This window comes from Lithobates pipiens, unplaced genomic scaffold (assembly GCF_037356315.1).
Source record: "Lithobates pipiens isolate NorthernLeopardFrog02 unplaced genomic scaffold, aLitPip1_a1.2 Scaffold_19, whole genome shotgun sequence".
Lineage (NCBI taxonomy): Eukaryota > Metazoa > Chordata > Amphibia > Anura > Ranidae > Lithobates > Lithobates pipiens.
The window spans coordinates 172,754,327-172,898,505 of NW_027507764.1; the positions used below are offsets into that span (position 1 = coordinate 172,754,327).

General features: G+C 43.9%; 1 protein-coding gene across 2 annotated transcripts; it reads right to left on the reverse strand.

Moving 5' to 3' along the window:
• Positions 1-33,986: 33,986 nt before the first annotated feature.
• On the reverse strand, positions 33,987-96,170 carry ABHD5 (abhydrolase domain containing 5, lysophosphatidic acid acyltransferase). Of its 2 annotated transcripts, none has more exons than XM_077491474.1 (7): positions 95,946-96,170; positions 74,782-74,867; positions 66,682-67,054; positions 62,654-62,808; positions 58,229-58,340; positions 54,542-54,728; positions 33,987-44,535 (listed from the first exon to the last, which is right to left on the reverse strand). In XM_077491474.1, the coding sequence occupies exons 1-7, from the start codon at positions 96,029-96,031 to the stop codon at positions 44,446-44,448; spliced, it is 1,089 nt and encodes a 362-aa protein (XP_077347600.1). In that variant the 5' UTR covers positions 96,032-96,170; the 3' UTR covers positions 33,987-44,445. The 2 variants fall into 2 exon arrangements, with proteins under 2 accessions (XP_077347600.1, XP_077347599.1); XM_077491473.1 differs by having other exon boundaries at positions 95,916-96,170.
• Positions 96,171-144,179: the final 48,009 nt, after the last annotated feature.

A 144,179-nucleotide genomic window follows, 5' to 3' on the forward strand; every position in this document is an offset into this window, starting at 1 on the left:
ATGTAAGAATATGAAAATACAAACTTTTTGTGAACAATTTTTATGTACTGGCAGACCCTTCAGACCCAGGAAAGGAATGAGATTGTGTTATGCATTATGTCTTATGCATTCCTGACACCAGTATTTCTCCTGCACTGCCTAGTAGCGGAAAGTAAACCTGTATTTTGCCCATGCATGTATTTCCCTTCTACTTAGTTCGGCTGATACAGAAAAAGAGAAATACGATAACCTGCATTTTTTGGGAAGCATAGCGCTCTGCTCTTATTGCAAGTGTATCCAAAGCAGCCAGGCAGGTCAGGAAGGAGGGGGGCGCCAGAACCATACCAGGCCACATGCCCTCAACATGGGGGTGGATGCTTTGGGGCAGGGGGGGCTCTGCCAAGGGTATCATCCCCACAACCCTGACCTGTGGTTGTGGGGGTCTATGGGCGGGGGTGCCTATCGGAATCTGAATGCCCCTTTTAAAAAGAGGGCCCCCAGATCCTGGCCCACCTGTATATGAATGAATATCGGGTACATAGTACCCCTACCCATGCACCTAAAAAGTGTCAAAAAGTAATAAACACAACAGACAAGTTTTTGACAATTCTATTACTAAAAAATAGAAAAATAGTGTCCTTCGAATGTAAATCCATTGTCAATCACGACCTGAGAAATCCTCCTGCCGAATGCTTGCTGTGCTTTGACATTTCTTATATAGGTAAGGCACTAGCCACATCCTGTGGCACCGCCCCTGCTGATATCACATGCCCAGCATGTACCAGTCCGTGACCTCAGAAGGGGACGGTGCCACCACCCTCTTGTTGAGGGCATGTGGCCTGGTATGGTTCAGGAGGGGGTGCCTGCTCGCTCGTCCCCCCCGTAAGGATTTTGGGGAGCCTCGCACTTTTCTTTTTAATTTTAGCACGGGGTTCCCCTCCTCAGCTGTGCCTCACCCAATGAGGAGGGAGAGACATGGGAGAGGCTCTTGTGTACATAGCTGGATTGAGGTGGGGCTCAGGTAAGTATTGGGGGGTCTGAGGGGGATGCTGCTTACAGATTTTTTTTTTACCTTCATGCATTCTATGCAACCACTTTAAATGCTCATTTATGTCTAGTAAGACAAGAAAAGCAGTTTTACTTACCTGAATCTCCATTCCTGCAGACTCCTCCTTGCTGTGAGTCCCCACAGCCTCATCTCCCCTATTTTTCAGCAGTGACAGGTCCTCTGACTTCATCAAGTCCAATGCAGGGCCCATAGCTCTGTATTGGATGTGAGAATGCCAAGGTACAGTCCATCGCGAGTAGTGGAGTGTGGGCTGCTGCAGAAGTTGAGAATTGAGTAAGTAAAACTGCTTTTTGTTGTACCCTGGACATAAACGAGCATTTAACTCTTGCAGTGGGGGGCACACCCCCACTGCAAGGGAGAATTTTTACTTTCTTCGAAGATAGGCTTTAAAATAAGTAAATATATGTCTGGTGGGACTGTGAGAGAATCCGTCCTTTCTGGACTCAGGTATTTGATTGCTACAATCACATCTATGATAAGACACTACCGACTTCCCCAAAGATTGCTCTCCTTTCTATATTGCCCGGGTCTATAAAATCACAAAAACAAAACCTACTCCATTTTTTCATGTCCTCAGCTAGACAACTCATATCCTCATATTGGAAAACAAATGCAACTCCTCCCATGTTGCGGTGGGTTTCTATCATGAACAAGACCATGAGGATGGAGGAGATGTTAGCCCTTGATAATGATACGTATGTAAAGTATACAATGCTGTGGTCTGTCTGGCTCCGCTTCTCCACCTCTGACACCCTAATGAACATGCTGTCGAGCCCGCAGAAAACTTCTTAATGAGAATCTTACCCCTGAGGCTCACTACCATTGCAATCACTGACCCGCTACCTTGGACTCTAACATCTGTTCCCCCTAGAAGATGTGTCATCAGCAGCTTATTTGCTCTCTTCCAACCCCGCATACCATCATTCTCCTTTTATGTCTATATTTTCCCCCCCGACTAATTCCTCTCCCGCCCCCCCCCCCCCCCATTTCCTTTTCTTCCCCCCTTTTCCTACCCTTTCTTTGCTTATATAGAACTTACAAGTATTAAATTACGTTATGAACACCAAGAATAATTTAATGCACCAGAAGATGGCCTTTCTTCCTGGCTTGACCATACCAGTACACAGGAGCCAAGCTGTGGGCGATAGCCATTAGGCTGACTCCTTATATATACTGGTTTGTAACAGTCCATTGATTGTGTTTTTCTCATGTTGTCTTTTATATGAAAACGTTAATAAACATATTCTCAACACTAAAATAAGTAAATGTAAAAAATCTGTAACAAATATGTAAAGAAAAAACATACTTAACCTGTTTCTGTAGTTGGATACGGTGATTGGAAGAACAGTGTCAGCATTTATGGCTTGGAGTAGGTAATAACACCTTCCTGACATTGCTTCTGGCATTGTCTCACTATTCCATTACTATACTGACCCTCCTCTATTGCCTCGTCTACAAACTGCTCTAATTAGTAAAAAGGATTCAGCTCAAGGGAATTTTTTTATTATAGGGTCTTTTGCAGATTTCAGTCAATGAAAAACCTGATGAGATATTACTCAACTTTACGTGATTTATCTGGAGATTTTCTTACTGCACTTCTACATTAAGATTTTCCTCCGAATCTTGCTGTGTGAAAGTTTTGCTAATCACAATTTACATAATTCACAACAACACAGACAAGCTGAAGCTCCACGGAGACAGTCGTTTTTTTTCTTTGCTTTGAAGATGAACCTCATACGATCATGTGAAATGTATTTCACACTGCTGGAGGCAGAACATGAAAAACTCCTCTGTGACAAGAAAACTCTTGTAAATGTGTAGCTCATTTATCTTGATTTTTAAAATACTTCAATTTAAAGTAACTTGGATACAGGAGAAGAAAAATTGTCACCACTACTAAGCTTCTTCTGGAAATACTAGTTGCCCGTCTGTCATGCTGATCCTCTGGTTTCAATAGCTACTGAATGACTGACTTGGAACAAGTATACTTACTCGAATTTCTAATACAACTCTTTTTCTGAGTGACTCAAACAATTAAAATCAGAGGATCTGCATGACGGGCCTCTTGAATTGTCACATGGCATAATGGCGTTCCACATGCTACTTTCTTTAGTGATTTATTTTCGAAGGGAAATGTCAACCAAACCTTTGTATTTTTTTAGTGATTCCATATTCATACACATTAAACAAAATTATTTTAGTTTCAGGCAATTATTCAAAAAATCCTACGCTTGTGTCGATGGGTTTTGGGCTTGTGCTGATGACAAGTGCAGCTTGATTTCAACCCCCTGAGCACGATCAGTGCTGGATGCCATAAAGAACCTAAATACCCCAAACTTTTGAGGGAATAGGTGCAGGTAGAGTAAGTGGGACTGCGGACAGAACCCCATAAAAGAAAGACAAAATAACTACCCACCTGGGTGGAAGAAGAGGGGGGAATCCCATATAGGGACTGAACAGTGAAACAGAAATAAGAGGGGTAAGTTGTCAAAGGAATACATGGCAGAGAGCGGTGGATGGCGGTTCTGACCCCACCTACAAAGCGAATCATAAATGTTTGACATGCCTTCAGAATACACGTCAGTAGAGGGTAGATCGGAGTCTGAGTCAGCGGAGGAAACCTTCCCTCCTAAAAGAATAAGGAGATCAGGACCAAGGTCAGAAGACCTGCCTACCACCAGATGTGCCAGAGCCCAGGAAGAGGAGCCCAGTACCAGTACTGGAATTACACACCCAACCCAAAGAATCTGGGCCCAGTCCTACCTGTCTGATGCTCTGGCAAACCCCTTATGGTTGCCTGCCAGCTCAGGGTCAGCTATAATCCCCCTTTCACCACACCCCAAATAGATTATTTTTATTTAGTTTTCCCAGATTTGTTGCAGAATATAGTGGACCAAACAAACCTCTATGCAGGGGCGGATCCAGGGGGGGGGGCAACGGGTCAATTGCCCCCTCCGAGAATACCGCCAGCTAATGACAGCACGGCCGGTTCCGCGGGTCCAATCGCGGCCGGTTCCGCGGGTACCCGCGGGCCGGTTCCGTGGGTCCAATCGCGGCCGGTTCCGCGGGTCCAATCGCGGCCGGTTCCGCGGGTACCCGCGGGCCGGTTCCGCGGGTCCAATCGCGGCCGGTTCCGCGGGTACCCGCGGGCCGGTTCCGCGGGTCCAATCGCGGCCGGTTCCGCGGGTACCCGCGGGCCGGTTCCGCGGGTCCAATCGCGGCCGGTTCCGAGGGTACCCGCGCGGCCGGTTCCGCGGGTCCAATCGCGGTCGGTTCCGCGGGTACCCGCGCGGCCGGTTCCGCGGGTACCCGCGCTGAGTGGACGGGTGAGGGGGGGCAGCTGGGCGGCTTAGGAGGGCTGCTGGCCAATCAGGAAGCCAGCAGGCAGGGGAGCAGGGAGATGACATCATCTCTCACTGCCCTGCATCCCTCCAGTTCCACCCTCACTGTGTAGGAAGCTGTGTGCAGCAGAGAGATTACATCATCTCTCTGCTGCCTATCTTCACTCTGGGACCCAACAAAAGACCACCAGTAGGTGACAATCCACAGTGTGTGGCAGGCTACGTGGCAAGTGGCAATCCGCAATGTGTGGCAGACTACGTGGCAAGTGGCAATCCGCAATGTGTGGCAGACTACGTGGCAAGTGGCAATCCACAATGTGTGGCAGACTACATGGCAAGTGGCAATCCGCAATGTGTGGCAGGTGACGTGGCAAGTGACAATCCGCAATGTGTGGCAGGTGACGTGGCAAGTGACAATACGCAATGTGTGGCAGGTGACGTGGCAAGTGACAATCCGCAATGTGTGGCAGGTGACGTGGCAAGTGACAATCCGCAATGTGTGGCAGACTACGTGGCAAGTGGCAATCCGCAATGTGTGGCAGGTGACGTGGCAAGTGACAATCCGCAATGTGTGGCAGGCTACGTGGCAAGTGGCAATCCGCAATGTGTGGCAGGCAACGTGGCAAGTGACAATCCGCAATGTGTGGCAGGTGACGTGGCAAGTGACAATCCGCAATGTGTGGCAGGCTACGTGGCAAGTGGCAATCCGCAATGTGTGGCAGGCAACGCGGCAAGTGACAATCCGCAATGTGTGGCAGGTGACGTGGCAAGTGGCAATCCGCAATGTGTGGCAGGCAACGTGGCAAGTGACAATCCGCAATGTGTGGCAGGTGACGTGGCAAGTGACAATCCCCAATGTATGGCAGGCTACGTGGCAAGTGACAATCCGCAATGTGGGTCAGGCAACGTGGCAAGTGACAATCCGCAATGTGTGGCAGGTGACGTGGCAAGTGGCAATCCGCAATGTGTGGCAGGCTACGTGGCAATCCACATCTGGTGGCAGGCGACGTGGCAAGTGACAATCCGCAATGTGTGGCAGGTGACGTGGCAAGTCACAATCCGCAATGTGTGGCAGGTGACGTGGCAAGTGGCAATCTGCAATGTGTGGCAGGCTACGTGGCAAGTGACAATCCGCAATGTGTGGCAGTTGACGTGGCAAGTAACAATCCGCATTTGGTGACAAGTGACAATCCACATTTGGTGGCAGGCGACATGGCAAGTGACATCCTCAGGGCTCCCACTGATTCTGCAATATGGTGAGTTGAACCATTTAATTTTATATTACAATGTATTAATAGAAATAATGCGCTTCAATCATCCTGACACCATAACAACCATGGTGCCGTAATGATTGAAGCGCCAATGCCAGCCATTTCCCATATAAATTGCCCCCCAAAAAACATATTTTATAGCAGTGCCCCTCCCGAGACTAGACTCTGGATCCGCCCCTGCCTCTATGCAGGGCAATTTATTGCCTCCAACCCCAATTCATCCTACGCCTGTATGTTCCATTGACGATGTCTCACACCAGACAAATTCTAATTGTTTTTGAGCCTTACATTTAATATGGGCCTTACAAAGAAGAACAAAACTGCATGCCTACTGGTCCACCAACCCCATGCCAATATATTCTGCGGTCATGTCCAGGACACGCTATGACATGATTTCGTATTTCCAACATTTTAATAATAACTCGCAGTGCCCTCCCCGAGGTCACCCCAACCATGACAAATTATACAAAATATGCAATTTTCTGAAGTGTTTATCCCAGACCAAAATATTTGTCTGGACGAATTCCTTATCCACTTTACTGGCCGACTACGGGTTAAAACTAAACAAACTTTGTGATAGAGTCACTGGATACATGTAAACCTTCCGCTTTTATGAAGACAAAGACTCCCCGCTCCAGCGCTGAGTGCCCCACATATATCGGAACCAGTGGGAAAATTGTCTGAGAGCTAGCATACCCCCTGTTCAAAAAAGTATATCATTTATATGTGGACAATTATATTAGCTTGATCTCAAAATATGCTACAGTGAATACTCCAACATTAGCGACGCTAAACAATCACTAAAAACGACTGTAATAATTGTGTCCAATTTTTGGATTTATCAAAGTATCAAAAGTCCAGAACAAGTTCATATGGAATTAACTCCAGCTGAATCCCGTCACCACACTGCATGTAAGAGAATCCCCTAAGGTAATGAGCTCCCGGAGTGTGGTGGGACCATATGCTACAACCATATTCATCAACCCAAAAGTCCCGTTACTGGTATAAAAAAGTTGCATTTCATCTCTTTCATATGGCCATGTTTAATTTGTTGGTCTGCTACCAAAAATAAACCAAAAACCAACCCATCACCTACCTCAAATATATTGAAGATATTGTCACTGCCCTGATTTACCAGCAAGGACCCACCCAAGGAAGCATTCCCTCTGATAGTGTGAGTAGACTTCATGAGCATAATTTTCCCTATAACATTCCCCCCATAGAATCAGGAAGAAGATGCCAAAAGAAATGTCATGTATGTAGCAGAGGAGGAGTTAGAAGAGATACCAGTTATTGCCCTTATTATTAATAGACTGCTATTTCCCCATTTCAAATACCCTTGTGGATCATTTGCCTGCTACCATGTTTCTACCTCCCACATTAACTGACCTTGGCCTGTTTACCGATGATGTCTTTGCCTGCTGTTTTAAACGATGTTTCTGACATCCACATGCACTGACCTCGGCCTGTTAATCAACCATGTTTTTTCCTGCCACTTGGACTAATCTTTTGCCCTTCTACTGGAGGAGCCTCTTAAAAAAGAAGATACAGGTCTGTGAGAGCCAGAAATCTTGCTTGTTTGTAGGTGACCAAATACTTATTTTCCACCATAATTTGCAAATAAATTCTTTCAAAAATCAGACAATGTGATTGTCTGGATTTGTTTCCACATTTTGTTTCTCATAGTTAAAGTATACCTATGATGACAATTACAGGCCTCTCTTATCTTTTTAAGTGGGAGAACTTGCACAATTGGTGGCTGACGAAATACTTTTTCACCCCACTGTATGTGAGGGGCTTCAGAATAGCGTTCTGAGTAGAGAGAAACAGTTTTTGGTTTTCTGTGTTCCCAGAACAGGGTCTGGTGTCTGAAGGCTTCGAAGAGATTTGGGTGGGAGAAGCCTCTACCCCTGTCCCCCTGGCACTAATCTTGATGGTCTTTCCTGCTGCCCGGACCAATACTTTGGCTGTGCTGACCATATCGCTGCCTGTAATGACCCAGGACTTTATGGACCATGTTTCTCCCTGCTGCCTGGACCAATGCTTTTGCTGTGTTGACCATATCTCTGCCTGCTGCCTCTACTGACTATGGACAGTATTTCTGTGCTGACAGTATCTCTGCCTGCACTAACTATGGACAGTATTCCTGCCTGCTGCCTGGACGATTGGTTTTGCTGTCGCTGACCACATCTCTACCTGCTGCCTGGACTGATGCTCTCCTCTATGGAACATTGCATTACTAAAACTACGGGTAATCTTTTGTTATTAGGTATGTACATGCTGTGTGTTAGAAATATAAAGGGCTTTCAAAAATGTGATCGGTAGCCAGAAAATGATGTGTAATTTCTGCTCCTAGGATGTTGGGCCTCTGTATATGGCCAGGCTGTGTAATAGTCTCACACATGTGTTATTGCTATAATCGGGAGGAGTAGCAGAATGTATTTTGGGGTGTCATTTTTGCTATGTACATGCTATGTGTTAGAAATATCTTATAAATTGACAACTTTGTGTAAAAAAAAAAAAAAAGTTTTCATTTTCTTTCCACGTTTTCTGAAAACTTCTGGAAAAAAATGAACCGTTCAAAAGACTCATAATGCCTCATATATATATGTGAGAGCCAGAATATACATTATATACATTGGGGTGTTTGCTTTCCAAAATTGGGTCATTTTGTGGGCGTTTCCATTATCATGGTGCTCCAGGGCCTTCAAAATTAGATAGGTTGTCATGAAATTATATGTGTAATTTATGGTCCTAGAATGCCTAGAGGTGCTACTTGGATGTTGAGCCTCTGTATGTGGCCAGGCTGTGTAAAAGTCTCACACATGTGGTATCATACTCAGGAGGAGTAGAATAATGTATTTTGGGGTGTTGTTGCAAGTATGCATTTGCTGTGTGTGAGAAATATTGTATACATATGTTCATGTGTGCTCTGTCAGCTCAAATAGAGAGAAATGGGCAATTAATCTACGCTCTATAGTGGGCAGTACATGCATGAGAGTTCAAATGCAGCAAGAGGTGTGTAGATGGTCACAGATGGGTTGACTCTGGATGGCTGCTGGCTCATAACAAGCTAGAAGGGACTCTGTAGACAGTAAAAAACAAAAAAGAGAGCAGCGCCATCTAAGTGCAGTATGATAAAAAAACATTTTAATATAGGACAGATGATTTTAAACTCACAAGATAGTAAAGATTACAGCGCATGTGAAATTGTATAGGAAGTTCATCCACTCCTAATGAAGGAGCATGCATGCTCCAAACGCGCGCTCCTCCACACTCTCTCACCATCTGGAAGTGACGTGTCTAGCCACCCCTGAGCCGAATCTGAGAACCAGGAAGTGTTGGGAGCCACCAGCGCAGCCGGGAACATAAGCTGCCTCTTCACCTGTAAGGCGACCACATTACCCCCGGAGTGGATGAACTTCCTATATTTCACATGCGCTGTAATCTCTACTATCTTGTGAGTTTAAAATCGTCTGTCCTATATTAAGATATGTTTATCATGCTGCACTTAGATGGCACTGCTCTCATTTTTGTTTTTTTGTTGTATTTTACTATGTAAGAAATAACCTGTTAATATGACAAGTTTGTGTAAAAAGAACTGTGGGAAAAAAATTCAAAAAGCTCACCATGCCTCTTACTAAATACCTTGGACTGTCTACTTTACAAAAAGGGGTCATTTGGGGGGTATTTGTACTTTACTGGCTTGTTAGTTCTCAAGAAACTATATAGGCTGTCCTACATCAGGTGTGATCAGGTTTGATACATTTTCAGTGATTGGCACCATAGCTTGTAGACTTTATAACTTTCACACAGACTAAATAATAGCCACTAATTTGGGTTATTTTTACCAATGATATCTAGCAGTATACATTTTGGCCCAAATGTATGACGAAAAATAACTTTTTTGCAAAATTTTATAAGAGAAACAAAAAAAAAGTGTTTTTTTGCCTTTTTCACTTATATCGCAAAAAATAAAAAACCCAGTGGTGATTAAATACCACAAAAAGAAAGCTCTATTTGTGAGAATAAAACAATAACAATTTTGTTGGGCTACAGTGTAGCATGACTGAGTAATTGTCGTTCAAATTGTGAGAGCACTGAAAGATGAAAATTGGTCTGGGCAGGAAGGTGTATAAGTGCCATGTATTCGAAGTGGTTAAACTAGGATTGAGGGGGAAGGAAAATCAAATTACAATGGGACAGACAGGTGTCAATCCCTATTGGTGGGTGGAATGGGGAAAGATGGGGGGAGGACTATGGCAGGTGATGTGAAGTTTCCCATGTTATAAAAAAAAAATGGAACATTTTACTATTTGTATTAAAGAGGAAGTAAACCGGGGGCGTGGCCTGGACGGTGATGGAGTAGGTCGCACGTGAGTTGTGCTCCGCTCTCGGTTCATCCTGTGTAACTATCCTGTGCATCGGCGACAGCCAAATACCGACGGGAATTGCTGGATTAAGTCCCCTGCACTTATCCTGACATGTCTCCTACCAAGAAGAACAGCGCGGCGATGTCTTCCCTGGACAAATACCGCAGACAAGATCGGGAGGCAGCTCAAGATGGCGCCCCCTCGTCATCTCCTCCTCCATCAGCGACGAATGACACTGAGAAGGTACTGGAGGCTATCTCGGCCTGCCAGTCCTCCCTTACTACTAAAATTGAGGAGATCAGGGTGGACGTATCCCTCATTAGACAGGACATGTCCAAACTCAAGGACCGAGTGAAAGAGACGGAGGACAGGATTAGCCAGGCGGAGGATGTGCTTCACCCGCTGCAACACTCCCATGAGAAGTTGAGGCGCCAACTCCATCTTCTCTCTCAAAAGCATGACGATCTCGAAAATAGATCCCGCAGGTCGAACCTCCGTTTTATAGGCCTCCCGGAGGGAGCGGAGGGCTCTGATCCACCTGCCTTCCTTGAGAACCTCTTGACCCAAACTTACGGTAGGGAAGCTTTCTCCACTACCTTTGTCGTGAAGCGGGCACATCGTATGCCTGCAAGACGCCCGCCAGAGGGTGCACCGCCCCGGACACTTATTGCCAAGCTGTTTAATTTCCGCGACCGTGATGCCGTTTTGCGTCTGAGCAGGGAGAAGGGCAATATCCCCTACCGATCTGGACACGTCATGGCTTTCCTGGACTTCTCCGCGGAAGTCCAGACCGCGCTCACTTTTTCGATGACCCGGCGCAGGTGGTGGAGTGGCTGGATCGGCGAGAGGCTGACAGGAATCGTCGGGCCTAACGTGTGGACTGGTATGGCCTCCATGCGGTAATACGCTGGATTATTGTGTGTTCTCTGCTGCTGGGGCCGCTGTTCAGTGACTGTATGCCTGATGCCTGGGACATGTGTTCTTTTGCCTTAACCTTCCTCACTGCAGTGGCTGGGTCTGTAGCAAACTGGTGGTCCCCTGAACCTTGCCTGACTTCTCCTGCAGATACACTCTGGGGGGCCGGTACTGTCCAACTGTCCTTGTGTGCCAGGTGTTCCGGTATTGACCATGTCTGCCCCCGTATTGCTTGTTGGCCCTGGCCGGGCCCACCCTGGTATTTACAGTTCTATCCCCGTTGGCCTAATGCCTCTGTGACGGCGGACTCCAGCCCTATTGCACGATGATTTCCCTTTACTGTGGTGAACTTTGCTGAGACATGTGCTTCCACCTCCTTTATGCTGTTCCCCCTTTTTTTTTTCTCTTTTAACTTTTCCTTTTTCTTATTTTTTCCCATTTTTACTGCTGCTGTCCTAGTTGCTGTTCGCTGTTGCTTAGATTACCTGGTTTCCTGGTACCGGGGGCGGGGCCGCGACTCTGGTTTATGCGGCTGCTCCCGAGGCCTGATACAGCGAGTGATCGCCCCGTGTATAGTGCCATGCCATGTTTGCCCTCCTGAGGAGACAGCTGGTTCAGGCGGCGGAGGGAGGCCGCACTGGACACTGGTGATGCAGGGGGTGCGGACATCTGCATGGCGAGTTGGGGGTGAATGCTCCGGCATAGTTGGGGGTGCTGAGAGCTGGGTGGGGGGCGGGAGGTTTGGGAAGGGATTTGAGTTTATGTTTGGTTGTGGGTTTTTGGTTATTGAGTTTATGGTACAACGAATAATGTCACTACATGCACTGACGAGATTGCACTTAATATGGGGGGGGGCATGGGGTGGGACCGCCATTGGTGCTTAGCCCGTCCCTCCAGGTGAATAGACTGTATCTTGTTGCTGTATGGCCCCAGTTAAATTTTTGACGTGGAACGTCCGGGGACTCAGGGATAAGCTTAAACGCACGGCAGTCTTTGCTTGCCTCAAGACATATAGGGCCGATATAATAGCACTGATAGAAACGCATGTTACAGGCCAGCTTCAGTTGGCTCTAAGGCGACCCTGGGTCGGATGGGCATACCCACACTCCTTATTCCCGGGGTGTATCTTTACTAATTGCCAAAACACTGCAATTTCACCTGATTGATATACGAACTGATCCCCAGGGGCGATTTATTTTTTTGCACTGTACTGTGCATGGTAGACGCTATCTTATCCTAGCCCTGTATATACCGCCCCCATACTTTGCTGGCCTGGTGTCTGAGGGATTATCTTTCATGGCCCAACACCCGGGCACCCCTGCCATTTGGCTTGGAGACTTTAACCTTGCCCTTGACCCGAGTATAGACAGGCTGCATGGTGGTTCTACCCCTGCGGCCCAGATGGGATCTAGACTGAGTCGCACCCTCGGGGACTTTTCGTTGACTGATGTGTGGTGACATAGGTACCCCACGACCCGGGCCTTTACATGCTTCTCGGCCACACATTCCACTATGTCCTGCATAGACTACGTTCTTGCGTCGGACATTCTCCTTCCCCAGCTGGAGGATGCGGGGTTTCATGCGAGATCTCTATTGGATCATGCTCCATGCTGGGCGACCTTTTTGGTGACCCGGCAGGTGGGGCCCCGCGCCTGGTGCCTCAACCCCTTTTGGCTAAAGGCACTGGGGGAGCGGGATGATTTATCGGAGGAATGGCGTCGCTTTCTTGATCTGAACAAAGGGACAGCGTCGGGTGGCAGTGTGTGGGAGACCTTTAAGATATACGCGCGGTCCATTTTGATAAGGCGGATCAATAAATTAAAAGGCTCTTCCAAACTGCTAGTAGATTAGGCGGTGGAACAGCTGGATGCTGCTACCCGTACGTTTGTGGCAAACCCCACGGCGGAAACTGCCTCGGCTCTCAAGCTCCAGACGAGGGTTTTAGACCAACTGCGCTTTGAACAGGCCAGACGCAAACATTTTTTCTCGCAGCAGCGCATATTTGAGCAGGGTGAGAGGGCGGGTAAACTGTTGGCGTTCCTCGCCCATCAGGACGCGAGGCCGCCGGTGGTGGTGTCCTTAATGGACGAGAGTGGGGCACTTATATCGGACCCAGCGAGGGTGGCCGAAATGTTCCGGTCCTACTATGAGGACTTTTATGCTTCCCGGGTAGAGGCCACCCCACAGGAGACCCAGACGTTCTTACAGGAGGTCCTATTCCCTCAACTTTCTGTGACTCAGATTGCTGACTTAGAAGCCCCGATCACACTTGAAGACGTTGAGCTGGCACTCTCGTCCTTAGCCGCATCCAAGGCCCCGGGCCAAGACGGTTTACCATTGGATTTTTACAACGCATACTCCGAGGTGCTGGCCCCCGAGCTGCTAAATTTGTATACTTACCTTTTTGAATTTGACACTCTCCCGGACACTTTACGTCAAGCTACGATAGTGGTTATTCCAAAACCCACACCGCCCTGATTCGTACTGCCCGATCTCACTGCTTCAGGCGGATGTCAAAATTTTGGCCAAAATATTAGCATCCCGATTTAATCCACATGTTTTATCCCTTATCCACCCGGACCAGACGGGATTCATGCCCGGCAAAAACACGGCAATGAATATCCGCAGACTTCATATGAACCTGCAAGCTTCCCATGAGAATGTGGGCACTAGGGCTGTGGTAGCGTTGGATGCGGCTAGGGCATTTGACTCGGTAGAGTGGGAGTATTTGTGGGAGTGCCTTCGGCGATTCGGGTTTGGACCTAACTTTTTGAAATGGGTTAAAATTTTATACTTTTCCCCGGAGGCGCGGGTGGCGGTGAATGGATGGCTGTCGGGTCCCCTTCCTCTGAGGCGGGGGACCAGGCAGGGATGCCCGCTGTCCCCGCTCCTCTATGCCCTGGCAGTGGAGCCGCTGGCTATATCCCTTAGATCCAATGTCCAAATCAGGGGCCTTAGAATAGGGACGCTAGTGGAAACGGTTAGCTTATACGCTGATGACATGCTCCTGTACCTTGAGGATGAGGGGCCATCGCTGAGGGCTGCGCTTTGTACCATCGAGGAATTTGGCAAACATTCAGGCCTTACTATCAACTGGGCTAAGTCGCAGATCCTCCCTCTTGATACGTCTGCACCGTTGCGTGACGCGGCCTCCCTCCCGCTGAGCAGAGTATCCTCTGTTCAGTACTTGGGAGTCCAGATCACGAGGGAACCCTCCGACTATATAGCTCACAATATTGAACCCCTGATTTCATATTTGAAGTGCACAACCCAATCCTGGGCAAGGCTCCCCCTTGGGGTGATGGGAAGGATTAACTTAATTAAAATGATTCTGCTACCCAAATTTCTACATAAATTCTGGCATTCCTCCGTTTTAATCCCACTTAAGTATTTTAAAACCATGGATACTATCCTTAATTCCTTCGTCTGGGGCTCTGGACGACACAAATTAGCCTCGAATACGTTGAAAAACCCTACTAACCTGGGGGGAGCCGCACTACCTGACTTCCACGCATATTACATTGCTGTCCAACTTTCCCATTTCTTTCACCTTCATAAAACAGATGCTCCCAGATATAGCGCTCTGATTTGCAGAGCGCCGCATAGCCATGCCCACTCTCCCCTTCAGGTTCTGTTTCGGGGTAAAGAGACTAGTAGGCGTGTGGAGGGTTGCGCCCCATTGCTACTCCAGCACAGGCGGGTGTGGGGGATCGCCCTGAGGATGGTGGGGGCGGACTGGGTACATTCCCACACGCCCTTATGGCACAATCCCTGCCTGAGGGAGCTTCGGGAGCTGCCGGGGGCGGGTCTCTGGGCCGCCAGGGGGGTGGTGTACCTATATCAGGTCATCACCCCGCTGGGGGTGCTCAGCTTCCGGGCACTGCAGGGGGAGTTTGGGATCCCTTCGCATATGGTATTTCGATATGCGCAGCTGTCTCACGCCCTCGGGGCCCAATTCGGGGAGGGATTCCCTGACCCCCAGGAACTATCACTGGTAGGCATTATTGTTAGTGAGGAGCCCTCCAAACTGATTTCCACTTTATATGGTTCGCTTCAACGTCGCTCTGAGTCCAGAATTGCTGAGGTAGCAAAACACAGGTGGGAAGAGGAACTGGGCCCGCTTGAGACTGAGGAGTGGAAGGAGGTATTGGACAATGTTAAACAGGTCTCTCCCAAGACATCTGACAGGCTGACTCAATTGTACATTGTACATAAGTCTTATCTTACTCCTGCGCGTATTTGCAGATATAAACCTACTCAGGATCCGGGGTGCCCGCGGTGTAGGGGTCTCCCATGCTCCTTCTATCACTTGCTGTGGTCGTGCCCGGATGTTCAGACCTTCTGGCAGCAAATTATTCAATTCCTTCATGACCGTATGGGTTCCCCACTACAGGTAGACCCTAAAACCTGCATCCTTGGCTTGATGCTAGTCCCCCTGACCGACCCTTCACATGCTGTTTTTGTACAAGAAACGTTATTTAGTGCTAGAAAGGTAATTACCAGGCGGTGGATGCGGTCCGATGCCCCGACATTTGGGGCCTGGGTAGCTGAGGTAAATTCAATGCTGCCCATGAAGAAAGTCATCTACGCACATAGGGGATGCCCAAACAAATTTAATAAGATATGGGATCGATGGCTTACTAACCCGGACACTTGTGTGGACTAGTCCCCCTGGGGAGGGCGGTGCGAGGAGAGATATGTTCTCCTGGCCTGGGTTCAGGGGATTGGATGAGTCGCTCATCGTTGTCCCAGTAGATATAGGGTATGGGCAAGATAGGACAATGGGGGAGCCTATTAACCTCTTTGTGTTGAGCGGACTCACGCTGTGCGGTCTGCCCCAAAGCTTGCACCAGGGTTGGGTGGGTATTCTGGATATGTTCTCCTGAGTTACTATTTTATCTACACCATACTTCTTACAGTGTATGTGCTTCTCTATACTGCTGCTGTTTTACTGGATCTGACCTGTATTATTATATATCAGTGTACTGTTTTTGCTGATTGTTGCCCCACTTTGTCGGATGTACCAAAGATGTTAACCTTTTTTGTCTACTGGCTTGTATACCAATAAACTCGTTGTTTATCAAAGAGGAAGTAAACAATGATGGGTTTACTTCCTCTTTGATTGCCTGCAATGGTAAAGCATAATGGACTACTATGCATCGCATAGTAGTCCATTATGTGTCACTTATACAAACAGACCCAAGGATAAACCGAGGAAAAAACGAAGCTTGACTTGGTAAGTAAAGCTTGGTTTTTTCCTCGGTTTATCCTTGGGTTTGTTTGTATCTGTTGTTAGCCTTCCAAGTTTCTTACTGCGATAGCCAGCTATAGGTGAGAGCGGGTGGCGTCTTTTTGCGTCACAGGTTGTGTTTTTGGTCAGGCACCCCACTGACACCTGTGTTGCCATTGTGCTGGGTGTTCAGTGGGCTCCTGTACCTTTAAGGAGGGGTGGCTCCCCTTCAGTCCACCTGCTCTCACCTATCCATCAGAATGCATGTGCCTCCATTGTGGGGACACTTATAAGCTAGTGTTAGGTATCACAGATTTCGGGGTGCCTTGGCGGGGCTCTGTGGCTTACGCATGCATTTGCAAATGTGTGCAGATTAAACCCCTGTTTTTAACGCATATTGTTAGACAGGTTAATTGGTTGTCTGTGGGCTGGTGGTAAGTAAAGCTTGTTTTTTTCCTCGGTTTATCCTTGGGTTTGTTCCCCTTGTGTACAGAGCCTCCATCTTCTTGGTGGGTCTCGCTGCTCCGGCGCTGTCATCCGACGGAGCCGCAATGATGTCACTCCCGCGCATGCGCACGGGAGCCGCCACTCACGGCATATCGCCGTTGACAGCGGCGGGCTCAGTGTGCCTGCGCACAGCTGTCTACGGCACATGCGCCGTTGACAGCGGTGCCTGTCTTTTGGCAAATATCTCCTAAACCGTGTAGGTTTAGGAGATATTTCTTGGACCTACAGGTAAGCCTTAATCTAGGCTTACCTGTAGGTCAAAATGGTTTGTAAGGGTTTACAACCACTTTAATTGTACCAAAATAAAATATATGCGAAATACGTGTGCAAAATGTGACAATGAATTAAAGTGTTTGTCCACCAATGTCAGGCGTCTGCCAAGCAAAATAGGTGAGTTAGAAGCTTTGATGCAGGAGGAGCTATGATTTAATTGGTATTGCTGAATCTTGACTTCATTCTTCACATGACTGGGTATTATTATTCCTGGCTTTGCTCTCTTTCGGACGGGCAGGATAAAATGGAGGGGTGGTGGTGTATGTCTCTATGTGAGAAGTGCTCTCAAAGTGAGTGTGAATGAGGACCTAGTTGATGGAGAGTGTGATGAGGCTGATGCATTATGGGTGGGACTGCTCATGGGTGTGCTTACTACAAAAGTAATCATTGGAGCTTGTTATAGGCAACCCAATGTTAATGAGGAGATGGAGACTTGGCTTCTCGTACAGATAGAAAAGGACTGCAAGGACTGGGACAGTGATAATAGGGGATTTTATCTACCTGGAAATTGACTGGAGTAATGGCACTGAAGGAACAGTTAAAGGGCAAAAATATATAAACCTATTACTAGACAATTTTATGGTCCAGTCCACTGAGTCCCTGACTAGGAATAATGCTCTACTGGACCTGGTAATCTCAAACCTTGCAGAGCTTATTACTAATGTTTATATAAAAGAACATCGTGGTAGCAGTGATCACAATATGATTTCATTTAATGTAAGCTGTAAGCAACAAGCATATACTGGGAATATAAAGACACTTAACTTTAGGAGAGCGAATTTTCCAAGGATGAGGTCTGCTCTCCAAGACTTAGTCTGGGAGGGAATATTGGCCATGGTGAACACAGAACAGAAATGGGAATTCTTCAAAGCATCTGTATGTGAACACATTGGCAATAATTTAACCACTTGCCGCCCGCCAGAGGGACGGTGTGACTCTGGTTCTGGATGGACGTCACGCCCACGCCGGTGTGCAGTGCCACCGATCGTGGCCGCACCATGTTGCTAGGACACAGCATGACCCCAATCTCTGTAAAGATCCGCTCACGTTGCTCTTTAACCATGTGATCGGCTGTGTCCAATCACAGCCAGTCACATGTAAACACAGGAAGTGCCAGTAAGCATCTCTCATCGCCTCACACTGATAGAGTGTGTGACGAGGAGAGCCGATAAGCGGCATCTCCTCACAGGGAAGAACAGGGAATGTAATCAGGGCACTGATCATCAGATGACCTATCAGTGCCCATCAGTACAACCTATCAGTGCCATTTATCTGTGCCCATCAGTGGGGAATAATATTGCCTCCTCAGTGCCCATAAGTGCCAACTCATCAGTGCCCATAACGGTCACCTCATCAGTGCAAATCAGTGCAGCCTCCTCAGCACACATCAATGAAGGAGAAAAATTACATATTTACAAAATTTACTCAGAGAAACTAAGAAAAACTTTTTTTTTTTCAAAATTTGCAGTCTTTTTTCTTTTTTTTGTAAAAAATAAAAAACCCGGCAGTGAATAAATACCACCAAAAGAAAGCTCTGTTTGTATTTCATTTGGATACGGTGTTGCATGACTGTGCAATTGTGATTCAAAGTGCGACAGTGCTGAAAAATAGTCTGGGCAGGAAGGAGGTGAAAGTGCCCTGTATTGAGGGGGTTAAAATGCTAAAAGTTAAAAAAGCTATAAATAATAAGAAACGTGCTTTTAAAAGAATATAAAAATGAATGATGATTAAAAAAAAAAAAATGATTGATTGATTAAACCTACTCTCTTTACAAAGGGCCACAACGTTTGCTAGCAGAAGACACTAGTACCCTTCAACTCAGGACCTGTAATGTTACAGAACTGTTCTTACTGTACCTGTTAACCCATTTCTTCTTTTTGTATTGTTACTTTCAACAGTATTTTTGGCCCAGAAGGAGCTGAGATCTTCTCTCCTCCCTCTCAGCATCTGTATTATGGGCATATAGATTACTGCCCTTTTCTAAATGTACAGTTGCTAAGTATTGAAGGTTGTCTTTTCTAATGTATTAATTCTTTGCAGAAAGGTTTAACAGTGTTGTAAGCTTCCGTATGCTTTAAACCGTGATAATATATTCAATTTGTTTATCACTTACCAGGTATGTGTCTGTTTTTGGTGATAATCCACAGCCAGGATAACAGTATTTTCCACGTCTTTAAATGTGTTTGCAGTCATTTAATTTAACCAGGTGTGCCATAGAGTGTGCTGAGGTCATTCTTGGGGTTGAGACGGAGATCAGAGAACCCAAATTTACCAAGCGTCTCCTTCGGGGGTGGCGCTACACTAACATTTATAGGTAAAGTTGATCCAGAGAATATCTGATTGCCTCTCAGGGTATCAGGAAGGATTTTTTCCCCTGCTGGAACAAATTGGATTATGTTTTGCTGGGGTATTTTGCCTTCCTCTGGATAAACTGGGTATATGATTGAGTATATAGGATTGCTTTCCCCCCCCTTTTTATTGGTAGGACTAGATGGTGTCAGATATGACTCAGGAGCCTTAGCTTTTGCCAAACACCTGAATTTAGCGACTTATAACCCATGGTCTAATGCCGCGTACACACGATCGGAATTCTCGTCGGAAGAAGCTCTGATGGTTTTCCCAACGGAATCCCGCTCAAGCTGTCTTGCCTACACACGGTCACACCAAATTCCAATTGTTTAGAACGCGGTGACGTACAACACTTTCGACGGGACTAGAAAAAGGAAGTTCAATAGCCAGTAGCCCATAGCTTCTGTCTCGTAGTTGAATCTGAGCATATGTGATTTTTGGCATGTCGGAATTGCATACACACGATCAGAATTACCGATAGCATGTTCTCAATTTTCCCAACGGGAAAACTTTCTATCAATTTTTGACTGGCAGGAACTCGGACAGCTAAATTCTGATGGAGCATACACACGGTCGAATTTTCCGATGAAAAGCTCTCATGTCTTTTTCTGGCTGGAATTCTGATCGTGTGTACGTGGCATAAGAATCAACTTCTGTGCCCTTTACTGTACAATTAAGTTTTTTCAATAAAATGGAACAGTGTATCCAAAAACAAAAAATGATAGGGGGCGGCTTGTGCTGAGGTTTGAGATTACAAACGTGGACTATGCATTCCCCTATAGCAGGAGAAGGTTGTGTATTTCTTGAAAGCATGGTCTCAAATATTGGAATGTAAAGTTAACTACCGTATTTATCAGCGTATAACATGCACCCCAAGTTTAGGAGGGAATTTTAAGGAAAGAAACTTTTAGGAGGGAAGTTTAAGGGAAAAAAAAAACTTACATTTAAATGCCCATCAATGCAGCCTTATCAGTGTCCATCTGCAGCCTTGTCCATCATTGCAGCCTTGTCCATCATTGCAGCCTTGTCAGTGTCATATGCAGCCTTGTCCACCATTGCAGCCTTGTCAGTGTCATTTGCAGCTTTTTCATGCAGCCTTGTCCACCATTGCAGCCTTGTCATGCAGCCTAGTCCACCATTGCAGCCTTGTCAGTTTTATTTGCCTCTTTTTTTTTAATGCCGCCGCTGAGATACAGACCCAGATGTCTTGTGCATCTCGGCAGGCGCACGGTAGTTCTCGGTGGCCTCCGGCTGCCTTCGGCTCTTCTTGGCAGCTTTTGGCCGCCGAGAACGGCCTAAAGCTCCAGAGAACGGCCGAAAGCCATCGAGAAAAGTCGAAGGCAGCCGAAAGCCATCGAGAATGGCCGAAGGCAGCCGAAAGCCATCGAGAATGGCCGAAGGCAGGCGAAAGCCGCCAAGAAGAGCCGAAGGCGGCTGAAAGCCACCCAGAGGCTCAGAACTGCGGGGGATCGGCGTATAACATGCACCCGCGATTTTCCCTTGCTTTTAAGGGGAAAAAAGTGTGTGTTATAGGCCGATAAATACGGTAATTAAGAAGTGTAACTGGGCAAAATTGAAGTATGATGCATTATGTTATTAGCATGAACATGGCAGTTTTTAATTTGGAGTCCCTCACCCACCCCACATAGTATAATTACTTGTTGATCCTGCCATCACATCCAAATTTTTCCCCTAACAGTATGACAGTGCTGTTTGTTCTGCGTTCACTGTGTAGTCTTAGGGGAGCGTTCAGTAAGGGGCACAAATCGAAACCTTACTCCAGCCAACTCTTTTTAGGATCTCTGTCAACAGGCTTTGATGGGCAGGTTTAGCACACATTTGACATCAGTTTGAGATGCCTCTGAAATAATTCAGAATTCATTATAGATACAGTTGACCTACATCATCTGCTTTTACCTTCCCGTGGATGTGTTTGGAGAGAAAAGCTGTTCTGAAGTGAAAAAAAAATAGCCCACACTGGCTCTTAACCACTTAAGGACCGGAAGATTTCCCCCCCCTCAAAGACCAGACCATTTTTTGCGATACGGCACTGCGTCAATTTAATTGACAATTGCGTGGTCATGCAATGCTGTACCCCAAAATTGATGTCCTTTTTTCCACCCAAATATAACTTTCTTTTGATCGCATTTGTTCACCTTTGCGGTTTTAAGTTTTTGCGCTATAAACAAAAAAAAGACTGTCAATTTTGAAAAAAAAAACAATACTTTTTACTTTTTGCTATAATAAATATCCCAAAAAAATGTAAAAAAAAACTAAATTTTTTCCTCAGTTTAGGCCAATATGTATTTTTCTACATATTTTTGGTAAAATAAAATCCCAATAAGCATATATTGATTGGTTTGTGCAAGATTTATCGCGTCTACAAAATAGGGGGTAGATTTATGACATTTTTATTATTTTTTATTTTTTTTTACTAGTAATGGCAGTGATATGTGATTTTTGTCGGGACTGCGACATTGCAACGGAGAAATCGGACACTTTTTTGGGAACAGTCAACATCCGCCTGGAAGAAAATCACCTGGCTTTTAGGAAAAAACTCAAGACCTTCCTCTTTTAGCGGATGATCAAAGCTCGCCACAGCGCCTAGAGGCGATTCAGTTCGCATTGTGCGCTATATAAGTATTTCATTCATTCATTCATTCAACAGTGACATTTATACAGCTATTCAGTGCTATAAAAATGCACCGATTACTGTATAAATTACACTGGCAGGGAAGGGGTTAACACTAGGGGGCGATCAAAGGGTTAAATGTTCCCTAAGGAGGTGCTTTCTAACTGTGGGGAGAGGGGACTGACAGAGTAGAGAGAGAGAGTGCAGTTCTTAATCGCTAGTAACAGACAATCTGACTCTACTCCCCTGACAGAATGGGGATCCATTTGTTTACACTGACAGATCCCTGTTCTGCCTCTCTGTGGAGCGATAGTGAATGGGTGTACCCACCCCATTTAACCACTTAAGGACCGCCGCATGTAAATCTACGTCGGCACAATGGCACGGACAGGCACAAGCATGTACCAGTACGTGCTTGCCTTCCAGCGGGTGGGGAGTCCGATCGGACCACCTCCCGCTGGCTGCGCGGTCCGTTGCGCTTCAGGAGCAATCCGGGATGAGGGGATAGCCATTGGCTTCTGGCCATCCCCTCTTGATTGCTCCTGGCGAATGAGAAGCTTCCCCTGCCTGTGTAGTGTAAACACAGGCAGGAGGAAAGTGATGTCACTCTCCTCTGGGCCGTCTTTTTGACCGGACTGCGAGGAGAACAGAGATTAAGTGCACCAATCACTACACTGACACGTAGGTACACATAGGCACACAAATCACCCCCCTCCCCTTTTGCCAGTGTCACTAAGCGATCATTTTTCTGATCGCTGCATTAGTGTCACTGGTGCCGCTAGGTAGCTAGTTATTTTTTTAGGTTCACCGCCAGGTTTTTATAGCATTAGGTACCCCCATATACTACCCAATAAAGGTTTTAACCCCCTGATTGCCCCTAAAGTTAACCCTTTCACCAGCGATCACCGTATAGTGTCACTGGTGACGCTGGTAAGCCAGTTAGTTATTTAGGTTCCCCGTCAGGTTTTTAATTGCGTCAGGGACCCCCATATACTACCTAATAAAGATTTTAACCCCCTGATTGCCCCTAGTTAACCCTTTCACCAGTGATTACCGTATAAGTGTTACGGGTGACTCTGGTTAGTTTGCTTTTTATAGCATCAGGGCACCCACCATTTATTACCCAATAAAGGTTTAACTCCCTGATCACCCGGCAGGTGATATCAATTAGGTTTTAGGGTCAGGGCCTGCATCGCCCCAGGCAGCGCTAGGTTAGTACCAGTACCGCTAACACCCACGCGCAAAGCATACACCTCCCGTAGTGGTATAGAATCTGAACAGATCAATATCTGATCTGATCAGATCTATACTAGCATCCCCAGCAGTTTAGGGTTCCAAAAAAACGCATTGTTAGCGGGATCAGCCCAGATACCTGCTAGCACCTGCCTTTTGCCCCTCCGCCCAGCCCACCCAAGTGCAGCATCGATCGATCACTGTCACTTACAAAACACAAAACACATAACTGCAGCGTTCGCAGAGTCAGGCCTGATCCCTGCGATCGCTAACAGTTTTTTTTGGTAGCGTTTTATATTTAAATCCGGAAGGCCGTTTTTGGTTTTTGGGGTCCTGTACATGGCTAGGCTCCCAAAAAGTCCCCCACATGTGGTATCCCCGTACTCAGGAGAAGCAGCAGAATTTATTTTGGGGTGTAATTTCACTTATGCCCATAGCATGTGTGAGCAATATATCATTTAGTGCCAACTTTGTGCAAAAAAAAAAAAAAAAGTTTGTAATATTCCTGCAACTTGTGGCAAAATATAAAATATTTCAAGGACTCAACATGCCTCTCAGTAAATAGCTTGGGGTGTCTACTTTCCAAAATTGGGTCATTTGGGGGGGGGGGGGTTGTTGTGCTATTTTGGCATTTTATGGCTTTTGAAACTGTGATAGGTAGTGAGGAGTAAAATCAAAAATGTGCACCCTTAGAAATCCTGAAGGCAGCGATTGGTTTTCGCGGTGCCGTATGCGGCTAGGCTCCCAAAAAGTCCCACAGATGTGGTATCCCCGTACTCAGGAGAAGCAGCAGAATATATTTTGGGGTGCAATTCCACATATAACTATGGCTTGTGTGAGCAATATATCATTTAGTGACAACTTTTTGTAAACTTTTTTTTTTTTGCGTCATTATTCAATCACTTGGGACAAAAAAAAAATATTCAATGGGCTCAACATGCCCCTCAGCAATTTCCTTGGGGTGTCTACTTTCCAAAATGGGGTCATTTGGGGGGGTTTGTACTGCCCTGCCATTTTAGCACCTCAAGAAATGAGATAGGCAGTCATAAATTAAAAGCTGTGTAAATTCCAGAAAATGTACTCTAGTTTGTAGACGCTATAACTTTTGCGCAAACCAATAAATATACGCTTATTGACATTTTTTTTTTACTAAAGACATGTGGCTGGATACATTTTGGCCTAAATGTATGACTAAAATTTAGTTTATTCGATTTTTCTTATAACAAAAAGTAGAAAATATATATTTTTTAAAAAAATTTCAGTCTTTTTTCCTTTTATATATCGTAAAAAATAAAAATTGCAGAGGCAATCAAATACCATCAAAAGAAAGTTCTATTTGTGGGAAGAAAAGGACGCAAATTTCGTTTGGGTACAACATTGCATGACCGTGCAATTACCAGTTAAAGCAGTGCAGTGCGAAATTGTAAAAAGACCTCTGGTCATTAGGCTGACAATTGGTCCGGGCTTAAGTGGTTACTAAAGTTTTAAGTGTTACTAGACCCAAAACAGTAAAATCAGTATTTATATGCAGTAAAGAATGCTCGTTATACTCCCTGTGGAATCCAAGAGGTTATTCCTCCTCATTGTGTAAAAAGGCTGTTTGTTCCTGTATGCAGATTCTCCTCCTCTTGCATTGCCCCTAAAACATGTCCGGATAAGACAGAGTAAATTATGTCACACTGCACGAGCTCAGTTCGGTGTTTATCAATAGAGAGTTTTTTTTCTTGGGAGAATGCATGTAATCAGCACAGGACCAATCAGCACTGTCCAGACAGAGGGTCAGGAGTCCTGTATCCTGATAGGACAGTCAGTGCTGTATGAAAACCCCTCCAACAAGCTTTAACCAGGCACTGATAGAAGTCACAAGACTGCTATATACTGCTGATGAGAAAAGGTATTTAGCTGTTTATATTTACTAATGTAGCGTTGGCTCCTGACGAGCATGCACTATATGTTTTTGAAAGCTAATATTCCTGAAACCACAGTTGGGTTTTAGGGTTAATTTTACTAAATTATGATTTCAGTACCAGTCCAGCTGGGTTGCACTGGGTTCTCCTTGGCTGCAGGTGTCGCTGTCACCGCCGGCAAGTGGTAGAACGCAGTTTAGCTGGGTGTATTGAGTGCCACATTTTTCTCTGAACCAGCCCAGTGGGAGTGTTCTCCTGATGTGCATTCTGGGAGGTGGTATTTAAGGTCATCATGTGCTACGGGGTTCCGTTCCAGAATATTTTTCTGTCCGTTTGGTTCTGGTCCTCCTGACCAGCCCCCATGGCCCTCCTGGCCTGGGGTGCGGTTCCATGCATTTCCAAGTCTCGGGCTGGATAGCCTGAGGCGAAGAAACTGCAGGGACAGGCCTAAATGGATATCGGGTCCTGGTGATTCAAGGGTGGTCCAGTGCCATCTCATCTAAGGAGAGGCCCAGCAACTGGAGAAGCATCCAGGGGAGGACTCTTCAGGAGAAGGCCGTAGGCAAGGCTGGCTTCTCTGAAGGAGCCTGGAAGCTCAGTTGAAGGACACTTCATCGATCTACACTCATATGGTATCGCCGGAACGGCTGAGAGATACTGATACCGTATGATAGCTCTTTAAATTTGTCTATGTCCCTCAGTTATGCTCAAGTTTGTGGCAAAGACATTTTCTCAAGTATTTTACTCTCAAGTCTGTGGCAGAGACTGTGGTAGAGGTCTATCCGGGGTTGTGAAAATCCAGCTGTGGAATGGTTACTGGATTTCTTCTATAAAAGACGTTTCATTTTTGGCAGTTCAAAGTACCTGAACTTTCTCCTAACCCTCTACCCTAAACTGAGAGATTCTTTTTTTTTTTTTACTTAAAAAAATAACCCAAAAGAAGATTCAGTGTCAGTTTCTACATTTCTTTGGGCCATCTACCATGGGAAACCCTAGATGGAAATGAGGTCAAGTAGGTAACGGTAAGCCCAATAAAACCAGCAGCTCCTTCGGGGGTCAGTGTTACACTAAAATAACTGCATTTCCATTTTCTGTGCGAGACCAGATATAGTGAATGCAGGGTCCTGGGTTTAGTAACACCTTAAGTTTAATGAAAATAAAAAAAATATATAAAAGCCTGTGAAGTTAAAAAGAAAGAATTAATATACAAAACACTATCATTACATGTATTAGCCGCATACAAATGGCTAAATAAAATGCTTTTGTCCTGTAAACATTTGAAACAATAGTTCTCATACTGTAGCTGTAGAGGTTTGTACGGAAAGTGTACTAAAGGTTGAACAAGGGATTAAAACAACTTTCACAACATTCTAACAGCTGCATAGCTACATATCTTCTACAAACTAAAGATAGCACACAATCTATAGGACTGCGTGCAAATTTCCAGGTAAACGTAACTCTTTATTGCCATACTTTCAATATATTACTTTCATATCTGCTGAAAGTGGAGAAAGAAATGTTCATGAAAACAGATAATCCTAAATAGCAAGAGCTTCAACATTGAACATATCTGTTAATTGGTTATCTCCATATTTTGATAACCATAGGGTTAAGAAAGAAAGTTAGATTAAAGGCCAAGGACTTTTCAACTGACTACACTGCATTTTTCCACAAATATTTTAGTTCACTTTAGCTGCATAGATTTTGACCTGAAAATCTCACTATAGCTCTCCAGACATTAAAGAGGTGTTCTCATTATAAAAAAAAAAATTTCAGTCAGCAGCTACAAATACTGCAGCTGCTGACTTAATAAATTGGACACTTACCTGTCCCAGGGTCCAGCTATGCGGGGGATCGAAGCCCCGCTCGTCTTCCCCCTCCGTTCGGCGGCGCCAGCATTGTAACCGTGGGCACCTGGCTGTGGCTTTAACGCCAGAGACCCGCTGCGCATGTGCGAGCGGCGCCGCACTCCATGATTGGCTGCGCAATCATCTGAGACCTGTCACATGTCCCAGATGATTGACAAGCGGAAGAGGGCAGAGCTGAGCCCTTCCTGTGCCGATGGGAAGTGACGTAAAGAGCCCAGGCACTGAAGGAGGCAGACTACTACTACAGCCATTTAGAGGTACATTCATGCATTATTTTTTTTTTGGTGGAACACCACTTTAAAGCTCAAATATGGGCACAACAAATTTTATTTAAATACAGTTAGGTCCATATATATTTGGGACACAGGCACAGTTTTCATACTATTGGCTCTGTATGCCACCATAATAAAATTAAAATTAAACAATCCAAATTAAATTAAAGTGCAGACTTTCAGCTTTAATTCAAGGAGTTGAACACAAATATCAAGTACAAATTTTAGGAACCATTTTTTATACACAGTCCCCCCATTTTCAGGGGCTCAAATGTAAGTGGACAAATGAATATAATCATAAATAAAATGTTCATTTTTAATATTTTGTAAATCGATATTCTCGTCATGTGTATGGGCCATTACTGAATCAGGTACAGCCGTGCATAGTAACCAATCAGCTTCTAGGTTTTAGACCCCTTTCACACGGGGCAGGAGGTGCGTTAGCGGTAAAGCGCCGCGATCTTTAGCAGCGCTTTACCACCGAATTTGAGGCGCTATTCGGCCGATAGCGGGCGGTTCTACCCTTCACTAGCGGGCAAGAAAGGATTAAAAACCACTGCAAAGCGCCTCTGCAGAGGTGCTTTGCTGACAGTATAGCCGCACTGCCCCATTGATTTCAATGGGCAGGAGCGGTGGAGGAGCCGTATACACACCGCTTCAAAGATGCTGCTAGCAGGACTTTTTTTACCGTCCTATTAGCACACCGCTCCAGTGTGAAAGCCCCCGGGGAGACAGAGCAGCGGCCGTTTCAGGGTGCTTTGCAGGCGCTATTTTTAGCGCTGTAGCACCTGCAAAGCGCTCCAGTGTGGAAGGGGTATTATTATCAAAGCTTAATTGAACAAGCTGAAGTTAGAAGCTGATTGTTTACTATGCACAGCTGCATCAGATTCTGTGTGCACCGGGTTTAGTAAATTCTCCCATTGCATGTCAATATTGGGGAAACATCAGCGGTAGGAAGACCACAGGCAATAGTGGTGATTAGTCCAAAGTTGCACGATTTTCAGTGCAACTTTGAAGTCTGACTTTGATAGCAATTTGAAGTGACTTTGATAAGACTTTTACACTTTCTTGCATTGAAGCAGAGTCAAAGTCGGATCAAAGTAGCACAGGAATCTTTTTTTGAAGTTGCAGCAACTTCAGTAGTGTAAATTGGAACTGCTCTCAGAGATTCATGAAATTTCACATGTCCTGCCACTTTAGGTCTCACAAGTCAGATCCTAAGCGTGAAAGGAGCCTTAGGCATAGCTTCCAGAGTACAGATCCTATTTAACACTGAAGCCTCAAAAGTCAGCATGCAACTGGTCTTGAAGTGTCTATTTGCCAAGGACTCCTAATGGAGCTTATATCAAATACTGTCATAGGTAAGAAACCTGGAACCTCAGGAAATAACAGAGGTGAAATTGAAGGCTTGGTTGGTCAAATTTGGAAATCAATGGTGGCACCATCGGAACACAAAACTAAAGAAAATATTTTTGGAATTCGACCTGTCCAGGTCACTATGGCCAGCTTTAGTATGAATTACAGTGCCTTGAAAAAGTATTCATACCCCTGGAAATTTTCATGTCAAATACATTTACGTTTTTGGTTATATTGGGATTTTATGTGACAGACCAACACAAAGTGGCACATAATTGTGAAGTGGAAGGAAAATGATAAATGTTTTTTTAATTTGTTTACAAATAAATATGTGAAAAGCGTGGCGTGCATTTGTATTAAGCCCCCTTTACTTGGATACCCCTAACTAAAAATCTAGTGGAAATAAATGCCTTCAGAAGTGACCCAATTAGAAAATAGAGTCCACCTGTGTGTAATTTAATCTCAGTTTAAAATATAGCTGCTCTGTGAAGCCTTTAGAGGTTTGTGTCATGTTCCTGGTCCCACAGCTGCTGTCTTACTTGTGCCACAGAAGAGCTCTGGAGTTCTCTCAGTTTGATGCATTACCTTGGACTCACTAGCACCACCTGCTGCCAGCTGTGGACAATCTACAATCAAAGCAGCCCATAAATAGCAGCACTTCCGATCTCTCAGTGCCCATTTGTGTGGACTAGCTCCCTGGGTGTTGTAACTGCTTTGCGACTCTGAATACCGTATATGAACTTCTGCTGAATTCCTGACTACTCTTTAGCCTACTGATTTAGTACTTCACTGCTAGCTTGTGTATGACCTTTGCCTGCCTGCCCATTCTCTGGATTTCGATTGTGTACTGATTTGCCTGATCTGCCTAAGTTTTCGCCTGAATCCTCAGCACACAAGCTCCACTTCGGAAATTTCCTATCACAGATACCTTACATTTTGTTAGAGTACCTTAGTGAAAAAAGTATCATGAAGGTCAAGGAACACACAAGACAGGTCCTGGATAAAGTTGTGGTTAGGTTATGTTATAAGAAAAAATCCCAAGCTTTGAACAGATCACGGTTTAATCCATCGTCCAAAAATGGAAAGAGTATTGCACGACTGCAAACCTACCAAGACATGGCCATCCCCCTAAACTGACAGGCCAGGCAAGGAGAGCATTATTCAGAGAAGCCGTCAAGAGGTAGCTCTGGTGGGAGAATCTGTCCACTGGACAACCATTAGTCACATACTCCACAAATCTGGCCTTTATGGAAGAGTGTGAAGAAGAAAACCATTGTTGAAGGAAAGCCATAAGTAGTCCCATTTGCAGTTTGAGAGAGGTCATGTGGAGGACATAGCAAACATGTGGAAGAAGGTGCTCTGGCCAGGAGACCAAAATTGAACTATTTGGCCTAAAAACAAAACGCTATGTATGGCGGAAAACTAACACTGCACATCACCCTGAACAATCCCCACCATGAAACATGGTGGTGGTAGCATCATGTTATAGGGATGCTTTTCTTCAGCAGGGACAGGGAAGCTGGTCAGAGTTGATGGGAAGATGGATGGAGCCAAATACAGGGCAATCTTAGAAGAAAACCTGTTAGAGTCTGCAAGAGACTTGAGACAGGGGTAGAGATTCACCTTCCAGCAGGACATGGACCCTAAACATACAGCCAGAGCTACAATGGAATGGTTTATATCAAAGCATATTCATGTGTTAGAATGGCTCAAAGTCCAGACCTAAATCCAATGGAGAACGTATGGCAAGACTTGAAAATTGCTGTTCACAGATGCTTTCCCCCCCAATCTGACGGAACTTAAGCTATTTTCCAAAGAAGAATGGGCAACAATTTCACTCTCTATCTGTGCAAAGCTGGTAGAGACATCCCCAAAAAGACTTTAATAGCAGTAATAGCAGTGAAAGGTGGTTCTACAAAGTATTAACTCGGGGGGCTGAATACAAATGCACGCCACACTGTGTTGCTATGGCCAATTTTGTATATTGTCTTGATAGCAATAATATATAGTTAGGTTAGGTAAGAGTATATGTTTACAGAGGTCCTTCCACCTCCATTGATATGTAAATAAACCAGATGGATAGGTTTTGGAGCTGAGCAGAGGAAGTTGGTTTATGCAGGAAACTGGTGGTAGGGGCATGGAGAGGGTTTGAAAGAAACTTGTGTTCGGACAGAGATGTATTTGGAAGGACAAAGAGAAGACATGGCTGCCAGGAGCTGGAGAACTTTGTGAGTTGGACTGAGCAAAGGACCATGGAGGACATCTTGACCCCTAAGTTGAGCAATTGTTTAGTTTACTTAATGTGTACAAATTGTACATGCTTATATGTGTAGGCATATTTTATAAGCTATAAGTTGCATTGCATTGTTCATCCTACAGTTTGTATGTGCAGATTTTTCCCTGTTTAGTAAAGCACTGATAAACTTCGGAAGTCTAAGCATCCTTGGTTTTACCACAAAACTTAATAGATAGACGCAAAGCATCGCATCACACACACACACACACTTTTCACATATTTACTTGTAAAAAGATTTAAAAACCAATTATCATGTTCCTTCCACTTCACAATTATGTGCAACTTTGCGTCTATGGTCTATCACATAAAATCCTAATAAAATACATTTACATTTTTGGTTGTAACACAAAATGTGGAAAATTCCAAGAGGTGTGGGTTTACTACAGGGAATTCAGCTGTGATAGCGTAATTGATCTGTATACAGTGGGGAAATAATTATTTGATTCCCTGCAGATTTTGTAAGTTTGCCCACCTACAAAGAAACAAAGGGTCTATAATTTTAATTATAGGTGCATTTTAAAAGACAGAATATCAACCACAAATCCAGAAAAAAAACACGATACAAAGTTTATAAGCCAAGCTGCAGTTCAGTGAGTAAAATAAGTATTTGATCCCCTACCAACTAACAAGAATTCTATCTCCCACAGACTGGCTATAGTATATGCTCACATGGTAGACAGATTAGTCCCGTCAATTCAAGGGTGGTGCTCCTAAAAACAACTCATTATGTGTTTAAAAAGATACCTGTCCACATAACCTTTTATTCAAACCTCACCATCATGGGCAAGGCAAATGAGCTGTCAAAGGACATCAGGGACAAGATTGTAGACCTGCACAAGGCTGGGATGGGCTATAAGACCAAGAAGCTTGGTGAGAAGGAGACAACTGCTGGAACAATTATTTGCAAATGGAAGAAATACAAAATAACCATCAATTGCCCATGGTCTGGAGCTCCATGCAAGATTTCATCTCATGGGGTAAGGATTATCATAAGAAAAGTGAGGGATCAGCCAAGAACTACACGGGAGCAGCTTGTGAATGATCTCAAGGCAGTTGGGACCACACTCACCAAACAAACCATTGGTAACGCAATATGAAGCCATGGATTGAAATCCTACAGCGCCCGCAAGGTCCCCCTCCTCAAGAAGGCACATGTGCACGCCCGTCTGAAGTTGCCAATGAACATCTAAATGATTCAAAGAAGGATTGGGAGAAAGTGCTGTGGTCTTTGGCAAAACTGAGCTCAAATTGCTGTGTTTGGAGGAAAATAATTGCTGACTATGACCCTAAGAACACCATCCTTACAGTCAAGCATGGAGGTGGAAACATGTCAAGCATGGAGGTGGAAACATGCTTTGGGGCGGTTTCTCTGCTAAAAGGTACAGGATGACTTTGCTGCATTGAGGGGCCAATGGACAGGGCCATATGTTATAAAATCTTGGATGAGAACCTTGTTCTCTCAGCCAAAACACTGAAGATGGTTTTTGGATGGGTCTTCCAGCATGACAATGACCCAAAACATACTGCAAAGGCAACAAAGGAGTGGCTCAAAAAATAAATCGCATTAAGGATATGGAGTGGCTTAGCCAATCTCCAGACCTTAATCCTAAAGAAAATTTATAGAGGGAGCTGAAATGTCGAGTTGCCAGGCGACAGCCAAAAGAATCTTAACCATTTCCAGACCGCCCACTGTATATATACGTCGGCACTTTAAAGATGGATATCTGGGTAATGGCAGCAGCAGCTGCCATAACCGAGATATCCATCTCTTCAGTGGGCAGTCCAGTTTATAATGGTGGTCCCTGCGGCGGATTCGTGAGAGCAATAATTCTAACCCTAGACCTCCTCTGCAACTCAAAACATGCAACCTGTAGAATTTTTTAAACGTCACCTATGGAGATTTTAAAGGGTTAACGTTCGACGCCATTCTACGAGCGGGTGCAATTTTGAAGAGTGACAAAGAAGGATTGGGTATCAATTTACTCAGCGTAACATTATCTTTCACAATATAAAAAAAAAAAATGGTCCAACTTTACTGCTGTCTTGTAAGTGTGCTTGTAAGATCGCTGCGCAAATACGTGACAAAAAGTATTGCAATGACCGCCATTTTATTTCCTAGGGTGTTAGAAAAAGAAATGTATAATGTTTTGGGGTTCTAAGTAATTTTCTAGCAAAAAAAAAAGTTTTTAACTTGTAAACACAGAGTCTGAAAAACAGGCTCGGTCCTTAAAGAGGAAGTAAACCCTTTCAAACCACTTTGACCTACAGGTAAGCCTAGATTAAGGCTTACCTGTAGGTCCAAGCAATATCTCCTAAACCTATATGGTTTAGGAGATATTTGCCCGAAAATGGGCACCGCTGTCTACGCAGCGGCGCGCAGGCGCACTAAATGCGGCAAGTCCAAGAATGGATTTGCCTAATTTGTCTAATCCCGTGCGCATGCGCGGGAGTGACGTCATCGCGGCTTCACCGAATGGCAGCGGCGGAGCTGCGAGACGCGACTCCCGTGCGCATGCGCGGGAGTGACGTCATCGCGGCTTCGCCGCTGTGATTCGTCGGAGCTGCGAGACGCCACCAGCAAGATGGATGCGGAGGACTACAGGGGACAGCGGCGACTTCGCTGGCTCCTGTGTCAGGTAAGTGACACATAATGAGCTACTATGCGATGCATAGTAGTCCATTATGCTTTACCTTTGCAGGGAAAAAAAAGAGGAAGTAAACCCATCAGGGTTTACTTCCTCTTTAAGTGGTTAAGGATTTAAAGAAGATCTGTAAAGAAGAGTAGACCAAAATCCCTCCTGAGATGTGTGCGTCCTGGTAACCAACTACAAGAAATATCTTTCCCCTGTGCTTGCCAACAAGGGTTTCTTCATCAAGTACCAAGTCATGTTTTGCTTGGGGATAATACTTATTTTGCTCACTGAACTGCGGCTTCATTTATAGCATTTGCATCATGTGTTTTTTCTGGATTTTTGGTTGATATTTTGTCTCGATCATTTAAAATACACCTATGCAAGGGATCAAATACTCCTCCCCCCCCCCCCCCCCCCCCCAATGTAACTGCTCAATGCACAAAAAATGAATAAATAAAAATAAAAAAATATATATCAAAGGCTCAAATTTAAACATTTTATTGTATTCCATAACATTAACATTAGGTTAAGCTAGGTTATTTAATATATTGCACCATATTCTGTGAACTCAATACTATGGTTGTCATTCAGCATGAAACTTAAGCATTCACATAGAGGACAGCTAAATATACATTTTCATAATTATAATATAACAGAAAACCAAAACGTATTGTGCAACCTTTTTTCTAAAGAGAACAAAAAGCCTTAATATAGGTTATATATTTAAATAAAAAAAACTAAATATATATACACACTATTGCATATTTGGCTGACAAAATGGCTTCTGCATTTAGTCGTCATATTTCTTATTTATGAACAGCAAGGTAAAAAAAAATTTTTCCACTTCAACTTCCAAGCAGTGAATTTTGTTTCCACTCTGAAATAAAAGTTCTACTCCAAAACCTGGAGGCAGGTCGCTATGGAAACACCTGGCTGCAAAGTAATTTCCTAAAGAGTACAATATATCTCTTTTGGGTGAAATGAACACTACATTATAAAATGAATTTGTTTTATTATTACTCCAGTGACTTCCATCTCACCATAGCAGCTATTCTGAAATACCTGAAAAATGTGTATTCTTTATACTCACTATGACCAAAGACGTATAAAACTATATATACATTAAGTGGTAAAAATGGTTAGGACAACAAAACTTTGAACAAGTGTTTAACAATTAAAGACGATCATCACGAATGTCTAACTAGGGTACCAGATAAAAATGTGCAATTTTAAAATACATTATTGCTTATTTTTTTTATTTTTTTTGCAGCAATCTGAATGCACCCCCCAACCCAGGTAGCATATTGTGCAAATGACAGTCAAACCTTTTCCTTTAGTTTTTCCATTTTAAGTGGAACTCTAGGCAAATGGCCAATTACGCAAATGAAATAAATATTGTATGTGTAGTTTTATCTGAAAAAGGGTTTGAAATTCTCAATGGCTTCCTGTGAGTTACACACTTTTCTTTACATTGCATGCATTGTTATACAGGCAAAGTATCTCTTTTCTGGTTCAGCTATGCAACTTCATATGTCCTTATGCTCTAAAACTGGCAACTCCACTTTTGCAGGAAAAAAATACAAAATATAGCAGATATAATTGCTACACAAGTTATGTTGTAATTTAATTTTATTAAAAATTCCTTACTCTTTCAATCTGCAGTGGTAAGCATGCAGGCTCCGCAGATCGGCATTTCTGATGCCATTTGTTTGTTTGTTGGGCTCAAGTAATGAAGCAAAGAAATCCTCTCTTTCACTGTCAGAAACCCACTCAAAGAAAGAGAAAAAAAAATAAAAAATCTAGAGATGAACCTGAAGTAACCATGCAGGCTCCGCAGATTGGTGTTTCTGATGTTCCGAATTCTTTGATTCATGACTTGAGCCCAATAAAACATTAAATGACAATGATCAGAGGCTGTCAAAAACCCAATGGAAGAGCATGAGGTGTAACATTAAGGTGGATTATAAAGAACCAGATATCAGAAAAACGTAGAAACTGTGTGTTCTCCAGCCTCTTCAAGTGCCAGAAGGCGCCTAAAACGCAGGCAAGAAAGCCCGATCGTACAGCAGTACATTAGTGTTTTTGTACAATTACTTCTAAATTGTATATTTACATAAAAAAATAAAACTAAATTTTTTTTTTTTGGTGTAAAAAAGTTTTGATGAGATACTCCAAGGGTTAAATACTTCTAAAAGGATGCAGACACTGCAACTTTTATTAGAATGCTGAGTGCTCCAAGTGATTATAATGAACAAGACCCTCCCATTCAGATTACGTACCCACATGACATGGTGAAACAGAGCAAACTTTCAGGAGAAAGTGATCTGTTACAATGCGTCACGAGTTGCTGGGGGACGTCACTTCCATTTGCGGATTGTGTACCTTAATGCAAGTTACTACTGTTGATTAAACTCCTGTTTTTACTAAATATTGCACCATGGAGATTTCTTTTATCTCATATGGCCCCCACTGAGTAGATGAGGATGATTGGTACGGCTTATTAACCATCAAAATATTGCCCCAATCATCCCACCCAGTCTCCCTCGGCATGGCTGGTGATGTGGCGGGCAGTGATTGGGAGAGGCGGGGCAGATGGCTTCTTGTGTTGTTATGGAGTCGGCCCGACGCCATCCACTTATTGGTCACGTCTCCACTTCTAGGAGACGTACTGGCCAGTGAGAGCAGCAAATCTCTGTCACGCCTGTGCTTGTGAGTGGTGGGGAGAAGGGGACCGCATTTACAAACAAGAAGTTGTGTGAATCCTGCCTGAAACATGCTGCAAGGGATTCAGTAGCGGATGCGCAAAAGGTGAAGTGATGAAAGACGGTCTCAGGCATGAGTCATGAGGTTCAATGCATAGAGACCAGGCAGCCTCTTCCTCCCCAGATAATGCAGAAGCAGCTGCACCGGAGGAAAGTTTTTTTGGCAATAGAGATAACAGTTATTCGTCAGATTTAGAGGACATACTGAGAAATCATGTTTTTGACTTTGCGCCAATTCCCACTTTGGTGGCAGCAGTAAAGGAGGCTATGAGTTGGCAGGAAGAAAAATCTCTGCATAAGAAACAGAGAAAATATTACCCTGACCTGAAGAAGTCCATTCTTCTTTTCCACTTATTTTTGAGATACAGGAAATTTTGGAAGAAGAATGGGCAAAGTTGTATAAAAAGACAAACATCCATAATAGAGCATCAAAGCTATACACTTTTAATGCCAGAGATGCAGCCTTGATGGACACCCTGCCTAAGGTACACACATCCTTGCAAAGATTAGCCTGCCATACAACACTTCCTCTGGAGTATTTGGTTTTCTCCAAGGATCTGATGGACAGAAGAGTGGACACAGACTTGAAGAGGAAATACACAGTGGCGGAGGCAGCATTCAGGCCAGCCATAGCCTTAACACCCCTGGCTGCAGCCCCGAAATGTTGGGTCTTGGAGCGTAGGTCCCAGGTATTGGGAGAGGCGAGGGGAGTTAGAGGTTCTTCACCCCTCCAGTTCATCAAGCTGACAGTATATTTTCTAGCAGACACTACAATTAACCTAGTTCGATTGACGATTAAGATTACAGCCCATTCTGTTACAGCGTGAAGGGCCTTATGGTTGGAGACATCGGGCAGCAGATAATACATCCAAAACACAGTATATGCTCAGTTCCCTATGATAGAAAGCTTTTGTTTGGAAAGACCTTGGAGGCCACCAGTCAAAGTTTCCGGGGTAAATCAGGCCTTATCCCCCAAGAGAGGAGGAGGCAACGTCAGCCTTTTTTGCCCATTAAGAAGATTGAAGGTTTTCCTGCAGACGGCAAAAGAAAAAGAGATGTAATCTTTTATCCCCATTGGTATCGAATGTTTTAGACTTTCTTCAGTCTGGACTCAAAATGTCCAATCATAGTTGGGCATTTCATCACCTGATCATCCGGTTCTTGAAGGCAGCAATGAAGGTTAGGCCTCCAAGTGGGATTTGATTCTTGTTTTAAAGGCCTTAATGGGTTCACTGTTTGATCCCATTTCCTCTTGTTCCTTATTCCACCTGACTTTAAGGACCATCTTTTTAATGTTATTGCCTCTGCCAGGAGGGTTTCAGAGTTGTGTGCCTTGTTAATGAAGGAGCCTTTCTGTCTAATCCTACCAGACAAGATAGTTCTGAGACTAGTTCCAAGCTTTTTGCCAAAAGGTGTCCAAGACCTTCCATATGAATTGGGAATCTGTTCTTTTAGCATTTCCCGAACAAGGTATGAACGACGAATGGAGGAAACTGGATTTGGTCAGGTCCCTCTTGACATACATAGAACAAAGAGTTGGGATTAGAAAACAGGAGAACTTATTCATCTTCCCAAACAGCCAAAGGATGTGCCATATCACCTAGGATTTTGTCGGCCAGGATTATCAAAATGATTCAGATCGCTTACAGATTACAGGGGCGCTCTACACCTGCGGAATTTAAAGCTCATTCAACAAGGGGCATGGCGGCTTGCTTCTTGGGCAGCACATGAAAAAGTGTCAGAGGTGGTGTGCAAGGCAGCAAGTTGGAGTGCGGCCAATGCGTTTATCTGCCATTACAGTGGACGTGACACATTCGTCTTCACAGGAGTTTGGGTCTTCAATCATTGTGGCAGCAGTTGCTCATTAAAAATGTATCTTTTGCAAGCAGACATTGGAGTGGTCTCTTTATGGCTCTCTTCCCTCCTTATGTTAAAAGCATTGCTAAATTATATTCCATTGTAGGCTGACATGAGGAGGTTCCAGGTATAAGGAAAATTGTTATCAATACTTACTGTACCTTTACTTTCCTGGATCCTTCTTGTCAGCCGTGGACTTCGCAACCCAGAGATAGCCATTGCAAGGTCTCATTTAGAACATGAGCTGAGGGGAGAAGGCAACCCTTATAGGCTAAGTTAAAGCTTTTCCTAGGCGGGACAGAGGGGCAGAGCTGACCAGTTGTAGGCTGACAGGAGGAGGATCCAGGAAAGTCAAAATTACAGTAAGTATGGATAACAATTTTATATATTATATACACACACACACACACACATCAGGGCTGTCTTTAATATTGATTGGACCCTGAGCAAAAATTTTCTTGGACTCTCTCCACCTGCTCTGAGACATACAATAAATTGCAGCTAGACTCAAAATTTGTTTATTGAATCAGATCAGGCAGCTATTGTGACTGGTTGCCAGAGGTTACAGTGCATTATTAATTCTCACTGACTGCAGCCTGCTAGAAGTTACAGCACACATTGTGGCTCACCGATTATTTTCTACAGGTTACAGCACATGACTTCTGTTTGTTGATTGGTTGCTAGAGATTACTGTACATCAATACTTCTGACTGGTTGGTTGCTAGAGGTTACTGCATTTCCTTAGTGCTCAATGATTGGTTGCAAGAGGTTAGCATGCATCATTACTGCTCAACGATTGGTTGCCAAAGGTTATCTCCTCACTGCCTGCACACCATGGACCAGGGAGATGAGGGGACCCATCGACAGAAAACTCTTAGGGATCTTAGGACTCCTGGGATCAGTGGCACTGCTGAGTAGGGGAGTGTGATCAATGGCAATGTTGGGGGGGGGGGTTGATGGGATCAGTGGCAGTGGTGGGGGGATGGGATTAGTTAGGAGGCAGTGCACTGTTGCAAATTCTGAATCATGTAGAGCAAAGCTGAAAACCTTTGGCAGGTATATAGTGGGGGATTCTACACTGACCACCGATGTAGTGGGGCATTTAGACTGACCACCAATGTGAGGGGGAATTTGCACGGACCATTACGTAATGGGAAATTTTACACCACCCACCAGTATAAAAAGGGGGACACTGACACCAATGCAATAGGAGCATTTACACCAACCACCTGTGTAAGGAGGAATATACAATGACCTCCATGTAAGGTGGCACTTCTACACTGACCACCAATATAAAGGGGGGGATATACACTGACCACCAAAAACGGAAGAGTACACTGATCTCCAATTTAAAGGGGTCTTCTATATGGACCACCAATGTAAGGGAGGATTCGAAACTGACCACAAATGCAAGTTTTGATTTTTTTTTTTTTACTGATTACCAATATAAAGAGGAGTTTCTACACTGACCACAAATGTAATGTGTTGTTCTTTAGCAGATACACAGCAGTGCCATTAATTGTTAAGAAAACCCTTGCGCATCTGCCGAGATGTGTGTATTCACATGCACCAAAATTCACAGTGCAGTGGCCCCATGTTATTTTGAAAAAGGGTTCCACCTACAATTTTCTTACCTTCGTAACATAAATGCAGCCGCTCTGCGGGTATTTACATATTAATGCTGACGCCATTTACATAATAATGCAGGTTATTTACATGTAAACACAGGGTCTGCAGGCGAGTCATCTGTATACGGCAGAGCTGGATAGCATTAGTAACAGAACTTCACATGGAGAAATCGGGACACAGCACGGGACTAGCGCTAAGGGACATGGGAATTTAAACTGGGATAGTTTGCAAGTATGAGGCAGCCGCTTTGGGCCACACAACGATGGGGCCTAGGGCAGCTGCCCCTTTTTCCCTGCCTCAAAGACAGCCCTAACACACACACACACACACACATTTTTTACATGTACTTTTATTGGAATGAATTTTCAGCATGATATTTGCTAATTTACTATGTTTACTGTTTTACTATGTTTATTCTGATTATATTTTATTGGACACGGTTTTCACCATTTCATTATATCAATTTTCACAAAAGTGCTGTGCAAGATTCCACACATAGCAAGGGAAGTTATTGTATTATTTTTTTACAGCATCGGTGATTTCAGAGCACTACCCAGCAGGGTTAACATTTTCAATTGCTTTTAATGCTATGTAATTTATCTAATGCTGTATGCAATATCTTTTGCACTTTGGAGGTAGCACCACATTTAATAGATTTTTTTTTATTAAAGCAACAAAAATCAAGGAATCTGCTACAAAGTGTTTTTTTTTATATATATATTCCTGCAATGCACGTTAATCACCCAGAGGAGGTTTTTTATTCTCAACAAAATTGGAGTTAATGTTTAAGCATGCTCAATGGACAATAAATCAGTTTTTCTTTTTAATTAGCAGAGAGTTCCTAGGTGCACTGCGTGGCAAAAGGCATGAGAATTTACAATCAGTACTGACAAAAAAAAAAAATTCTTTAGCTTGTAAGCATGTATGTATCTGAATTTGTTTCTCTATCCAACAAACAGAGGGTTCCTAGTTGCATAGCGTATGTATTTTAACTTTGCATTTGTCATATACCTGGGAGTTCCAATTTAAAAATGCAAACTTACTTTCTTGCAGATCCACCGATTCCTAAGTGGGAACTGAAGTTGCCAGTTTAAAAGTGGGAGAATCAGGAAGATAAATTCTAAATCCCACTCTGTAATCTGAACATCTAGAAAGCTAGGGGGGCTGAGGGGAGCTCCTGCACACAGGTTTTTTTTTATCCTAATGTATCAAGATAAAAAACCTTCGGACTTTAATTAAAAACAAAAAAATAATTGACTTCTTTAGTAAAACTTTAAGGGATGCAAATCAAACATCACCCTATAAAAAGATATTTGAACACCACTGATCATAAGCTACCAAGGCAGGGATAAAAAGCAATTAGGAACACAAAAAAATTAAAATAAAGAAGGAGAAAAGTTTTTTTTTTTTTTCTTCATTACTCAACTGTACTGGATAGGTAAAAGCATCTATACCAATGCACTGCTTTCTTTACTTAACGCAATGGAATCACCTTCAAATTGAAATGTAATTCTGCCTAAAACATTAAAATACCTTTAACAGATACATGTTTGAATGATTAGATCATTGCCTGTCTACTGTATGCAAAGCTGACACAAAACCCAGTACAGAACTCAAAGCGATCTGATTTATTTATTATTTTTTTTAAACAAGACGAACGTCTCAAAACAATCAAAAAGCAGTGAGACATCTAACGATCTCCTAAGGCTGTGTACACACGGGCCGAGAACGGTCGGTTCAGCAGGAACCGGTCGACATGGAGTATACATGGTCCTTTCACATGCACAGGAAGAACTGGCCCTATCATAGGTTTTCCAACAAGTTCTAAAAACTCCTCTATTTGATAAACAATTCCAAATCAGACATCCTTATTATCAACCCATAAGTTTTATACAGCATTATTCTGCCTGAATATTGCATTGTACACCTCTGAGTAGTAGTGAACATGAAAGTATTCCAACATTCATTACCCCACAACTCTCAGCAGGACCCTCGTACCACTGCCAATTATTTCCTGGCAAGAGAAGAAAATATTGCATAATAGGGCGTTTTATGTGATAATCACTTTATTCACTGCATGCAAAAATAATAAAATGATGTCTAGTGAGGTGGCAATCAGAATGGATTTTGCTTCATCTCTTGGAAGCCACGCTAAACTACCTCACTGGTAGTAATTAGGAGATCACTCAACACAAACTAAGGTAAAGTTAAACTGAGGATTATTCAGGGATCATTTCCAATCTATTAAAATCCTTGTGCCACATTAGTCCAGCCTGTTCATTACTGGAACAGCTTAATTGTTAACAAGGCAGTTTTTACCTGGATCAGCAAAGCCCCAATCGGAGACTGTATTTGCTTATCCTAGGTAAGCCATAGATATAAAATAAACAAGAATGCCTCCAAGCTGCTAAAACGATATAGTAGGGACACTCTTAAGCTGGATTCACTTTTAGTACTTTTTGCAGATTTGCTCTACAGAACGTGTTCCATAGAAAACCATGGTAAATTGACTGTAGTGCAAATCTGCAAAATGCAAAAAGCACAAAAAATGCATAAGTGTGAATCCAGCCTTAGGGCTCGTACACACTTAGTTTAATGTGTACCGCTTTCATACGATTTCCATACAAGGGAAAAAAAAAAAAACAGAAAAGAAAGACTGCGCATAATCAAAAAAAAAAAAAAATCTTTTGTCGTATGAGACTTTTCGTTCATTGGTTCCGAATTGATGTAAAACAGCGAAGATTTTCGAACTACTTCAGCCCTGGAAGAATTTACCCCCTTCCTGATCCAGGCATTTTTTTGCGATACGGCAATGCGTCGCTTTAACTGACAATTGCGCAGCCGTGCGACACTGTACCCAAACAAAATTGATGTCCCTCCCCCCAAGTAGAGTATTTTTTGGTGCTATTTGATCACTTCTGCAGTTTTTATTTTTTGCGCTATAAAACAAAAAAAAAGAGCGACAATTTTGAAAAAAAAAAAAAAAAAAAACACAATATTTTTTACTATAATAAATATCCCCAATTGTTTTTTTCCAAAAAAACAAAAAAAAAACAATTTTTTTCCTCAGTTTAGGCCAATATGTATTCTACATATTTTTGGTTAAACGCAATAAGCATATATTGATTTGTTTGCGCAAAAGTTATAGCGCCTACAAAATAGGTTATTGATTTATGGCATTTTTATTATTTTTTGTTTTTGCTAGAAATGGCAGTGATCTGCTATTTTTTTTAATCGGGACAACGGACAGACAGATCGGACACTTTTTTTAAACCATTGACATTTATACAGTGATCAGAGCTATAAATAGCCACTGATTACTGTATAAATGTCACTGACAGGGAAGGGATTAACTCAAGGGGTTAAATGTGTTCCCTCACTGTGTGTTCTAACTGTGGGGGGGTGGGACAGACTGGGAGAGGAGACCGATTAGTGTTCTTATATACTAGAAACACACAATCTGTCTCCTTTCCCCTGAGAGAACGTGGATTTGTGCTTTACACACACAGATCCGCGTACCTGCTCTGTCAGGAGCGATTGCGGGTGCCCGGTGGACATCGCTGTCACCAGGCACACGCATTCGTAACGCTGCGCTCCCGCTATACCCCTTAAAGCAGCCGCCATACAGCTACAGCAATTTGGCTCCCCTGCGCATTCTGCTGCAGTCAAACGACAGCGGGCGGTTGGCAAATGGCTAATAGTATGTGCCCCACATTAAACAGGGTATACGCAGAGTTTATTTTTTTCTCAAACTAAAAGAAAAAAACAAACAATCACATATTCCTGTTGATGCAGAGATCTCTCCCACTTTGTATTTGTATGCTAACAACAGGGACAGGGATCAGAGACCCCTCCAGAATACACTTACCAATACTGAAGCCGATCAAATGCCAGCCTTCCAGCATGACCGTTCACGCTTCTGTTGTACAGACAGCAGTACACACGGACTGAAATTCATCCAGTTCCTACTGACCCGTGAGAGTTTCGGTATGTGTATACCGTACTTTAGTTTACTTGTTTGTAGAAAGAAAATAGATTAAATTTAATAGTACATTAAAATAGGATTAAATATGTCGCAATTTTAGATTCCTATTGCAGTGATTGTGGTATCGATACCGGTTACCTATTATATGAAATGCTGGTAGTGCTTTCATGCAAACCTTGCTGAATTTCAGACGCCTCACCACATATTCCAGATTCCCAGGCATACAACTCACATGCAGTACTTGGCACACACAGAATGATTATTCAACAATACAAAAATAAATACAGCAACGTACGTACAATTCAGCATTGTCACAACACGCGTGGAGTCACAGTCACACAAACAAAATATATTCGGATAAATAAATCCTTGGAGTAGTTTGGCGCAAGGCCTATATTCCAGTTTAAAACTTATAAATGATACTATATGGCTCTGTAAATATATATATATACCTATGTATATGACAAAAGTAAATATAGTTCTTTTGAAATTCAATATAAATATAAAACACTTTGGAAACTTGTAAAAGCTGCACAGTGCTATGTCTAAAATCCGTTCCTACAAAAAAAAGGCACAATTCTGGTTCAAGTGTGCAACTGTCTTGCAAGGAAAAGCACCGATACACAGGGCAAGGGAGCAATCTGCGAGCTCTTTGCATTACTTTGAAAAACGTATGCAGAAAGGACTCTTCAGAACAAGATTCCTGGGTTAGTCCACAGAATCACAAATTTCGGTTACTTTTTGATTGAAATCTTCTGGCTGGTCAGCAAACACATAATGGCCAGCACCACGGATTGCCTAAAAAAAAGGAAAGAAAAAAATGCTGTATCAAAAAACAAAAACAAAAAAACAAACACACAACACAAACTTAAACAAAAATACACAATTTTTTACATCAGATACATTTTGTTTCTTATATTCCACCTTGCAGGAAAGTGCAAGAATACAGACATCTGAAATATGATACTGGCCGAGCAAAGGTTTAGGAAATTTCAACCAGCTTTTGAGCACAAAAATAATCACAAGGAACCGATCAACAAGTTTGAAAGTAGTTATAAAAGGCTCAAGGTTTTTACCTTAATGCATTGTATACATAAAAAGGGAGAAAAAAAAAAAAAAAAAAAAAAAACAACAACAACAACAACAACAACAACAAAAAAACCTTCTGTGTTCAGCAGCACCCCCAGCCCCCACTAAAACTTACCTGAGCCCACCCCGATCCAGCAATGCGCACGAGAGCCTCAGCTCTCCAGGGACTCTCTCTCCCTTCATTGGCTGAGACAGCAGCAGAAGCCATTGGCTCCCTCTACTGTCAATCACAGCCAGTGAGCCAATGAGGACAGAGCAGGGCTAAACCACGCTCAGTGTGAGAATGGACACAGCTGTGGCTCTGGAGTGAGCCTGCTCAGGTGTCCCCATAGCAAACTGCTTGCTATGGAGTGACTCGGCAGGAAAGGGGAGCCAGGAGAGGTAGCAGGGGACCTCAAAAGAGGAGGATCAGGACTGCTCTGTGCAAAACCACTACACAGAACAGGTAAGACCCCTTTCCCACTGCCGCAACTTGAAAGTCGCAAGATTTTGCAGACGCAATTTCAGGGAATGCCTGTGTAAACTTGAGGTCTATGGACCTCAACTCATATCTAAGTTGGACCAAAGTCTTACAGGAATGACTCGAGGTCGCACAGATATAAATGGTTATCAGTGGGAATCATCAGTATGACTTGTCATGCGACTTTGATGTCTAAAGTCGCAGGAAAAGTCACACGAGTGTGAAAGGGGCCCAAATATAACTTTTTTAAAAAATAACAAACAGTCCTTTATCACTTTAATATGTTCATGGTTTCAATTAAGACTTGTTGTTGGTATGCGACTTTGCTCTGTATGGCCATTTTTGTGATCAAAAGATTTTATTTGTTTTTTGCTATGTTTTTAGTCAGCAAAATTACTGGTATATAAGACATTAACTTGGAAGGAAGTTCTGTCACAGTTAAGAGCATGCCCAAGATGATCTCGGAGGAAAGATTATTCAGGCCATCTGCCAAACCTTTTCAAATGTGCCCAGATGAGTGACTGACTTAGCACTTGGTAAAGAGTAGTATACACTGGCCTATTAAAAGAGAAAGACCTTATATACTGAAGGTGGCCTGTGAACTATAATGAAACGTGCATATATAAAACTTGGAGGAAATCGATTTAGAAGACAGCAGATCTCAAATGATGCACGTCATAACCCATACTGATGGGCGATAAGATACTTTTGCAGAGGGTATCTAGAGAAAAACACATGGTACTTTAAGCCGGCCATAGACTAATCGAAATTCAGCTGTTTCATCGATCTGTCTATGGGCAGGCTGATTATACTGAAGTCTATCCATCAACTTCAGTACAACCAGCATGTCCGATTTTCTTTCTCTCGCAAACCCTACCAGCAGCTATAGCCAGCAACACTGATCATTGAATATTACCGGTGAGGAAGGCTCCCCGTGCTCCCCACCGGCAGAACACAAAAGCGCTGCAGGAGGGATTCACCCATCAACACTGGTCACGGGCTGAAGGAAGGAAAATTGCATAATGTATGGCCTGTCTTATTTCGAATGCATGTATATGATAGACAATTACTAAAAGGCTATAGCTGAAGCTCAGGCAGATAACATCACACCATCTGAAGCCGTTCTACATTCTTTAAAAGTAATTAAAAAAAAATTATATATATATATATATTCCAAATAGAAAAAAAACATTTTTGCCATGCAGTGCCCATATTTGTTTAGAGGTGAGGAGAGCGGAGATATACTTACCTAATCTACCAATCCACCAAGAACAAGACCGGGCTCTGAAACTCCTGACCCACTGCGCACACGCTAGCGTACTTGTGCATTGACTGTTCCTGACGCCATCACACCCATAGATCGGCTTTGGACATGGAGATGGCAGGAACAGTCCACCACTGGACATGGGGAGTGCTGTTTTCTGGTGGATCGAAGGATTGATTAAGTATAACCTTTCTGTGGACCCCTGGACAAAACGAGATTTCAACCCATGCACTGCTGGCACAGACATAAAAAATTCCCAGAGCTCTTCTTTAAATGTGTTCTTAAATGCAACTCGCATTAGCACCTGAATTTGTCTGGCTATAAGGCCGGGTTCACACTATACTACACGACAGTAGTACGGCTTTCATCCTACTCTGCGACATCAGTCCTACATTGGTCCTGCATCCATCCGACTTTCATGAACAGGATACAACTTTGATCCGACTTTTCAGATAGTTTTGATTGGTCAAAGAACAAGTCGTGCTAACACACAATAGGAGGGACTACAGCAGAGAGCAGGAAATAACACAATGTCGGATGTCAAAGTTGGATGGTTAGGACAAGGATCAGACTTTGATCCTACTTCAATGATAGTCAATGGACTGCAGTAGGATCAAAGTCAGACCAAAGTAGTGCAGGGAGCATTTTCAAAGTCAGACTGACTTGTGTTGGACCAGTTAAGACGGCTCCCATAGGGAAACATTGATTTTCACACATCATGCGACATGAGCCCCCAATGTCAGAGCATTTCTCGTACCAGTGTGAATCCAGCCTAATCTTCTGTAATCCCCTGTACCATGGAAATCAGACTGCAAGGGTCAGTACTATGAGCCAATCAGGCTCGGTTACCTGCACATGTGCTGACAGCAAACATGCAAACAGGAAAAGAGAGGCCGGGTCTAATTCGGCTTCTCTGTCCCATCAGCATGCTGGGACTCTTTACTCACTTTTTTCACACATTGTGAAGCTTTGAAGAATATGGTTATACAATATGGTAGAGGTGCTACACAAGAGAGGCTGCACACAATTACAAATCCTTTGGCAGATAAAACAGTTTCCATATATATTCTTTAACTGTGTATTAAGCTGTCTGAGGTCAGGTTTAAAGAGAACCAATCACAATTGAGCTACTACAAGAATCAAAACTATTTAGTTATAAATGTAGGCTTACCGATAAAAGATTTGGATGTGTCCTCCTATGTATTTTTAGAGTGTCCAAGGATAACCTTGGGTACTAGAAGTGAAAGGTCCATGAAATCTGACCGTAGCTGCTCTGCCAAATACCTTTTCTAATGCTGACACATGCTATATCCTAAGTGTGCAGAAGAGTATTACAATCCTGTAGTTCCGTGTCTGATAATGCCAGGCCTCATGCACACTGGGCGATTGCCCAGCTCTTCTAAATGCCTTTCCAACTGGCAGAAAAAAGCAGCGTAAAAAAAAAAAAAAAAAAAAAAAAAAAAATGCACCTAAAGCCAGGTTCTGCAAACACGTTTAGGCGCTTTAACCATTTGAGCCTTCATGCATTCCATAAGCAAATATAATAATTTATTCTTGCTATTGGAATGAATGCTCAAGTGTTAATCATACCTAGGGCATAGGTATGTTTTCACATGTCAGGCGCTTTTTACGCCGAAACGCTCATCTCCTGAATTGTGCAAGTGATTTTTTTTGTACTGCCTCTTAAGCGCCAATGTGTAAATGGGCACAAAAGGCCAACATGGAGAGGCATTTAGAAGAAGAAAAAATAAATAAAAAGTTGAAAGCCCTTCAAAGCTGCATTTTTGTTACAGGGTGGTTACATTTATTCTCCATGGTCTTTACAGTATATAGCAGGGGTGGGCAACCTGGGCCCCTCCAGCTGCTGCAGAACTAGAAGTCCCATCATGCCTTTGGGAGTAACTAACTGCCAGCCTTGCAATGCCTCATGGGAAATGTAGCAGCAGCTGGAGGGCACCAGGCTGCCTACCCCTGGTATATAGGAGCATAGTCCCACCCCTTTCGTGGAAAAAAAAAAAAAAAACACATATGTAAACACTGTGTATACTCCATTTGATGGCTGCAGCTGTCCCCTGCCAGTGTTCTATCGACTAGTGCATCGGATAATGCCTCCAATGATCTGCACATGCGCAGGACACAACATCATACTAGCTGATATGTTGATCAGCTGGCATGATGTCAACACTGCACATGCACAGATCGTCGGAGGCATTATCCATCGATCTGCAAAGGGACAATGTAATTGTCATATTCTGCCTGCCTCTCTGCTCATGTGGGAGAATTGACCGATCACATGACAGGCAGATTTCGGTGCGCTGCGCGATTACATTCTCCCTTTGCAGATCATGCCGCCGATGCTCTGAGCATGCGCAGTATTGACATCATGCCAGCTGATCAACAAATCAGCTGGCGTGACGTTGCATCCTGCGCAGATCGTCAGGATGCACTTTGATATAGAACACCATCTCTAACACCAAGAACTGAGTGGTCACATCACTACTGATCACTCAGTTCACAGTCAGCTCTGAGCAGAGAGCGGCGACTGTCGGCGGATTCTTGGCCCAGGAGAGCAAAAGTAAGTGCACTCCTGAGACCCAGAAGAGAAGTATGGTTAAAAAAAAAAAAAAAAAAAAAAAAGCTTTGGCCATCCTACTATTTGAAAATGATGCAAAAAAATTAATAATAAAAAAATATATATATATAAAAAAAAAAAAAAAAAAAAAAAAAAAAACAGTATGAAATAATTTCATGAAAAATAGATTACAGGGACATTAAAATGGTTGTAAACCTTTACATATACCCAGTGAAGTGACTGGCCTCAGGTGATACACAGTGATGAAACAAATACTCCTACATAAATTGTACCTCTGAACTCTTCTCTTCAGCCATTCAAAGTCCAGAATTTAGAAAGCTTGCCTGAGCTGTCAGAAAAAAAAAAAAGGGGGCGTAGAACTGAAATTATGGTCCAGCTCAGTGAGGAGAGCTCCGATAGCCAGTTAGAGGAAAGGGACACAACCCCTTGACACAGCACACGAGAACAGAACTGACGCTGTCAAACAGCTGGCGATCCTTACGGTCACCATTTTTCTCTTGTTGTAAGGAAAACGTGTCAGAAGAAAGCCAAAGCAAAAGACAAAAATTACACTTGAGGCTCTAAATTGAGACAAGTACACACTATAGAGGTATATGCTTTGTTCGTATTTCATGTCTGAGGTTTACAACCACTTTAAAGCAGAGTACCACCCAAAAGTGGAACGTCCGCTTTAAGGACTCCTAACATGGCACATTTGGCATGTCATTTTTTTTGGAGGGGGTATCTAGTTTTGACAGGTACCCAGCTCCCACTTCCGCTCAAACGGAAGTTCTCCTGTCCTCCTCCTTTCCGTCATCTGGGGCACGTCACAAGTCCCTAAAGATTACGCGGCCGTTCAGGACGCACATCGGGACTCGCGCATGTACAGTGCGCACCCGGCTATGAAGCTGCAAGCTGTCACAGTCGGGTGCCCACACTAGTGATGCCGGGGAGAGAACCGTGGCTTCGGGTGGCCACATCCCTGGAACGTGGGACAGGAGAAGGTCTGTTTAATAAACAAAAAATGGCGGTATGTGTAACTTTTAATTTTTTTATTTTATTGAAGAATAAGTATAATGGTTTAATGTCACTTTAGGTGTTCAGATTCCTGATGTTGTGACTGGTTCTCTTAAATATTGTATTATGAATTAGTAACACAGATTGTGTCAACTACAAAACAACATTACCAATAACCAAATCAAATCTGAAAGCAGACTTTGAACTTTTATTGCCAGAGTAAAGGTCAGCCAACAGCAGCAATACTCCAAGTGTACTTCTTAGTCAAACAGTAATAAACTGCAAGCTATTTTTAGCAGTCTAATAATAACCAGAGCCTCAGTGAAAGGGTGACAACTTATTGAAAAGTAAAAGCCATACAGTGTACCAAGAACATGGCTTTTCCAATTCACCTCCTTTAAATAAACTTTTTTTTTTTCTTTCTTTTGCAGATCTATGAGAATATTTTGCAGCTTTGTGTATGAGTACCTTGTTGCAACGCAAAGTAGAACTGAATCCAGAACCTGGCTAAAAGATATGTCGCCGTTTTGCTGCGGTTTGTTTCACCACTGGGGAGACCTTCCTGACTCGGTTGTGGTTACCCCACAGGAAATAGGGGAGGAATGTCCCCAGTGGGGACACAGAGGTTATAATCCTTCCCCACTCTACTAAACAAAACATTGTGGGGAGTTTCCCTTTATTAAAATGACACAGCAGAGTTGTGGTCTAGAATTGCAATATTTGGTAAAAGGGGACTTATGTTCTACGTTCATGTTGTGCTCACTGCCTCTGAAGTCTCAGGGACCAGACAGAGAATACAATGTTATGCTGGGGAGAAAGGACGTTGTTGGCATCACTTACTAAACCCACAAAAGTAAAATCAGTCTGTGTATACAGTAAAGCATGCTTGTTACACTCACTGTGAAACCTAAGGGGTTAATCATCTGCATTGTGTAAAAAGGCTGTTTGATCCTGTCTTCTCTCATCCTCCCCTTACCATCTCCTGATAGAACAGAGCCTTGGGGGAACTCTGCGCATGCTCAGTTTGGTGTGCATTGCTAGAGAGGTCTTTTTTTTTTTTTTTTTGGAGGGGAGGGTGTATGCGTTTGGCACAGGGCCAATAAGCGCTGTCCAGAAGGTCGGGGGTCGTGCAGCCTAACAGGCCAGTCAGAGGAGAATTTAAAAAAAAACTCCTCCTACGAACTTTAATCAGTGCTCAGTTAGACACTGATGGAAATCACAAGACTGCTATACAGTAATACCTTGTACGAGTAACGTGGTATACAAGCGTTTTGAAAGACGAGCAACATTAAAAAAAAAAAAAAAAGTGTCTTGATATACAAGCAGTAGTTTTACTGTAAAAACAAAAGAATTCCACTCATAATGTTAAGGAGTCTGGTGTTCATCCATGTAAAGCCGCTGTGTATATGTACAGTAAAGCTGTTGGAGACACTCATATTCCCAGCTGGGTGGGGCGGGCGTAACCTGGATTCGGAGCACCTGGAAGGGATGTCAACAGTTCCCGAGTGTCTCCGAGTTCTCCAGAAAGCGCTGGGAGTCACCATCGCCCCGAACCTTTAACCACATACAGCGCTGTATGCTGTACACCAGCGGCTTTACTGTACATATACACAGCAGCTTTACATGGATGAGCTCCAGACTCCTTAACATTGCGAGTGTAATTTTATTTTTTACAGTAAAACTAATTCTTTTTTTTCCAACACAGAGGTACAGTATTCCTACTACATTACAGTATTAATATGAGCTTTTGCTCATATTTTGATAATTTGTATATGAATAAATGGTTGTGGAACAAATTATCTGAGTTTCCATTATTTCTTATGGGAAAATTTGCTTTGATGTAAGAGTGCTTTGGATTACAAGTATGCTTCTGGAACGAATTATGCTCACAAGCCAAGGTATTAATGTATACTGCTAAAGGAAAAAGGCATTTGGCAGTTTATATGTACTATACTAATTTTATTTCCATGTTCTGTGTACTGTGGGAGACCATATATAGTGAATTCAGGGTCCTGGGTTTAGTAACACTTTAATTGAACACAAAAGTCTGGGCTATCTCATCTGTTAAAATTAAGCACGCTGATTGGGCAGATTCAGGTTCTTTACATCAGGATAGAACACATATATTGTTTAGTCTCCAGAGTAGTAGGTTTTAGTTTCAAGCCAATTTGAGATTACATGGCTTGTCACATAACTAAATGAAGGGTGTAATGCTGGGATATTCATCTAGTATAGTCCAAGAGTTTTACAAAAAGCTGGATGCATGCAATCACCTGCATCCACCTAGAACTTAAAAGGTTAGTTCACCTAATATATATATATATTGTCAAAATACAGTGTCCCAGGACACTGCTAGGATGTTGCAAAGTGAGGCCTAGTCAATACTGCTCACCTCCATCACAGGAGGGAGCTCTCAAAATGCTGAGCTCAGATACTGCATCAGGGGAGAGAGAGCAAGTGAGGAGGCTTGAATCAGAGAAAAGGCCAACTTCTGTGATAGAGGAGGTGAACAGTACCAACCTGGCCTCACTTGGCAACATTATAGCAATAACATATAAATAACAGTAAACAAGTTGGCAGGTCCAAAAAAAGCTGCTGGCAAAAAACAAACAAACAGTCACGCCCACTGTGCAATCAAATACATAAACAAAATTTTGCTGCACCAATAGTGATCATGTCCCTGATGACGCCAGTTATGACGAAACGCGCTGGAAAGAGCTAATGCATGTGACGTCACCACGCCTGTTTTAACTTTCTGTAATACCTGGAGATACTTACTACATTGTTTGGGAATGTTTTATATACACAACGCTGTTATGACTCACATGCAAGTAGTTTTACACTTTGTTTTTAATAAAAATCTCTTATGGATTTACAATGTGGACATTTTTATTTTATGGCGGAATCTTGCATCATAATCATTATCACACAAACCTAAAACATACAATTTGGGAATAGGAGATACTATGGAAACCTGACCAAACAACATGAACCCCAAGACTTTAGGATAGTATATACTGGATGGATATGGTTTACAGGACGATCTGACTCCATAACAGAGTCCGCTTTCTCTGGTAAGAGTCCATTCCTTACATTGGTGATGGTCTATGTGGTGATTACGGGATTTCTCTCAAGTAGACACCTTACATCACATATTAGTGTTCCATCATTTGATTAGGAGTGTCATTTTTTTATTATATGCACTTTGAGTGGATTTACACAATTTCTATACTACATTTTTTCACTATTGTTTTAAATTGTTGTGTTTTGTACATTATTTCTAATAGTGCAGCAAAATTTTGTTTATAATCATCCTAGCAATTGACCTGGAAATATTCCAGCAGGCTTCGGAAGGTACAGTATGAAAATGGCCTGCACCTATAGCAAGGGCATTATTCAACTTTAGTCAGTCAGAGCTGCACAGTTTGTTTTTGCCTACAGACACCTGTAGACAGGAGTTTTTTTGTAAAGCTGAACTAACCCTCCAAAAAAGGAGAAGTTTGGGGTAGATAAAAACACATATGTACTCCCCTCTATGCTGCAGCATCAGTCTGATTGCTGCAGCTGCCTCATGTCGGCTCAAAGCCAAAGAACTGAATGATCACATGATCGCTGGTCGGGTAGTTCCCAGTTTTCTTGGAGAGCAGTAACTGTCAGGCATCAGTCCCTCTCTGCTCTGCCTCTGCAGCTCTTACTGGAGTGCCAGGCTGGGGAGGGGGCAGGAGCAGCTAGGTTTGGCTCTCAGTCGCACGCTGAGAGCTGGAGCCACATGTCAAACCATGCAGCTGGCTGGATCCCAACAATATGGTCAGAGATTGGAAGCAGCTCTGTGACATAAGCCGATAGGCAATAGCCCACTATCAGCTGACTCTGGGGCCGAGCAGAGCAAACGTAAGTGCACTCCTGTGACCCAAAAAGTATGGCCAAAAATGATAGGAAGAAAGTATAAAAACAAAGGTTTAAACATTACTACAGAAAATAAAAGTTCAATACAACTGGGAAGCTGAGGCGTGCTCCTAAATACAGTTTTTTGGAGGAGCCCACGTCCTTCCACTTTGCAGTTCTAATAATACATATTCTCCCTGGCCTTTTCCCACACTCTAAGAGATAAAGGAGGAGGCGTTTTAAGAATCTAAATCCACTGTTCACTTCTGAGACTCCCTTGTAGAAGAACCTGAAATTGTTCAATGCGTTTAATTCAGGGCATGGCATCCGGTTCATTGGTGCAGGTAACCTAGTTTACAGAAATATTGCTGGTGGGTACAACCTACTGCATAGCTCCTAGGAGGAGCTTTTAGGTGCGGCACGGCAGAAGGCATGGCGGATAAAATGGGGGGGGGGGGGGGGGGGCGGCAATAGGCAAAGCACAAAAAAGCAGATTGCATTCTTTGCAAATACTCACAACTGTTTTCACATAGGAGTTTGGTCGCATTGACTGAATAGTGCTTCCCGAATTACCATCAATACAGGATCGTGCTCCGTAAATGACGGTGATTGGAATGTTTGTCTGTAGCTTGTCAATACGCTGCAGCATTGGCCGTTGAGCCCAACCATATGGGATTGTCATGCTTCTGAATGCTGTCTCGCCACTGCAACCAGGAAGAAAAAGGAAGCTTAAAGCAGGCATTAACACACACTGTTTAAATTATATTGTTCCTTCTATTTCGATATGTGGATAACGGCACTGATTTTATTAAAATAACACTTTTTCCTGAATATATGGCTGTTTCATGACCCAGATCTTTCCCAGCCTGTCTGCAGGGAAACATAACCAAGAGGATCTTTGTTACCGTATTTTTCACTCCATAAGACCCACTTTCCCCCACTTTCCCCCCCCCCCACCCCCTCCAGGACTGGAGAAAGCCGTGCAAGGACCTGCTGATCTGGCACTAGCAGCTATCACTGAGGTGAGAGATACTGACACCCCCAGAGCCAACTGACCCCACCACATCTCATCCATCTGCCCCCCCCCTCCCCCCGCCATTTACTCTGCCCCAGTGTCCACCCAGTAACCTCAAAATAGCCCTCAACACTGTGGGCCCTGCTGGCCTGTAGGTCCTGCTGGAAGCGGGCTCTGGCAGCTTCTGGCAGGGCCCACGGGTCAGCAGCCATTTGGTTCAGAATATTTTTTTTCTTGTTTCTCCTCTAAAACCTAGGTGCGTCTTATGGATTTGTTTATGAGGTTTGTAGATTTCACCTCCGTAGATTTCACCTCCGTAACATCTCTGAAATTCGCCCCTTTTTAACAAATGAAACTACCAAGATCCTCATTCACTCCCTTGTTATATCTCGCCTTGACTATTGCAACTCCCTTCTCATTGGCCTGCCTCTCCATAGGCTATCTCCTCTTCAGTCTATCATGAATGCTGCTGCCAGACTTATCCACCTTACCAACTGCTCAGTGTCTGCCAACCCTCTCCTCCAATCCCTACACTGGCTCCCAATCACCCAGCGAATTAAATTCAAAATACTAACCACCACATACAAAGCCATTCACAACTCTGCCCCGAGCTACATCACCAATCTTGTCTCCAAATATCACCCAAACCGTCCCCTCCGTTCTTCTCAAGACCTCCTACTCTCAAGCTCTCTCGTCTCCTCCTCCCCCACTTGTCTCCAGGACTTCTCCAGAGCCTCTCCAATCCTCTGGAACTCGCTACCTCCACCGGTCCGGCTATCCCCTACTCTTGCTACCTTCAGGCGATCCCTGAAAACTCATCTATTCAGGGAAGCCTGTCACGTCTCAAACTAATCTCCTACCACTTCCATCAACTCATTCCCAACAGTTATAACCTTCTGTACCACCTACCCCACCCTTTTAGATTGTAAGCTCTTCTGAGCAGGGCCCTCTTAATCCTCTTGTATTTAATTGTATTGTAACTGTATTGTCTCCCTTTTATATTGTAAAGCGCTGCGTAAATTGCTGGCGCTAGATAAATCCTGAATAATAATAATAATAATAATAAAGCGAAAAATACGATATTTCTTGGCAATAACATGGTGTGGGTGGATTTCTGCCAGTCACTGGCTGTTTCACTCCCTTCCAGCCTGTGTCTTAGAAGAGGAAGGTGAAGCCTTCATCAATCTACAGGCAATATCCCGCCCCCATTGTGTATAGCCGATTAGTGGGCATGGAGGAGGAGGGAGGAAGTAAGTGGGCTGTCATCTAACACTGTGTATACACTCACATGTGACACTCTATAGTCACATGGGCTGCTCAGATGTGATGGGGAGGAAACTCACTTAAAACTGAGCACGTGCAGAGCTGCCAACACTGCTCTGCAAAATCCCTAGCTAAATTGGGGACAAAGAAGGTAGAAATAGGAGAGCAGCAGGATCAACCAGGTTTTTTGTAAACTACAGAAAATTAATCTCATGGTGACTGAGTGAGTATGAACAGTGTGTAATACAGCATTTGACAGTTTTTGTATGATGTGGGTTTAGTGACACTTTAAGAAAGTGCAATGATCACAAAGTGACTAATGAAAGTGGAGCTCGGCTTTAAATTATTTGGAATTCTTTAGCAAGCTTTGTGAGGCAGAACAATATATTACCCTAACCATATGGTCCTTTTTTCCCCCAATATAAAACACAAACATTTTAATCACTTGCTTACTTTGCACATATACCCCCCTTCCTGCCCATGCCAAGTTTCAGCTTTCAGTGCTGTCACTCTTTAAATGAGAATTGCGTGGCCATGCTACACTGTACACATGAGATTTTTATTCACACAAATAGAGCTTTCCTTTCGTGATAGTAAACAAAAAAAGACCGAAGATTTTGAAAGAATTTTTTTTTTGCAAACAGGTAATTTTCCTCCTTCATTGATGTGCGCCGGATGAGGCTGCACTGATGGGCACTAATAGGTGGCACTGATCAGGAGGCACCAAGGAAGTTGCACTGGTAGGTGGCACTGCTTACCAGTACTGATGGGCACTGATTCGCAGCAGTGACTGCCTTGGTATGGGACTCATGTCCTGTTTACACAAGCCAGGAAAAAAAAGCTGATTACGGGCTTCTGTTTACATCATGTGATCATCTGTCATTGGCTGACAGCTGATCATGTGGGGTAAAGGGCCAGGATCCCATAGACTTGGTGGTCACAGAGCATGCCGCCTGGGGTGCGCAGGCAGCGTGAGCACAGAAGGACGTACATGGATGCCCTACCGGCAATTTAAGCCTGCGCTGTAGCCATCTTTCAGCTATAGCATAGGCATGAAGAGGTTAAAGTAGAAAATCAATTCCAACTTATAAACAGCATCTACAAATTTTCCTATTTGTTGATTCTTACTAAGGCCCGGTTCACACTGTTGCGGTTTGAATGAAATACGTTTTTGGGTGAGATTGCAGTGCAAATTCACAGCGCAATTTGTGTGTTTCAAAGTGCAATTTTAATGTGAATTTGAAGTCTATGGAGCTGAATTTGCACCATACCAAGTCAAACTCTGGATCAATTGTGGGCATAAAATTGGGTATTTGGATTGTACGATTATTTTTTATTTTATTTATTTGTTTTTAAGGTTGAACTGGATGGACTTGTGTCTTTTTTCAACCTGACTAACTATGTAACTATGTAAACTCGCATATTGCCCTTTTTTTTTAGCCGCAGATAAGAATCGCACCACATTGATGTGAACGGCCTTCATTAAAAACAATGTCATTTCATGTAAGATGTAAATCTATGCATTTGGAACAGATCAAAATTGCATCAGAATTAACATCAGTGTGAAGCAGGCCTAATGTGCCTTTTGAACACGTACTGGCTTACTTCTCCTTTAATACTCAAAAGCATGCAGCAGATTAGGTGAACTGTTACATCACAGTCATAATGACCCAATTTTCACAAACATAAACCCGTTTGGTAATACCAGCAGGAGATTATTAGGCCTACATATGTGAGAGGTCTCTACAGCCAATTAAGGATGGTGCCTTTCCATCATAAAAGGGAGGCAAGCTTCTTTCACTGCACCAAACGTAAAATAAAAAATAAAGTCGCTGGAGGCTCAGCAATGACAGTTACAACCCATGGAGCTTTCAGACAGCCTTTCAACAGATAAAAACGTTACCTGAAGGAAAAAATAAACCTTACCTTGGAGACTGTGCGTTACAGTGGTAAATGTATTCTGTCACAGTGTCATCATCAAACATTGAAGCATATTTCTTCTTAAAATCTGGCCTTAGTCTCTGAACAAGGCTTAATCCTGGTTTAATAAAAGACATAAAAAAGTAACTACCAGACAAGAAAAAAAAGAATAGTAATTACCTGATATCTACATTTCAGTGCACATGGAGTAATTCCCTCTAAACACTGAACTATGAGAATAGTGAAGGTGTATAAACTAGTAACTAGTAAAACATCAATGGCACAAGATCCTATTGTTTTTAAAAAGCCACTGCCCCTAACCCTACCCCTCTGTATAGAAACATTGAAGAAATCCCCCTTCAGGACGGGTCCACTTTTTCCTTTACCAGGATCCTACACCGGTCTAGGGCTGCAACTAACAATTATTTTCATAATCAATTAGTTAGCGGATTATTGTTTGGATTAATCAATTAATAACCTTAGAATAAAGTTTGGTGTATAATTTAGTTAATATGTAAAGTTTAAAAAAAAAGGCGATTTATTCTTAAATATCTCTATATATGCGGTGGTAAATATAAATAACCAACTATATGGTTAGGGAGCAAAATATCTAATCCACTCTGAAAATAACAGACAGAAGAGATGTACTGTATATACCATTAGAGGAGGGATATACGGTATATACCATTAGAAGAGAGATATACTGTATATACCATTAGAGGATATATACTGTATATACCATTAGAGGATATATACTGTAGATACCATTAGAGGATATATACTGTAGATACCATTAGAGGATATATACTGTAGATACCATTAGAGGATATATACTGTAGATACCATTAGAGGAGAGATATACTGTAGATACTATGAATAAATCAATCTGATAAATATCGTCAGACTCATTAACTTTAACCCCATTTTAATACTGGCCAATTAATCGATTCCCAAAATAGTAATCGATTCATTTCATTATTGATTAGTTGTTTCAGCCTTACACCTGCCACAGTGGCAATTGCTAGTGGAATTTGTTGCTGCAGGACTTCACCATTAACAAAGTGGGGTTAATGTAGTACTATAGGCAAATTCCCCCCCCCCCCATTTTAGAGTAAGGGAGGGTCATAGCCTGTCCGGCTTTTTTGTCATTCGTGTCCCATTGAGGAGATTTATCGTCACTTCCTGTCCCAGAGCCATAATGGGAAGCGAGAGAAAAACCCTGCAAATTGGAGCAATCTCTTGGGTGCCCAAGGTCATCAGAGCTAGTGGCACCTTCGGAAGATTTCCCATCTATTATTTTTCTGGAAACAACTCAAAACTTAGCATTTTCTTTTACTTCCACCATCAAGGATAACGGTAAACAGGACAAATAGAGAGGGTGGATCTCCCTAACAGGGACACAGACCGCAATAAAAATCTGACAGGCATTCTAATACCTCTCCACTGCTAAAAAATTATTATAACTAAACCATATAGTAATGGGACTCAAATTTGTGTCTCAGGATGGTAAACCACTCAATTAGAAATTATCAAAACTTAATTACATCATATTAAAATACCACCTATATGGTGATCACTTAACACTTTTCAAAAACGTATAATTGCAGGGGTCACTGCATCAGACAATTTTTGTATATAATCCACAGAAGACAGTTGATGTCTGGGTCGACGTGTTTTGTGAGATTCCCCACTTCCTCAGGACCAAATTGCCCAGCTGATAATGCAGATGTCTGAAAGCACCTTCCCTGGTATTTACCGATAAGTCTGGCCAAAAAAAAAAAAAAAAAATAGAGATGGATCTTTTTTCAAATTCCCTTTACACACGTGCCAAGTTAAGCACCATTGCTACAGGGTAAGCGAGAGTGCACTGCGCACGTGTGGGTTTTGAACAAAGAAGAGTGCTCACTGCTGTGGTGCAGGATGGAACTGATCTTTACATTGGGAGGTTTTCAGGCAGGTTATAGGGATGGCCATAAGCCAAATTTTCCACGCTGCATATTTTTATTTTTTTTTAAACACACTGGGGCCCACTGACTGAATAGTGTATAGTACTAAAAAAGGTAAACTTAGACTTAAAAAAACTTCTGTAAGTTACACCGGTCATACCCCATGTCACGGCTTACAAGAAAATCTGTATTCTCCTCTGTCCCATGAATACCAGGCGGGTACTTATGCCCAGGATATCACTCACTCTCCGCCACAACCCTCAATCGAATAAAGTAGGCTGCACACCAATGACACCTTGCTCCTGATCTATTACACTGACAACTCCCTACTTAAGCCAAGCTCCTAGCACGTTTCACCCGTCGCAGGCCGTAGTTGTAGTGGAATAAACAGAGCTGGAGTAAGACGTCATTGAAGTGGGGCTCACTTTATTTGATTGAAAACCCTGTAAGTTTTGTCTCTATTTCCTGAAGATGCAACAGAATGTGAAAAGAAACATAGTCATCACCAGAACAGGTGTCTTCATCAGAATATTTCTGTTTTGGTGACAACTTTAGGATTCTGGATTTGCCATCACTTTGAGAGAGAATATTTCCTTCAGGGCCATAGACGGAATTGAAAAAATGGACATCCTTCGGAAACAAATGACTTAATCCAGGATGAACTTAACTCCACGTTAGCTCAATAAAACTCAGTGGAGAAGCCAAGAGGGTTCTCTTCCACCATCTAGCCAAGATCTCATCTCAACTCTACATATGCAGTGGCAGGAGACAGGATAAAACAACTCCCCAAAGTTCATCCAAAGAGCTTTTGGTCGTTCACCCCATAAGTGCTCTCAATATGGTATGATGTGTGTGAATGACTGAAAACTAAGAGAATACATGGAAACATTTTTTATAAATTTGATTGCAGAATTTTTTTTTTTTAAATGACTAAGTGTACCAAGGGGGAAGATAGCAATAGAATCATTTACTGGAAGAGAACAGAATCGCAATTTAATTAGGTCAAAGTCTTTTGATAAAACTTTACACTGATCACCTTGCAGGCAAATACATCATTTACTCAGAAATCAGGTTACATTATTCCCTTATGATAAACCTTGTAATCTCAGTGCTGATTCACTAGGTAGTAAGGACTGGCATGTACCCAACACCTAGGATTGCTTTGGGAATCCACGCACAATTCAAGCATTGCAGTCCTCACAAAAAAAAAAAAAAAAAACCTGCTTGGTTGGTGTTATAAATTGAATGAGCCAAAAATGACATAAATCATAAGATATTACTGAAACCAACACTTCAATAAAAAACTTCCAGGAGGTTCTAAATGCTTACACAGTCTATTTAAAATAAATTAAAAAAAAAAACAGAATACTTAAAACATTTATTAAAGTGAGGCTATTGTATCTGTGGGCAATCTTAGGCCTCTTTCACACGTGCGTCTCCAGCTAACGGATTCCGCTTGCTCAGCAGGGGGGATTGCTCTGCAGCTTATACACAAGGTCAGACATTCCGATCACAATAGCTGTCAGATTTTTTTGGACGGATTTTGTCCGAAACGGTCGCGCAAAGTTGTCAGAAAATCCGATCGTTCTGAACGAGGTGACGTCAAACACATACGTCGGGACTATAAACGGGCCAGTAGCCAATAGCTTTAGTCTCTTTGTTTATTCTGAGCATGCGTGACACTTTGTCCATCGGAATTGTCTACACACGATCGGAAATTATGCGATTGGATTTTGTTGTTGAAAAATTTAGATCCTGCTCTCAAAATTTGTGCGTCGGAAAATCCGAAGGAAAAAGTCCAATGGAGCCCACACACGGTTGGATTTTCCGACCACATGATCCAATTGCACATTTTCCGTCGGAAAATCCAACCATGTGTATGGGGCATTTAAGGGAACCGGTCACATGGATGGAGGAGCCTAGAAGAGTAAGGATGAATTAAAATGCTTTTCATTGTTACCCTAAGGAAAATATGAGCATTTAACCCTTCCAGTGCAGGGAAACCCTATATATAAAAGGAATACTGATAATCCTGAAGACAAACAGAAAACCCCAAATAAATCTACTAATATGTTATTCTTTCGAGGAGCAGTTAAAAAAAAAAAAATAATAATAATAATAATAATTCTTGGTAGTGCCATTATTAGGCGACTGATTAAGCCACAATTAACAAAGGAAAGCACAACCAAAAAGCTACATAAAAATCAATTAAAGAAGCAGATTGCATATATAAATCTGAAACAGTGAGCAGGAGAAAAGTAAAAGATGCCTACAAGTTTTGTAAAAAGTGTGCAAAAAAAAAAAAAGGGAATTGCAGATTCAAAATAAACTTTAGCCTTTATCCTGCACAAGCCATTTTATTTTCACAAAGCATGCACCAGGTTTACCACACTGCAAATAATAGTAGCGACAGTACATAATGACATTATGTAATCCCAACAAATGTCAGGAAGAATTCCTTTAAATCTGGAGTGAACTTACTGACCCAGTGGTCCTGCTAAACGAAGTCCTGCTAAGGGATTAAATGGACTTAAAACAGCACCAACAGCTTTAATCCAGATTGGAATGGACCTTTCGTCTGTTGCATTGTCAGGTCTGTCTGGAAATCCCCATGGCTCTACCAAAATAAGGCTTTTTACCCTATAAAAAAAAAAAAAAATGAAATGAAGAAAACAGTGGACTTCATTTTTCACTGCTGCAGGATAGCATTTGTAAACCACTTTTCTTTATGGTCTAAAAAAGGGAAAGGATACATGTCTAATATTTTTAACTTTTACATTTAAACAGGCCTTTGAAAGAGCTGGTACCACAAGGTCCCCGTTACCTAAAATTACCTTTGTTGCTAGGTGCCCAGCTTCCCTGAATTTGGGTCTAAGCCCTGCCTTACTGTCATGCTTCTGTGCAATATAAGCTCTCCAGTGGACATTTAAAGGCACTCTTATTAGACTAGATGTAGGCCGGAAGGTGGATCTTTTCGCAAACAAACAAAACACCTTTACACTGTCCCAAAATTTAAAAAAAACAAGTTTTGTCTTTAGTTCTAATTTAATAAAAGCTTACAATGAGGGGGGTCCAACCTGTAGTCCAAAATGGCTATGAACGTGGCCCAACACAAAAATCGTAAAACTTGCCTATAAATGTTGATTTTTTTTTGTATGGCAATTTTTTGTAAAAACACATTTCCACACATGCAGCTAAAGAAAAACTAGACAATGGGGGGTTATTTACGAAAGGCAAATACACTTTGCACTACAAGTGCAAACTACAAGTGCAAACTGCACTTGAAATTACACTCAGTGCACTTGGAAGTGCGGTCGCTGTAAATCTGAGGGGTAGATCTGAAATGAAGGGAAGCTCTGCTGATTTTAATCGTCCAATCATGTGCCAGCTAAAATTCAGTTTTTTATTATTCTTGCATGTTCCCCTCGGATCTACAGCGACTGCACTTCCAAGTGCACTTGTAGTGCAAAGTGGATTTGCCTTTAGTAAATAACCCCCAGAGTCTCTTTACTTGACTTTTATAAACATTATCTTCCCAAAGAAAAATATGTCACTCTTCACAATCACGCTTTATTCAGGTCATCAATTTTCAGCAACACCTATTTTCAAGGTTGAAGCACATAAAGTGAAAAATCAGAACCAAAATATTTGATGAGCACCATAAGAATTCATTGAGAATTACTACTACAGTCATCTAAACAGATATTGATGTGTTTGTTTTTTTAATCAGTTTTATGTTGCACTCTTACTTTTAGAACAAAAATAATTGAAGTTTTATTACTCAGATACATTACCTAGATCAGCAATCGTTAACTTGCGATCTGCCTAACTTTTTCTGCTTCTCAGCTATCCTTATTGTTAGTGTATTTTATATGTGGCCCAAGACCATTCCTCTTCTTCCAATGTGGCCCAGGAAGGTCAAAATTTTGGACACCCCTGATTTACATCTTAGATTTTCATAATGGCTAAAACAATTCCATATATTTGCTTCCACTCTTAAATGGTGGCATAGCTATGCCACTTCAGTTGTTGTGTACATGTGCAATGTCACCCATGGGGTTGTATGGGTTTAAAATCACCCCAGCGCTATTGATAATCTGCAGATTTGGTGGCTATTTCTCACAGTGCGCATTTTTCTTATGGCACCATAAAAAAAAACTAACTGTACCAGTGTTAAAATGAAAATATATTTTGTGCATTTGTATTGTCTTTCTTTGTTGTGCAAAGCTGAAATCTCTGGATTTTGCCACCTATCTGGGATACGATCTACATGCAATATATTCCGTGGTTTGTTTGAGTAGTATAGTGGTATGGGGTAGCATTGGTAGCAAACAGAGCTTCACAAATTGTGAAAGAGAGGTGATTTTTTTTAAAGTAAAGAATCCTCTTGCAGACTCACGCAGGAAAGTTGCTGCACACAAGTGTCTCAATACACCAAAGCCAGGTTGCATGAAAAAAACTGACAGCTCGGGTCAGAGTCGTTGTACTAACCATGCAAGATTAGTTCCAGCGATCTCCCCCGCTGAGCTGTTGTGTTCTGATGTGGGGACCGCTCCCACCAGATCATGGCGAAAAGCATTCTCTGCCATTGGCCGAGTGCTGAACGCGAGTCGTCGGCTGCTTATTTTCCAGCATGCATGTCCAACAGGAGCCAGTCGTCAGACCAACATACACACGGGGCAGAATGTCGACCGGTATTTTTTGTACTGGCAAAGGTCTCCTAACATTCTGCCCGTGTATACTGGGATTAACTCTGTATGTGCTCTTTAACGGGATGCAGAAATGGCAAAAAGGACTGAGACCTTATAGACACAGACAAAGCAGGGACAAGAATCTGTTACCTTAGCCCAGCACTGTCAACTTAAGACCCCTTTCACACCACACCGCCCATTGCATGGGCGGTAAAACGCCGCTATTTTTGCGGCGCATTTCGGACGCTAGCGGGGCGCTTTTACCCCCGCTAGCGACCGCGAAAGGGTTAAAACCACCGGCAATACGCCGCAATAGCGGCGTTTTGCCGGTGGTATTACAGCGCTGCCCCATTGATTTCAATTGGGAGCAGCAGTGGAGGAGCGGTAAACACACCGCTCCTTCACCGCTCCAAAGAAGTTGCTGGCAGGACTTTTTCCTGATGTCCTGCCAGCGCACCGCTGTAGTGTGAAAGCCCTCGGGACTTTCACACTACACACAATGGTGCAGCTTCTTTAGGGCGCTATAGCACCTGCAAAACGCCCTGGTGTGAAAGGGGTGTAAAAGTAAAAAACTGGGGGAGTTGATTCTCATTTAAAAACAGCCAAAGAGATTATAAATCCACACTGTGTGCACCAATTGCCTTTCCAAACCAAGAGATTACCTTGCAAGAGCGACCTCATCATTGTGGTGTATGTAGTCTGTGTGGGGAGCAGCACTGTGGGAGGGACCCTGTTGGCCCATCCACTACAGGCTGCCTGCAGAAAACAATAGCAGGGGGCAGATACAAGGTCACTCACTGGCCACTAGGGCAGTGATGGCAGACCTTGGCACCCCAGATGCTTTGGAACTACATTTCCCATGATGCTCAACTACTCTGCAGAGAGTGCATGAACATCATGGGCAATGTAGTTCCACAATATCTGGAGTGCCAATGTTCGCCATCACTGCACTAGGGGGTGCCAATCAGTGGGTCCAACAGACCCAATGCCTGCCGGCCTCCCGCGATCGTTGCCGGTAGAGGCAGAACGGCGATCTGCCCATGTAAACAAGGCAACAAGGTAAACAAGGAACACCAATCTTTATCATCTTTACCCAGTCAGACCATACCATACACAGCAAGCACTAGCTAGGCACACAGTTAACCCTTTGATCACCCCTGATGTTAACCCCTTCTCTGCCAGTGTCATTAGTACAGAACAGTCCATATTTTTAGCACTGATCACTGTATTAGTGTCACTGGTCCCCAAAAAAAGCGTCAGGTGTCTGATTTGTCTGCCGCAATGTCACAGTCCCACTAAAAATCGCTGATCACTGCCATTACTAGTAAAGTATATAAAAATGTCCATACATCGATCCCATAATTTGTAGAAGGGATCTTTTTTGCAAACCAATCAATATACGCATACTGGAATTTGTTTTTTTACCAAAAACATGTAGCAGAATACATATTGGCCTAAATTGATGAATAAATTAGATTTTTTTACGTTTTAAAAACAGAAAGTAAAAAATATTGTTTTTTTTCCCCCAAATTGTCACTTTTGTTTGTTTATAGCGCAAAAAATAAAAACAGCAAAAGGTGATCAAATAGCACCAAGCTCTGGACATGAAAAGGATATACATTTTATTTGGTTACAGCATCGCACGACCACGCAATTGTCACAGCGTACAGCGTCGCACGACCACGCAATTGTCACAGCGTACAGCGTCGCACGACCACGCAATTGTCAGTTAAAGTAACGCAGTGCCTTATCGCAAAAAATGGTCTGGTCATTAAGGGAGTAAAAACTGGTTAAAAACACAATTCTTTATTAGACAACTTACCTTGAAGGGTATTCCATAGCGTAAGCTGAAGCTAAAAAAGCTCCCAGGTTATGCCCTAAAAAAATCATATGATCCAGACCCATTGCAATTCTCCAGTCTTCTATTGACTGCACAAACTGCATCTCTGCCTTTTCAGGATCATTTTCAAAGTGAGGTCTGCTACTGCGTCCAAATCCCAAGATGTCAAAAGCATAGACAGTTCTGTTTTGACAAAGAGATTCAAAATTGAGTGCCCAAAGTCCAACTCCTCCTCCAAACCCATGGAGTAACACTAGTGGAGTCTTCTGAGATAGCGGTTGTGTGAATGACAAGGTCCAGATTTGGTTTCCTCCAGACAGTAATACATATTCATTGCTGTAGGAACTGGTTATACCTGAAAAGTGAAAAATAAATAATTAGCATCTTTTTATATTGCACAAAAAGCGCAAGTTCGCAGTGGAGAACTGCAATGGGTCTGGATTATTAGAAAAAAAAAAAAAAAAAAAAAAAAAAAAACACTGAACACCCTCCCTATGCCTCTGGTCCTTGCTGTACTTACCTCCGTGGGGGATGAGCAGTCAATGACTGCGCAACCGGTGTAGCAGTATGGGGATTTGATATCCCCACTCTTCTCTTCTGGGACAGATTAGAGTGGTTCTAATTGGTCAGTATTGGCACAGAGCTCCGTAGTGCTGCAGAGAGAAAGGGGGGTGGGGGGCGCTACATCACCAGCATTGAAACAGACCGCTCAACACCCACAGAAGTAAATGGAGATCAGGGGGCTGGGAAGGGTGTTAGTTCACCGTCCAAACAAAAGTAATAATGGGAAGATGCAAAATATCACATGACATAACATCACTGGAGTCCATGAGAAACATAAAAAGCCTACAGTTGATTTAACCTAACAGTTTAAGCTGTATTTGAATATATGCAATTAGGAGGTGCACCGAAATTTCGGCCTCTGAAAATTATCAGCCCAAAACAGTGTTTTTTCATTTGGCTGATAGCAAAAAAAATGGCAGATACTGAAAGGGGGCGGGGTCCACCTCGGGCGCCGCCCATTGGGGGAGTGGCACACCCCAGCCCTTCACTCCCTCCTCTTCCCCTCCCTCCTCGACGTGATCTCTGCATGTCACAGAGCTGAATTGTCCGGGCCGTAGTAACAATGTCCCACCTCCTGTGATAGACGGCACACTGATCCAATGACGGGACATTGAATCAGTATGACATGATCACAGGAGGCGGGACATTGTTACTACAGCCCCGACAATTCAATGTGAAGCTGGAAATCAATGAAGTAGACACCGCTACTCCAGTGATCTCCTCTAGTTCCTGGTTCCTTTGCAGAGTGGCTGGTCTGCTGCATTTTGAACAAAGGAGGTTGGCTATTCAGTACAAGCGCCATTCAGAGAATGCTTTGCACATTCTGAATGCATGCAAAGCATTCTTTGTAATTGGAGAACGCAATGTCCAATCATAGAATGCTTTGCATTTAGAAAATGCAAAGTATTCTCTGAATGGCGCCCTATGCATGAAGGTGAAAAACCTTCTGTGCTGCAGCTCTCCCTCAGTCACCCCATTTTTCTTACCGGAGCCTGAGCTGATGCAGCAATATGCACAAGTGCAGCGGCTCCAGCCGCTGTCGCTCTCCTCATTGGACAGACTTATAGCAGTGCGAGCCTTTGGCTCAATCAAAAGCTGTGACACTGGAGCGGGGCAGAGTCCCACTGTGAGTCAACGGACGGAGCAGTTGGACTCAGACAGATGCCCCCATGGAAAGCAGCTTTCCATGGGGGCACCCGATGAAGAAGAGCCAGGAGTGCTAGTGGGGGACCCCAGAGGAGGATCAGGGCTGCTCTGTGCAAAAACATTGCACAGAGCAGGTGAGTATAGACAAGTTTGTTTTGTTTTTTTTCGGTTTTTTTTAATCAAAGGTTTACAATCAACTGACCTATGCAGAACAAGACTGCATACAGTTTCACTTACAATTAGGGACCATTTCACAGTTTCGATACTAGTATTTTTTGTTATATGTGTATTTGCACAAACGATTCACATATACATTTTATGTCATTATATGTATATTGTTTTTCACTATTGTGGCAATTTATCGATTGTTATGCCAGCTGCTGTCTTGGTCGTCTTTTTTTTTGTTCTTTAAGGGCACATTACTGTTTTCTTTCATTGCTGTCCTCTCGCTATGGAATTGCTGGTAACCAGTTAGCCAAGCTGATTCAGTGGTTTGAGTCACTAGCCTGCAGTAGGTAGGCATACCTGGGGTTTGGACTCTTTCCTCATGAGTGTTGCAAAGTAATGAAAGCAACAACCAGGCAATTTGAGAGAAGTATATGGTTCCATTGCAGACCTGCTTTGAAAATACTATTTACCTGGCTGCCTACCGCTTCAATATTTGGTAATTAAACAAACATGTGGAAAGTGAAGTCAAAACTCCTTATTTGAGTACTTTCTCTGAATCAGCTTTAATAAAAACTAAAGCCAGAGAATTAGCATTTTTCTGAAAAGAAAAGGAAAAAAAATAAAAATAAAAAAAAGGAAAAATCAGCACAGATTTCCTTTAAAATACTTTCAGATTTCAATCCATATCTGTTCAACAGAGTACTGGTCTGCATGAATTCATACACAAACAAAACCAATCACCAATAACTGGATTATTAATCACTTTCCAACTGGGCCAATTCAAACAGTCTCACAAACATAACAATCATTCTTTTGCTAGAAAATGACTTAGCACCCCCAAACATTATATATATTTTTAGCAGAGAACCTAGGGATCAAAATGGCAGTTGTTGCAATTTTTTTTTATATCATGCGGTATTTGCACAGAAATTTTTCAAACGTGTTTTTTTGGGGGGAAAAAAAAAAAAAATACTTTTATGAATGAAAAAAAAAAAAAAAAAAAAAAAAAAGCACAATATTTACCCAAATTTTGTTTGTAGTATGTGAAAGATGAGGTTACGCCGAGTACATAGATGCCCAACATGTCACACCTTAAAAATGTGCATGCTTGCGAGATGGTGCCAATCTAAGATACTTAAAAATCTTCATAGGCGACGCTTCGGCGCTTGAAACTTTTTTTTACAGGTTACCAGACGCATCTTGGGCTAGAATTATTGCTCTCACTCCAACATTCGCGGTGATACCTCACATGTGTGGTTTGAACACAGTTTACATATGCGGGCACAACCTACGCAAGCGTTCGCTCCTGCGTGCAAGCACGAGGTGATGGGGCACTTTAAAAAAAATAAAAAATTATTATTTTTTACACCTTCCCTTAAAACGGAGTTCCGCCCACCCCTTTAAAAATGAAAAGTTAGCAGCTACACATGCAGTAGCTGCTGACTTTAAGATTAGGACACTTACCTGTCCTTGAGTTCAGCGATGTCGGCACTGTAGCTGATGTTTCCATCGGCTGGTCGGATGCTGCCTTTCGGCTTTATGACTAGATCCCTACTGCGCGAAGGACGCTGTGCTCTCTCTCTGGCCCGGCAGAAGGGGGAGGGATGAGGGGGGCCGAGCTGCTGGCGTAATTCACTGCGGCCCGGCCTCCCGAAAATGGGAATAGGGTACCTGTAAAAAACAAGCATCTCCCCCCTTAAAGGTGTGGCACTGGGGGGGAGGGGAGAGGAATCAGATAAGCGGAAGTTCGACTTTTGGGTGGAACTCCGCTTTAAATCATTTTTATTCCTATTACAGGAAAACTTTGGTTTGAGAGCGTTTTGCAAGACAAGCAAACTTTTTTAATCAATTTTGACTTGATATACAAGCGATGACTTGGTATACAAATAGTGTCACGTCACAACTGAGTATAAAAGAGAAGAGAGGCACCTCTAAGTGTTGCAATATGGTTAATTTAATGAAGGTACAACATTTAGCAACATATTGCTACACTTAGAAGCGCCTCTCTTCTCTTTTATACTCTGTAGCTCCTGCTGGATTTTGCTTCTAATCCCCTTTTGAAGGCTGCCATTTGTTAATGGACATTTTATGGTTACACAACCTATCATATTGCTATAATCTTTTTCTATGGACTAAAAACTGAAGGACCTATGAATGATTGGTTATGGAACGAATCATTTGAGTTTCCATTATTTCTTATGAGGAAATGTGCTTTGATATACAAGTGCTTTGGATTACAAGCATGCTTCTGGAACAAATTATACTCACAATCCAAGGTTTTACTGTACAAGGAATGTAAACATCCCATGTAATAGGGATAGGGCATGAAAGGTCCTCTTTACGGAGAGATCTGGGGTCTATAAGCCCCCACATCTTCCTCTATGCTGGAAATCCTGAGATTGAAAAAAAAATAAAAATAAGAAAGAGATATATAGGCTTTCCGGCAAAAAAAAAAAAAAAAAAACAACAGCAGTGTTTACATCTGCTGGAAGTGATGTCATGATGTCGCTTCCGGCTTTCGAGGGTCAAAGATGACTGGGGACCCGTTTCATTCTATGCCTCCCCTATTGCATGGGAGAGACCAAGGAAGCATTCAGATATCACCACTTAAAGCCCAGGACGTCACACAAGGGCTGACTTTGGGCAAGTGGTTAAAGAAGAACTCCACTAAACTCCAATCTGAGCATCTAAGCCATGTCAAGAACAGAACCCTTTCTGTGAAAAAAAAGGTGTCTCAAGTCAAATATAAGTGGAAGGATTTAAAATAAGAAATTTGTGTAGCCTCCTATGCCTGTTCTAATAGTTGTCTCAGGTGGCCACACGCCTTCCACTAAGGGGACATTCCCCCCTATACACTGAGGTAACATGCCTGTTACCACAACACACAGCAGATAAGTTAGTGTACTGCAGTGCTATTCATTTTCAATGGAACCCCAACACACAAAGGGGCTCACTGTATGACGACACTACCATATGGTCCTCTGCGTTACTTAATAAGTCATGTCCAAATTTCATACATTTAACAGGGCTGCCTTTATGCAAGTTAAACACAACCCAATGGACTGGCTTGGCGTGAATGGACGGTAAATTTATCGAAACACACGTCAAACACAGGTCAGCACATTGCTATTGACTTTACTGGATCAGTACACAGCAGTCCAGGGGCTGCATTTGACCCGCTTTGCTGCGTTCTCTCATCCTATCAAGGAATGTCTGCAGCGGCAGGCAAAGTCGGTCACACAGCCTTTTACTTTAAAGCTGTGGTCTCCATTTGAATGCCGCTAGATGCATTCGAATTGAATAAAACAGCGTTTGACATAAACGCCGGTTGACACAAACCCTTATTTATTCACATTTAAGATGTATAAATAGGTTCAGCACATCACATGGCCTCACATTTTCTCACAACTTTTTCTATTTGAATAAACAATAAGGAAGAAGCAAGTCAATGATGCATGCTGCAGTAACCATTATTGCTTCTACTCTGGGAGTCAATGGGGTAGTTTGCACAGGGGTTGCATGTACAGTATATACTACTTTTTATATACACAAGCACAGATACTTGCACAATAGATGCCGATAGTAGAGAACTGAGATTGAGGGGGTTTTCCACAACACATCAGCCTGTTACTATTAGTGTCTTAAAAGAGTCGTAAAGGCAGAAGGTTTTTTATCTTAATGCATTCTATGCATTAAGATAAAAAGCCTTCTGCGTGTAGCAGCCCTCCCCAGCACCCCCCAATACTTACCCGAGCCTCATCTCTGTCCTGCGATGTCCATGAGTCCCTCAGCTGTCCGGGGCTCTCCTCCTCATTGGCTGCACAGCAGCAGCGCAATTGGCTCCTGTGGCTGTGAAATTCAGTTAGCCAATTGGGAGAGAGAGGGAGCGGGGCCAAATTGCAGCTCCGTGTCTGAATGGACACACAGAGCTGCAGCTCAGCTCAGGTGCCCCCATAGCAAGCTGCTTGTTGTAGGGAGCACTCAACAGGAAGGAGAGGCCAGGAGCAGGGAAGAAGGACCCGGGAAGAGGAGAATCCAAGCTGTTCTGTGTAAAATCAACTGCAGATAGGAGGGAAGTTTAACAGGTTTTTTTTTTTTTTTTTTTAAATAACAAAAGGGGGGGGGGGGGAGGGAGACTTTACAATCACTTTAAGTGTAGCCTAATGCTGATCAAGCCGCCCTTGCTGCTTTAATGCTACCATCAGCTAGACCAGGGATTAGCAATCTTTAAAGGAGGTAGAGCTCTACCTGAACAACATGGAAGAGATCAAAGGCCATCGGGGGTTTGGTATAATTTGACAGCAGCGTAAGCCAATAGCGCTGCCATTTCAGTCAATGAGAGAGTCCCGGGCAGCGAGGCAATCCTACACTGAATGCATTAAAGTGGATGTCCATGCTAAAATTCATTTCCCTGCATCTATAGCCACCAACATTCTAACACTAACCTATCTGGCCCTGTAAAGAAAAAAAAAAAAAATGAGTATACATACCTTTTCTGCAGGCGATCCAACCTGATCTCCAGCGGCGGAAGCTTTGCAAAGGTCACAGCCAACAACAGCTGTGAAATGAATAGGAAATGTCCTCTGCACCCGCCTATACAGCAAAGCTGCGGTTGACAGGTCAGCGTGGGATCGAGTCAGATCACCTGCAGAAAAAGTATGTATAGCGATTTTTTTCTTTATAGGGCTAGATAGGTTAGTGTTGGAATGCTGGTGGCTATAGATGCAGGGAGTTTAGTTTCAAGATGGGCTTCTATGTTAAAGGAGTTGTAAACCCTCATAGTTTTTCACCTTGATGCATTCTAGGCATTAAAGGTGAAAAACCTTCTGCTGCGCAACTACCCCCAAGAGCCCCCCCTTTTCTTACCTGAACCCGACCGTTCCAGCGATCGCTCCAGACACTGTCTCGGGTTCTCATTGGATAGATTGATAGCAGCCACTGATTCCCGCTGCTCTCAATCAAATCCAGTGACACTGTAGCCGGGGGAGAGTCCGAGTCCTGCTGTCTGTGTCAATGGACGCAGCACCAGGACTTGGGAGTGCACCCACACAGGTGCACTCAGGGAAAACGCTTCTCCGAGGGGGCACCAGATGGAGAGGAGGAGCATGGAGCACTGCAGAAAAGGATGCTCAAAAAACAAAACCAAAAAAAACAAAGCTTTACAATCACTTTAAAAGCAGAGTTTGCCAGGGGAAAAAAATAAATAAAAAAAAGTCAGCAGCTACAAATAATTTTCCGGGGAGCAGGCAATGTCAGCTCAACTCATGGGTGCTGCCGCTGCCAGTGAAGCTTTTCAGCTTCACTCCTGGTTCCCTACTACGCATGTGTGAGTCGCGCTGCACATTCTGAATGGCCCCTGCTGTCTTCTGGGACCTGTGGAGGGGCTGGACATGGCATAGTTTGCTGCAGAAAGTGTAGAAATCTGTGCCCGAAAGTGGGAGTAAATACCTGGCTTTGACAGGTATCTGCTCCCCCCTGAAAGGTGGCAAATACGACACCGGAGGGAGGGGGGATTGGAATCCGATAAGCGGAAGTTAAATTTCTGCGTGGAACTCCGCTTTAAGTTTAAAAAAAACTTCTGACTTTACAACCACTTTAAAGTGGTTGTAAAGTTAAGACATTGCTTACCCGTAATGAAGGTAAAAACATATCTCAGTAAATCTATATAAGCTCCTCACCTTCCTATATACTTACCTGTGCCCTATATTGATCCAGCGCTGTGCCAGTGTGCAGCCAGCGCTGCCCTCTCTCGTCACACAGACAAAGAGGCAGCAGCAGAAGTAAAACATCTGCATGATAGAAGTGATTACAATGCCCCACTTAATATGTATGCGAAATTGAAGACTACAGAAAAGTTATGGTTGAGATCATGATTCCTTGCAAATCAGGTTTATAGAATTACTAGGTCTTTGAGCCCAGGAAGGATGCCACCCAACCCACAAATTCTGAAACCCAAAGGCTCACCCCAAAGATTTGCAATGTCACATCATCAGCTATGCCATGGAAAAGGAAGAAACAGCCAAACAAGGAGAAACAAGCAATACCAGGACTACCTTGTTCCACTTGCATGAGGACTATTGGACCTTCTGGCTTACCACACCATGCCACAGATGAATAGAAAGCCATGTTCTTGAACTCCATCTACAATTTCTAAAATTCACATCAATACTGAAGAGTTAATTCCACATGTTCAATATAACTTACACTTCAGCATTTTCTCTTCAGCCTCCTTCAGATGAGCCACAGATGTGGGACACCAGGCTGGGAGCCAGTTACTAAGCCATCCTGACCTAGAACACAGAAAGAAAAAAAAAATGGAGTATGTCATGCATAGTTCAGATTTCCTAACGTTACACAATATCCCTAGGGGAAAATTCTCAAAATAATGGCAAAAGCACACTTAAAAACACTTACATGTCAAAAAAAAAAGTGTGCAATTGGACGACTGAACTTGCATTGGATTCGCAGGAAAAAATAAAAAAATAGTGCGGGGACTTTTCCCCCCCGCACTGGAATTGGATCGCATGGGTGTGCTCACCCATGCGATCCGATTCCTGTCCGAATCCAAAGTTTGCACTGCGATCAGTGAACCGATCTGGGGGTGTCATTAACATTGTATTGTCACCCGCATCAGTTCGCAGAGGGCAGTGTGAACTGTCGGCAGGAAACATGAGATGCGGGAACCAGCACTGGAATCGCGCATCACTACAGTGTGAACCTAGGCTTAACGTGATATTAAGGCTAGGTTCACACTATAGCGATGCGGGAACCAGTGCCGATTCCCGCATGTCTCCCGCAGGCAGTTCACACTAACCTCTGTGAACCTCTGCGGGTGTCAATATAATGTTAATGACACCCCCAGATTGTTTAACAGATCGGAGTGTGGACTGTAGATTTGGACTATAATCGGATAGCATGGGTGAGAACACCCATGCAATCCAATTCCAGTGGGGGGAGGGGGGAAGTCCCTGCACCTTTTCAATGCGAGTTCACGAGTTCAGCCATACAACTGTATGGTTGAACTCGCAATGCAGAGACATTGCATGTGATCGGCACTGCAGTGCGGTTGCGAATCACACGCGATGTCTGACATCGCACAAGTGTGAACCCGGGCTAAAGGTCCATTTAAAAAAAAAATAACAAACATGTCATACTTACCTGCTCTGTGAAACGGTTTTGCACAGAGCAGCCCTGAACCCCATCTTTTCAGGCCCCCTACCTTTGCTCCTGGCTCCTCCTCTTCAGTCAGTGCCCCCAATAGCAAGCAGTTTACTCTGGAGGCACTGGTGCCTACTCTCTCCTGAACCCCACTCTATGCGTCCATAAGACACACAGAGCCGCGGCCCACCCCTGTCCCTGCTCTCCGCTTATTGACTCACTGGCTGTGATTGATACCTGTCTAAGGCAGATATTTGCACCCACTTCCGGGCATAGACACCCACGGGTCCCCCCTACGCCTCTTCCCATCCCCCCGCGCTGTCTGCTGGGACACACATGGGTCCCAGAGACAGCAGGGACCATTCGGATTCAGCGCGACTCGCGCATGTGCAGTAGGGAACCGGGAAGTGAAGCCGCAAGGCTTCATTTCCTGATTCCCTTACCAAAGATGGTGGCGGCAGCACCCAGATGAGTGTCCTTATTTTAAAGTATTTGTAGCTGCTGTCCTTTAAAAAAAAATAAAAAATTTGCGGGTTTAAAGGTTAGGGGTGCAAATTCCCCGTCTTGCCCCAGGCACTGACATCCCATGCTAGAGCTAAGGAAAAAAAAAGAAAATAAAAAAAAAAAGAAGAAGGGCTCATAACTTTTTCAGCTGGCTCCTAGATTTAAAGAAATTTTGCCAAGCCCGCTTTAACAAGAGGATGCACAGTAACATGAGAAAAAGCAAGAAAATGACAAATGGATTGTGATTGAAAAGAAGATAAATAATCTAATTGGAAATGGCTCTTTGTCCTATATTTTGCATTCTCTCTCCTCCTATCTGGTGTTTACATGAACAGTGATGTGCGTTGTGGCTCAAGATATGCAACTTCATAAACATTTCTTCACATTTTATAACTTGTGGTGAATATGGTTTCACAACAGGTCAAGGGCTGTCCTTGTGTTTAGTGTATGCTGTGCCCGCCTAGAACACATCATCTGAACCTTCCATACACTCACACCCCTGACTTCTTACACAAAAGCCACTATGTACAACGTAGAGAAAACTATGCTCAACTGAAACCAATGGGAAGTTCTGACAGGCGCCTTCTATAATAAATATAAAATGTAATAACATTACACTCACAAGCTACTTTAATAGGTACACCTGTTCAATTTCTTGGTAACACAAATTGCTAATTGGCCAATCACATGGCAGCAACTCAATGCATTTAGGTATCTAGATGTGATGAAGCAGACTTGCTGAAGTTCAAACCGAGCATCAGAATGGTGGCTGGGGGGGGGGGGGGGGGGGGGGGGGATTTAAAGCGGTGTTCCAATTTAAAAAAAAATAATAATTGAAAGTCAGCAGCTACAAATACTGCAGCTGCTGACTTTTAATAATCGAGCACTTACCTGTCCCAGGGTCCAGCGATACAGGGGATCGAAGCCCCGCTCGTTCCCCCCCTCCATTCGGTGGCACCGGCATTGTAACTGTGGGCGCCCGGCTGTGGCTTCAAAGCCGTGCACCCACTGCACATGCGCAAGAGCCACCGCAATCATCTGGGACCCGTCATGTGTTCCAGATGATTGACAAGAGGGGGGGGCGGAGCTGAGCCCTTCCTGAGCCGAGGGGAAGTGATGTCACCAGCTCAGGCACTGACGGAGGCAGTCTACGAGGGACCCCCTAGCAACAGCCATTTAGAGGTGAGTTTAAAAAAAATCCAAATGTTTTTTATTAGGAACATTAATGTTTTTTTTTTTTTGCGTGCAACCCCACTTCAAGTGGCTTTGAACGTGGCATGGTTTTTTGTGCCAGACGAGGTGGTCTGAGTATTCCAAAAAAAACACAGATCTACTGGGATTTTCACGCACAACCATTTTTAGGTTTACAGAGACTGGTCCAAAAAAATAAAATAAAAAAAAGAATATTCAGTGAGCGGCAGTTGTGTGGACAAAAAGATGCCTTGTTGATGTCAGAAGAGAATGGGCAGACTGGTTTGAGATGATAGAAAGGCAACAGTAACTCAAATAACCACTCGTTACAACCAATAGAATACCATCTCTGAATGCACAACACATCAAACCTTGAAGCAGATGGGCTACAGCAGCAGGAGACCACACCAGGTGCCATTACTAAGAACAGGAAACTGAGGCTATAACTCGCAAAGGCGCACCAAAATAGGACAAAAGATTCGAAAAAAACGTTGCCTGGTCTCAATTTCAGCTGCTACATTCAGATAGTGAGGTCAGAATTTGATGTGAACATGAAAGCGTGGATCCATCCTGCCTTGTATCAATGGTTCAGGCTGGTGGTGGTGTAATGGTTTTGGGGATATATTGTGGGCACCCCCCCCCCCACGGCCTACCCGAGTATTGTTGCTGACCATCCCTTTATGACTACAGTGTCCCCATCTTCTGATGGCTCCTTCCAGCAGGATAATGCACCATGTCACAAAGCTCCAATCTCACCACTGGTTTCCTGAACATGACAATGAGGTCACTGTACTCCAATGGAGAATGCATTAAGGTGAAAACCCATGAGGGTTTACAACCCCTTTAAAGCTTTGTTAAGCTCCTGTTCACACTGAATCAAACTTTGAAATCGTGCAACGACTTCACCAGTCAGTGCGACTTGGCTGACATCTGTGCGACTTCATGCACAGATATCTATGCAAATCACACCTGAAACTGCAAAATATAGACAGGAAACTTTTTTTCAAACCGGTGTGGCACTACATGGTCACACTGATTTAAACAGCTCAATTGCCAACAATAGATTGCGACTTGTCATGCGATTTGAACCTGTCAAATTGCATGACAAGTCGCACTGCTGTGATTGGGGGCTAAATCTAAAATCCCACTCTTGCACATCAATCCTATTTAAAATTGGTATTTATTCTTAGTACAGCCAAGCGAACCCTAGCTAGGTCATGGAAATCCAGGGTTCCAACCATCGCGCAGATAAAACAAGGCAACAAAAGCACATACAAACTAGGGTTGCACCTATACCAATACTAAGCATCTGCACAGGTATCGGTACTCGTGCAAATGCTCCAATACCTGAACCCGATACATTCTGGCTCGGTACTTTCAGTTATCAGTGAGATTTCCCCACTAACAGCTGAATAGTAAAGAAAAGAATGTCGCCAATTATTGGTTAAGGACGCGGAAGTCCCACTTCTTAACAACCAATGAAATTTCAGATTCCCCTCCCTGCTTCCTCCTCCCCTCCCGCTAGCTGTCACCCTCCTGTCTTGGCCCGACTCTGCAAACTCAGTGGAGGGGCTGGCGGTAGAGCGGGCAAAGACTCAAATTCTGTGAACCAACGATCGAATTCCCCGCTGTGCAGCTATTTATAAAAAAACTTCTCCGGGTCCCCCATGTTGGGTGCCGGGGGAAAGAAAGCCGATTATTTAACCACTTTCAGGTTTAGGCAGATTCCTAGAAGTGCTCCACACAATTACAGAACATTAAATCCCAACCCGGTCCGCTTTCTGTCCCCCCCCACACCCACTGAACACTGGGGACCTGGAGAACTTTTCTTTTTTTTTTTAAATAGCTGCAGAGTGGGGAATTAGCTCATTGGTATCCACAATTTTAGCATCCCCGCTCGCTATACCTCCTGGCTCCCCACTGAGTTACCCCTAAACCCCAGTTGCCCAGGAGGAAGGAGGAGGACCAGATGTATCATCAGTGTTCAGCTGATCCCAGGCTCCCACCTCCAGAGGACCGACCCACACGAAAAGCTGCATCCCAACAACCCCGGCCCTCAACCCATATGAACGTGGCCAAGTTGATCTATTGGGCACAACCAGCCTGTCTCCCAGGGAGCGCACAATAGCTCCGCGAGAGGGATTCCCCCCATCAACACTGACTATTTTTATGGGGGAACTGAGTGCAAGGTATATGTAAACCTTACAATTAGGGCCATTTAAATATTTTAATGTTATGCAAGTATAAATGGCTAAATGCTACACATAGGGGGTTATATACGAAAGGCAAATCCACTTTGCACTACAAGTGAACTTGGAAGTGCAGTCGCTCTAAATCTAAGGGGTCGATCTGAAATGAGGGGAAGCTCTGCTGATTTTATCATCCAATCATGTGCAAGCTAAAATGCTGTTTTTTATTTTCCTTTCATGTCCCCCTCAGGTCTACAGCGACTTTACTTCCAAGTGCACTTGCAGTGCAAAGTGGATTTTCCTTTAGTACAATAACCCCCATAGTCTTATAACCATAACCTAAACAGCAGAAATCAGAACCAGGTTTTTCGACTCTAGGTTTGCTGTCAATCTAACACGTTCTCAAACAATGGGGCGAGCAGGGAGAGCATCTCAAGAAGAACCTCCACAGCATGGCGGTGATCATTCATAGTTCAATGAGCAGACAAGAGGCACAGAAGGCTGTAAAATCTGTCATCCTTCTGGATATGTAGTGTGACATCACTGTGTGAAATACCATACTGCCTAAATACAGTTACAAATAATTTGGTGGGTAAAACAGTTTTGTTTTTTTGCGAGTATGCTTTAACAAATAAAAGCCTCTCTTCTTGGCCTTTCTATCCAAAGCATCTCTAATTAGATACTCATGTCTCACTTATCCCACTCCACGGCCACCCTTGCATCTGCGCCCTCTCTGTTCAGAAATCCAGGCCCGGTTCACACTTATGCATTTTTTAGTGCAGTTTCAGTTTTGCACAAACACACTACAGTCCATTTAGCATGGTTTTTCTATGGGTCACGTTCACATCTGTGCATTTTATGTAAAGGGCCAGGAAGCAGCAGGTTGTGTTTTTGCTTCCATAGACTTCAATGGATCAAAAGCGTATTGATAAACACAAAATGAACCTTAGAAATATGCAAACTGCACCCTGCATAGGTGTGAATCAGGCCCCAAAATATGCACAATAAAAAAAGTAGTAAACAGGGTCACTTATCCAGCGCTTTAGATATAAAAATGAAACATATTGAACTAAGCAGCTGCTATATAGTTGGATAAAACATTAAAAAATATATATTATATTATATATATATATATATATATATATATATATATATATATATATATATATATATATATATATATATATATATATAAAGTTCCAAGATAATAAGTCCTTTCCAGCTTAAGGGCCGGTTCACACTATTGCGATGCGAGAACCCTGCTAATCAACTGCGGGTTCCCGCATCGCACCCGGCATTTCACACTGCCATATGCGAACTGCTGGGGCGTGTCATATGTCAACGACACCCCCATTTCAGCTTGCATAATGCACTGCGAACTGACAGTTCGGACATGAATCAGATCACATATGTGTGAACACACATGCGATTAGATTCTGGCCCGAACAGAAAAAAGGGTCACGTGCGTGTTTGCACCGAATGCAGTGTGATATCGTATTGCTGACATCACACCTGCACAGACATCGCATGTAATGTGAACAGCAGTGTGATGTCTGCCATTGCAATAGTGTGAACTGGCCCCAAGTAGTGCTCAAAGAATATATTTATCAAAACAGGAAAAAAAAATAAAAAAAAAAAAAGGTAATAAAAATCAAAGTAGAATAAATTATCAATTAAAATGACACTTTAAACTTCTAAAAAGTGGAAGGCCCGGGTGCTGGGTAATTTCTCATAATAACGTGACAGTTCATATCAGCTGAAGAGATGTTCCCACGTCACCACACCATGCGATTCCACTCCCTGTTCCCACGTCACCACACCATGCGATTCCACTCCCTGTTCCCACGTCACCACACCATGCGATTCCACTCCCTGTTCCCACGTCACCACACCATGCGATTCCACTCCCTATAAGGATTGTGCTCACCGGACTCCTAATAATCAATCACTTTAGTGAATATATCCAGCTTTAATCTCAGCAACTAGAGGCCATCAACGTGGGCATGCAGTCTCGATCAACCCGACAAATGAATAACAACCTAAACAACTCCAAAATGGACACGGCTAAAATCCTCTTATTCAACTAAAGCATAAGAAAGGAATCCTCATAGTGTAAAACTGAAAACTTTTACTGTCCCAAAACCCCCGACCCTTAGGTATTGCACTTACAAAGTATTTAAAAGGCATTCAGGTAAATGATGCACTGTATATTGATAGCAATTCCGATAATCCCATCCCCTCAGAAGAGAGCAAGTCATTTGTGGTGGTTCCCGGGAGAGACTCGGAGTCGATGCAGCAAGCCCTGTGGTCGCCCCTAGGGAACTACTATCACTATACAGTACATCATTTACCTGAATGCCTTTTAAATACTTTGTAAAGTGCAATACCTAAGAGTCGGGTGTTTTCGGGATAAACGTTTTCAGTTCACTATTATCATGTCATGTTAACAGAAGGCAGAGCTCTTCCAGCCCAACGATCAGGTCGCCCTCCCCCATCAAGCCCTCTCTGCTTTGCCCCTCCAGTGCTCACTGGAGCTCTGGACTGTGGAGGGAGTGGCTGACTCTGGCTCTCAGAGGCTCACTGAGAGGCTGAGCCAGCTGCCAATCCAGGGATCTGGGTGGATCCCAACATTAAAGTCTGGACTGGCTGAGTCACGTCCGCCAACAGTGGACTTTAGCCTGTTTGTCGGCTGAATAAAGGTCACAGGAGTGCAGAATGAAGTGCACTCCTGTGAACCCCAGAAGTATGGCCAAAAGAGCTTTGGCTCTACTGTTTCTTAAAGAATAACCACAATGGTTTATTGGTTCAAGGTTTTGTATTTGTGCAATAAGGAAGCAGTCTTAGCTGACCTCTCCTTTTGAACAGTTTGGTTGTGGCAAGCTTTTTTGTATTTTTATTCTGCAGCTCTGGCTAGATGAACAAAGCGCTTTGCATCATCGGTCAGAATGTGTTGGACCCCAGTCAGTCTTTTTTTTTTGTGTGCATCCATTGACCTGAATCAGGCTGACAAAGGAAAACACAGGCAGTCCAAATCATTGGAATGCAAGATAAACAAGCACCATAGAAAACAACTGTGCCCGTTATAAACACTACAACATCGTCATTGGGACAGCACAAAAAAACCACAAACAAACCACATCACGCTGCTCTATTCAGGTTTTGCAATTCGTTCAGCAACCCATACAGTACTGGGAAGTTCAGCAGGTTTCAACATAGAAATCGTCATTAGGAACAAGGACAGTTTGTACAAGGTTAAATTCCCAGAGAGACTTTCGAAGAACTTTTGGCAGCAGGACATTTCCAAGAATTCTACATATGCCAGTACCTAACTATGCAGTTTTTTCTTATCTAACTTGGAGGTTATATTAGGACTGTGAGCGAAAAGAATTACAAAATATTTGAATATATTAGCGTGGCTTGAAATTGCAACTCTGCTCCCAACATTCCTCCATTATTGATAGGAATGGGACCAAATACGGTCCCCTAATGGGTGTTTACTACTTTGCAACAAACGTATATTAACCCATTTATAGCAAAATCATGGATTGATGCAGGAACCACAGCGATTCCTGTGCAGGATCTAGCATCGCATCCGACTCGCAGGCAGTTTACACAGCATTCTGTGAACCACTGCGGATGTCAATATAAAAGTTGACACCCTCAAATCATATTTGCAGAACGCAGTGCGAACGGTGAAATCAGATGAAATTGGATCACGCAACTATGCGATCTGATTCCATCGTGGACAAAAGGGGGGGGGGGGGTCCTGCGCCATTTTGGTCCAATTTCGATGCAATTTTAGCCATACAAACTGTACGACTGAATTTGCACTTCACAAACATTGCATGTGATGTGCACAGGCATGCGGTGCGAATCACATGCGATGTCTGAGATCACACCAGTGTAAACCCAGTCTAACAGACAAAGGACGATTTACTAAAACTGGAGAGTGCAAAATCTGGTGCAGCTGTGCATGGTAGCCAATCAGCTTTCAACTTCAGCTTGTTCAATTAATCTTTGACAAAAAGAATCATAAAAAAATAAAAAAATGGAAGTGGATTGCTTTCTATGCAGAGCTGCACCAAATTGTGCACTCTTCAGTTTTAGTACATGAACCCGTGTCCTAATTGCCAATTTATACAAACAAGGGAATTATTGCAGTAACCCATTGCTTATTGGGGAGCTCAAAAGTTCAAAATGAGCCTCCAAGCAGGCATCTGATGTGCTCTTTTTGGCTAGCCCACAGTGCTCTGAGAATTTAACACTCATTAAATGCTTAAAGCAGTCTTAAAAACAAAAAAACACCAACCGGGGGGGGGGGGGCAGCCCCCCCCCCCCAAAAAAAAGTGCCAAATGTGGCATGTCAGGGGGTCCCCTCCCTTAAAGCGGAAGCTCCATTTTTGTGTGGAACTCCACTTTAATCCTATTAAAAAGTAGATATTAAAAAAAAATTTAAGAAAAAACAAAGCTAAAAAATAAATAAATAAACCTAAAACCATCCTGGCTTCCTTTTAAAAGTTCATGTTCTACATTTATTGCTTGAGAATATGCAACACAGGCATGAAAACTGGCCAACCACAAAAGTAAACTGTATCTTATGTTATGTGATTACTCAACTTTCTCTCCTAAGTATTTAGCACTAGCTATGAAATTTCAAGGCTAGAATGTACAAATACATGTATATAGGTCATAGGCTTTTTAACATAAAGCCATATACAAGAATTCATCTTTTGTTGGTCATCACAATTGCATGTAAACTTTTATCACCTTAGGTATCACTCCCCTGCTGTTACTGATAAATGCTGAGACCAGATTTACATGCAGTTATGACAACCAATGGAAGATGAGCGTTTTTAGTATACGGCTGTAAACTTTTCCCATTGGTGAAATAAAATCGCTACAACAGCGTAAAGTAAACCTGTGCTTTTCCTATGTAGGGCAACACAACATGTTCACTTTAATGTCAGCCTGCGCAGATGCTCATACTTGTCTCCTCTTTGCTCCCCTGCATCTCTGTTTACCTGACAAGTGCGAACAGACATACCCCCTACATCCAGGTATGGGAGAGAATTCAACTAGCACAGGTCGCTAGCAGCCATAGCCATTTGTGGTTCTCTGCACAGCGATTACCTGCAGTGATCGCTACTGAATGCACACAAAGTGTGTCCAGCAGCGATTACCGCAGGTACTCCCTGGCTCTGCAAAAAGCCACAAATAGCTGTGGCCACCAGCGACTTGTCATAGTGATCAAAACCAACGACCACACCTAGCAACTGAGAGCCGCAGCAGGAATCTTATTCCTGCCGATACGATTCGCACTGCTCCTAATTGCCAATGTGAATGTAGCTTAACTGAGCATCTGAAAAAGTAACCATTTATTTACAAAATCAAGTACGGCATGTTAAAGCTGAACTCCAGCTTTTGATGCACTTTATATAGTTCTTTTGGGCCAAACAAACTATGTCCTTCACTAACATGTGAGGTTGCCGGATGTACGGTGTAAGTTGTACGTAGTAGGGTTGCACCGATACTAGTATTGGTACTGATAGCGAGTATTTGCACAAGTATCAGTACTCGTGCAAATGCACCGATGCCTGAAACCGATACTTTCAGGCTCAGTTCTTTGAGCTGTCAGTGGGTCTCCCCTGTTGACAGCTGAAGTGTTAAAAAAGTCCGGTAATTGGAGCTGTCAAAAAAAAAAAAAAAAAAGCAGCTGGTGTTTCGTCACATATGGCGACCCATCACATTTGGCTACCCGCTGGACTGCTCATGGGAGATGCTGCCATATGCGTTCCAACACTGTTGTAAGCCCGCTTTGCCACAGGGCCGCTTGCCACGCTTCAGGCACGTCCTGGCTTCACTCAGCGTAATTATAATCTAACTCTATGTCCACTTGGATGGTGGAGCTTGAACCTGGACTCAGGGGTGTGGCCACAAAATGCGCAGTCCAGCGGGTAGCCAAATGTGATGGGTCGCCATATGTGACGAAACACCGGAAATGTTTATCAAGAACATTGATCAGCCGCTGAAACACTAAAATAAAAAAGAAACATTGTTTCTTTTTTAATCTGTTTCTTCATCTGCAGAGCAAAAGGGATGAACAAATGTTCCTCTGTTTAGCCCCATATTAATATTAGCTAATTAATAATTTACTCCCTATTCTCCTCCATTTAATAATTTCCTGCTTTTTTTTTTCATGTCTATTTTATAAACAATTAAAACTTTTTTTTGTTTGCTTTATTAGTGAATATTTTTACACGTTAACATATTACTTAACTTTTCAATGCCTTGTACCATTGCTAACAGCTGAAGTGACAACAAAAAACAGTTGCGGTAGGTATCGGCAAGTACTAGGGGAAAAAAATAAAATAAAAAAGTATCGGTACTCATTAAAAAAATGGTATGGGTGCATCCCTAGTACGTAGCCGATGCTACATACAGCATACCGCATTGTGTTATGGGTTCTAGTCAAGACTTCCTGTCTCATACACAGAACACAATGGAATCAATCTGATTGCAGCTCAACCAGAGAAAGGGATGTAGTCTAAAAATTAATACAGAGCTTCCTCTGGTTGGCAAAGAGGCAGGCTGATGATGTCACAACCGCCGACTCAGCCACTCAGAGGAAGCTTTGTATTCATTGCTAGAATACATCCCTTTCTCTGAATTTCTGAGCACCAGACTGTACTGTGTTCCAGGTATGAGACAGGAACTCTCAGCTCGAGCACAGTGTGGTATTCTGTATGTAGGAATGGGCTCAGGCATGTTTGGGATCCCACATGCCTTATCCCGCCAGGAAGCCGACACTGCACACCACTGCTTGTTATGATTAAAGAGGAAGTAAACCCTTCCAAACAACTTGGACCTATAGGTAAGCCTAGATTAAGGCTTACCTGTAGGTCCAAGCAATATCTCCTAAACCTATATGGTTTAGGAGATATTTGCCCGAAACTGGGCACCTGCGCATGCGCCGTAGACAGCGGCGCGCAGGCGCACTAAATGCGGCAAATCCAAGAATGGATTTGCCAAATTTGTCGACTCCCGTGCGCATGCGCGGGAGTGACGTCATCGAGGCTTCGCCGTATGGCAGCGGCGGAGCTGCGAGACGCGACTCCCGTGCGCATGCGCGGGAGTGACGTCATCGCGGTTGCGCCGCTGTGATTCGTCGGAGCTGCGAGACGCCACAAGCAACATGGATGCGGCGGACTACAGGGGACAGCGGCGACTTCGCTGGCTCCTGTGTCAGGTAAGTGACACATAATGAGCTACTATGCGATGCATAGTAGTCCATTATGCTTTACCTTTGCAGGGAAAAAAAGAGGAAGTAAACCCATCAGGGTTTACTTCCTCTTTAAGCACTATTTATAGTGTGAAACACATCAGCTCTTCTGTCTGTTCTGCTGTGGCATGCATTTTTGAGCTTGCATTTTGAATAAAAGGCAAATATTTTGTGCGGCAGTCCAGAATTACTTTCTATACATTACTATATGCTTTGTCAGCACCTGTGGCTTCTAAAATGGTTATTTTCGTTAGACCCACCTGGAGCGGTAACACCCTTTTCTTCCCTACAGTACACCACTAATTGCAGGCAAGGAGACATTCCCCGATCCGCAGCTGCACAGACCAAGAAATGACTCGCTGCCTGTGATTAGCCATGTGCAGTGTTGGCTTCCTGGCAGGATCGGGCAAGGTGGGATCCCGAACACGCCCAGGCCAATTTCTTGCTGTATGTGGCCTTAGCTACATAGACATTAGATCGCACATCCAACAGCCTTGCATGTTAGGGAGGGACACAGTTTTTGAGCCAAGCTGTAAAGTATATCAAAAGCTGGAGTTCAGCTTTAATATATTGAGGACACTAATGCACAGGGAGGTTTTGGGGAGAAGTAAAGGTTAACTAACCATTTGAAATATGCAGAAGTAAAAGTTCTCTGCAAAAAAACAAACAAAAAAAACACCCTGAAAACTTTCAGTTCATGTGTGAACGTAGCCTAAAGCGGGATTGTAGTGCAGGTGAATGCCATGTTATGTGTCGGCCTGTCATGATGCCTCATCTGCAGATTGCTGACATTGCCATTTTAATATTTCTGCTCTGCTTGGTGACTGAATGAATTGCTGGAATGTCGGCGTTAGCAAACAAAGCGCCTTTTGTGCACACTCACTTGTTTATGTAATTTTCAGCGATGCATAAAATGTGAAGGATATTGGAGTTACACTGCAATATTTGCGTAGACTATTTACTTAGGAATGAACGTTTCCATTCATTGAAGTCTCATTCTGGCTATAAACTGCCCGATTTATTTTCAGTCACCGATAGTAGTGGATTTCAGCAATAGTGTCCAGACACAAATATGGCGGCTTCTGGTGATGACCTATCTGCAGTATATTGTGTGCTGACCTAGAACAAGTATTCCCATAAGGACATCTGACTGACTTTCTCTTGATCTTTCTAGGTCACTGGCACTGGGCAATTAGCATTTTCAAGTTTAGGGCATTAGCATGTTCAGGGCAAGCCTTCAGGAGATTAGCAGTCTTTGCAAAGACAAGGTGGTTAACCCTTCTGAGGTTAGTCTAGTGCCTTTAATGTATTTTAATGGCAGACTACAAATCTATATTACCGGTACTAAAAGGAATAATCTGTTATAAAAGTATGACTTTTGGTTTAAAAACCACATAGGAGATCTGCTCATTTGTAATTATCTACCATATGCTTTAGAGCAGCCTCTCTCAACCTTTTCAAACACAGAGGAACCCTTGAATTAGTTCTCTGGTCTCAAGGGAACCCCCTTTTCTAAAATGTAGAAATCTACAACTCATGATACATTAGTGAGATGGTCAGTGGGAAGAATGGTCCGTACACGTGTGGTCATTGAGAAGAATTACCTTATCTGAGAAGCAGAAATTGGCCAATGCTGAAGGAACCCCTAGCAACCTCTGGAGGAACTCTAGGGTTCCACGGAACCCTGGTTGAGAATCACTGCTTTAGAGCAATAAACTTTGGTTGCATACTTAAAGAAGAAAAACTTTCTCTGCCGACATCTTCCTATACAGTGAGGGAAAAAAGTATTTGATCCCCTGCTGATTTTGCCCACTGACAAAGAAATGATCAGTCTATAATTTGTAGGTTTATTTTAACAGTGAGAGACAGAACAACAACAAAAATATAAATAAAAAGTTATACATATTTGACCCCTTCGCAAAACATGACTTGGTACTTGGTGGCAAAACCCTTGTTGGCAATCAGAGGTCAGACGTTTCTTATAGCTGGCCACCAGGCTTGCACACATCTCAGGAGGGATTTTGTCCCAGATCCTCTCCAAATTATTAAGGTTCAGAAGCGGGCGTTTAGAAACTCGGACCTTCAGCTCCCTTCACATATTTTCTATGCGATGAAGGTCTGGAGACTGGCCTGGCCACTCCAGGACCTTAATGTACTTCTTCTTGAGCCACTCCTTTGTTGCCTTGGCCGTGTGTTTTTGGTCATTGTCATGCTGAAATACCCATCCATGACCCATTTTCAATGCCCTGGCTGAGGAAAGGAGGTTCTCACCCAAGATTTGACAATACATGGCCCCTTCTATCGTCCCTTTGATGCAGTGAAGTTGTCCTGTGTGTTACCAATTGTTTGCTTGGCAACTACGGTCCTAGCTGCCTTGAGATAATTGACAGATTCTCTGGTGTAGTTCTGCGCTAATTCCTCACCGTTCTCTCGATCATTGAAACTGCACAAGGCGAGATTTTGCATGGAGCCCCAGACCGAGGGATATTGGCAGTTATTTTGGGTTTCTTTCATTTGCGAAAAAATTGCCCCAACTGTTGCGCCGATGCAACAGATTTGTTCTAAGGTATTTCACAATGCTCTAGTATGTGATGCATACTAGCTCATTGTGCTTTTGTCTTTTCACAGTTTACAACCTCTTTAAAAAGTGGGGTTTTTTTTGGTAACAAAGGGATCCTGTTCCCTTAAAGCATGTGTAAGAGTCCAGGTCTTACTACGCATGCACCAATGGCGCGTTGCCACAAGAGAAAATCTGTGCCAACTGAGCAAGCGCCAAAGACACCTCAGGGCGCCAACCCGCCCCGCGCAGAAGACTTGATGGAAAAGGGCAGGAAAATCCCCTGGAGGCGCACAAGAAGTGACCTCAAACTTCCCTATTTAAACCCAGCCCAGACACTGCCATATTGCTGGATTATCTTCAGCCCCCCTTGTTCCTGTGCTAGTGTGTGATCTGTCTGAACCTGTTGTGACCTGGAAACCTGTTTGATTACTATTGATTGCTGCTCGTCTTTGACCTCGGATTTGTACCTTAACCATCCTACTTCTTTGCCCCTTTTGTAATCAGCTGCCAGATTGGAACTGACCTCGGCTTGCATCTCGACCATTCTTCTGATTAACCCTTTTATGCTTCGTTGCCCAACTGGACTTGACCTCGGCTCGGATCCCAGACTAAGGCTTGCAATATGCTCTGCTCCCTTGGCACCCCTGCCACTCGGTGTCCCCACCAGGTCTCTGTCTCCATCTCCAGAGGCTTTAAGGACCCGAGGTGCAAGGGAGGCCTCCCCACTACGTCGGTTTCACATCAGGTATGTAGCCCTCATGGCAGCATGTTATACAGCACAGCGCTTGTTGTGTGTCATTTGGCCCCCTCTATCACCTGAAATACCTGGCTGATCCTGCCTGTCTATGCCTCCCCCCCCCCTGTAAACTGACCACGGTTTATCATAGCTGATGAGCTCTGACACTGTGGTCAGTTTACGTGCCTCAGTCATCCGTAGCCCTGCTCTCCTGTCTCCTGTGTCCTCCTCCTCCCTCATACCAATACCTGCAGGCCTCCCACCCTCCTGCCATAAGTTGTTTCTGTTACTACAATCCCCTCAGTTATAGTAAATGCTGTGCGCCACTTTTTTTTTTTTTTTTAGAAAACGAAAACACCACAGATAAATAACTTATTTTATAGCTCCGATTGGCCGTCTCTCTCCTCCTCCTGGCTGACATCAGCGGGGGTTTCTTGGCTCCACCCGCTTTGTTGTCAGACCCGGACAGAAGAGATACAGCCACTGGTCTATGGACCTCAAGTCGCATCAAAGTGGTACCGAAGTAGTGCAGGGACTACTTTGAAGTCACACAGATATGAACTGTACTTATTGGAAATCATGGGGAACGACTTGTCACGCAACTTTGCAGTCCCAAGTCGCGTGATAAGTCGCACGAGTGGAAGCCTTGGGCAGGGTTCACTCCTATGCAGTTTGCTTTAAATCTGTTTCTGCAGTTCTTTTTGAGTTTATGCCCCCGCGTTTGATGTGATTTTTTTTGCCCAATTTGTTGTTAGGCGGATTAAAAAATGCAAAATGTCTAGAGACCATATCAAACGCACGTTTTGCATTTTAAAAAAAGTCCCTGACCCTTTCCAAAAATGCAGCGGCTGAAAAAAAAAAAAGGCCTGGATGTGAATGTTTCCCATAGGAAACCATGTTAAATGGACCTTAGTGTGTTTCTGCAATTTTTTTCTTTTCTTTTTTTTTTTTTTTTTTTTATCTACCCCCAAAGTAAGATAAAATGTTAAAAATTATTGAAATTATTACAGCACTCGAATTTCTCAGCCAAACTCATTCTATATTGTATCCAATAAACTGTTATAATAGGACACCTTTTATGGCTGACCATACACCCCACAACCTGATTGTACAATCTCCTTTAGGTCTACTATGAAGTGCAAGGGTCTGTCTGATGGGATTATATTCGGATTGTTTAGGTTTGCAGTCATATTACATTGTTTTGGAAAATCTAAAAGGAGATTGTATGGTGTATGGCCCAGCCTTTATGTGGCAACTTTAGCTCAATAATAAGTATCTCTACACAGCGTGCCTTCAATCTCGGGTATATACACAAGACTTCTAATGACACTGATTTCCAATATACACACAGAAGACTTCTAATGACTAAGGACTGTGCAAGTCCAAGTAAACAGTCATTGCTGTACATTAGTCTTAATCACCAACTACCTGCTTACATATGTCATGTGAGCACGAGTCAGATTCACGTTGTACTCGTGCAGTATGTGGTCATTACTATACACAAGAGCTTCTCATTATTTAGAACATTCCATTCTTATGTTAATCAATTAACTGCTTGCTGACTGCCCGATACAAGTTTTCAGGAGTAGCCTGATCTAACGGAACACCGCCACCCGCCCATTAAACACAAACACTGGCTAGGCACAAAGTTAACCCTTTGATCGCCCTAAACATTTAACCCCTTCCCAGCCAGTGTCATCAGTACAGCGACTGCATATTTTTAGCACTGATCACTGTATTAGTGTCACTGTTTCCCGCAAAGTGTCAATTTATCTGCCGCAACATCACAGTCCTGATACAAGTCGCTGATTGCCGCCATTATTATTAGTATAAAAATAAATTAATACAAATGCTATAAATATATACCATAGGTTGTAGGCGCTAAAAACAGGCATACGCAATTAGTGGACTTCCAGCTGTTGCTGAACTACAAGTCCCATGAGGCATAGCAAGACTCTTACAGCCACAGTCATGACACCCAGAGGCAGAGGCAACAGCTGGAGGTCCGCTAATTGCATATCCCTGCGCTATAACATTTGAGTAAACCAATCAATATATACTTATTGGGATTTTTTTTTGACCAAAAATTTGTAGCAGAATACATATTGGCCTAACTTTATAAAGAAATTCAATTTTTTTATTGGATGCGTTTCATAACAGAAAGTAAAAATGATTGCTTTATTTATTTTTTAATTGTCAGTCTTTTTTTTTTGATTATAGCGGTAAAAATGTAAACCGCAGTGGTGATCAAATACCACTCTATTTGAGGGGGTAAAAAAAAAAATGTCATAACTTATTAGGGGTACAGCGTTGCATGACAATGCAATTGTCAGTTAAAATAATGCAGTGCCGCAAAAAGTGGCCTTGTTGCGAAAGGGGGGGTAAATCTTTCAGAGGGCAAGTGGTTAATGAACAGACACCATGCATGTAACCATCCAAAGAGCCTTAAAAGGGGTTCTAAAGGTTTGTTTTTTATTTTCTAAATAGGTTCCTGTAAAGCGGAGGTCCACCCTAAAGTGGACCTTCCGCTCATTGGAATCCTACCCCCCTCCGGCACCACAATTGGCACCTTTCAGGGGGGAGGGGGTGCAGGTACCTGTACAGTACAGGTATCTGCACCCACTTCCGGGATAGCTCTCTGCGGAAAGGGGAGTAGATTACGCTCCTTTCCGAAAGTCCCCCGCTGCCTGCTGGGAAACACACAGATCCCAGAGGCAGCGGGGACCATCCTTATTGCGCAGCGCGACTCGTGCACGCACAGTAGGGAACCGGAAAAAGAAGCCGAAAGGCTCCACTTCCTGATTCCCATACCCAAGATGGCGGCGGCAGCACCCGAGAGACGATCGAGAGATCGGCTTCGGGGTGCCAACATCGCGGGCACGCTGGGCGGGTAAGTGTCCTTATTTTAAAAGTCAGCAGCTGCAGTATTTGTAGCTGCTGGCTTTAAAAAAATAAAAAAATAAAAAAAAATTAAATAAAAACAAACGGCGGAACTCCCGGCGGACTCCGCTTTAAGCTAGTGCATTGTTGATTCACTTACCTTTTCCTTCGATTTCCCTTCTAAATGTTTTTTTTTCTTTGTCCGAATTTCTCACTTCCTGTTTCTCCTCAGTAAACTTCACACCATCATCTGAGCGGTGTTTAGTCAGCCAGAAGAGCTTACTGAACAGCTTACTGAGGAGCAACAGGAAGTGAGAAATTCAGACAAAGAAAACAAAGAAAAAAAAAAAAACAACATTTAGAAGGGAAATCGAAGGAAAAAAAGGTAAGTGAACCAACAATGCACTAGCTTAAAGGAACCTATTTAGAAAAAAAAAAAAAAAAACCCTTTACAAACCCTTTAATTATTTGACAGCTAGATCACATCATGCCAAAACAAAATAAAAACATATGCAAGCAGTTTGTTAAATTTAAGGAAATCAATTTAAAAGTAGTTAAAGTTGAATTCCAGCTATGGCACCTGTACCTCGTCCAATCAGAGAACAGTTTGCGTCCATTGAGAAAAATACAAGGTGTTCTGTGAATGGCACCTGTGCTGACCCCCTGTGGTCACTATGTGGCAGTGCAGCTGCCCATCACAGGACTTAGAGGACAGTGGCAATCATGGTAGTAGTGATAACCACTAAAGTCCACTTCCACAGCGATCCTACAGGTAAGGCACCTGTCCGAGCTGGACCAATGGAACTGCAATAAAATGTATATCTGAATTTCTTCTTTATTAACATTGAAACAGAAATATATCCATCAAAATAAAATATAGACACTCCTCACTTAATCTACCTGTTTAATGACTATTCAGAGTTATGACCAATCAGTATCATGAGAACTTCAGTCTGGGAAACGGCAGTACACTACTGTATAAACATTTATAAATATACCATAAAATGCCATAAAAAAAACAATATGTAAATATGGTTGACACAAACCCTCTACCAGTCCAGTATGATACAATAAGGACCTGCTTCTACCTAGTGACCAATTCACTTAATGACCTAGTCATACTGGTAGGTATGGAGCTCGGTCATTAAGTGAGACGTGCCTGTACACACACACTGTACAGTATCGCTTGTGTAACAGTTGATACAGCAATGTATCCCCTTTGTTGTGTTATTCCCAAACACTTAACTGAATCCGACTGGTGACCAGATCACCAAAGTTCTTCAGTTTTTAAGACGAGCCTCTTGGGGGGCACAAAACACCCACACACTTTATTAGTGCCCTTGTGCAATCAGATAAAATTGTTATTAATCTACTTTACGGGCAGGACCTGTCAGATGGAACCCTCCTCTGGGGTCCATGTAACGCTGGCCATCACCCTCTGCCCTAGAACAAGCAACTTGGGATCCCAAGGAAAGGCTTGCCAGGCTGTATAGTACTTGTCATCACACAATATAGTCACGAGGTGACGTGTCACCAATAAATCTAATAACAAAGAGCATGCATTGGGACATAAACAACTACAACAGACCAGATCAGTCAACATTGGCATTGCTGTCAAGCAAGTCAGAAAAGTGCTATGTACAGGCCACTCCAGGTGTAGAGTTAGCTCCGCCCCCTATGTCCAGCCATGTACAGGCCACTCCTAGTGTAGAGTTAGCCCCGCCTTCTCCCTATGTCCAGCCATGTACAGGCCACTCCAGGTGTGGGTTAGCTCCGCCCTCTGCCTATGTCCAGCCACGTACAGGCCACACTTAGTGTAGAGTTAGCTCTGCCCTCTCCATTTGTCCAGCCCCATACAGGCCATGCCTGGTGTAGTTAGCTCCGCTCACTTCCTATGTCCAGCCATGTACAAGCCACGCCTGGTGTAGAGTTAGCTCCACTCTCTATGTCCAGCCACATACAGGACATGCCTGGTGTAGATAGCTCCGCCCTCTCCCTATGTCCAGCCATGTACAGGCCACTCCAAATGTGAGCTCAGCTCCACCCCTCTGTTCAGCACATTGTTTATACCTGTGCCTACCTATGTACAGGCCACTCTTGGTGTGGGGTAAGCCCCGCCCTTTTCCATTGTCCAGGTATGAACAGGACATACCTGGTGTTGGCTTAGCTGTGCCCCTCCTGGTGTAGAGTTAGCTCCACCCTCTCCCTATGTCCAGCCGTGTACAGACCACTCCTGGTGTAGTGTTAGCTCCGCCCTCTCCCTACGTCCAGGTCACTCCTGGTGTAGGGTTAGCTCTGCCCTCTCCCAATGTCCAGCCACATACAGGCCACGCCTGGTGTAGAGTTAGCTCCGCCCTCTCCCTATGTCCAGCCACGTCTGGTGTAGAGTTACCTCCGCCCTCTATGTCCAGCCACGTACAGGCCACGCCTGGTGTAGACTTAGCTCCGCCCTCTCCCTATGTCCAGCCACGTACAGGCCACTCCAAATGTGAGCTCAGCTCCACCCCTCTGTTCAGCACATTGCTTCTACCTGTGCCCACCTATGTACAGGCCACGCCTGGTGTGGGGTAAGCCCCGCCCTTTTCCATTGTCCAAGAATGAACAGGACATACCTGGTGTTGGCTTAGCCCCGCCCCCTCCCAAGGTCTACCACTGTATATACCACGGCTGGCGTTATCTTAGCTCCGCCCCGACGTGTCCACCTATGTACAGAACATTCTCGGGGTAAGGTTAGCCCCGCCCTGTGTCCGGCCTGACCCTATACGGACAGGTGAGGAGCCGGCCGGCGGACTCTCAGCATTCCTTCCATGAGGGAACCCCTGAGACAAGGCGCGCACTCACTCTCTTTCTAGCTGCTTCGCTGGTACGTACACAAGAGACCAGGCGGCCGCTCTCAGGCTGCCGATCAGTCCCACTCCTTTGTCCGAGGACGGTATCGCCAGCTGCCCATCCGCCATCCTCCTCTAGCAGGCTTCGTCCGCTCACACCGCTCTCTGTCCTTCCCCGCACACTACGATCGCTCCAATACTCCTCACCGTTCTCTCTCATCTGAGGTTTGTTGTGAGAACGAAGGACTCACCCCCCTCCCTGCGTCACGGCTCAGTCATACCAAACGGGGAGGGCTCTGCGAATCATGTGACCCAGCATGGCTGGACGGCGGGCCGCCATATTGGTTATGGGCTGTTTACCAATGGCGGCTTCCAGGATACAGAAGAGGCGGAGTCCTTTACTGTATTGTACATACCGAGGAGATTTGGAAATATTTAAATACATATGGAGAAAACTTTCACTTTAACCACTTCAGCCCTGGAAGGATTTACCCCCTTCCTGACCAGAGCATTTTTTGCGATTCAGGAATGGGTCGCTTTAACTGACAATTGCGCGGTCGTTCGACATTGTACCTCAATAAAATTGATGTCCTTTTTTTTCCCCCACAAATAGCGCTTTCTTTTGGTGGTATTTAATCACCTCTGCGGTTTATATTTTTTGTGCTATAAACAAAAAAAAGAGCGACAATTTTGAAAAAAAAACTATTTTTTTACTTTAATAAATACTCCCAAAAAAATATATATAAAAAACAAATTTCGTTCTCAGTTTAGGCCGATATGTAATCTTCTACATATTTTTGGTAAAAAAAAAAAGAAAAAATTGCAACAAGCGTATGTTGATTGGTTTGCACAAAACTTATAGTGTCTACAAAATAGGGGATAGATTTATGGCATTTATATTTTATTTTTATTAGTAATGGCGGCAATCAGCTTCTTTTTTTTTTTTCTTTTTATCTATCGTGACTGTGACATTGCGGCAGACACTTTTGACACTATTTTGGGACCAGTGACATTTATACAGCGATCAGTGCTATAAACATGCACTGATTACTGTGTAAATGGCATTGGCAGGGAAGGGGTTAAACACTAGGGGGCGATCAAGGGGTTAAGTGTGTTCTAGGGAGTGATTCTAACTGTAGGGAGGATGGGCTCACTAGAACATGACAGAGATCACTGCTTCCGATCACTGGGACCAGTGGCGGAACTACCACCATAGCGACCCGTGCGGTCGCTACGGGGCCCGCAGCTGAGGAGGGCCCGGTGAGCGGGCGGCAGGTGAGCCGCCGAGCTCCTTGTCCGCTCGGCGCTTGTACAGTCACACTGACTGTACGAGCGGACACAGCCAGGTGACTCGGCGGGGGGTTGTTGGGGAAGCTGCGGGGAGGCTTAGTGGGTGGCCAATCAGCGGGTGGCGGGGCAGAGAGATGACATCATCTCTCACCGCCCGGCGCCCGCCCTGCAAACTGCCAGCTCCGCTCTCACTCACTGTGCAGGCAGCAGAGATTACATCCTCTCTCTGCTGCCTGACTCAGACTGGCAAACAGAGTGACTTTAACAGGAAAGTGACAATCCGCAATGTGTGACAGGTGACATGGCAAATGGACAATCCGCAATGGATGGCAGGTGACATGGCAAGTGGAAAATCCGCAATGTGTGGCAGGTGACATGGCAAATGGGCAATCCGCAATGGATGGCAGGTGACATGGCAAGTGGAAAATCCGCAATGTGTGGCAGGTGAAATGGCAAATGGACAATCCGCAATGGATGGCAGGTGACATGGCAAGTGGAAAATCCGCAATGTGTGGCAGGTGACGTGGCAAGTGGACAATCTGCAATGTGTAGCATGTGACGTGGCAAGGGGACAATCTGAAACTTGTGGCATGTGACGTGGCAAGGGGACAATCTGAAACTTGTGGCAGGTGACGTGGCAAATGGACAATCCGCAATGTGTGGCAGGTGACGTGGCAAGTGAACAATCCGCAATGTGTGGCAGGTCACGTGGCAAGTGGACAAACCGCAATGGGTGGCAGGTGACATGGCAAATGGACAATCCGCAGTGGGTGGCAGGTAACGTGGCAAATGGACAAACCGCAATGGGTGGCAGGTGACGTGGCAAATGGACAATCCACAATGTGTGGCAGGTGATGTGGCAAGTGGACAATCCACAATGGGTGGCAGGTCACGTGGCAAGTGGACAATCCGCAATGTGTGGCAGGTGACGTGGCAAGTGGACAATCCCCAATGTGTGGCAGGTGACGTGGAAAGTGGACTATTTGCAATGTGTGGCAGGTCACGTAGCAAGTGGACAATCCACAATGGGTGGCAGGTGGACAATCCGCAACTTGTGACAAGTGACAATCTGCATCTGGTGGCAGGTGACACACTCGAGGCTCCCACTGATTCTGCATTATGGTGAGTTGAACTATTTAATTTTCTATAACAATGTAATAATAGAAATAATGTGTTTCAATCATCCTGACACCATAACACAAATGGTGCCGTGATAATTGAAGCGCCAACATCAGCCATTGCCCCAATAAATTGCCCCCATAAAAGTATTTTCTATCAGTGCCCCTCCCGAGACTAGAATCTGGATCCGCCCCTGGGTGGGGGGGGGGGCCCCATACAACATTTTGCTATGGGGCCCTGTGATTTCTAGTTACGCCCCTGACTGGGACCAGTAGATCCCTGTCATGTTGCTAGGCAGAACAGGGAAATGCCTTGTTTACATTCTGCCTCTCCGTGTCGTGATCGCTGGTTCTCAGACAAAGGAGTGGGACTGATTGGCAGCCTGGTCTCTTGTGTACGTACCAGCAAAGCAGCTAGAAAGAGAGTGAGTGCGCGCCTTATCTAAGGGGTTCCCCCATGAAAGGAATGCTGAGAGTTCGCCGTCCGGCTCCGTACCTGTCCATATCGGGGGTGTAATATATATATATATATACTTCTGAAATTCGAATTTCATATAGACTGGAATCAAATTTGAATAGAAAAGATTAGAAAAGAATAGAATAGAAAAACAATAGAATAGAATCTAGTTTCTAATTCTTTTCTATTATTTTCTTTTCTATTATTCTAACCTTTTCTATTCAAATTCGATTTCATTCTATATAATATTCGAATTTCAGAAGACGTTTTATGTATATTTTTCTATTCTATCATTTTTTTTAGTCTATTCTTTTCTATTCAAATTTATTCTATATGAAATTCGATCTTCAGAAGCCATGTTCCGCCATCCTCAGAACAGGGATTTGTGTGTTTACACACACGCTTCCCTGTTCTGCCTCTCGTGCCCGCGATCGCCCATGGTTAGCAGTCATCGCGACCGCTGGCCATGAGTATCGGCACCCCCCACAGTGCAGTGGGCGCATGCACATGCCTGCTTTCCCGATCCCACACGCCGACATATAGCTACAATGGCTTGCGGGATCCTGCCGACCTACCGTGATAAAATGACAGCGGCTGGTCGGCAAGCGGTTAAAGTGACACCAATGCAAAATGTATTGCTTTAGTGTTGGGTAGAGTGGAGAGGGATTGGAACCCATGTAAGGATTGTGTAGTGAGTGCCCCACTCTGTCACCTACAACCTCTCCCAGTTGGCCGTCACGAGTACACAGGCTCTTCAAAGAAGGGAGAGCTGCCTGTCAGTCCTTGCGTTGGCTTTTCATCCCTCCCCTTCCCTTTTTTTCTTCACTTACTGCATGTTAAACACAGGAAGTTGCACACTCTTTACTTTCCTCCCACGTGCTCCTATTGGCTGGAAAGGAGCCAATTAAAGGCACAGTTACAGCAGCCAATCAGAGGGACCGTACTAAGCTGCAGGAAGCAACTGCAAAGCACTCTGGAATATGACATCTCAGCACACAGTGGCCTCTCTGCCTTTTAAAGAGGCAGGACTACAAATCCCAGCATGCTCTGCTGGCAGGAAAAGAGAGACTCCATTTTGATTACCTGGGGAGAATTCAGTCAGCACAAGGCGGAGGGAGAGTTGCTGTCTCTCACGTGATTTCACCACGCAATTCAGGCCTACACCACCAGTCGGGACATCCAGCCTGAGAGAGGGGGGTTCCCAGGTGCACATCTGCACTGACGGCGAATTGTTCCAGTGTGGGACGACCAGTCGGGTCGCCAGGAGAGCCTGCCGTTCTAGGACGTTCGTTTGTGCCTTGACCGCAGGATTCGGTGAGAGGGTTTTTGCCCATTTGCAGGAAACAAAGACACTGCACCACAGAAGGCGTTGAGAACCACTGTACTAGTGCCATACGGCTCCGCACACACAGACTCAGGGCTCTGTATATGCAGTGGCTGTGTGTGGGACAGTTTATCTAGGAGGTTAAGCCATTACTTGTTGTTTTGAATGAAGTGTTTAACCACTTCATTACCCGCCCTTAGTCATATGACGTCCGCAGGAGGGATCTCCCATCCTGGACAACCTCATATGACATCCTCCGCTTCCTGGCCATCTAGGGGGGCATGCGCGTACCACGTTGCTCAGGACCCAGTGCGCGTGCCCAGCGGCCGCGATGTCCTTCGGGCACCCGCGATTGCCCGGGAACACAGCAGGACCGTGGATCTGTGTGTGTAAACATCCTATCATGTGAGCGGAGACCGATGGTATGCTCTCAGTACAGAGGAGCACCAATTGGTCTCCTCTCCTTGTGAGTCCCCTACAGTTAGAATCACTCCCTAGGAAACATAATTAACCCCTTGATCACCCCCTAATGTTAACCCCTTCCCTGCCAGTCACATTTACACAGTAATCAGTGCAATTTTATAGCACTGATCGCTGTATAAATGTGTATGGCCCCAAAAATGTGTCAAAAGTGGCTGATATATCCGTCGCAACGTCACAGTCACAAATAAAATCACAGATTGCCGACATTACTAGTAAAAAAATAAAAATGTCATAAATCTATCCCGTATTTTGTAAATGCTATAAATTTTGCACAAACCAATCAATATACGCTTATTGTGTTTTTTTTTTTTTTTTTTACCAAAAATATGTAGAAGAATACATATTGGCCTAAACTGAGGAAATTTATATTATTTTTTTATAATTGGGATATTTTATTATAGGTAATGTGGGATGGGGGGTAGGATGTGAGAGGACAGGAGAGAGAGGCCTGACACAAAGAGGGTGATTCTTCTGCTATCCTCCTGCCTGGAGCCAACCTGATTAAAGGTAACCAATCCAATTTAAAGTGTTATATTGTGCTTTATTTACCATAAAAGTGTGCCTCTGCTCTTGGAGACATTCTCCGGTTTGGAATCCCCCTGAAAGCAGCTTGAATATAGAATTGAGAGCTATATTGCTCATCATTCTCAGTTTTTGCTCTCTAGATGATTCTTTGCATATATATTGTTACTGCCTGTTATTCTTTCACAGAATTATTACAGTAAAGACAATTTCTGTGTTTTATCACAACATGCGTGTTTCTCATTGGTCATTGCACTTACACTATTGCCCGGTGTGCCAGAGGGGGGCTGAGGCTGTTATTAGGGTTGAGAGGCAGAGTAACAGACTGAAAATAAGCGGCTTCTACGGGGGTAGCGCTACAATTGTATTGCTGCCTGTCCCTCTGTTAGGAAGATTCACCCTCTTTTTTTTGTTCCATTTACTGTAATCAATGAAAGTGAAAGAAAATCCAAGATTGTGGGTTATCACCAGAACAGTAATAGAGGGGAAATCTTCCAATGGGGACACTAATCCTGGAGACCCTGGGGGCAGCAAAGGATTTAATTCCACTTCCTGGTTTGGCTATGGGGACAGGAAGTGAAGGGAAATCTCTGCAATAGGACAAACAGGACAGGACAAAAAAGGGAGATAGCCCTCACCTACGCTATCCAATATAAAATAAAATGGGCTTTAGTGCACAAACCAAAGAACAGATGTCAAGAATCACTTACAGGCTGCTGGAGAAGTGCTACTAGCGTGATGTCTGTGAGGCATCATTAGACATACCGAGAATAGCGCTTAGAACAATATTACCATAGCTTCCAACTGTACCTGATTTTGAGGGACGGTCTCTGATTTGGAATAAAGTCCCTCTGTCCCTCTCTTTGGCTCCTTTGTCTCTCATTTTGGTCTTATATATAAAGTTGTATATAAAATGTACTATTTAATGCACTATTTTTTAGATCACGTCACTGACGCGTTTCATCACTTCCTGACTCCGTCTGCATCAGATGAAGTCAGGAAGTGACAAAACGCGCCAGCGACAACATTGACTGGAAGTGACGTGTGCGCAACGCGGGCCAAGTGACCAGGAAGTGGATCGTTGGTGTACACAGCGGTTTCTCTCCTTACATTACCAGTGACCGGGTGAATATAAAGGCACATTGCACTTTATTTTCACTCCATGTTAACTTGAATGTGGTACATATAACATGTAAGGGTTTTTTTTTGGTCTTAATAAAATCTTTTAAGCAGTATTACACTATGTGGATAATTTATTCCCTTCACATGGTTTTACTGGAGCCCTATACAGCGTGACTGACATTTGGTGGAAGCTTTGGTTGGAGCGGCGGAGAAGCTTTTAAAATTAAAGGCACATTACTATTGTATTTCTGGGTGCACCCCCAAAGTGGAGACTTTCCTCATGTGGTGAAGTGTATGGTGGAAGGTGTTTTCAACATATCGCAGCACAAGCTATAACAGATCTCCTCCGTTCCTATTGACTCTTATATGAATTGTATGTGAAAGCTTGTCATTGGACTTTATTTGACAAGAGTGCTGCTGCAATATTTTAAAGGACTACATGGTTTAAAGAGTGTTTTTTAGTATTGCGTTTTTTTTTTATATCTTATATTATTATTGGCTGCTTTTAGAGTGTGATTGTATTGTTGTTTTCATATATGACTGCACAGGTATCCTAGGCACTATCGTCCAGGGCGCAGAGCGGTGCTTTTGTAGGTGGGTCAGTTTTAATTAACCACTTGCCGCCCGCCCTATAGGCAATTGACGGCGGCAAAGTGGTTTCATAATCCTGACCGGACGTCATATGACGTGATCAGGATTATGAGCCGCTGCGCGCCCCCGGGGGCGCGCATCGCGGCGATCGTTGTTGCGGGGTGTCAGTCTGACACTCGGCAACTACGATCTCGGTAAAGAGTCTCCGACGGAGACTCTTTACCATGTGATCAGCCGTGTCCAATCACGGCTGATCACAGTGTAAATGGGAAGAGCCGGTGATCGGCTTTCCCTCACTCGCGTCTGTCAGACGCGAGTAGAGGAGAGCCGATCGGCTGCTCCTCTGACAGGGGGGGGGTCTGTGCTGATCGATTATCAGCACAGCCCCTCCGAGGATGCCCACACTGGACCACCAGGGACGCCACCAGACCACCAGGGAAAAGGTAATAAAGGTCATAATCCTCCCTAGACCACCAGGGATGCCAGTCAGCACAATGGGTGCCAATCAGTGCCCATAATGACAATGGGCATCACTGATTGGCATGCATTATTGTTTGGCACTGATTGGCATCCATTACTATAGTATAACACCGATGCCGCCTATGAGTGCCCACCTGTGCCGCCTATGAGTGCCCACCTGTGCCGCCTATCCGTGCCCACCTGTCCCGCCTATCCATGCCCATCCGTGCCGCCCATCCGTGCCAGCTATCAGTGCCAATCAGTGTAGCCCCATCAACAATCAGTGAAGGAGAAAACGTACTTATTTACAAAGTTTTGAAACTGAAACAAAAAAAAACATTTTTTTTTTCAAAATTTTCGGTATTTTTTTATTTGTAGCGCAAAAAATAAAAACCGTAGAGGTGATCAAATACCACCAAAAGAAAGCTCTATTTGTGGGAAAACAATGATAAAAATTTCATTTGGGTACAGTGTAGCATGACCGCGCAATTGTCATTCAAAGTGCGACAGCGCTGAAAGCTCAAAATTGGTCTGGGCAGGAAGGTGTTTAAGTGCCCGGTATTGAAGTGGTTAAGCATCTTTGTAGCAATTTGTTAATATAATAATTTAGGGGGGCATGGCAGGGGGTGTGCTCTGTGACAACATACTTTTGCTAATAGGTCTCTCTCTACTAAGTACTACTGTGCAGGATCCATACAGAATTATTCTCAGCATACAGAATAAGAGAAGTGTTAGGCCGCGTACACACGGGCGGACTGTTCGCCCAACTTTGTCCGCTGAACAGTGTTTCAGCAGACAGTCCGCTCGTGTGTGGGCTTCAGCGGACAGTTTCAGCGGACAGTCTGACGAACAAAGTTTTTCGGAATTTCCGTAAGACTGTCCGCTGAAACTTGGTTTGAGCGGACAGTCTGCTCGTGTGTAGGCTTGTTCGATAAACTGTCTCGCGCATGCTCAGAAAGAATTTACACGGCGAAGGTTGCATTGCAGTGTATTGGACTTCGAATTTCTCGTCCCGTCGTACGTGCCGTTCACGTCATCGCGCAAGTTTTCAGCGGACTGTTCGTTCGTCGTGTGTGGTCAAGTCCGTTCATGCTAATTTTGAACGGACTGTTTGGCCGCGTACACATGGGCGGACTGTTCGCCCAACTTTGTCCGCTGAACAGTGTTTCAGCGGACAGTCCGCTCGTGTGTGGGCTTCAGCGGACAGTTTCAGCGGACAGTCTGACGAACAAAGTTTTTCGGAATTTCCGTAAGACAGTCCGCTGAAACTTTGTTTCAGCGGACAGTCCGCTCGTGTGTAGGCTTGTTCGACAAACTAAGTTTTGAGCATGCTTAGAAAGGATTTACACGGCGAAGGTTGCATTGCAGTGTATTGGACGTCGAATTTCTCGTCCCGTCGTACGTGCCATTCACGTCATCGCGCACGCTTTCAGCGGACTGTTCGTTCATCGTGTGTGGTCAAGTCCGTTCATGCAAATTTTGAGCGGACTGTTTGTCGGATTGTGTGTACGCGGCCTTTGTCAAACTGTTTGACGAACCTAGTTGGGCGGACAGTCCGCCCGTGTGTACGCGGCCTTACTGTGCTCCATCCATATATAAGAAGAGTGTTACTGTGCTCCATCCATATATAAGAAGAGTGTTACTGTGCTCCATCCATATATAAGAAGAGTGTTACTGGGAACCATCCATACAGAAGAAGAGTGTTACTGTGAACCATCCATACATATAGAAGAAGAGCGTTACTATGCACCATCCATATGTAGCGCCGGCTCCTGAAGAGCATGCACTATGTTTTTTTGAAATTTAATCTTTTCAAATGTTTTTATTGAGATTTTTAGCAGAGTTAGTTACAACAAGGGTTACAAAACAAAAAAAAAAAATATATAGTAATAAAAGTAACATAACACAGTATAATGTAGTGACAGGGTTTTCTCAGCACAATATAGCATATAAACAAATAATCCACAATAAAGAATAAAGTAGTATTCCCAAGTATCTAATATTCATAGTCATAAAGGGACTCGAACAAGAGTAAGTCTCTTAGAATTTGTATAATAAAGTCCGTAATATAATTATTGTAAGATTTATAAATAGTGATATGGATAATGGCCACTTCTGGACCCCAAGACACCCCTCACAGGGATCTATCTGTGTCTTGGAGTACCTAGTCCAACATCCTAAAGGAAATTCAAACACAGTAGTTATCTTTTATGAAGGAAAATAAAGATCTATTCTTACTCCGCAGCTCAGTTCAGATAAACAAACATGTGATATATTTGTCACTTTGTTATGAAATTATTTTTAAAGCCATCCAAAAAAAAATATTAAAATGCAAAGGAGTTCTTTCTTCTATATGATTAAAGAATCAGCATTATCTAAATTGTGGAAGTATAATTTTTGTACCATGTACTCCAAGGTTCCCATAGTTGTTGTTCCTTAATATATAGGGATTTGTCATTAGGAAATAACAATTCGTAGGAGTGGTGGAGTTGGGTTAATTCTATAACTTCTGTCATAGTAGGAAGAGAGTCAGTTTTCCATTTTCTAGTTATGGATAGTCTCGCAGCTAAAAGTATATGTGTTACTACTTTACGATATTGTTTGGGAATTGTATGTAAATTCATATTCAGAATGGCTAGTTCTGGTGAAAGTTGAAGGACAATACCTGTTACGGAAGTGAGTAAATGGGAGATTGCCTGCCAGTAGTTATGTAAGCTTGGGCAGTCCCACATAATATGAAATGGGGTCCCCAATTGGGTACAATTTCTCCAGCAATTAGGTGACGAGTTCCCCTTGAATTTTGCTAGGATATGTGGAGTCAGGTATTGTCTTTGAACAATTTTTTGTGCCAGTTCCCATAGTGTAACACATGCAGTGGCCCTATATATGCTTCGTAGGGAAGCCATCCATTGTTTAATTGAAAAGTCTTGCCCCAAATCTTGTTCCCATTAAAGGAAGGAAGGTAGTTTGCTGGGTATGTTTTTTTCCCCTAGAATTGGGTATATTGTAGCTACTCCTTTCTGTGAGGTGGCATGGTTATTGAGGAAAGACCATATTTTAACCGGGATTGAAGCTCTGAGTTGTGGATTGTGTAGCAGACACTTTTCTATTTGAATATATGTAGATCGCTCAGAATTCGGAAGCTGTAATTCATTACTTAACTGAGAAAAAGACTTTAATGAGCCCTGTTGGAAGAAGGAACCAAGTTTGATATCCCGACCCAAATTCCAGTCGTGTAATTGTACGCCAGGAATTAATGTTGGTATAATTGTTAGAGGAGGGTTTAACACCGTGATTGGAGTTTTATCCCATTTGTATGTGATTATTCTCTGCCAAGAGTGTAGCGTCGCTTTCACCGTTGGTGGGTATTGAGCTGTAATTGTGGACTTAATTTTCCTACTAAGTAACCAGAATTGCATATTAGGCTGTCGTGTGATGTCTTTCTCAATTTGTCCCCATAAAGTTTTAGGAGTAGGCAAGAACCATTCTTGCAATTGGGTCAAAAGAGTTGCGTCATAATAATCCTGTAGATCAGGTACGGTCGCACCACCTATATTTCTATGTTTAATTAGTATATGGTATGCGCAGCGGGATTTTTTGCCATTCCATAGATATTTTCCCAAACTGATTTGTAAGGATTTAAAGTAGTATTTAGGGATACATATTGGAAGGGACCTGAGTTGATATAATAATTTTGGTAAGGTCATCATTTTGAAAGCTGCCAGGCGACCAGCCCATGTAAATTCGAATTTACTAAGTGTTGTCAGGTCTGTTTCAAAATGTTTCTTAAATGGTAAAAAGTTTGTTTTAAATAACTGTTTTGTTTTGTTAGTGAGAGTGATTCCTAAGTAAGAAATCCCCTCGTCTTTCCAGTGGTAGGGGTATTTATTAGACAATAACTGCCTGGTTGTGTTATCTAATCCTAGGTCTAAAATATGGGACTTGGTTTCATTGATTTTATAATATGATGCTGCTCCAAATGTCGTTAGTATATTTTGGAGATTCGGGAGAGATGAAATAGGATCAGACACTATAAGCACTATGTCATCTGCGAACAGACTTATTTTATTATCTATTTGCCCAATTTTTATACCAGATAGTTTTGTGTCAGATCGTATACGTTCTGCTAGAGGTTCGATGGCTAAATTAAATATTAAAGGAGATAAGGGGCAACCTTGTCGTGTTCCATTCAAGATGCCAAAGGGCCTAGACATCATATCATTTGTGTATACTCTCGCTGAGGGGTCCTTATACAGTGCAAAAATTGCCGATAAAATATTTCCATGAAAGCCGAATTTTAAAAGCACTGACTGTAAATAGCCCCAATGGACCCTATCAAACGCCTTCTCTGCATCCAAAGAAAGGAGCAGAGAAGGCGTTTGATGTCTCTCAGTGAAGTGTATAATATCAATCAGACGTCTTGTTGCATCTGAAGATTGTCGACCTTTAGTAAAGCCAGATTGATCTTTGTGAATGAGGTCTGGTATGTAGTTCATCAGTCGATTCGCTATTGCTTTGGCGTATATTTTGATGTCAATGTTCAATAATGAAATCGGTCTGAAATTTTGGGGAGCATTGGGATCTTTGCCTGGTTTCGGCAGTGTTATGATCAAGGCCTGAAGCATCTCAGCCGGAAATTCTGATTTGGATGCCGCTTCGTTAAAAAGTGAGCATAAGTGGGGAGCCAGTATATCTCGAAGTAATTTATAGTATTCTCCTATCATTCCGTCTGGGCCCGGAGATTTATTGTTGGGCAGGGAGTCTATAGTTCTAGCAATTTCTTCCACTGAAAATGGGACGTTAAGATCAGAGATTTGATCAGTAGTTAATGATGGGAGACTAATAGTATCTAAGAAATCACTTATTATCTTTGGGGTAGGTGTGGGAGTTTGAGAATCATCTTTAAGATTGTAAAGGGAGCTATAATAACAGCTAAATGCATTCGCTATGTCTTGGGGGTCTTGCAATTTTTCTCTAGTAATAGGGTGGTATAGATATGGAATCTTTGATTTGGAATATCTGCCTTTGATCCGAAGTGCCATGTTTTTTCCTGCTTTGTTGCTAGTATGGTAATATTTAGCTTTAAGTTTTCTAGTATGTTTTTCAAATGTATCCAATAAAGTCGTTCTGAGTTCCTGTCGTAATATTTGTAGTTTAGTTTTCAGTTGTTGTGATGGGTGAGATTGGTTTTGGGAATCTAATGTTTTAATGTCGGCAGTAAGTTTCTCAATGAGTTTCGTTTTATTTTTCCTGAATTGAGCATTCAGTTGCATTAGGATTCCCCTACTAAATGCTTTATGAGCACCCCATAGGGTGGCGGAGTCTGACACCGATCCCACATTATATTTAAAGAATTCAGTTATCTGGTTTTGTATAGCTGTAGCATAGGTAGGCATTTTGATAAGATATGCATTTGTTCTCCATAGAAAATGAGTCGTTTGAGAGTGTTTAGGTAGAATAGTCATACTAATTGGGGCATGATCAGTCCAAGTGATGGGTGCAATGTCAGACTCCCTCACCCGCTGCAATAACCACTTATCCATAAAAATATAATCGATACGAGTATAGGTATTATGTACCAGGGAATGATATGTGTATTCACGATCTCCAGGATGATGGCATCTCCATACATCATAGAGATCGCTTTTATTCAAAAAAAATTTAAGTGCACAGTTGGTTCTGGTTTTGGGATTAGAAGTGTCTAGTTCTTGTTCATGTATTGTGTTGAAGTCTCCACAAATTATTAAGGCACCTTTTCGGCATTTACCTATTTTTCTCATCAGGCCATTCAGAAAATGGGATTGCCTTTTATTAGGCGCATACACATTTACCAATGTAGTAAGTGTATTATCAATGGTACATATTAATATGAGGTATCGTCCATTGGTATCTACAATAGATTCATGCAATTGAAAATTAACTGAATGATGTATGGCAATAAGTACTCCTCTTTTTTTCTGTTGGCCTGATGCTGTAAATATGTGAGGAAAGTTCTTATGGGTGCAAGTGGGAATAGCGCCTGTTTTGAAATGGGTTTCTTGTATACACAATATTTGACATCGCTGGGTGTTAGCCATTTGCCACATCGACGCTCTTTTTGCTGGATGGTTAAGACCATTAGTATTTAAAGATATTAACTTTATACTCATAAAAGGATATTAATAAGATGGAAAAAGTAAGTACATACTAGCCTGATAATAGCTTTAAATTCTACTTCCATGTGAACAATCTGTAGTCTGAAATGACTATGAATGTCCAAAAATTTAGTGACTGAAAAGTTTTGATTCAAATTTTGTAGGTTCACAACATACCTGTCCCTTTGAATGCTATGAGTTGTGTATAGGATACTGTGAAGAAAAAAATAAAAGTAAAAGCACAAACAAAAATATAACCAAACATTAAACTTAATTTGCAGTGGTAAACATTTCAATGTATACTGCAACATTAGAATGGGGAATTAGTTCAAAGGTCAGCTGTTCCAAAGATTTAGTATCGCACGGCACGGCGGGCAAGCTGATAGATCGGTTTCCTATAGATAGGATTGTATTTTGACCGGATCTAGTCAATGAAAGCTAATGCCATTGTGGCGTAAGTTTCTCCGGATTCTTCTTAGCTCCGATAGGTGGAGTTGGTTCGGGGATAATACCCCATGCATGAAGTAACTTAATGCCTTGTTCCACAGAAGTGATTGTATGGTAGGTGTCGTTCTTCTGTATCAGTAGTTTAGATGGTTGTTTCCAACGGTATTCAATTTTATGATTACGCAGAGCTTTTGTAATCGTGGAAAGTTGTCTTCTCATATCTAGAGTATGTTTAGACAAGTCAGCATAAATCTGGATTGTATTATATGGTTGTGGAAGTTGTCCTAGATGTCGCACTTTATATAGGATTTGTTCTTTAACATGGTAGAAGTGTACTCTAAGTAGTACATCACGTGGTATCTGTGGAGGGTTTCGGAATCCGATGGATACGATCAATTGTGAGCTCTAAGGCTGGTATAGCTGGCAGCAAGTTGGAGAATAAGTCAGTGGCATATTTTTTAAGATCAGACTGCTGTATATTTTCAGGGATACCCCTGATTTTGAGATTGTTCTTCCTTGAGCGGTCTTCTAAATCTGCGATTTTAAATTTAAGCCACTCTTTTTCAGCTTTATTTTCTTCATGAGCATCTATTAAATTATTAATAGTATTGGTCATGTCTCCCATAGAGTTCTCAATAGTGTGTATTCTTTCACCTAAGGAGTTCACTGCTTTGGAGAATTGATTTGTGAGTTGTAAAATATCCGTATGAAGCGAAGTATGTAAAGTTAATAGCATTTCTTTTAATTGGGTGTCCAGGATAGGCTGGTTATTAGTGGGGAATGCGGCTATAGGTGAAGCTATAGGAGTTATGACTGTGTTATCTTGACTAATATGAGGTAATTTATGGCTTACCTCCTGGCCTGTGAAATCCAGTTTGATACGAGTTTTAGCCGGGCTGCGACATGTAGGGCTGAGGTAATCTTCCTCATGAGGAGATTCCAGATGTGTTTTCTGAGGTGATTCTTCTAGAGCAGCATCAGGCCTGTCAGTGTATTGCGCTCTCCCTGAGGAGGCTGTTGCTGGTACAGCAGCTGTGAGAGGATCTGTGCCATCTTTTTTTCTCCCTCCCGCTGACTGAGAGGAGAATGTCGTTAGTTTTTTCATTTTCCGTTCGTCTTTCCGCTTTTTTGACATCACCTTCGGATTCAGGAACTCTTCCGTCGTCTGTTCGTATCTTTTTTACCGATATTCGCTGTGAATTGTCGCTAATATGCCCGTTCGTGTCACAGAGCTCTCTCACAGAGCTTCCATTCAGCTCATGCGCTGGCCACGCCCCCAAGTATGTGTCTTGAAATTTAATCTTAAACCTGAACTGCAGTTTGGTTTGGGCATAATTATTCCAAATTTGGTCCTCAGCATCATTCTGACTGGATTATAGGGTGTTCAGACTGGCCATAGGGGGCACTGTCTCTTCTAGCAGGCAAGGAACCACAGTCTGGTTGGGTGCTTTAAGGTTACTTTCTCTCGGAGCCAGCCCAGTGGGAGTGTCACTTTTGCTGTGCTTTCTGGGAGAGGGTACTTAAGATCTGGATGTCACGTGGTTCGGAGTTCCAGTCCAGAAGTATGTTCTGACTCCATGGTCCTGGTCCTCCTGACCAGCCCCCAGGAAGGCTATGGCCTGGGGTGTGGATCCACCCGACTTTATGTCTCGAGGCTGGCTAGCTCGAGGCAAGGAAACTAAAGAAAGGATTCTGAGGTGGTCCGGTGCTGTCTCCGGTTGTGGAGAGGCCCAGCAACTTCATAGCTATCCAGGAGAGGACTGTTCAGAAGAAAGCCATGTACAGGTTGGCTTCTTAGCAAGAGCCTGGTGAGGCTGAGGAACTGGCTGAAAGATACTGGTACCACACAAATGTTCTGCAAGTTCTAGTTTCCTACATGTTCTACAACAACGTCTGTGGCAGAGACTTGTTCCTGATGTCCACCCTAAAGTGGACCTCCGCTCAACGGAACCCTCCCCCCCTCCGGCGCCACAATTGGAACCTTTCAGGGGGGAGGGGGGTGCAGATACCTGTACAGTACAGGTATTCTGCACCCACTTCCGGGATAGCTCTCTGCGGAAAGGGGTGTAGATTACGCAAGTGCCCGCCCCTTTCCGCAAGTGCCCTGCTGCCTGCTGGGAAACACACAGATCCCAGAGGCAGCGGGGACCGTCCTTATTGCGCAGCGCGATTCGCGCATGCGCAGTAGGGAACCGGGAAATGAAGCCGAAAGGCTCCATTTCCTGATTCCCATACCCAAGATGGCGGCGGCAGGACCCGACAGACGACCTAGAGATCGGCTTCGGGTGCCGACATCGCGGGCGCGCTGGACAGGTAAGTGTCACTATTTTAAAAGTCAGCAGCTGCAGTATTTGTAGCTGCTGGCTTTTAAAAAAAAAAAAAACGCGGAGTCCCGGTGGACTCCCGCTTTAAGCACATTGTTGGCTGCTAGGCCTTGTGAGAGGGGGACTATCCAACTTGAGTGAATATCCAGTTGTGAATGGATATTCTCTGGATTTAGTCGAAGTAAGCAAGTCCTTCATTATTGACTTTTGACACTAAGAGTACCTGAACTTTCCTCCTAACCCTCTGATCCTATACTAAGAGACTGTTCGTTAACTACGTTTTTTGTAAATAAAAATCCCTTTAAGCGGATCTGTTGTCAGTCTCTAAAGTTTCTGGGCCATCTACAATGCGAAACCCCTAGAAGCAAATTGAGGTGAAGAAGGTAACGGTAAGCCCAATCAAACCAGCAGCTCCTTCGGGGGTTAGTGCTACACATACATACAGAAGAGTCAAGGTGTTACTGTGCACCATCCATATATACTGTAGGGGATCAGAGGGGTGAACAGCTGGCTCAGAGCCAGTCCAGTAAAATAGAAATGGCTTTATTCAGAAAACTGGCAAAAAACAAACAGAAGACATGACAGGCTTGTCTTGTCACACAGTTATGCACACAGGAACAGCTCACAGAATAATTCCTCTCAGCTGGTGTGAGCTTCCGGCTCAAGTACACAACTGGGTACTCATCCCCCCCCCCCAACCATTTGGCACAGTACTGCACCCAGACCCAAATTTGAGGCATCTGTTTGTACCAAGTCGGGAGCTACAAACACTGGTTCCTGGCACAAAGCTTGCTTCAACCGGCAGAACTCTGCTTCTGCACTCCACTGAACAACAGTTGCATTCTTTCTCTTGGTAAGATCAGTCAGAGGTGCTGCTAGACTGGCAAAGTTGGGGACAAACCTCCTGTAATAGCCCACAATGCTAAGGAAAGAACGCACGTGTTTCTTTGTGACTGGACGGGGCCATATCTGGATAGTCTCCACCTTGTTTAGTTGGGGTTTAATCACACCCCTGCCTACAATACATCCCAGGTAGGGATGAGCTTGGTGTTTGAGTTGAACGCATGTTCGACTCGAACACCGGCTGTTCGCACGTTCGGCGAATACCGAAAGTTATGGGCCGTTCGCGCCGAATCCGTGTGGCGCTCACGGGCCACAATGCACTGCACCATCGCAGTGCATTGCTGGCTCATGATTGGCCAAGCATGCACTGTGACCCCGCATGCTTGGCCAATCACAGCGCCGGCAGCGAGGAGAGCCATAATTGGCCACAGGCAGGATGTGGCCAATTATAGCTCAGGGGGTTTAGTACATGCCCCACACTATATAAGGCCGCTAGTACGACGGCCTTGTGTAATGTGTTCTGGCGTGCAGGGAGAGAAGGATAGGCAGGGACAGTTTGTTCTTTTCTCAGGCATCTGCAGGAGTTAAAGTGGGTGTTGTGTGCCTCCAGCACAGTATACACCTGTATCTACCCTTTATTGCTGTTGTTCTCTAATACAGGCATCTGCAGGAGTTAAAGTGGGTGTTGTGTGCCTCCAGCACAGTATACACCTGTATCTACCCTTTATTGCTGGTGTTCTCTAATACAGGTATCTGCAGTATCTACAGTGGGTGTTGTGTGCCTCCAGCACATAATACACTACCCAATTGCTGGTTTTCCCATCTCCCTACAGGCCATTACTATGTCTGGAAGGCCAACAAGGAGAGGCAGACAGTCACAAGCGAATAAAAGAGGGCAAGCAGGCTCTGTGTCTAGAGACAACAGTGGTGCTGGTCGTGGACACGGTGCATCATCATCAGCACGTGGCCATGTCCTTATTTTCGGCAGCTGGACGTGTTGAGCCGCATCATGCCGAAGACTTAGTAGAGTGGATGACCAAGCCCTCCTCATCCTCCTCGTCCTCTCTCCCCCAGGCTCAGGGTACTAGAAAAGCAGCTGCCAACGTGCCCTCTTCCCTCATCTCAATGTCATCAGTCACTCCTTCCATAGACCCACCATGTTCTCCTGAGGAGTCCCCCGAACTGTTTGAGCACAGTGTTGGGTACATGCTCCAGGAGGATGCCCAGCGTTTTGAAGGCTCTGATGATGATACCCAGCTAAAGGAAGGCAGTAGCGTGAGCGCAGAGAGAGGGGATGCTCAAGAAGGACAGTAATCTGGCAGTCATGTTCCACCAGCTGCAGCATACTGCCAAGTTTGCTCCAGTGATGAAGAGGGAGGGGATGATGAGGTCACTGACTCCACGTGGGTGCCTGATAGGAGAGAGGAGGAGGCATATCTCCAACGAGGAAGGATGCCCTCCGGGGGCCAGCTTAGGGGCAGCACACTGATTGAATCACACCGCAGAGCTCCGCCTGTGCAGGGTGCTGCCTCTGTGCATTATTTCAAAAGTTCTTTGGTGTGGGCCTTTTTTGAGATGAGTGCATCAGATCACACTGCTGCTATTTGCAACATATGTCTCAAGCGTATCTCGTGTAGCCAAAACATCAGCCGCTTGGGTACCACATGCTTGACCAGACATATGTTGACCTGCCATGCAGCTCATTGGCAAGCGTACCTTAAAGACCCACACCAAAGAACAAAGCGGACCTCTCCTTGCTCCTCATCAGCTGGGATCTCCAACCCCACTAGACCTTCAGTCCTCTCTGAAACCTGCACTGAGAGGAATGAAGGTGTAGAATTAGGTGTGTCACAGCCAAGTACTTACAGGTAGTGTTGAACGAACCCGAACTGTAAAGTTTGGGTTCGTACCGAACTTTTGGGTTTTTTGGTCCCGAACCCGAACAATTGACTGTATGTGTTCGGTAATGTAATGGCGCTTTTTTAACAGCTACAGGGCAGCCAATTAACATTCGTTTAACTGGTGTGCCCTTAGAAGCCATCACAGCCATGCCTACTAATGGCATGGCTGTGATTGGCCAGGGCAGCATGTGACCCAGCCTCTATTTAAGCTAGAGGCACACAGCACAGCACATCACTCTGCTTTAGACAGTGTAGGGAAAAGTTCCTGTCTGCTGTTAGGGAGAAAATAACATAGGAGTCCTGATTCTAAAATCTATTCTAATTAGTCAGCGATTTTACACTGCATGGAGAGAAAAGATAGACAGTGTAGGACATGGTTCCTGTTGGTGCTATGAGGAGAGAGAATTATGTAGGAGTCCAGATTCAGAAATCTATTCTAATAACTCAGCGATCTACATAGATTTACCTGGTTGGGTTGCAGTGCACAGTTTTTTTACACTTCTGTGAGCCCAGTGCCAGAGAAAATATAACTTTTATCTGCAAGCTCAGTGCACCAGCACTGCATATGTTACTGTGACATACACCCTGTACATACTCTGGGTGTATTCTGCTCTTCCAAAAACACCCATTTAGTGCAACAAAAACTTTGCAGTGTTTATATATATATATATCATTTATATATTTTTCTTCTATTGTGCTATTCTAAAAAAAATTTTTAGGGCAAAAACTTTTTTTTTGCATAGCATTTTCGCCATTGCTGCAGCTCTAAGATACACGTTTTACATACTCTGGGTGTATTCTGCTATTGCAAAAACACCCATTTTAGTGCAAAAAAACAAAAACAAACTTTCCAGTGTTTTCTGCATATGTGGAGGTGTGTGCTACACAATTTATATATTTTTCTTCTATTGTGCTATTCTACGAAAAATTTTTAGGGCACAAACAATTTTTTTGAATAGCATTTTCGCCATTTCTGCAGCTCTAAGATACACGTTTACATACTCTGGGTGTATTCTGCTATTGCAAAAACACACATTTAGTGCAAAAAAAAAACTTTGCAGTGTTTTCTGCATATGTGGAGGTGCGTGTTAAACAATTTATATATTTTTCTTCTATTGTGCTATTCAAAAACATTTTTTTAGGGCAAAAACATTTTTTTTGAATAGCATTTTCGCCATTTCTGAAGCTCTAAGATACACGTTTAACATACTCTGGGTATATTTTGCTATTGCAAAAACACTAATTGAGGGCAAGATCCTACATTTGGAAAATATGAGGAGAACGTCAAAGAAGGGACATGGCTCCGGTCGTGGTGCTGCTGGTGAAGCTCCTGTTGCAGGAAGAGGATGTGGCCGATCTATGCCAGCTACACGCACAAGTGAAACACCTTCCTCAGGTGTGAGTAGTAGTAGCTTACACTTACTGAATGATGGGTCTGCCCCCTTCAACTTCTGGGTCTTCAAATTGGCCACATGGCCTGAGCTTGCCCTTTACACCTTGGAGGTGCTGCCAGTGTATTATCTGAACGTGTATTTAGCATGGCAAGGGGTGTTATTACAGACAAGCGCAGACGCTTGTCCAGAGCCAACGTGGACAAGCTCACGTTCATTGAAATGAACCAGGCATGGATCCCACAGGACTTGTCCGTACCATGTGCAGAATAGACATGTATACCGGTGTTTTGACAAAAACTGTCTGGTCATAGTAACAGGGCCCCTCACAGGCTAGCTTCGCTCGCAACACTTCGCTCGCCGCGCTTTGGGCTCGGCTTGAACCTCGGGTGGTGTGGCTTCAACCTGGACTCACCACACAGCGCTGTTCATCTTCAGAGATTTTCGAAATCCCCTTGTCCTACATACTGAGCAAATGCAGTACAGGGCAGACACTATCCGACGGGGGACAGAATTCAACACATCACCGGCCTTACCCAGCCATTGTTGTATTTTTGAACCAGTGTTGGCTACCTCGTCCTCCTCCACCCCCGCTTCCACCTACACCGCCACATCCACCGCCACTTCAACCTCCTACTCCATATGGACCTCGTCCTCCTAGGTCAAGATTATATATTTTTTTTTTAATTTCAAAGTATTTTATTTTCCCACTAGCTTATCCATTAAATTTTTTTTCCAGAAAGGGCGTATTCTGGGACATTCCCACCATATGTGTGGCATTGTGCCGTTGAGTTTCTGAGGTTCTTAATCACTTCCTGTACCTCTTCTTCTGAGAAGGGGGCCTCCAGCATATATATATATCATTTTTTTTTGTATGTTATTTTAAATTATTTCCCTATCCACATTTGTTTGCAAAGCACTTGCCATGCTCTTAACAACATTTTGTTGCCATTTGCAGCCCTCTAGCCCTTTCCATTACTTTTTTAGAGCCATTTTAGTCCTCAAAAGTTTGGGTCCCCATTGACTCCAATGGGGTTCGGGTTCAGGGTCAAGTTCGGTCCCGAACCCAAACTTTTTTCCGACGTTCGGCCGAACCCGTCGAACCTAAACATCCAGGTGTCCGCTCAACTCTACTTACAGGCACTCTGCTAGCAGTACACCAACATCCGATTGTACCAGGAAATTTCCCTGCACCAGCTGCTGGACCGTCGAAAGAAGTTCACTCCCAGCCCTCCACATGCCCAGCGGTTGAATGCTAGCTTGGCTAAATTGCTAGCACTTCAGCTGCTGCCTTTTCAGTTGGTAGACTCGACCCCCTTCCGTGAGTTTGTGCAATGTACGGTTCATCAGTGGCAGGTCCCCAAACGCCACTTTTTCTCACGGAAGGCAATTCCGGCTCTCTACCGGCATGTGGAAGGCAACGTCCATGCCTTGCTGGACAGGGCGGTCAGCGGTAAGGTGCATATTACCGCTGACTCATGGTCCAGCAGGCATGGACTGGGATGTTACCTATCTTTCACGGCCCATTGGGTCACTCTTATGGCAGCTGGGAAGGATGCAGGACAAGGTGCAGTAGTGTTGGAGGTTGTTCTGCCACCACGCCTCCAAAATGCTACTACTGGTTGTGACACACCTCTCTTCTCCACCCCCTCCTCTTCTTCTTCCTCCATGGCCTCTTCCAGTGCTTTGTCCTCAGAACCAGCGGTGCTCCGAGGCATTCAAGGGGCTACGCAAGTACGCAGGCAAAAAGATGCCATGCCGTGCTTGCTCTGGTTTGTTTGGGGGACAGGAGCCACACTGGGGCAGATATTTTGTCAGCTCTGCAGGGGCAGGCCAAGAGGTGGTTGACGCCACGCCAGCTTAAGCCAGGAATGGTGGTTTTGCAACAATGGCACCAACCTCCTCTCCGCCCTCCGACAAGGACAACTGACCCATGTGCCCTGTGTGGCTCACGTCCTTAACCTGGTGGTGCAGCGGTTCTTGGGCAGGTACCCGGGCTTACAGGATGTTCTGAGGCAGGCCAGGAAAGTCTGTGTGCATTTCCGGTGATCATTTAATGCCAGGCTGGCTCGGCTGGCTGAGCTCCAAAAGGAGTTGAACCTGCCCAAGAACCGCCTTATATGTGACATGCCCACCAGGTGGAATGCAACGTTGTCCATGCTGCAGCGGCTGCACACGCAGCAGAGGGCCATCAATGAGTACCTGTGCGACTACGGCACCAGGACAGGGTCAGGGGAGCTCAGTTTTTTTCACCACACCAGTGGGGCATGATCAGGGATGCATGCACTGTCCTGCCACCATTTGAGGAGGCCACGAGGATGGTGAGCAGTTACAGTGCATGCATCAATGGCACTGTATCTCTTTTCCACCTGTTGGAGCATATGCTATGTGGAATAATGAACAGGGCACATGAGACAGAACAGAGGCAGGACGAGGAGGACTTCCTTGCCACTCAAGGCCCCCTTTATCCAGACAGTGTTCCTGCTGTCCCACCCATCACACAGGAAGAGGAGGAGGAGGCTTGTGTCAGCATGGAGGTGGAGCCTGGCACTCAGCATCAGCAGTCTTTTAGGGATGATTTACAGTCCCAAGAAACCCGTGGACTTGTACATGGCTGCGGATCATGTTGTCCTTAGTGACCCAGAGGACCACGGACCGAATGCCTCAGCTAACCTACGCTGCGTGGCCTCAATGATCCTGCGGAAGTATCCTCGTATTCTTCGGATCAAGGAGAGGGACCATTACTGGCTGGTCACTCTCCTTGTTCCAGGGTACAAGGGTAAGGTTGCGGACCTTATCTTGCCATCGCAGAGGGAGCAGAGAGTGAGAAATCTGCGGGAGGCCTTGCAGAAAGGTCTGTGCAACACGTTCCCAGAGACTGGGAGGTTACAAACTCCTGTTCCTGGACAACGTGTTGCTGAGGCTTCGGTCAGTCACAGAAGGATCGGTGGAGAAGGTGGCCGTCTGACTGATGTGTTCAGGCAATTTTTTAGTCTGCAGCCTCAAGGTATGATCGGTTCCACCAACCATCGCCAGCGTCTGATTTACATGTTGCAGTAATACCTAGGGGCAAGGTCAGACTTGGACACCTTTCCCACCGAAAATCCCCTGGCTTACTGGGTCTTGAGGATGGATCACTGGCCAGAGCTTGTACAGTATGCAATTGAGCTACTGGCCTGTCCTGCATCCAGCGTTCTTTCGGAAGCTGCTGGAGGCTTTGTAACTGATCACAGGGTGCGCCTGTCCACCGTCTCGGTTGATCGATTGACCTTCATTAAGATGAATCAGTCTTGGATCACCACCAGCTACCAAGCACCTGAAGCTGATGTAACCGAATATATTTTTTTGAAATGTCACATCCCTTCAAGACTGCCTATGCTGATGCTGAGTGACTGTCCTGTTATGTTGACTGACTATACTCTTCCACCTCAATCATCCTGCTGATAGCTTGGAAGAACATTTTTGGTTCTGGGTGACACCACCAGTGGCTAAGGCCCAATTTTTCAGCCCCTGTTTAACAGGGGCATGTAATTACAATTTTTGATGCAATGCTTTGCAGCAGGGCTCATTCCTGCACTCCAACTAGAGTATCTGGGAGAGCTTACAATGTCGTGGCACCAGCAACCAGTGCCTAAGGTCCAATTTTTCAGCCCTGTGGCATGTAATTACAATTCTTGATATAATATTTCACAGCAGGGCCTGTTCCTGTGCCCACCGAGAGTAACTATGAGGATTTATAGTGTTGTGGCACCAGCACCAGCCACCACAACCACCAAATGCCCAATTTTCCTACCATTGTTCAACAGTGGCATGTAAGTACAATTCTTGATATAATCGTTCACAGCAAAGAGCTCCAGCGCCCACCAAGAGCCACTTACAGTGGCTTACAGAGGGCTTACAGTGTTGTGGCAACACCAACACATTAGGCCCATGTTTCTGCAGAGCATATAGGGCAGGCCCCTACTTTCAAACATCCAACTTACAAACGTCTCCTACTTGCAAACGGAAGGCGTCGGAAATTCCATGTGTAGAGAAATCCGACGGACAAAGTGCCATACATGCTCAGAATAACAAACATCACCTCGTTCTGGATGATCGGATTTTCCGTCAACTTTGTCCGACCGTGTGTATGCAACACAAGTTTTGGCCAAAATCCGTTGGAAAAAATCAGACGATTTTTGTGGTCAGAATGTCCGACCGTGTGTACAGGGCATAAGACTTACCATCAAAATCTGAAAATACTTGCCTATATGTTTTTCTTCAAATAGGACAGTTTTTGTGAGTAGGCAGGTACATTTCAAAAAATACAATGTCAAATTAACAAAGGACACCATCCAAACTCCTTGAGCTTTAACCAATTAAAGTGGATGTAAACCCGATTTTTTTTTTAATGTCATAATCGAGAGTGTAAGATTTCCTATCATTTGAGCCCAGTCTTGCCACAAAGAGTTAATCCAGGTCTGAGCAAGTCTCTTTTATTGTTCAGTGAGATCAATCTTGACAAACAGAGAAAAACGTTGTCAAATCATCCCCCTTGCTGTGAGTGACAGGTGATTTACATATCTCGTGCACTAGCCTAAGACATGCATTGTTTTTTAATTCCCACCCCCACTCCTTTCTTCTGCTGCTCTGCAAGGATTGGCTGTTCCAAACCTCAGCATGATTTGGCATGCTGAAGTCATGTGGGGACTTTTCTGGGTTTTGACTGGATGTTAGTGATCATAGCAGAAGTTCAGTGTAAGAAATACACAGGAGCAAATGCATGTTGATAAGGGGAGTGTAGAGGCGGGCGGTGAAACTAATGACATCATGACTCCACCCACTGAGCCCTGGAAAACAGACCCACCCACAAAATCTGCAGTTTTTCGGGTCTCATAGCAGACAGGAGGGAGACATTTGACAGATAAGTATACATGCAGGAGCCATGCATATCCTTCTAGATAACCAATATTGCAGTTGTTTAAAAAGGATGAGAGTGGATTTACATCCACTATAAGCACCGGACCATTTGGCTGGCCCAAGACCAGAGGACTTTTTACAATTTGGCACTGTGCTGCTTTAACGTAATTGCGCTGTCATGCAATGTTGTACCCAAACAAAATTTCCGTCCTTTTTTCCCACAAATAGAGTTTACTTTTGATGGTATTTGATTGCCTCTGTGATTTTTATTTTTTGCGATATAAACGGAAAATCCCGACAGTTTCGAAAAAAAGGATATTTTCTACTTTTTGTTATAAGAAAAATCCAATAAACTCAATTTTAGTCATACATTTAGGTCAAAATTTATTCAGCCACATCTTTGGAAAAAAAAAAAATGTCAATAAGTGCATATTTATTGGTTTGTACAAAAGTTATAGGTCTACAAACTAGGGTACATTTTCTGGAATTTACGTAGCTTTTAATTTATGACTGCCTATCTCATTTCTTGAGGTGTTAAAATGGCAGTGCAGTACAAAACCCCCCAAATGACCCCATTTTGGAAAGTAGACACCGTAAGTAAATTGCTAAGAGGCATGTTGAGCCCATTGAGTATTTTATTTTTCATCCCAAGTGAATGAATAATGGCAAAAAAAAAAATTACATAAAGTTGTCACTAAATGATATATTGCTCACACATGCCATGGTTATATGTGGAATTGCACCCCAAAATAAATTTTGCTGCTTCTCCTGAGTATGGGGATACGACATGTATGGGACTTTTTGGGAGCCTAGCTGCGTACAGGACCCCAAAAACCAATCACCGCCTTCAGGATTTCTAAGGGTGTAAATTGGCACAAACCCCCCCCCCACGACCCCATTTTGGAAAGTAGACACCCCAAGCTATTTGCTGAGAGGCATGGTGAGTTGTGTACGGGGCCTTGAAAACCATGCACCACCTTAAGGATTTCAGGGCATACATTTTTGATTTCACTCCTCACTACCTATTACAGTTTCAAAGGCGATGAAATGCTAAGATAGCACAACCCCCCCCCCCCCCCTAAATGTCCCTATTTTGGAAAGTAGACACCCCAAGCTATTTGCTGAGAGGCATGGCGAGTATTTTGCAGCTCTCATTTGTTTTTGAAAATGAGAAAAGAAAAAAAATATTTTTAATTTTTTCAATTTTCAAAACTTTGACAAAAAGCGAGATCTGCAAAATACTCACCATACCTCTCAGAAAATAGCTTGGGGTGTCTACTTTCCAAAATGGGGTGATTCGGGGGGGGGGGGGGTTGAAATGTCCTGGCTTTTTATGCACAACATTTAGAAGCTTATGTCATACATCACTCACTCTTCTAACCACTTGAAGGCAAAGCCCTTTCTGACACTTTTTGTTTACATGAAAAAAAAAATTTTTGCATGAAAATTGCTTTGAACATCAAGACATTATATATATATATATATATATATATATATATATATATATATTTTTTTTTTAAGCAAAGGCCCTACAGATTAAAATGGTGGGTGTTTCATTTTTTTTTCAAACGATTTTTTTTTGAAAAAACACACTTTTTTTTATATCAATAGTTTTTATTGAGTTTTCATAGTGATGAATGCTCCACATTTTCCAATCGCTATCAAATTGAGAGTTGATCGCCAGCAATCGTTCGAATAAGTGATTCCTATTGACTAATGTGATTACATCCAATATATTAATGGCTATCGTGTCCTTCCAATTGTGAAGTATGAGAGTTCAGGTTGCCAGCAATATATGGGTTACGAATGATCTATCCCCTCTGGCAAATTTTTTCATACCAATGTGTAGTATTGCCAAAGTGGGGTTAGGGGGTGTTAAAATACCAGTGAGAGATGAGATTAATTGGAATGTCTTGTTCCATAGGCTAGTTAGACTCAGGCATTCCCACAAAGTGTGTAATAAGTTGCAAACTTGGCCGCACTTCCTCCAACATAGAGGAGATGAAGTTCAAAAAAAGATGGCAAGTGTGTATGGAGTATAGTGCCATCTATTAATAATTTTTTGTGTAATTTCCCAGTGGTTCACACATTGGGATGATCTTTGGATTGTTTTGAAAGCATGTAACCACTGTTCAGGAGTAAAGGTGGTGGAAAAGTATTTTTCCCACTTCCTAAGGTCTGAGGATTTATTGAAGGTTTGTTTCTTTTTAAGAACATTATAGAATAGTGAAATTCCTTTGGTAGGGTTTGGTGTGGCTGTGTAAAAGCCCCATGCCTTGGTAAGCAATTTTATAGTGGGTAATGGGTGTGCCCTCAGGAAGTGGGAGATGCGTAAGCAGGAAAACCCCATATTACTTGGTAGGTGATATTCTGTCATAAGTTGTTCCGCTGATTTTGGCTTCTGGTTTGTAATTAAGTCTTGTATGTGACCAATATCTTTTGTCTTAAGATGTGTGGTCTGGAGTAAAGGGATCTTAGTACCTAGCAGTTCTATAGGGAAGTCATATGTTATTTTTTGTGAATCTCTACAATCGTGCTTTAGGAGAAATCTCCATGCTTGTGACGATACTTGTATAGTGGGAGACATACCCCCAGCATCCCATGGTTCCCAGATGTCACGCATTAAGAAAGCAATGTGGTTGGCAATGGGAAGCATTGATTTTTCTAAATCTACCCAGATCGGGCTATTAAGGTGATGGAACCAGTGTTTGAGTTGATCGAGTCTCTTAGCCCACAGATAATCTTTTAAATCTGAGAATCCTGCTCCCCCTACTGTTTTACGGGTTGTGAGACTGCTGTGCGGGCATCTGGCTTTTTTTACCCCCCATGTAAATTTCCATATAGTTTTGGATAAAGTGTGGATATAGTGCGACGGTATTGGGATTGGTAGAGAGCGAAATATGTAGAGGATTTGTGGCAATATGGACATCTTAAATGCCGCAATCCTGCCAACTCATGACAGCTCTCGTTTAGAAATGTCTGTGAGTTGCCGATCAATTTTGGCTATGAGTGGTTTGAAATTAGTATCAGCCAGGGAGGAGTTTGTGTTGGTTAGGGTTATACCTAAATATGTGATACCTTTTTTGCTCCACGTGTATGGGATAGTATTTTGCAATGTGTGTTTTGCAGTTTGAATCACTCCCATGTCCAAAAATCGGGGATTTAGTAAAATTAACTTTGTAATATGAAATTTCCCCAAAGTCCATTAGTGTTTTATGGGCCTGTGGAAGGGAGGACAGTGGGTTTGTTAGTAGGAGAATAACATTGTCTGTGGATAAGTTGATGACGTGCTTGTCGGTTCCAAAGGCGAAGCCCTTATTGTTAGTGTTTGTGCGGATAGATTCTACCAGTGGTTCAATCATCAAATTTAAATATTGTAGGGGAGAGAGGGCTTAACGAGTGCCACTGGATATATTGAAAAGTTTGGATAGGAGACCTGAAGTATAGACCTGTGCTGATGGGCAAGAATAAAGAGCCAATATTGCTGTCAGTATTGGACCTTTTGAAACCAAATTTTTCTAGCACCAACTCCATATATCTCCAGTGGACTCTATCGAACGACTTCTGTGCATCTATAGATAGAAGCAGAGAAGGCGTTCTCATTTTCGTTGCATGGTGGACAACATTAACAATACGCCTCGTGGTGTCTGAGGTCTGTCTCCCCCTCATGAATCCCACCTGGTCACGTTGTATGATGAAAGGTGTGATAGCCATTAGCCTTTTGGCTAGTAACTTTGCATACATTTTGATATCAGAATTCAATAGGGATATTGGTCTGAAATTTACTGGGGTGGTGGAATCTTTTCCCAGTTTAGGTAGAGTTATTATGTGAGCTCTCAACATCTCAGGGGGGAAGGAAGATGTCTCCTCTTTTTTGAAAATCTCTAGAATGTGTGGGGAGTGTATTTCTTTGAAGACCTTGTAGTATTCATTCCCGAAACCATCAGGTCCTGGACACTTGCCATTGGGCAATGTTGAGGTAATTTTTTCTATTTCCTGAATTTTTATTGGGGCGTTCAGCTGTGAGAGTTGTTCCTCTGTCAGGGATGGTAGTTTTGTGTTCTGCAGGAATGTTTGCATACTCTCTGAGGACGGCTGTGGGATTGTCGCGTCTGTGTGTAAATTGTACAGTGCCCCATAATAGTCAGCGAATTGGTTTGCTATCTCTTGGAGGATAGTGATTTTGTGCTGCATGGTGGGGTGCGATAAGTATGCTATTTTAGATTTGATATGGGCAGCTTTGAGTCTGTGTGCGGGCTCTATCAGACTTTTTCCGTCAGAAATTTCATGTGTAGAGAATTCCGACGGACAAAGTGCCATGCATGCTCAGAATAAATTACGAGACGAAAGCTATTGGCTACTGGCCTCTACGTAGTCCCGTCGTACGCAACGAACATCACCTTGTTCCGAACGATCGGATTTTCCAACAACTTTGTCCGACCGTGTGTATGCAACACAAGTTTTGGCCAAAATCCGTCAGAAAAAATCAGACGATTTTTGTGGTCGGAATGTCCAACCGTGTGTACAGGGCATAAGACTTACCATCAAAATCAAAAAAGGTTGCGCTCCAAAATTAACCTAAAAAATGATCAGTGAATATGTATTATGAGCAATAAATCTCATATAATACAATCTCATATCCTGTAACTGAAATAACAAATTCCTGTGAAAAGAAACATATCCAGTGGAAAAAAAGATTTTTCTAATTAAAATAACAAATAAGTGTCCGGTCTAGGTTGTATCCGTGCAATCCTCCACTAGCAACGAGTGGTATTGCAAAAGGATGATGATGCAAATTCGCTCAAAGAAAAGAGAAATTTAACGGCCATAGGTAAAACCCATAGGGTATTTATTGTAAAAAAACACACGCCACAGGCATATAAAAACAGGAAACACTCCAAATAAAAAATTTGCGGCCGGCCGGCTGCAGTACACACGCCCGTGCTTGCAAACAGTGGACATAGCGCGCAGTGATGTCAGTACATCGCTTCACTGTGGTGGTGATTGGTTTCCAATCTCTGGCAAGGGAGGACTGGGGATTAGCAGCGATGTATTGACCAGTGTACAAATTGCTTTGGTCCACAATAGATCTATAGAGATCTTCAGTGAAAACACTGAATAAAAATCAAGTGACGTAAAATCAACTGTTTCCACCTGAATACCGGGTGCTGCAGAAGTGTTGGGTTCCCAATTAGGATTGGCGAATTCTGCAGGAAGGGCACTATGGGCTCGATGGGCCTGTCTTTGTTTTCTTGGTGGCAGCACGACACTACTTGTGCTTGCCACCTCACCAGCTTGAACTGCACTTATGGGACTCTCCACGTCACCACGTGTTACTGCAGTGCTGGTTTAACTACGACCAGGGTGTACTAGGCCGCTGGTGATACCAGTTCACCAGAAGGAATAGCGGCGCTAGTACTTCTCTGCTCCATATGACAGTCCTGCGGTTCTTGCACCTCAACAGCAGAAGAAGATTGGGGTCTGGTACGCCTGACCTTGGCAGGGACCACAACTCCGTCGTCAGAGCTATCTGTCATGGAGCCGCTGTCATCTGCAGGATCATGCAGTTATGTGTATAGTGTTTTGTAAGTGACAGTGATCGATTGATACTTGCACTTGGGTGGGCTGGGCTGGGCGGAGGGGCAAAACGCAGGTGCTAGCAGGTATCTGGGCTGATCCCACTAACACTGCGTTTTTGGGAACCCTGAACTGCTGAGGACGCTACTATAGATCTGATCAGATCAGATATCGATCCATTCAGATACTATACCACTGAGGGAGGTGTAGGCTGCGTGCATGGGTGTTAGCGGTACTGGCACTGATCTGACGCTGCCTGGGGTGACGCAGACCCTATCTGGCACTAAAACCTAACTTATATCACCCGCCAGGCGATCAGGGGGTTAAACCTTTATTAGGTAATAAACGGTGGGTGCCCTGACACTATAAAAAAACTAACTGACTAACCAGCGTCACCCGACAAAAGAGGCTTTGCATGCAGCTTGTGCCACCAGTGCCGGGGGTTAACTACGACTGCCCTAGACGTATATCTGAACCCAAGAACACATTTTTTTATATATCAGTCCTTCGATGTGGCGGCTGCATTAATTAAAACATTTTTGAGGCAAGTAGAGAACATCCAGTACCCTTGTAAGTTCCTGTTCATTGAACTGAGATCTCAAACAAAGTTTTCAGCTTTTCCAGCTGTGAAGTCGAACGTTCAAAATCAAAAGTGCTAATTTTAAAGGCTAATATGCAAGTTATTGTCCTAAAAAGAGTTTGGGGACCCGGCTCCTGCCCCAGGGAACATGTATCAATGCAAAAAAAAGTTTTAAAAATAGCCGTTTTTTTTGGGAGCACTGATTTTAACCACTTCAGCCCCGGACCAATTTTCAGCCTAAGGACCAGAGGTCTTTTTACAATTTCGCTCTGCACTGCTTTAACTGGTAATTGCGCGGTCATGCAATGTTGTACCCAAACGAAATTTGCGTCCTTTTCTTCCCACAAATAGAGCTTTATTTATTTATGGCAGGCGAACTTTAAAAACCTACAGGTCATATTTCAAGTCACAAAATAATTACTAGCTGTGCACACATAGTCCCACCACTGGCCGGGTTCGGAGTAGATGCTGGTGGCTGCAGCGGGACGAGATACCGCTCCATGCGGGCTGCGGAGGTTCTGGGTTGAGCGTCCTGCTTCCCCACAATGTTGAGCACTGGCGAGGAGTACAAATAAGCGATATGGCTATTGTTTCCGTTCCCTGGAGAGCCGCGGCCCGGGAGCCTCAGAGAGATGCAGCTTCACCCGTCCATGCCGAGACCACGCCCCACAAACTACATAAATTTTTAAAAGCCTTTACAGGTTACCACATTAGATTTACAGAGGAGGTCTACTGCTAAAATTACTGCCCTCGATCTGACCTTCACGATGATACCTCACATGCATGGTGCATTTGCTGTTTACATATGATGCCAGACCAAAGCTTGCGTTCGCCTTTGCGTAAGAGCAGGGGGGACAGGGGTGCTTTTTTTTTTATTTATTTCTTTTTAATTTATTTATTTTGCTTTTTTATTTTATTTCTAAACTGTTCCTTCCATTTTTTTTTATTGTTATCTTAGGGAATGTAAATATCCCCTATGATAGCAATAGGTAGTGACGGGTACTCTTTGTTAGAAAAAATTGGGGCCTATTAGACCCTAGATCTTTCCTCTGCCCTCAAAGCATCTGACCACACCGTTTGGTGTGATAATATGCTTTCCCAATTGGGCTGTTTATATCCGGGAGGGGGGACATTCCCCCCACTGCTTGTAAAAGCAATCTAGAGGCTAGTTAGCTGCTAGGATTGCTTTTACATGAAAGCCGATCAAGAATGATATCAAGATGACACCTAAACCTGCAGGCATCATTCTGGTATAACCATTCAAAGGCTAGCAACATACCAGTGCGTTGCTGGTCCTTGTTGGACATATATTGTAATCTTTTTTTCATGCAGCCTTTTGACTGAACGAAAAAAAGAGATTGATCGGTGGGTATACCCACCATTAGAATACCTCCCTTCATCCACCCACTTCTACTGATGGGCATACAGGCACCATTTATATATGCCAAAGCATGGGGGCATCCTCCCACAAAAGTTATGCCGCATACACAAGGTCAGACTTTTCCATGGGCAAGCCTCTGTCGGAATTTTGACCGTATGTACGTGGCATTAGGAGCAAAATCGCTCCTCCACCCCTGCTGCCCCCATGCTTCAGCATATATGCTCATTTTTTTTTTAACTGTGGTGGTGAAATCACCTCCTACAGCGTTGGAGTCACGGCTTTATGTATCGTGGGAGCAAACGCTGTTGCTGTCAAGATAAATAAATAATAGATCCATGCTGCAACTGACTGGCGTACCTGCTAAGCAAATTATGGTTAACATTAAAAACAAGTAACATTACAGTATAACAGTAAGACCTTACCATACCATACCTGCAAAGCAAATGCCAAAAAAAAACATAGTAAAAAAAAAAACATTTTTTAACGCAACCTGTGCCTAAAATATATATATGCTGAAGCATGGGGGCATCCTGCCGCAAAAAAGTTATGCCGCGTACATACAGTCGAACTTGGGGGGGCTTGAACTGTCCTGGCATTTTATGCACAACATTTAGAAGCTTATGACACACATCACTCACTCTTCTAACCACTTGAAGACAAAGCCCTTTCTGACACTTTTTGTTTACATGAAAACATTTTTTTTTTTTAAAAACAATTACATTGAACCCCCAAACATTATATATTTTTTCAAAGCAAAGGCCCTACAGATTAAAATGGTGGGTATTGCATTTTTTTTTCCACACCGTATTTGCGCAGCGATTTTTTTTTTTTTTTAAACGCATTTTTTTGGGAAATAATAAACTTTTTAAAATGTTAATGCACTAAAGCACACTATATTGCCCAATTTTTGGATGAAATAAAAATGATGATCTTAGGCCGAGTACATGGATACCAAACATGACATGCTTTAAAATTGCGTACAAACACGCAGTGGCAACAATCTACATACATTTTTAAAAGCCTTTACAGGTTACCACATTAGATTTACAGAGGAGGTCTACTACTAAAATTACTGCCCTCGATCTGACCTTCGCGGTGATACCTCACATGCATGGTGCAATTGCTGTTTACATATTGCGCCAGACCGACACGTGCGTTCGCCTTTGCGCAAGAGCACGGGAGACAAGGGTGCTTTTTTTTATTTTTTTATTTTTTTTAAACTGCTCCTTCCATTTTTTTAATCATTTTTATTATTACCTTAGGGAATGTAAATATCCCCTATGATAGCAATAGGTAGTGACGGGTAATCTTTTTTAGAAAAAATTGGGGTCTATTAGACCCTAGATCTTTCCTCTGCCCTCAAAGCATCTGATCACACCATTCGGTGTGATAAAATGCTTTCCCAATGGCGCTGTTTATATCCAGTAGAGGGGACATCCCCCCCCCCCCCACCCCACCGCTTGTAAAAGCAGTCTAGAAGGTAATTAACCGCTAGGATTGCTTTTACATGAAAGCTGATCACTGGTTGAAAAGAATGATATCAAGATGACACCTAAACCTGCAGGCATCATTCTGGTATAACCATTCAAAGGCTAGCAACATACCAGTGCGTTGCTGGTCCTTGTTAGACATATATTGTAATCTTTTTTTCATGCAGCCTTTTGACTGAACGAAAAAAAGAGATTGATCGGTGGGTATACCCACCATTAGAATACCTCCCTTCATCCACCCACTTCTACTGATGGGCATACAGGCACCATTTATATATGCCAAAGCATGGGGGCATCCTCCCACAAAAGTTATGCCGCATACACAAGGTCAGACTTTTCCATGGGCAAGCGTCTGTCGGAATTTTGACCGTATGTACGTGGCATTAGGAGCAAAATCGCTCCTCCGCCCCTGCTGCCCCCATGCTTCAGCATATATGCTCTTTTTTTTTTTTTAACTGTAGTGGTGAAATCACCTCCTACAGCGTTGGAGTCACGGCTTTATGTATCGTGGGAGCAAACGCTGTTGCTGTCAAGATAAATAAATAATAGATCCATGCTGCAACTGAATGGCGTACCTGCTAAGCAAATTATGGTTAACATTAAAAACAAGTAACATTACAGTATAACAGTAAGACCTTACCATACCATACCTGCAAAGCAAATGCCAAAAAAAAACACAGTAAAAAAAAAACATTTTTTAACGCAACCTGTGCCTAAAATATATATATGCTGAAGCATGGGGGCATCCTGCCGCAAAAAAGTTATGCCGCGTACATACAGTCGAACTTGGGGGGGGGGGGGGGGGGGGTTTGAACTGTCCTGGCATTTTATGCACAACATTTAGAAGCTTATGACACACATCACTCACTCTTCTAACCACTTGAAGACAAAGACCTTTCTGACACTTTTTGTTTACATGAAAACCTTTTTTTTTTGCAAAACAATTACATTGAACCCCCAAACATTATATATTTTTTCAAAGCAAAGGCCCTACAGATTAAAATGGTGGGTATTGCATTTGTTTTTCCACACCGTATTTGCGCAGCGTTTTTTTTTTTTTTTTTTAAACGCATTTTTTTGGGAAATAATAAACTTTTTAAAATGTTAATGCACTAAAGCACACTATATTGCCCAATTTTTGGATGAAATAAAAATGATGATCTTAGGCCGAGTACATGGATACCAAACATGACATGCTTTAAAATTGCGTACAAACACGCAGTGGCAACAATCTACATACATTTTTAAAAGCCTTTACAGGTTACCACATTAGATTTACAGAGGAGGTCTACTGCTAAAATTACTGCCCTCGATCTGACCTTCGCGGTGATACCTCACATGCATGGTGCAATTGCTGTTTACATATTGCGCCAGACCGACACGTGCGTTCGCCTTTGCGCAAGAGCACGGGAGACAAGGGTGCTTTTTTTTATTTTTTATTTTTTTTTAAACTGTTCCTTCCATTTTTTTAATCATTTTTATTATTACCTTAGGGAATGTAAATATCCCCTATGATAGCAATAGGTAGTGACGGGTAATCTTTTTTAGAAAAAATTGGGGTCTATTAGACCCTAGATCTTTCCTCTGCCCTCAAAGCATCTGATCACACCATTCGGTGTGATAAAATGCTTTCCCAATGGCGCTGTTTATATCCAGGAGAGGGGACATCCCCCCCCCCTCCACCCCACCGCTTGTAAAAGCAGTCTAGAAGGTAATTAACCGCTAGGATTGCTTTTACATGAAAGCTGATCACTGGTTGAAAAGAATGATATCAAGATGACACCTAAACCTGCAGGCATCATTCTGGTATAACCATTCAAAATCCAGCAACACACCAGTGCGTTGCTGGTCCTTGTTGGACATATATTGTAATCTTTTTTTTCATGCAGCCTGTTGGCTCAACGAAAAAAAGAGATTGATCGGTGGGTATGCCCACTATTAGAATACCTCCCTTCATCCACCTACTTCTATTGATGGGCATACATGCGCCATTTATATATGCCAAAGCATGGGGGCATCCTCCCGCAAAAGTTATGCCGCGTACAAAAGGTCGGACTTTTCCACGGGCAAGCCTCAGTCGGAATTTTGACCGTATGTACGCAGCATTAGGAGCAAAGTCACTCCTCCACCCCTGCTGCCCCCATGCTTCAGCATATATGCTCTTTTTTTTAACTGTGGTGGTGAAATCACCTCCTACAGCGTTGGAGTCATGACTTTATGTATCGTGGGAGCAAACACTGTTGCTGTCAAGATAAATAAATCCATGCTGCAACTGAATGGCGTACCTGCTAAGTAAATTATGGTTAACATTAGAACAAAGTAACATTACAGTATAACAGTAAGACCTTACCATACCATACCTGCAAAGCAAATACCAAAAAAAAACATAGCAAAAAATAAAACATTTTTTTTAACGCAACCTGTGCCTAAAATATCTATATGCTGAAGCATGGGGGCATCCTGCCACGAAAAAGTTATATCGCGTACACACGGTCGAACTTGGGGGGGGGGGGGGGGGCGGTTTGAACTGTCCTGGCATTTTATGCACAACATTTAGAAGCTTATGTCACACATCACTCACTCTTCTAACCACTTGAAGACAAAGCCCTTTCTGAGACTTTTTGTTTACATGAAAACATTTTTTTTTTTTTTTTGCAAGACAATTACATTGAACCCCCAAACATTATATATTTTTTAAAGCAAAGGCCCTACAGATTAAAATGGTGGGTATTGCATTTTTTTTTCCACGCAGCGATTTTTCAAATGCATTATTTTGGGGAAAAAATACACTTTTTTCAATTTTAATGCACTAAAGCACACTATTTCCCAAGTTTTTGATGAAATAAAAACGATGATCTTAGGCTGAGTACATGGATACCAAACATGACATGCTTTGCGTACAAACGCGCAGTGGCAACAAACTCCATACATTTTTAAAAGCCTTTAAAAGCCTTTACAGGTTACCACATTAGATTTACAGAGGAGGTCTACTGCTAAAATTACTGCCCTCGATCTGACCTTTGCAGTGATACCTCTGCAATTACTGTTTACATATGACGCCAGACCGACGCTTGCGTTCACCTCTGCGCAAGAGCAGGGGGGACAGGGGTGCGCTTTTTTTTTTTTTCTATTTATTTTGCTTTTTTATTTTATTTTTAAACTGTTCCTTCCATTTTTTTAAATCATTTTTATTGTTATCTTAGGGAATGTAAATATCCCCTATGATAGCAATAGGTAGTGACGGGTACTCTTTTTTTAGAAAAAATTGCGGTCTATTAGACCCTAGATCTTTCCTCTGTCCTCAAAGCATCTCACCACACCGTTCTGTGTGATAAAATGCTTTCCCAATGGCTCTGTTTATATCTGGGAGAGGGGACATTCCCCCCACTGCTTGTAAAAGCAGTCTAGAGGCTAATTAGCCGCTAGGATTGCTTTTACATGAAAGCCGATCACTGGCTGAAAAGAATGATATCAAGATAACATCTAAACCTGCAGGCATCATTCTGGTATAACCATTCAAAGTCCAGCAACATACCAGTACGTTGCTGGTCCTTGTTGGACATATATTGTAATCTTTGTTTTCATGCAGCCTGTTGACTGAACGAAAAAAAGAGATTGATCAGTGGGTATGCCCACCATTAGAATACCTCCCTTCATCCACCCACTTCTAATGATGGCCATTTATATATGCCAAAGCATGGGGGCATCCTCCCACAAAAGTTATGCCGCGTACACAAGGTTGGACTTTTCCACGGGCAAGCCTCCTTCGGAATTTTGACCATATGTACGTGGCATTAGGAGCAAAATCGCTCCTCCACCCCTGCTGCCCCAATGCTTCGGCATACATGCTCTTTATTTTTAACTGTGGTAGTGAAATCACCTCCTACAGCGTTGGAGTCACGGCTTTATGTATCGTGGGAGCAAACGCTGTTGCTGTCAAGATAAATAAATCCGCGCTGCAGCTGAATGGTGTACCTGCTAAGCAAATTATGGTTAACATTAAAACAAAGTAACATTGCAGTATACATATAGTAGTTACCATACCACACCTGCAAAGCAAATACCAAAAAAAACATTTTTTAACGCAACCTGTGCCTAAAATATATATATATGCCGAAGCATGGGGGCATCCTCCCACAAAAAAGTTATGCCGCGTACACACGATCAAACTTTTCCACGGGCAAGCCCTCCATCGGGATTTTGACCGTATGTACGTGGCATTAGGAGCAAAATCGCTCCTCCACCCCTGCTGCCCCCATGCTTTGGCATATATACTCTTTTTTTTTTTTTTTTTTTAACTGTGGTGGTGAAAATCACCTCCTACAGCACTGGAGTCACGGCTTTATGTATCGTGGGAGCAAACGCTGTTGCTGTCAAGATAAATAAATCCGTGCAGCAGCTGAATGGCGCACCTGAAAACAAAAAAATGGTTAACAATAAAACACAGTAAACAGTAAAGTATATAAAAAAAAAACATACCTGAAAAGTAAGCATGATAAAACATAATAAAACATTGCAGAATAGAATACATTAAAAAAGAGCAACAGTAGAGGGATAATAGAGAGAGAGAGAACAATAAAACAACAACTATTTTTGTATTTTATATTTTTTTTGTTTTTTTTTACGTTTTTGTGTGTGTGTTCTCTCTCCAGTGTCCCCCTGTGTGTGCGCTCTCCCTCCAGTGTCCCCCTGTGTGTGCGCTCTCCCTCCAGTGTCCCCCTGTGTGTGCGCTCTCCCTCCAGTGTCCCCCTGTGTGTGCGCTCTCCCTCCAGTGTCCCCCTGTGTGTGCGCTCTCCCTCCAGTGTCCCCCTGTGTGTGCGCTCTCCCTCCAGTGTCCCCCTGTGTGCGCTCTCCCTCCAGTGTCCCCCTGTGTGTGCGCTTTCCCTCCAGCGTCCCCCTGTGTGTGCGCTTTCCCTCCAGCGTCCCCCTGTGTGTGCGCTCTCCCTCCAGCGTCCCCCTGTGTGTGCGCTCTCCCTCCAGCGTCCCCCTGTGTGTACGCTCTCCCTCCAGCGTCCCCCTGTGTGTGCGTTCTCCCTCCAGCGTCCCCCTGTGTGTGCGTTCTCCATCCAGCGTCCCCCTGTGTGTGCGTTCTCCCTCCAGCGTCCCCCTGTGTGTGCGTTCTCCCTCCAGCGTCCCCCTGTGTGTGCGTTCTCCCTCCAGCGTCCCCCTGTGTGTGCGTTCTCCCTCCAGCGTCCCACTGTGTGTGCGTTCTCCCTCCAATGTCCCCCTGTGTGTGTGCGTTCTCCCAGTGTCCCCCTCTGTGCTCCCCCCACAATGTCCCCCATTGTGCTCTCCTTCCCCAGTGTTCCATTGTGTGCTTCCCCCCAGTGTCCCCCTGTGTGCTTCCCCCCAGTGTCCCCCTGTGTGCTTCACCCCCCAGTGTCCCCGTGTGCTTCACCCCCCTCCAGTGTCCCCCTGTGTGCTCCCGCCAGTGTCCCCCTGTGTGCTTCTCTCCCCCAGTGTCCCGCTGTGTGCTCTCCCTCCCCCCCATGTCTCCCTGTGCAAGTTTGGCTTACGTGTGGGGACCAAGGGGGCCCCATGATCTTCTATTGCCCGGGGGCCCCATGAGTTGTCAGTCCGCCCCTGGATGGAGCATACACACTGTCGGAATTTCTGACCCAAAGCTCACATTGGACTTTTGCTGGTGGAATTTCCGCCGAAAATCCTCCCTCCCTCCTCCAGTGTGATTGGACTGCTCCTTTTTTCATATAAACACAGATCTTAAATTAATTTCAGGGGCTGACGGTCTCTCCTGCAACTTGACCCAGTTGACCTTCTTGAGGAATGGGTTCTCTCTGAGGTGCTTTACTAGGCCCATTCGTTTGTCTTGGTCGATACATAAGAGCTATAAAATAGAATGAAATAAAATAAGAAACACTGAAAGAACAATAGCTGAACAATAGAACCCCCCCCACCCCATCTAATATTTGGTTCTGCCAGTTACATGTTTCAGCTTCCTTCATTTGACTTTTACACCTGCTACTATGTCAAGATTGAATAGTAGCATGGTCCCTTATTTGTGTAATATTAGCTAATAATAGTTTTTAATGGCAACTGTTAATAACAATATTTTAAAAACAATGTTTCTATTAAATCTGCCATTTTTTTCCCTATAACGATGGCAACACCATGAGAAATGTATATTCAGTCAGAGTAAGTAATATCCCCAAAATTCAATTTTTTTTGCATGTGTGACAGCCACATCCCAATGAAACCAGTGATGGGGCACTATTCCTCCCACTGACATCAATGATGGTGCACTATTCCTTTCAGTGACGGCAATGATGGGGCACTATTGCTTCCACTGACATCAGTGATGGGACACTATTCCTTCCAGTGACACCAATGATGGGGCGCTAATGCTCCCACTAATACTAATGATGGGGCACTATTCCTCCTATTGATATAAATGATGGGGCACTATTCCACCCACTGACACCAAAGATGTGGCACTATTTCTTCCACTAATACCAATGATGGGGCACTATTCCTCCCACTGATATAAACAATGAATCGCTAATCCTTCTACTGACACAAAAGACGGGGAGCTATTCCTCCCACTAATGCCAAAGATGGAGCACTATTCCTTCCACTGATATAAATGACGGGGCACTATTCCTCAAACTAATACCAAAGATGGGGCAAGATTTCTCCCACTAATACCAATAATGGGTTACTATTCTTAGCACTGATGTCATTGATGGGGCACTATTCCTCCCACTGAAATAAATGATTGTGCACTATTCCTCACACTGATATAAATGATCGGGCACTATTCCTCCTACTAATGCCAATGATGGGGCACTATACCTACTGACTATAGGTGGCACTATGTATTTTTTTACTGACCACTAAATAACATTGTTATTTCCACTAATGCTAGGGGATTTTTCTACTCCCACTGCCCCCCCCCGCCCCCCCCCCCCCCCAGTCTAAATTCTGTCCCTTTGTTTAAAATGTGAAGTTTAGAGACAATGGACCTACATAAATGTGTGCAGTTATGAATGTGAAATTTTGTTTTCTAAAACCCTAACAAAACTCTAACAAGAATATACAGTATATAACCTTTAATGCCGCGTACACACGATCAAACAAGCGGATGGAAAAGTCCGGCAAACTCAAGTTCGCCGGACAATCCCCCCGTGTGTAGCCTCCGGCATACTTTTTTGACCCGAAAGGACTTAGAAAGTAGTTTTACACTCCAATCTTCTCGCCGGACTCGCATTTCGGCGGACAATCTGGCCGTGTGTGTGCCAGTCCGCCGTACTTTTGAAATGAACAGACTTTTCCCGCCCGGAGAAAAGTCCGCTCATTTCGAGCAGGTCTCCAGGTAGGCGGGCCCGCGAAGGATACGTCGCTGGCCCCCCCGCCTGGTATGGACTTAAAGGGGAACCCCAACACCGAAAAAAATTGGCGTGGGGGTCCCCCCAGGCCCACATCAGACCCTTGTCCGAGCACGCTACCCGGCCGGCCAGGAAAGGGGGGGACGAGCGAGCGGCCCCCTCCTCCTGAGCCGTACCAGGCCGCGTGCCCTCAACATGAGGGATGCCTTGGGGAAGGGGGGGCCGCGCAGCCCCCCCACCCCAAAGCACCTTGTCCCCATGTTGATGAGGACAAGGGCCTCTTCCCGACAACCCTGGCCGTTGGTTGTCGGGGTCTGCGGGCGGGGGGCTTATCGGAATCCGGGAGCCCCCTTTGTGAATGAGTATTGGGTACAATGTACCCCTACCCATTCACCTGTAAAATAAAGTACCAAAAAAAACACAACACACAAGATAAAATAATTTATTGCACAGCTCTGGGGGTCTTCTCGCCGGACTCCTCCGCTATCTTCTTCTAGCTCTTTTGCTAGCGGAGGAGCCCGGCTTTCTTCCTCGCTGCCATCTCTTCTTCCGACTTCCGGGGTCTTGTCCCCCTCTTCGGTTCTTCTGCCGGGCCACCGCGCCTTCTTATAGCTCTTTTACAGGCGGTGGCCCGGTCTTCTGTCGCCGCCGCCTTCCGTTCTTCTTCTTCTCCTTCTTCTCCTGGAGATGTTGACTCGACGCTCTCTCCGGCTGCAATGACAGGGACGCGCTGCGCGGCGACTTATATAGTGACAAGGGGCGGGGTCATCGGTTGATGTCACATGGGTTGATGTCACGTGGGTTGATGTCACACGGCGACAGTCCCAGCATCCTCCGGGACTGTGACATCGTAAGGGGCGGGGTCACCATGTGACATCAACCCATGTGACATCAAACGATGACCCCACCCCTTGTCACTATATAAGTCGCCACGCAGCACGTCCCTGTCATTGCGGCCGGAGAGAGCGTCGAGTCAACATCTCCAGGAGAGGAAGGAGAAGAAGAAGAACGGAAGGCGGCGGCGGTGACAGAAAACCGGGCCACCGCCTGTAAAAGAGCTATAAGAAGGCGCGGTGGCCCGGCAGAAGAACCGAAGAGGGGGACAAGACCCCCGAAGTCGGAAGAAGAGACGGCGTCGAGGAAGAAAGCTGGGCTCCTCCGCTAGCAAAAGAGCTAGAAGAAGATAGCGGAGGAGTCCGGCGAGAATACCCCCGAAGACGGAAGACCCCGGAGCTGTGCAATAAATTATTTTATCTTGTGTGTTGTGTTTTTTTTTTGTACTTTATTTTACAGGTGAATGGGTAGGGGTACATTGTACCCCATACTCATTCACATAGGGTGGGGGGCCGGTATTTGGGGGCCCCCTTATTAAAGGGGGCTCCCGGATTCCGATAAGCCCCCCGCCCGCAGACCCCGACAACCAACGGCCAAGGTTGTCGGGAAGAGGCCGTTGTCCTCATCAACATGGGGACAAGGTGCTTTGGGGTGGGGGGGGCCGCGCGGCCCCCCTTCCCCAAGGCATCCCCCATGTTGAGGGCATGCGGCCTGGTACGGCTCAGGAGGGGGGGGCGCTCGCTCGTCCCCCCCTTTCCTGGCCGGCCGGGTAGCGTGCTCGGACAAGGGTCTGATGTGGACCTGGGGGGACCCCCACGCCGTTTTTTTCGGCGTTGGGGTTCCCCTTGAAGTCCATACCAGGCGGCGGGGCCAGCGACGTATCCTTCGCGGGCCCCGCCTACCTGGAGACGCGCTCGAAATGAGCGGACTTTCCTCCGCGTGTGTGGGCGAGTCCGTTCATTTCAAAAGTAGGGCAGATAGCATGGCGGACTTAGTACGCCGTATTAGTTCGCTGAAAAAGTGCAGTGTGTGGGCAAGTAGCCCGTTCGGAAAGTCCGATGGACAGTCTGGTGGGAAGTCTGCCAGACTAAGTCCGTCGGACAGACGGCTGGCTACGTGTGTACGTGGCTTTAAAGATATTGTCCCTTACAAATAGCCAAACATCTGTGTATGCTTACCATTCTTATGAGGTCACGGAGATAAATGTTCATTTCTGCCGAATAATAAGGTCTGCTGTAAAAGATTCTCATCAGCAAGTCTTCTTTGGTCTTCTGGCCTTTATAGAATGGAGGGTTGCCTACAGCCATCTCATATAATATTAGTCCCAGTGAGAAATAATCAGCCATTTGAAAGTATGGAACGCCTTGAAGGACCTGTAGAAACATAGGGGAGAGGTAGAAGTATGAGAACATTCTCGGGTTAGGCAGAGTACAGAGATGACTCCATGTTGGCATATGTGATGTAAGAAGCCTCACAGAAGTCCCAAAACATGCTCAAAAGACATCACTCAAAGTGTAAATATAATCAAAACTTTGAGTTTTTGGTGTTGGATCAAATACATAAAATAAATTGGCAATTTTATTTATTGGCTCGGTTGGGTTTCGGTCAGGACTGTTCACCCCTGGTCAACAGGACAAACAGAGAGGGTGAATATGCCCTTTATAAAGGTACATTGTCCCAACAGCTCAATGCTCACATGCTTCACTATGTTAAAGTGACTACAGCAAGGGAGCAGGTACTGAAGCTTTTATCATATTTCTATTTCTCAATTGGCTATGTCTCAAAAGCTTACCACTTTTTATAAAGGATACATTTCTGGCCTTGAAACCCACTGAAAACTATTGGGAAATCAGTTGGGGGATGTATTCTTTCATTTATTTATATATCCAAAAATGAAAACTGGTATAGCTGAATAAAGATTACCAACTTTAAGATCAGGCAGGTAACAGGTTACTTACCTCTGGGGCCATGTAACACTTTGTCCCGGCATATCCTGTAATTCTTCTGTGTTCTGAAACACCGATCTTCGACAAGCCCAAATCTGCAATTTTGGCATGCCCATCGCTGTCCAATAGAATGTTAGCTGGCTTTAGGTCTCTATAAAGAAAAGGATGGTTAGCTATTAATATCCAACAAGTTTAATAAAGATGGAAAAATACAAATTTAGGTAGAGATAGATACCGTAGATAGATAGATATCATATTAATGGGTTGATATCAGGTTCTTTTAAATCTGCCTACAGTAAGATCTTTGTTCCTGAGTTCCCAGCTCCACCCACCTGCTGTATTCATTATGAGGAGCTCTCACTCCTCTTGCTGTATTTTTTTTATTAATAAAATGTGGCATACCCACTGAAATATCTGCAGCAGATGGAATGAGACATCATGGAAGGCTAAACAATTGGGAACTCTGGGAAAAAATTGTCCCTGATTCACTAAAAATTTAAATAAGTCAAGGGGTGATTCCTCCAGAATTCTTTACCCATAACTAAAAATAGTTAAGGTGGAGTGATCCATTAAATATCCCATTGTTAATCAGCTGATCCAATCATTACCTGTGGACGATATTCTTCGAATGCAGGAACTCCAGGCCGCATAGTATTTGCGCAGTGAGTCTTCTGATGGAGAAAGAAAGAAAGGTATTAGCATTCAATACCATCACAGACCAATTAAAGATAAAAATGAATAGACTTGAGTTGGAAGTACCTAGATACTTCACTGCTTGTACTCAGTGGTCAGCCACCCCCAACTCTAGCGTGACTCAGTCATTGGTCTTACCTTATGGTTTTCTCATGAAGTGGAGCTTTACACGTTATCATTTTCTTGAGACTCCCTCCGCTCAGATATTCCATGACAAGAATGACTTGGTCCTGTGTAAAAACAAAACAAAACAAAAGAGATACAAGTTACATTACATTTCATCTATATTACATTTGGCTCCCCAAAAAAAGTAACTTTTTTTTTTAGAATTATTTTAGGTGGTCTGGGTCACTAGTGGATTACAATACAGAAAAGAGGTGAAGAAATTAGAAGGTGAAAAGACTTACCTCTGATTGGAATGAACAATATAGATGGGTAATATATGGGTTGTTTCTGACTTCTTTCAGCAGATGACTTTCTCCAAGGGCATTGCTGGGATTACGGTAGATTTTCTTTTCCATTATCTTCACCGCCAACATTCTGCTAGTTTTGGGATGAGAGGCCAACATCACCTTACCGAAGGCCCCCTGTCCAAGTATCTTGTGCAAGTTGAAGCCTTTTTCCACGGCCAGTCTGTATGATCTGCCCCACATGGCACCAGTTGCAGGGGCCACAGAATATGACTGATCCTTCATGGCACGAGGTATGAGGGTCATGTAAAGTGACCGATTCTTCATGGCAACAGTGTATGGCAGCTCTGCAGGTGACCGAATCTTCCTGGTACTGGTGTTTGGCACCACTAGACATGGCGTGTTCTTCATGGCATCAGTCTTTGGCAGCACTGTATGCGAACGGTTCTTCATGGAACCAGTGTTTGACTTCACTGCACATAACTGGTCCTTCATGGCAACAGTGGTTGGCTGCGCTGCTCGTGACCGATCCTTCATGGCACCAGGTATGAGGGTCATGGAACGTGACCGATCCTTCATGGCACCAGTATTTGGCAGCACTGCAGATGACTGATTCTTCATGGTACTGGTGTTTGGCACCACTGCTCGTGACCGGTCCTTCATGGCACCAGTCTTTGGCAGCACTGCACGTGACCGGTTCTTCATGGAACTGGTGCTTGACATCACTGCACGTAATTGATCCTTCATGGCACCAGTGTTTGGCAGCACAGAACGTGACCGATCCTTCATGGCACCAGGTAGGAGGGCCGCAGAACGTGACTGATCCTTCATGGCACCGGTATTTGAAACCACTGCACGGCCCTTCATGGCAACAGTGTTTGGCAGAACTGCAGGTGACCGAACCTTCATGGTACCGGTGTTTGGCACCGCTACACATGACTGGTCCTTCATAGCACTGGTGTTTGGCACCACTGCTCGTGACGGGTCCTTCATGGCACCAGTCTTTGGCAGCACTGCACGTGACCGGTTCTTCATGGTACTGGTGTTTGGCACCACTGCACGTGACCGGTCCTTCATGGCACCTGTGTTTGACACCACTGCACGGCCCCTCGTGGCAACAGTGTATGGCAGCTCTGCAGGTGACCGAATCTTCCTGGTACTGGTGTTTGGCACCACTAGACGTGACTCGTCCTTCATAGCACTGGTGTTTGGCACCGCTGCTTGTGACGGGTTCTTCATGGCACCAGTCTTTGGCAGCACTGCATGCGACCGGTTCTTCATGGAACCAGTGTTTGACTTCACTGCACGTAACTGGTCCTTCATGGCAACAGTGGTTGGCAGCGCTGCTCGTGACCGATCCTTCATGGCACCAGGTATGCGGGTCATGGAACGTGACTGATCCTTCATGGCACCAATATTTGGCAGCACTGCAGATGACTGATTCTTCATGGTACTGGTGTTTGGCACCATTGAACGTGACCGGTCCTTCATGGCACCCGTGTTTGACACCACTGCACGGCCCTTCATGGCAACGGTGTATGGCAGCACTGCAGGTGGCCGAACCTTCATGGTACTGGTATTTGGCACCACTGTACGTGGTTGGTCCTTCATAGCACTGGTGTTTGGCACCACTGCTCGTGACCATTTCTTCATGGCAACAGTCTTTGGCAGCACAGAACGTGACCGATCCTTCATGGCACCGGTATTTGACACCACTGCATAGTCCTTCATGGAAACAGTGTATGGCAGAACTGCAGGTGACCGAACCTTCATGGTACTGGTGTTTGGCACCGCTACACATGACTGGTCCTTCATAGCACTGGTGTTTGGCACCACTGTTCGTGACGGGTCCTTCATGGCACCAGTCTTTGGCAGCACTGCACGTGACCGGTTCTTCATGGTACTGGTGTTTGGTACCACTGCACGTGACCGGTCCTTCATGGCACCCGTGTTTGACACCACTGCACGGCCCCTCGTGGCAACAGTGTATGGCAGCTCTGCAGATGACCGAACCTTCATGGTACTGGTGTTTGGCACCACTACGCATGACTGGTCCTTCATAGCACTGGTGTTTGGCACCACTGCATGTAACCGATCCTTCATGGCACTAAGTATGCGGGCTGCGGAACGTGACCGATCTTTCATGGTACTAGTGTTTGGCACCACTGCACGTGACCGGTCCTTCATGGCACCGGTATTTGACACCACTGCACGGCCCTTCATGGCAACAGTGTATGGCAGGATTGCAGGTGAACGATCCTTCATGGTACTGGTGTTTGGCACCACTAGACCTGACTGGTCCTTCATAGCACTGGTGTTTGGCACCGCTGCTTGTGACGGGTTCTTCATGGCACCAGTCTTTGGCACCACTGCACGTGACCGGTCCTTCATGGCACCCGTGTTTAACACCACTGCACGGCCCCTCATGGCAACAGTGTATGGCAGAACTGCAGATGACCGAACCTTCATGGTACTGGTGTTTGGCACCACTACGCATGACTGGTCCTTCATAGCACTGGTGTTTGGCACCACTGCATGTAACCGATCCTTCATGGCACTAAGTATGCGGGCTGCGGAACGTGACCGATCTTTCATGGTACTGGTGTTTGGCACCACTGCACGTGACCGGTCCTTCATGGCACCGGTATTTGACACCACTGCACGGCCCTTCATGGCAACAGTGTATGGCAGGATTGCAGGTGAATGATCCTTCATGGT

Excerpts from the sequence above, each read along its gene's own strand:
- ABHD5 (XM_077491473.1), bottom strand. The coding sequence starts at position 96,031 with ATGGCGGATGGGCAGCTGGCGATACCGTCCTCGGACAAAGGAGTGGGA. Across the intron at positions 74,868-95,915 it reads GCGAAGCAGCTAGAAAGAGA|GTCAGGATGGCTTAGTAACT; the intron begins GTGAGTGCGCGC and ends TCTGTGTTCTAG. Across the intron at positions 62,809-66,681 it reads GCTATGGAATACCCTTCAAG|GGTAAAAAGCCTTATTTTGG; the intron begins GTAAGTTGTCTA and ends TTTTTTTTATAG.